A 143,610-nucleotide genomic window follows, 5' to 3' on the forward strand; every position below is an offset into this window, starting at 1 on the left:
TGGTTGGCAGATCTTTGCCCAACCCGGCCTGCCAGAACCAGGCTGCGTGATTACAGACTTGGCAGACAATGGCAGCGTCTGCTGTGGCTTCTCTGGCAGTGCCATGCTTTACCTCAGCAGCACTGTCTGTTGCTCAACGGCTGTATAACAGACAGAGCAAAGATTATTAATTTATGAGTTAAGTCAAACTGATACAGGTGCTGGAAGGGTGATGTCTAAGGGTCAATAACAGGATTCTAAATAAAGGTTTATATCTTTTTAACAATGCAACTGCACATACAGCACCAATATATATCTGGCTGCCACACCCCTACACCCTGTTTGCTCTTGTCACATGGTCACGCTTATTCTGGACTTTTCTATGGTAACAGCACTGCTCCCTGAGTAAATGCCTCGGTGCCTTCACCGTATTGTTTGTTTTAGTATCCAGACACATTTCAGTAAACCTTTGAGTTAACTGAAATCAAACAAAAGAGACATATTGTGTCAGAACTAAGAAAACATTTGCTCAACTTAAAGTGGCCTCCAGTAGGCATTTAACTTACAGGCAGTTGTGGAGCCATTCTGCATGATGACACTTTTACTTTTGATAAGTACATTTTGCATATAAATGCAATGTAATATATCTTAATTAAATGGTCTGAATACTTCTTCCACCACTGGTCCTGCAGACCCACATTCATAGACTGGTACTCTGCTTTTGGGGGTTGCTATTCCTACATTTTTATTTTAACCTTTGAACAAGGCCTCTGTATTAATTAACCTGATTATGGCACAAAAGACTGGAACTTTAAATCCTGTGTATTAAGACTAAGTGTCTTGGTTCAGATGAAAGTGTATATTTTACTTAAATAAAAGTAGCATTACCACACTCCTTGAATACTCCATTACAAGTAAAAGTCCTGCACTTAACTCAAGTAGAAGTACAAGAGTATTAGCAGCAAAATGTACTTAAAGTAAAAGTACTCATGCAACAGAGTGTGCATTATGCAAGTAGTAGAGTAAAAAGTACAATATTTCCCTCCCAATGTAGCGCAGTAGACGTATAAAGTAGCATAAAACGGAAATACTCAAGCAAAGTACAAGTACCTCAAATTTTTGAGTAAATGTACTTAGTTACATTTCACCAACTAAACTTGAAGGGGCCTTCCAGCAGGTGTTTAACTTGTTCCCATGGTAACTTGCCTGTGATTACAACGGGTTTGTTGTGTGATGAATGTTGCCCATATGCAGTTAGCGTTGCCAGGCATTGCCATGGTGTAAAATTGTCTCATGTGAAAGACGGTAGAGCCCTCATCATTGTGCACGGCTCACAATATGCCGCCTTGTGCTGCAGAAATAATGAAAACCAGCACGCTCACTGATGTCATTAACATTTCTGTGTGTTCGACGTCTCCCTAATAGCACAGGGGCATCATGGTTGCAGACATCCGTGAAGAAAACAGACTTCCTTAAAAAGTCATTTCTGTGAGGATTATATCCATAACTCGTGAAGTCTCTCCTCCAGCTATGCATGATTTAATATAAGAAGAAAGTAATATTTTTTCAAGTGCAGTTTTAAAAGAATAAAGTTAATGGAAAGTATGTACATTATACAACAATAAACAGATCAACCACATACAAGGAAGTGAAAAACTGTGTCTTGTTTTTGTTTATGTTTAACTCCATGTGTACTGTGATCAATTAGGATATTAATGCGATTAAGGTCTGAAGTGTAATTCTAGCATAGAGGAAGTTACTTTAGTTGTATCAGGCACTTAAATTAGTTAAAATGTTACTTAAATTCAAGTTTAAAGCTGTGGTTCTTGGCAGTAATAAACTTATTATGAATGGCTACATTGTTTATTCTGTGTAATATGAATGTCAAATAAACAACTTTAAATATTCTAATATAAAACTATTAATAAAGAGCTGGTACTTGTAACTCCAAATAGCTTACAGCCACGACCAGATTATGAGATAATGGGCCCATGGATACAGACATGTACACTGGAGCAACACACCCAGACTGAAAGAGAGACAAAATGTTTTGTCTGTTCGTCTGTTCATCTCATCGTGGTCGTTTTTCGTCTCTTTGTGGTCGTTTTGTGTCTCTTTGTGGTTGTTTGATTGACTTTCCAACAAGACGTGTTAACAGTAACTTCATACAGAGGTTTGGTTCGGGGGCCCTGGGCCTGTAACCTGTAGGCCCGTTCAGTAATCCATCCATGATGCTAATAAGCCAACTACCTATCACTTTCTGACTTTGTTGGGGGGGGGGGTAATCAGAGTCCGGGGCAGTGGACCCCTCTGGCCCCACCCCTGTCTACGACTAAGTCAATAAAATGCCTGTGATGGGTTAGATTAGGTTGGGCTTGGGCAATATGATGATATATACGATGTCATGATATAAACTTGTCAGCCGCCAGAGATTTCACCGTAGCGTTTATACCTCAGTATATATCCCTTTATTACCTCTGGGTGTATTAGATTATGTGGATAATGTGATAAAGCAAAACTGCTTCATGGCAATTCTGGGTTTACAGGATTTTTTGCAGTAATGTGATGAAATACTTTAATTTGTCTGATATTTAATTCACATGATTAATCAAAATCAGACATTCCCACATGGTAATTTATCAGTTCCTCAATTGAATTTCCGGATTTTTTTCCATATCACAATATATGTTGATATCACAGTGTAAATCTACCCATATCAGTATAGAAGATTTTATCCCACCCCTAGATTAGATTAGGTGACTGGTGAATGATAATGTTGATCTGATGGTCCTGCACAGTGGTGGAAAGTAACTAAGTACATTAACATAAGAACTGCACTTTGAGGTACTCGTACTTTACTTGAGTATTCCCATTTTATGCTACTCTCTGCTTGTACTATCCTCTATATGTCAGAGGGAAATAATGTACTTTTTACCACACTACATTTATCTGAAAGCTAGAATTACTAATTCATTTATAAATTAAGATGTAATACTTTTACTCAAGTAGGATTTTGAATGCAGAACTTTTCTTTTAATGGAGTATTATTATATTGTGATATTAGTACTTTTACTTAAGTAAAGGATCTGAATACTTCTTTCACCACTGGTACTGCGGACCAACACTCATAGGCTCTCTACAGTCAGAATGTTTTCAGTTACTTTTCTTACATTATTATTTTGACATTCGGACTATTAAGTATCCATTTGGTACTTAATTTATCTTGCCTGTATTATAGTGTATCATATTTGATTGCTTAGTACTTCTATTTCTGTGTGCACTGACGTGATAGTGAGCAGCTGTAACAAAAGAGTTTCCCCTAAGGGGATCAATAAATTATTTCTGATTCTGATTTGAACAAGACCTCTGTATTAACCTTTGATTATGGCACAAAGTATTGCAACTGTGTCTAAGGTTTCAGATGAAAGCTGCTGTCCAGTCTTTCAGCCTCAACTCTTTTGTCTTGTTAGCATGGAGACGCAGATGTGATACAGGGAACACCATGTTCTCTTTTAAGCGGTGGCTTTCCCACTGAACCCCTACAACACAGAGGAACCACCTCCCCACTCCCTGCTTTCCCCTCGACTTCATGATAAGACCTGGGCCGGACTGATAGCTCTGTGTTCTCTGTTTTTGGGAAAAGAATCAATCTGTGTGTTGTTTGGGTTACAAAGGGCTTCCTTGCTGGTGAAACTTAGTCCTCTGAAATGGGAGGAGAAAATACTGAATTCACTTAGAGCACAATAAGGCCTCTTTTATTTTTTCACAGAAGAAAACCCATCTACCCACAGTGTTACACTTGCAAACTCTAGAGAACTTGCTACTCTGCCATGATTAGTATGTGTGTGCTTTATACAGAACATATAGGGGAGGAAAGTATGAGGTTATGTAAGAGGCGAGTGGGTGTGGAGTCCAGCTGGAGCAGCTTACAGACTGACACAGAGTGTCTCTGAGAGCCAACATCCCCTCAGCCTGCCCTTGTCTGCTAACTCTATCCCTTTATGTGCTGATTATATACTTATATAGGTCAATACAACCTCCTGTCATGCACACAATGTACACAGGCATATAGAGTCAGCATGGGATTTTAAGATGCCTTGTATGCTAATTCTGCCGGTGTATCATATCACCTTTTGCATATATATATAATTGCATAATTATAATTATTGATGCATTATTGTGTAAGAATCACTAACGTTGCAGCTGGTAAAAGTTGGAGCTAATTTTAACTGCTTTATAAACTGCCGGGTAGCTTGTGAATTCCCCCCCCCCCGAATCAATAAAATCTTATCTCATAATTTATTTGTAATTTGTTATTATATTTTGTAGTATTAATCGGAATCTGTAAAGTAACTAGTAACTAAAGTTATCAGATAAATGTAGTGAAGTAAAAAGTCTAATATTTCCCAGAAATGTAGAGGAGTAGAAGTATAAAGTAGCATAAAATGGAAATACTCAAACAAAGTACAAGTACCTCAGAACTGTACTTAAGTACAGTACTTGTACTTTTCACCACTATATAATAACGCATCATATTTTAGAAGTTGTATGTTTTGTTTGTAAAATCGTAACGTAATCGTATCGTAACTATAGTGGTGAGATAAATGTAGTGAAATAAAAAGTACAATATTTACCACTGAAATGTAGTGAAGTAGAAGTTTAAAGTAGAATAAAAAGGAAATACGCAAGTAAATGTACTTAGTTACTTTCTACCGCTGGCTTTATGTCTATACAGCAAATGCACTCTGATTGTCAGGGAGGTAGGTGATGACAGTCAGGGTCATCCCTCCCAGCTGAAATCCTCTGCTTTCAGCGACACCGTCAGTTGGTACCACAGTGAGGTAAAGAGACGAGTTCTCCGCAGGTCAGTGTCTGTGTCCATCTCTGGCTTTCTGCTGCATTTAATCTATTTTGCGAGACAATGGCATGGCTGTGTGTGTGAGTGTTTGTATGAAGCCCTCTATTGTCAGTGGAGCTATTGTAAACCCATACAATCCACAGAAAACACAGTGATCAGGTTCCCAACATGAATGTTTGTTTGCAGCATTAAGCTCAAGTTTTATATTTTAACGCAAGGCTTTTGTGGTTGTCAAGTGGTTTTTGTTTATTTGTTTGTTTGTTTTTTGCTGGTAAGAAACTGACATGACATCAAATTTGATGGGAGACAAAGAACAGAGTGTGTTGTCTTGTTTTGAGTATTTGTTTAATTAATTTACTCTCCTTCATGTAGCTAGAAATACAAAGTGAAGAGTTTCTCAATTTTAAACAGATTTCATGTCTGGGCGAGTTTTTAAAGGCATGTGCAAGCTGGCTGAAATATTGGCTGCATACACAGGAAACACTAACTCTCACACAACAGACGATTCAACTGCTTTCAGTGCCTAAATGTCAACTGACATTTTGGCTGCTTTCATCTCTTACACTTCAGCTGACAGTTTAACTACTTTCAGCTCTTACTCTTCAGTGGGTTTCAGTGCTTACCTACAAACTGGCAACTCAACTTCCTACAGTGCTTAAATTAAAATTTCACATGCTTTTAGTGATTACACTTCACTTAGACATCGAGTGACATTTCAGATGCTTTCAGCTCTGACATTTCAACTGACACTTCAGCTCCTTTCAGTGCTTCAACTTAAACTGAAGCTTATTTCACTTGCAAATAATTAACATTTTAAGACATTTTAATCTTTTAACCTGCAGTTTTCTAGTTTGCTTAACCTTCATGTAGCTATAAATAGAAAGTGCAAAATGTCTTAATTTTGACCAGATTTCATTACTATGTCTGGGTATTTTAGGCAACTGCCAGCTAGATGAAATGTTGGCTGCATACAGGAGCTAACTCAGATGTCTGGACAAGGTCAACCCTCTTGCAACATAGTGAAGAGCAAAGCATGACAGTGTTATTTTCCCCCTGGGTTATATTTAGAGCTGTAGGGTTGAAACCATTGAGCCAGAGATAGCAACGGATTAAACATTATTAGATAGCTCAACATTAACGAGTACAAAGGATATTTAACACCCTACTTAGAGTGTTAATTCAAAGCGGTGCTGTAGCTCGTATGATTTATCAATATGTTTTAATGTAGAGCCATAGACAGACACACAACAGACAGAGTTTCTGGCTGTGGAGAGAGAACACATTCATCTAAATCCTGCTGATCATAACAAAAGAGCCCTGTGTAGTCTCACGGGATGAAAGCAAGTTTGATCTGTCTCACGCACTAAAACGTTCCCCAAACGTCCAAAGGACAATTCAGACGGAGTACAACATTTATTCTTGCATGTTTAAGATTCTGGTCAGCAGTCGACAGCAATACAGCAAGCTGTTTTCAATGAGGGACTGAGAGAAAAGGAAGTATCTAGGCTGAGCTTTCAGATGCAAGCCAAGTGAGCAGGACTTCCCCCTTCTCTGTTTTTTTCAAAGAGGGCTGTTACATAACCCAATCCAAGTGCCTTTAACAGAGACAACAGATGTCCTCAGTGAACCTGAGGCAATGCAAAAGGCGTATAGAGGAACTAATTTTAATAACAAATAATATACAGATGGGCACAAAATAATCTTTCAGAACCTGAAAAGCCTTTTGTGGCTTGTTGGCATGTGTTGCTTGGATTGCATTTAAAAGACAGGATTTAGTTTTATTGAAAGATTTGATTAAAAGGGAAGGTTTTTGGTGTTTAATTGCGTTCATTTTAACATATTGGAAGTTTAAGTAATGTGAAATACCAAGACCACCCATCCCCCTCGCTTACACACACACACTTAATTTGATGTATATGTGCTAATGTTGCTTTCACTCATGTCCCTTTGTGTTTCCATGTAAGGACAGTACAAAACCTCAACAGGCTGGCCTCCCTTCCTCTTTCCATGTCAGTCTGTCAGTAGGTCTTGTGCAGACTTGCCCTCGTTTTCATCCAATCAGATGCTACTGCCCCACAACGGGGGGCCAATGAACGGCAAGGCATGGCAGAGGCTTGGTGAAGAGGGCGTCCCTGAGAGCTCAACTCCATGTATGATGTAATGAGGCTTGATTTACAGGAGAGTCACAATTTCCCAAGACTGCCGAAAACCCTCAGAAACATGATCACTTCACTTGGAAGAGCTTGAACTGTCTGGATACATTTTTTCCACCAAAAAATACTACAAAAACAGTGAACTTTAAATCTTTCATGCCAAACTCCAAAACATTTTCTATGTATTTTAGAATCCATTCTTCATGTACAGTTATAAGATGGCTATGAAAAACTTTCCTCAGATATAAACAGTCTCAATTCTGGCAGCGGCCACATGCTTTCACTGCTGGGAGATAATGCCCAGTCACAGCAGTGACTGAACTCAAGTAACCTCATGGGGACTGCACAGGTTACACTGTGGTTAGGACCATCTGTATCATGGGGCCCTGCGATGGGCTACGACTGGTATGTCACAATGAAACATCTCAGCGTTTCACATTTAACACTGAGACATCAAACAGAGGCCCATAAGCTCCCAGGCAAATGTTGAATTACAGTTTATTAGTGGTATAATCAGGAAATATGCTTAGCTGATTTAAAAACATTTTTTTTTAAATTTGCATTCCTTAATTGTATCCAGGTTTTAAGATGGAAAATTGTAGGTGTAACTTTTATCAGCAATGTTTTTTTCATAGCTCCAAAATAAAATAAAACCGATCAGTGTGATTAAATGGCACTTTTACGTCAATTGTAAGTTTCTTTTAGTGCCTTTCTTGTTTACAGATACCATTACTTAAACAGATGCACTTATTTTCTTTTATTGTAATGGGTAATAATGTTAAATTCAGAGAACTTATTTAATGTGGGTATCAGGTTTTTTTTGTGTGTTTAGTTACTGAGAGCAGACTTTCCCACCATGAACAGCTGCCCTGCAGGCGTGGTAACATGTCCCACATGATGCTGCCTCCTGGTATTTGGCTCTGTTACTTCACTGCATGAGGCTCCAACGTGTCTTGAACAGAAACAGTGACAAGAATTTGTATAACTAAGAAGTTTCTGGTTTGTATTTCTGGATGCTCTTTTGGACCTCAAAAACAGATTACGGTTGCTCTCACAAGGGCTTGAAGCTGTTATCTATGTAGTTTAATGCCTCCAAGGTATTTTTTTCAGATAAAACAATAATATAATGTGAAGTAAAAGAGAAGTGCCAGTGAAGTCACTAGTAACTGTATGTACGTATTTAAGCTCTCTGATATCAGATGCAAGAGAGAACAGGTAGCAGATTGAGTCACTGTCACTGGTTCCCTCTAGTGGATAAAATAGTCAGACCACGCTGAATGGCTGAGTTACAAGAACGCATTTAGTCATATTTCCAGTCCTGAGCCTTACAGTTGATTCTTGACCTTGGTAACAGCAGTTGACACAACAATATCAACTCAAGGTCCACATACTTTGCTCCCTTGTTCTGGAGATTTCTACCGATTCACATGGTCTTTATCAGCTGGTTGAATTTGCTTGGTTGTCTTGGAAATGCAGATGTACACACTTTACATGATTCTGAGCACCTCTAGCACGTCTCATCCATGTTGGCTTAAAGTGAGATTATGTAAATTCTAGTGAACAGTGATCACAAATTGACATAAGCTGTAAATACTAAATCCTACTGTAGCAGTGGCACAACTAGAGAAAGGTCATACAATCAGCGCACTGATGCAGTAATGTCAGTTACACATTTATGTAAAACTCTGACTTTAGCCACCATAAACTACTGGTCACTGCAGACCAAGTGAGTCTGTAGCAGTGAAACCACTGGGTGTATTGAAGTGAGCAAGGGTCCGCTCATATGAATTCAACTTTTCATTTGCAAGAGATTCTGTTACTTCAAAAGTTACATATTCTCACTTTAGAGGTTGATCTTGATAGTTCAATCTTGACCTTGGAATCAACAAAGAACAAAACAATCTCTAAGAGTCAATCTACTGATATAGACCGTGTGAGAAGGTCGAAAGCTCCAGAAAAAGCGAGTAAGTGGACCTTGAAATGAGGTTGTTTAGTAAACATCCCAATTCTGCTTTTTATTTCTGGTAAGGCGAATTACCATGATGAAAAAAAATACACACTTCCAAAAAACTCTTCAACAGGTGCCGGACTAAACAGGAGATATCAAGGCAAAAAGTATCTGCACACTGTTCTCTACTCCCACAATGTTTTTATTTATTTACTGTTGTTGTGCAACATCAGGCACAAACAACACTAACAAACATCATATATATATATATATATATATATATACACACACATATCCAAAAATGATGTCAATCTACAACAGGCGACTGAACCTGTTGCACGTTATCATTTTGAAATATATATATGTATATACATACACATATATAACACACACATAGATACATATGTACATAAACATATATATATGTATACTGTATATATAATGTGCTGTTTGTGCCTGAAGAAGATCTGATTGATAGAAACGTTGCACAGCAACAGTAAATAAAAAACACTGTGGAAGCAGAGAACAGTGCGTGGATTCTACTTTTTTCCTCAAGGCTAATTATTCTACAATTTAGTTATGTTATATATAGTTTTAAAAATATTTTTGTGGCATTTTCACCTTTATCATATAGCTTGACAGCAGAGACAGACTATTTACCCATCGTAGCACTGTATGAGAACTGCCAACACTACTGTGAGATAAAGCTTGGGTTTAAATGTTAAGGGTTTTTCTTCAGGTGCAGCGCAGATCAGTGTCATGGGTCTTTGTACTGTTTCTCTGAGGGGAAAATTATCTGTGATTTAAAAAAATATAAAAAGTAAAATGTCTAAGGCCACAGGGATAATCTGAAATACGCATGAGGGAGAGTTTTGGCCTGAACAGACAGCTCAGCTTTCATTATAATAATCCAATTGACAAACAGAGATAAAAACTATGATTCACAATCATGCTTTATTCTTGTTGATTTCTTATAAAAGAATCAAATAAAAGGCTCTTCAAGATCTCACACACTGCTCAGTGTTGCTGTATCCCATTTTCTTTAACTAAACTATACTTTTCTTTACACCTTAAGTCTCTTCATCTTAAATATCTTTTATTAGTTTGTGACTTCAAACCAAAACATCATTGATTGTCAACACAAAATCTGTCTTAGCACCAGTACAATAAAACTGTACTTTAGCTTTTTTGAAATACTGTTTTTGAATGAGGGAGGAAAATCTCAGAATAAAGGGATCCTAATAAGTACATTTCAAAATGAAGCACCAACCATACAAAGCTTTTTTTTTTCATAGATAGGCTTGTCAGATACACAAGAGGTCAAATATATTAATGACTATTAAATTAAGCACAACAAACAGTGTAAATAAAACACTGCAACACAAAGCACTCTGGGATCTGGAAACACCATATCAGGACGTGGGGGGGACAGTCGTGGCTGCAGTTAAGGGGGGGCGTCTCAGCTCCTCAGACACAGGAGCAGGCTCTGGACTCCAGAGATGGTACTACTTTTCCTCTGAGAGAGATCCACAGGATTCTGTATCAGTTCAGGGGGAGTGCAACCTGGGGAGTGGAGAACACTACTGTCTGTCCAGTTCTGTAAACAAACTCTCAATCTCAAAGTCCAAAAAGACATTATTTCATACTGCGACATTATTTCATACTGCTCAGTGCCACCCGGGCTTACTTTGTGAAATGTGGAGGAAAAACAAACATCGTAAGCTATTAGGTCCGTCCAGTAATGATCTCTCGAGGATGATAAAGTGAAAAATGAAACCAAGGAGAAAATGGAAATGAGGCTCTGGGCGGGTGATTATGTTTGAACATTATGTGCCGTGGTCTCTTCTCTGCAGGTCTCCAGGTCTCCCAGGGTGACAGAGAAACCATCTGGGCCAGTGGCCTCCCTGACTTAAACGTCTTAACTTCACGCAAGAGTTCACCAAGATAAAAGCCTTGGATTATCTCCCATCGAAAAATATCGCTTTCCCTCAAGAAACAAACTCAAACAAAAAAGTCCCAAACATAATCCGTCCTTTGCCACAAGAATACATTTATATAACCAAATGTGTTAACCCTGATGGCAAGATATACATATACACTACCATGTACATACATAATCAATACAAAAAGGTTTGCTCAATAGTTCTTATGTATTCAAATATACCTATAGATAGGAACCTGAAAGCTGCTTTCCAGCACCGACCACTCCCATGTGCAGGTCCTTGTGATCACTTAATCACCTTCTGTCTGAGGTCAAAGGTTATAGGTGGAGTGTCAGAAGTCATTACTGTAGCTGGAGTTAAAACCCATGACCCTCGTTACAACGGACGGAGAGGTTTCCTTTGAGCTGCTGCTTGCAGGGAAGGACTTGGGCTGACACACTTGGAAATGACAACAGTTTGCACGGTGGAGGAGTGCGGTGAAAGAGGCTATCGGCTATCGGCTGCGAGGCTTCCCTGTGTTTGTCAGTGTCTCTTCCTCCTCCTCCTCCTCCTCCTCCTCCTCGTCCTCTTGTAGGATGTGAATGGAGGAGCCCAGTAGTCTCTGGAGCTCTGGTACACATCGCACCAGATCCACAAGTCCCTCCTCATCCTCTTCCTTGTCTTCCTCCTCCTTATTTTTGCCTCTGTAGGGTGAAGCCAAAGCGGAGCTCACCTGGCTGACCGATACCTGCCTCCAGAGCTCAGCGCGCGGCAAACTCACCACCTCCAAGTGTGGGTAACGCGCCCGGAAGATCCGCGCAGACATCTTCAGACGCTTCAGGGCGTCTGTCAGGAGGAACCAGTTGCAAAAGCTGCAAGAGTGAAAATATGTCTGATATTAGCCATAAGTTAGAGTAATGAATGAGAAACAAAAACCATTTTAGGTTTCCATACTTTAAATAGTACGTATCCTAAAAAAGAACCCATTGAAATATGGCCCCAATTAATATAATGCAATAACCTTGATGAACGTAGGATTTATTGCAGGGCTGTTGTATTAGTTTTAGCTGGGTGTACGTAATAAACTGGCGAGTGAGTGTAAATAAAAGACGGCATCACAACAAAACAATTCAATAACACAAAGCAGTCATCACACACACAGACACATTAATTAAAACTACACACAAATGATCCCCTCCCGCAATTTGGGACCGAATCATTTAAAGGTTTCTACACGTTTTAGCCCATTAAGAACTTTAAATGACTGTTGATCATATTCCAAGTTTTTATAATGATTTTCAACCTTCCAGACAGCTGTTGGTTTCAGTTGATGCTAATATGCTATGACAACAAGCAGACGCTTAAAACGTCCTTCAGACAGGTAATCCAACACAGTGAGCACGTAGTCTGCTAATTTTTTTACAGTTTACAGTTAAACAGGTAAAACATTTCAAAGAAACTCTCCTTGCTGCTGAGATCAAACTCTGAAATCAGGTTTGAGAGTTAACTGCCACAAAAAGCACGGCAGCCATGAGCTATGATGTGAGAAAATTAAACTAAGAGGACAAACAATAAGTAAATATGGACATAGAGCAAACAGGTGGTCGCTTTTAGAGTTTCTTGCTTTAAAAACATTACTGTTTGGTAGGTGACACTTTATTCTTGAGTTTCCCACAAGCACTTGAATTCACCAACAAGGAGAATTTTTAAAATGATCCTTTCTTTACTGAACTTTGTTTTGTCCACATCGGCCTGCTTGTGGAGAAAGTCTCATAAAATGGCGCTGCCTCTATGTTTTGTCTTGTTTTAACACTATCATCCCGGCTCTGCTGCAGGACAAGCTCTCCCAGCTGAGTGTGCCTGACTCCACCTGCAGGTAGATCACAGATTGCCAGGAGGCTGCCACTGCCAGGAGGCAGTGACTCCCAGACCATCAGCACCGGTTCCCCCCATGGCTGTGTTCTTTCCCCTCTGCTTTTCTCCCTGTACACCAACAGCTGCACCTCCAGTCACCAGTCCGTCAAGCTCCTGAAGTTTGCGGATGACACCACCCTCATTGGGCTCATCTCTGGCAGGGATGAGTCCGCCTACAGGTGGACGATTGACCACCTGGTGACCTGGTGCAGCCAGAACAACCTGGAGCTCAACGCTCTAAAAGACAGTGGAGATGGTTGTGGATTACAGGAAGAACCCAGCCCCACCTGCCCCCATCACCCTGTGTGACTCCCCCTGTCAACACTGTGGAGTCCTTCTGCTTCCTGGGCACCATAATCACCCAGGACCTCAAGTGGGACATCAGCTCCCTCACCAAGAAAGCTCAGCAGAGGATGTACTTCCTGTCGCAGCTGAAGAAATTCAACCTGCCAGAGACATGATGGTGCACTTCTACACAGCCATCACTGAATCCATCCTCACCTCCTCCATCACCATCTGGTACGCTGCTGCCACTGCCAAGGACAAAGCAGACTACAGTGTATCATTTGCTCCGCCGAGAAGGTGATTGGCTGCAATCTACCTTCCTTCCAGGACCTGCACGCCTCCCGGACCCTGAGGCGAGCAGGAAAGGTTGTGGCTGACTCCTCCCACCCACCACAAACAGTTTCAGACACTCCCCTCCGGCAGGAGGCTGCGGTCCATCAGGACCAAAACCTCACGCCACAAAAACAGTTTCTTTCCATCTGCTGCCGGCTTCATCAACAAGGCTGATGACCCCCACAAGACCCCCACTGACACTGACTCTCATACCCTCCAAAACCCCACTTATGGTACAGAATACTCATACTGTAAACATTTGCACATTCCCATGTAAATATTTTGTCATTTAAATATTTCATTTTGTACATATGCTTTATTATGTTCTTATAATATTTTTTAATATTCTTTAATATCTTAGTCAATTTTATAATTTATAAGTATGATTCCTGACCTGCAGTACTTGCTTTATCTTTCTTTATATTTCTACTATATTTATTGTTTTGCACCAAAATACCGAAGCAAATTCCTTGTATGGATAAATTTACTTGGCAATAAAGCTGATTCTGATAGTGTTGTGGTAACGGTAACAAATCTGTTATCTTTCCTCTCTTAGTAGCAAAGAGCAGCACTAGACAAAAAATTCAGCTTCTCACTTTTAGCCATCGCTGACCGTTGCTTTCACCAGTTAAAATGACAAACGTCGCCGGCGGTGGGTCATATCAGCTGTAGCTAATTAACATTAATTCAGCGAATAACTTGATTGCAGACCAAAATAAAACTTGGCTGTTCCTCTCTGCAAGCCAGTGTCTGTACTCTGTCAAAGATTGTTTATGAGTAAAGGAAACATCACTCTGCAACACCACTGTACAACCGTGAGTGTTTCTGTAGTTCAACAACTCCAACAGAATGACACGTCTTCTCTTAAGCTGACCGCTTAAATTTCAGGAGTCACATTCTCCCCATTAAACTTTGATCCATATCATATCAATAATTTATGCTCTAACAACTTTATAGTTTTGAATCAGGACCTTCAGTATTTGATCAAGTAGCTCAGGAAAAATAAGGCGGGCCGAATTTAGAAGACTACATCTGTTATTTCAATGTGTCAGACACATATTTAGTCAACATTTAGTTTAATATAAGGATCGGATCGGACTGGGACATCCCTAATCATATTGGCTGCCTTTCAAGGAAGTATAACAATCTATAAACATATTGCATGTTTTCACAAATTAATAACCAATGGTTACACAATGGCTAATCATGTTAAAAACAATCAGTAAGGTCCTCTAAAAAGGGCACTCTACAGATTTTGTAAATGGAGATCAGTGTCCTAGAAACAAGTAGCACAACTGTACTCAGCCTGTGAAAACTGAAGGGAGTTTTCTGATGTCTGAGAAAATAACTCAGTGATGTAATCAGGGTTTACTCAGCTTGGATGTGGAGACTAAAAATGTATAACAAAAACCCTTCTATACAAACGGGGGGCCTTGACTTACCTGCCTGGTAACCAATCACATCTTTCAGAGTCTAACGAAGACGCTATGGAGTTACATTATGGGAATTGTAGAATCCAGCATTTTTGGAGCTTGACCCACACTGGGGACTAAACGTCATGATATCGCGGCATCTGCACTCACAAGTCCTCCAACTTTATGAAAGTACCAGACTAAATCACTGGAGTACAAATCTGGTTCACATCAGGTGCGTATATTCGAAGTTACACGCAGGAGCTGCAACACACCATAAACATTTTTCTATATGTGTATCATATATATCAGCGGAGCCTTTCCTGAGTAAAACTACACTATATTAAAATTAAAACAGCCAAAATATTATGCTTCATTTGCTGTCGCAACATCTTGATCTTCAGTGTATCATACATCCTTAATTTACTTATTACTGTTGTGTTTGTAAAAATAATGCTAAACACTGCTGAACTTCTTTACAGACAACTATTTATCTAGCTCTGTACCTAATGTAAGTACCTACCAACCTAATCACTGAAACAGTGCCAGTCTATTTCCATTTCTAGAAGTAAAAAACAGAACTAATGTTCACACTTGTTCTGTAACTTTTACAATGTACACAAGTAGCACGTGTACTAACAAACTGCAACGGGGAAGATGTTGGTCGATCATTAGGGGACATTGTGCAAATATCAACAGTTATACTTCCACTGTGTACTTCTGTGAAATACTGGAGGCAGAGAGAATACAAGTCGAAGCTGAAACTATTGAAGTATACCCATGAGTCACAGCTATCAGTATCTACCATCATCATCGCAACTCCATGCAAATTCAGATGACACATGCTAAATTTAGTACAAAATCAATTAATTAATTCAAACAGCCATAACTCAGTAGTCAAGCATGTGACTCACAATTTTGCACAATTCATCCTTGTTTGAAAGTAAACCAAAAATTAAGGAGAATTGTGCAGCCTTGGCAGAGGTATCAAACAATATTCATCTTTGAGAACTCACCCCTGGGTTAATGACACCTGAACATGATAACAGGGCAGGAGAGGCTCGGAGGAGAACTCAAACAGAAGGCAATCTTTGTCCGAGTCCGGCTCAGTCTTCCCCGATGGATCCTCCTCCAGCTCCTGATTCTGCTCAGACAGCAGAAAGTGCCAGCACGGATCCTGGTCAGTCTCTGTGAGGAAAAGAGGAGCAGACAAACTGAGCTGCTTTGATAAACAGGGTTTGGATGCCCTCTAGTGGACAGTCTATTCACACCAACCATAATACGTATATGAATGATGCAGGTGACGCTGTGACCTGTTAAAGGAATACAAACTTAATGATGTCAGACGCAGCTTGAAGTTAACTGCACCCAACACAGAGACACATGGATATGAAAATAATGTTTGCAAGCCACATATTTTGAGGGATTATTATTTACTGGTGGACTGTTTTTTTTTTCTCAATTAAGTATAAGGTGACAGTAAGACGAGTGTAATTCAATGTATTTACTGATATGAAAAACTTGGACAATATGAAACAGATACGTTGACAAATTAAAGCTTCATGTTTTCTGTGATGGGATTATCTTGCTTGGGCAAGGTTTAAGTCTGTGTCTCAAACTGTACAATAATGAATGGTAACAATGGCTTCTAAAGCCAGATAAATTATCCTCAATATCTGCAATCACTCTGAGGCATCAAGAGAAATAACAAAAGGAGAGAGATTATATTACTATTAAATCATAAATTTTTTATAGACATATAGGCGACATTAACAATAAAGATTGGCACCAGGGCCATTAATATATTAATTAAAAAAAGTTGTTAGGGAGGATCACCAAATGCACACCGTACTATGGGTGACTTAAAATGTGTAAACTCAATGGTGGTGAGCATGATCCTCCTCCTTGGAAAATGTATATTTTCAACACAAAAATGCAGAATAATTTACAAGTTAAATTATTTAAACCTGTTGTAGAACATCATTCTACAGTGGAAACATAAACTGCACAAACCAATGACAAGTATAAGATATACGCAGCTAGATGGAAAAAACATAGGTGATAAACTGATGGAATAAATTAAAATAATAGACATAATTGAATATGCTTTGGTGGAAACTTGGTCTTCTTTTCTTCATTATCACTGAAAAATGACATTTTATTTATTTTAATTATTTCAAAAAAAATTTTTTAAAACAATAACTAATAGGCATTTTTTTCTCTACAGTCTCTGCAGTTTATCCAGAAAGCTGCAGTCCACTTTCTCTTTAGTCTCCCTCAGTTATTCCATGCAACTATCCTGTTCTCCCTCTACTGGATAACTGTCTCCCTGTGGCTGTTTACAACACAACCCTGATGCTGGTACACAAGGCGAACAACCCTCCACGTCCCAACGGCCGAGCCCGAGCCCAGCCTACAAACTACAATAATTTCCCTGCAGCAACCTGGTCATTGTTCCAACAAGCCTCAACTCGTCTTCCTCACGGTCAGCGGAGGAATGAGCTTCCAACCACTTTTTCTCAACCACATTTACAAACTAAAATAGATCAATGGATTGACGGACAGAAAGACAGATCCAGCTATCATTCCAAGGCTTTCTTACCAAACAGGGCGCTACTGTAGAAATCCCAGGGTAAACTGAGATCCTGTTCTTTGCGGCCTTCCAGGTCTGTGAAATATTCTGTGAAAAAAACAGTGTGTTGTATTATATTTTGCAGTTGCCTGAACAAAATAATACACAATACAAAAGTTCTAAGTATCAGCAAATTAACAAAAGTTGCAGTTTGTCTTTGCGGCTGTCTGTGGCCTTCCAGTGCACAAAGAAAACTGGGCATGTCTGTAGTTGTATTAGCTACTGAGCCTCCATTTCTCTATTTACCTGAGATGCAATGTGTGAGACTAATACACTCCAGTAAACACTGATACTGCAGCCAAGTTGATAGTGAAACACCAATAGAAGTGAAGCTGCTGACTGATGTGTGACATGAAAACAAACTACAAATCTAAAGAGAGGGTTTATTTAAAAAAAGCTGGCTTGGGGATTTTCCTCTGGTCCACTATGACAAGAAAAATGGAGCCATGCATGTCAAAAGTTTCCCTGGAAGTCAGATGTGTAATTAATCACTTTGCCTGGCTGGGTTATGGAAAGAGATTGACCATAGGGAAGCAAATTTAAAGCATATTCCTTAATCATTGGCCTTTTTAATGATCAATAAGAAGCTTTTACAACACAAAATGCATGTTTTTCTTCAATGAAAGCTTTATTTAAACTGGCATGGCCTGTTTTTGCACAACAGTGATCTCACAGCAAAAAGACTTAAGTCTTACTGAATTTTATTTCATAATATGAGCATCATGGGTGACTCATCTGCTCAATGCAACTTTTTGCAAATAGAAATTCAGCAAATCATTTTTAAAAAGGGGATAACACTGTAAGGGAGAGATTGTAAAAGAACAAGACGTCACGGGGAACTGGTTAGATGAAGAGCTACAGGTGACAAGTGCTTGCATCAGTTTGTGTGAACTCAAACCTCCAAACACGTCATCAAGGTGAGTTTCACCTTTTACCGTGCTGCTCTTGTCGTATAGAAAACCACTCGAAGGTGTCCCAACTGCGTGAAAACTCAACTCAAGTCCAGCAGCTAAAACTGTTGTTCTGTTTAAAAACATTTTCAATTTTGGACAACCAAATACACCTATAAGACAACAAAACAATCTGAGTCACACGTCTGAAAGCAAGTGGCTTGAACTGTTAATGTCCAGCCCTGTGTGGATATAAGCTTCTGCAGTGTATTTCTCATATATGCTGCATGCAACCTGTATTGTTAATGGCTCACTGTGCCAAATGTGATGTAGTGGGAGTGGGCTCAGAGCCTATCAATGTGTTGACACATTGCTTCTGTAAAGTTGGCAAATACAAGTTTTATTATTTATTTTCATGTCTCATTTCAATTAGCTTATTATAGCCTTTGTGTTATGTTGTTTATTGTGTCTGAAGTGTTTGTTGAAGATGTGAGAAATGAATTTAGCCTAGAGTGAAAAAGCACTCTAACAATTTGGAAATGTGTCTATCTAAAATTAGTTCTACTGATGGAAAAGGAGGCTGATAAATAGTATGAACTACCTGTGAGGAAGGTCTTCATGCTCAGGCTATGAGCCAGTTTGACTGGTGTATGTCCAGAGTAGGTGGCCAAAGTCGGGTCTGCGCCGTGGTTCAGAAGCAACCAGACTATTGGAAGGTTATCACTCGCTACTGCATCATGAAGGGGCCTAAAGGAAGAACAAACAAAACAAAATGCCTTTCAGAGATTGTACAACTTTACACCAGACCTGAATATGTTTATAACATATTGCATATGGAGTGTCAGATGTGTGGAATGTACAGTAAAACAAAAGCGGAGTAACTTTCAAATAATACTTTCCCGTGATTAATTAAAATTTGTGTAACACCTTCAACTAGAAAAGTAAATAAGGTCAAACAGGCAACAGGACGTATTACCACTTTAAAAAAAAATCTCAGCAAGATGTGCAACCAGAATATAATCTTCATTAAATCGTAAGATACAACCTGTCAGTATGTAACTATGTTCATTACTGCTCTCAACACCTGTTGATGGTGTATATTTCCAGGAGAGTGAATAATACATAAACAATACACAATGACACGATGATCAGGCTATTTAGATAACCACAAAATATGCATTACTCCATTAAAAACCATTTATAACAAATGCAATATATACATCCACTATATGAATAAGACCATATACAACCACTTGACATCTTAGCAAGCAAGTAGACCTTCAAGATGATATTATTTTGTTACACATGCTGTTTGTGAAGGTCAAGACATAACCTCCATGCTCAAATATGTCACAAAAGTTACTATGCCCATGATAGTACTTACGTGAGAAAAAATTCTAATAAATTCAACGAACTAGAACCACAAACTCTAAATCCTGCACCACGAAGCCTCACCGTGTTCCATCCTGGGCGCTACAGTTGACATCAGCGCCATGTTTCAGCAGCATCTGGACAATCTGAGTCCAGCCTCGAGAGGACGCCTCATGGAGAGCTGTGTAACCGGCATTATCACGCCGATTGACCTCCCTGATGTCCTTCTCAAGACAGTACTGAACTACATCCTGCAGAGCAGAGGTAGGGCAGATAGACTGTGTCACAATAACATGGCTCAAAGCGGTATACTGTTTACTGGAGTTCATGTTAGCAACACTACACAAGTAAACAGGTGGATTTTACCTGATAGCCCAAGCGCGCAGCACGTTGCAGCAAGGTCTCCCCGGCATTTTTATTGACAATCAGCCGACGAACCTCTGGAGGAATGGGCCTTTTGTGTGGAGACTCCGAACCGCTGCTTCTTCCCGATGAGCCTTTCTTATTGGATGGAGATGATGGCAAACTTTTTGGAGTGGGTGGGGGGCTGTCTGTTCTTTTTACATCGGAACCATCATCATCCAGGGCATGTGAGGCACCACGCTTGCCCAAGCAGCTGCGTTTGGTCTTAATCTAAAATACAGATTTATTGATTAAAGCACTGTGTGAAACGGAAGCTCTTGTAATGCACTGCCAAGTTAAGGGAATAGGTTCCACTTATCAAGGACCTGTACAGTATAAAATCAGCTGCCATCATAAATGTGACAAACATAGCATTTATCTAGCCACAGGGGGGCACTGTAAGCTAATGTATTCATGGCACATTGTACCTTATTCCTATCAATCCTGTATGGTTTGAAATGTACTGCAAGGCTAAAAGCAGCATCTCACAAGCGACTTACCTTAGGCTCATCATTGTCACATAAGTGCTTGCTTTTGAACTTTCTCTTCCCTGAAGGCTTGTCATTGCACTCTGGGGATACCTCGCTCTCCTGGTAGCGGACTGACCCAGAGCGAGTGAACGAGGGTCTCCGTGGAGGAGGATCTGGACTAGAGGCGGTGGGACTCGGACACTGATCCACCTGTGGATCTGTAATAACAAATTGGATTGGAGGTTATGCTGAGTGGTACCAAACAGATGAACAAAGTGAAAAATCCACAAACAATCTTAACATTTCAACATCATCCACATTATCTATGATGTGCTGAGGCCACTATGGAGTGGCTTCATGCTCTTGCTCATCTGCCGAGCCGAACATGGAGCATGGAATATTTTAGGTGCTCTTATGTGCTGACATCAGACAGCATCGTACTTCCTGAACCAATGGCCCTTGGCTTTGCTATCTTATCTGCTGAAACAGGGTAACTGCTGTAATTGCTGTCTATGAGCTACTCTGCTCTGCTTTTTGTGCTCAGGTTTGCCATATTTCTGTAAATTCTACACATACACACCTTATGATATGTGTCTTATCCACATCAACAGGTACCTTATGTGGACTTGCTGACACAGTTGGCACCTCAGGAATATAAGCGCCAAACTGCATATATATACTGTCTTCATAATCTTTAGTGATTGTCAGATTTATGTCAATATTTTGTATTTGTCAGTTATCATATACTGTATATACTGTAATTCTGATCTGTCTCATGGTGTTCTATAAATGCTTTTCCAATGTACCTTTTATGAAGATGTACATTCTCATAAAATGTCCATGTCTATTTAATGTTAATTATGTTTCAACTAGCCCCCAGCTAGCTTTCTTATGGTCAGTTCTGAATCATTTATCCTTAATTCCTAAACAGATATTTTTTATGAACACACTCAGGGTTCACAGATACCTAATTTCCCCATTTTTGATGCTGGTCAGAAGCTAATAAAAACAAGACATTTAGGTAAAATATCTAGGGTAAAAATGTAAAGAATTTAGTGTTTACACATGTATTTTATCTTATATTCACCCATTCCTAAAAGCCCAGTAACTATAAACTTGTAAAATTTGAAGCATCCAAGATTTCTAACTTTGTCAGTGAGGCATATTTGTTATGCATTGTAAGAGAGTAATAATGCTTGAAAAACAAATGTACAAAAAACAGTTAAATTGGTCATTTTGTTATTTCCAGTGTGTTAAAAGTCACTAAAATCACACATCAGGTGGACTAAGTTGATTAAATCATGAAATTATGCTGCTTGTGTTCTGGAAAGATATTTCTAAAGAGAAACTATAGACGAATGTTCAGAAATCTTTGTCTAGCGGCTGCACAATTATTCCACAAACTAGAACAGGGCTGCAACTATTGTCAGTCCAGATTTATTCATCAGATATTGTTTTAATAATGTCACTTAGTCTATGAAACGTCAGAAATAATGACAAATGCCCATCACAAGCCAGCATAACCAAATGTTTTGTCACTTAGTCTGGTCAGCAGCCAAAAAAGGATTAATGTATAAAAGGTATTAAAACAAAACAATTCAGGCTTATTTTTCAGGCTCTTCCCAACTAATGTTTGGTGTGGTTAAAGGACTAAAACAATTATTTGATTATTAAAAGCTGCAACTAACAATAATGTTCATTATCATTTAATCTGCTACTTATTTTCATAAATAATTGATAAATGGTTTGGTCTATAAAATGTCAGAAATGTTTTTAAATGCCCATCACCATTTCCAGGGGTCCAAGTTCACATCTTCAAATAACTTATTTTGTCTGAACAACAGTACAAAACCCAAAGATATTCAGTTTACAATAATATTAATATAAAATATAAAGAGAAAAGAATTAATTTCTGTAAATGAACTAATCGATTAATTTTCTGTCAATCAGCTACTCAATCTTTTCATTTCAGCCCTGGATTGTATAAAAATAGTAAGAAGCTGCTACACTCACATTTTAAAGATTCATACTATAACTTTATGAATTGTTTTATCATATCTGTAACTAAAAGCTGCACTTTTGATTAAATCCTTGGCTCGAAACAGTTAATTGAAAACTTTACTGATCTCTGGAGAGAAACTGCGTACCTGCTGGAATTCCACTGTCCTGTCTCAGAGAGTTAGAGTCTTCGAGGTGCTCTCCATCTTCCAGCTTGTCTTTCTCAGTGATGTATTCCCCAGTCTGATACTTTTTGTTACGACATCGCCGGCGTTTCTTATGAGCAGGCGTGTTACCCTCTGCACTGGCTGTCTTGCCCTTGCCCTGAAACACTCGCTCTGGCAGGGGGTTTGAGCGAGGCCTCCCTCTCGGACGGCGGGCGGGTTGGGTGGGAGTCAGAGAGGGTGGCAGGGAAGCTGGGGGAGGAGGCATTGGTGGGGGTGGAGGGGAAGGTGTCGCAAAGCCCCAGAGGTCGAGTCGAGCCTCATCAGCTCGCCGTCGTCCTCTCCTCAGTCTTGGGAAAGAGCTCTCTCTAGTATCGGTCTCCTTACTGGATATAGCAGAGCTACTGAGAGACACTGGAGTCTCTACACTCTGATGACTGGTGCCGCTATCTGTAACTGATAAAATCACATTTGATTGTTATACTCACACCAGCTTTTATGCATAGAAGTATGACTGAGGCATCAAAAAATGCCATCCAGACAATATGTGTGACATTTTCTTGTCTACTTAACATGCAAACTACCATACTACAGAGGCTGACTGCAGGCTATTTGTCTTATGGCAGAGTAATCTAACTATAAGCTCGATAAAAGGCTACATGTCTGACACAACTGAAAGCATCATTAAATTTGTGATAGACATCAGAAATTTGTCCATGCTTTGAGTAAATGTCACAGGATAATAAGAAACAAAGACTATACCTGGTTTGTTGCGGGTTGGTTGCTCAACCTTGTTGGGACTGATCTTGTCCCTTGGAATCGTCTCTTTACTCTGTGGAGAAGGTTTTCCCGCTGGTAGACTCTGCTCCAGCACAGGTGCACATTGTTTCTTCTGCTGAAATACACAGGGGACTGTGTGAGCACGCTGTATTGGATGCTATTGATCACAAAGCTTTCATGGTGATGGAGAGCATGTTACAGACTCACAATAAGCCCTTGGAAGTTAAATTACCAGTCATAGATTAATATTATGAAAGGGAGCTCTGTATGGCCAATTTAATGGTTAAAATCTTAAAACATGATTGCTACCTTAAATATTTCGCTAAGAAAATGGAGATAATAAGAAATGAACAAAGATATTTTAAACATTAAAATTTCTTATAACCATACACACAGATAATTTACCTTCTTTTGGCAAGACACTTTGGTTGGAGTGTTTTCTGTGTCTTGCTTTTTCTTCCCTGTAGCCTTCTTTGATGGGCCTGGTGACTTCTCCTTTGCTAGCTTCTTAGGGCTGGTTTTCTTTTGTTTGATGGCAGCAGCTTTTACTTTGGTTGGCGACTCCTCTTTGGTTCCATTTGTTTTCTTCTCAAACTTGTCGCCTCCCCCCGCACACTGGCCTGCAAGAATAGACGCAACCATGCCCTCCAATTTTTCACCGGGACAACTGTCTGACGCCCCACTTTCTTCCTTCAATATCTCCCCCTCTAACACCTGGGCTAGTTTGCTCTCCATCCTGTTCCCATTTGTTGATGCATTGCTCCTAAAGAGATGAGACTGGCCAGTAGGCTTTGAGGAGCCTTGCTTCGCTTGTAGTCCCATGTGTTCTCCCTGACTGGTGTTTAATTCAGTATTATTCTCCAAAGGCTCAGTGGCATTCGCCTTCTCATGTCTTTTCATTGCTTGAGTTGAATCCCCTTGAGATAGCACACCAGCCCATTTTTCCACAGACCAGTATGGTGGGTATTCAAAAGAAGTATGTTTAGATTGAGTGTCTTGACTCCCAGTGAGTGGATTCAGAACATCAGCTTTTCTTGATGCAACAGGTGAGGCTTGAGTATTACCCTCGCTTGTCAGTGCTGTTTCGAAAGCTTGCTGCTTTACAATGGACGCAAGGTTAGACAGGGGTGACTTAACTCTCTCCCACTTATCATCCTCAGGTTTGGACGGGCTGTGATGGGCACTCTGAAACTTGGATCCTTCTGTAACTGTGGGGCCCTTGGTCTTTGGAGATCCTTGTGTGATTTTCCTCTGAACTGACGAGGCTTGAGACGGCTGTTGCCAAGCTGAATTGACTACGTTGGCAGAGTATGGCACCGCTGTTTTGCCAGGTCCAGATTTCTGATGAATCTGAGCACTGGCAGGGCTTGACAGGGCAGTTGTTAGGGCTCCTTTAGAGGGACAGCTCTTTGTTATAGTTGTGCTGGTGGTTTTAACATGCTTGACACTGTGAGCATGTTGGCTGCCCTTCATCAGACAGGATGGCTTCTTTCCTCCTGTGGACAGATGTTCTCCTTGGTCAATTATAGATATAAACTCCTGCTTTGCAAAACTCTGAAATTCATCTGCAAAAGTCCCTTTTCCATCTTTGCCCCGTAGAGTAGAAGCCAGTATGGGGCTAGCTACACCTACATAAGTTCCAGGGATGTTTTTTATGGAGTCTTGTGAAGATACCTTACCCCAGGTTGATTTGGGTTCTGACACCTGGTGATTCTGAGGCCTATTTATTTGCTTTTGATGAGATCCATTTCTGTGGGTGTTGGGTAAGATAGGGTATTGCACAGTTGAGCTATAAGTTGTAGAAGGAGTCCTCTTTGAGTTCAGAAAATCTCTCTGATTCGACTCATTATTATGAGGCCCAATCATTGGAACTGGAGGGTCATTTATGCATTTTGGACGTTTTGATTTAGCAGACAAATCAAGAGGTACATCTCTTGGTTCAACTGAGCAAGCTGTATGGTCCTCTGAAGCAGAGGGAGGTGTCGTTTTAAGAGAGCCCCTGGTTGTCTTTTCTATGCTGTTGCCTTTCTCCACATGGTTCAGCAGTCTGCTCTGAGAGGTTATGCTGGCCAGTGCAGAGCCACAGCAAATGGCAGCAGTGGGAGACAACGTGTAGCAGGTGGGTGCTGCAGAAGTTAATGACGGGTGCTGCAATGGTAGTGCAATAGCTGGTGAGGCTACCACTGAAGCTAAAGATTTATGCTCTCCTACAGATTTGACGTTCTTACTCGATGAATGGTTAGATTTAAGTTTTGAGGTTGATGTGCCTGCTTTTTTCTCTGCAGCTGGAGTCCGGCCCACAGAGAACGGATAGGGATAGGTCCGCATGAGAGGTGTCCCCCCGACACCTGAGCTTTGAGGCTGAATTTCTTTCTGAAACTGACTGGCTGTGGCTTCTCTCAATGCTGCAATCTGACCCAATGCTGGTGGAAGAGTGATTTTACAAAGGGGAGAGGAAAAATTAGTGGAAGGAAGGAAGGCAACGGGCTGGACTGGTTTGAACATGGTGGAGCACTGAAACCCAGGTGGAGCACTTTGCACAGATTGTGTTTGCAGGTGTGATTTCTTACTGGATGTCACATTGCTGTGACAGGCGTTGAGTGAGTCCTCCCGGCTGACTTTTAAGCTGCTTGACCGCTGAGGAGTAGGGAAGACTCCAGCACCATCAGCCTTGAGTTTAGGGGCCTCTGCCCTTTTGTCTGCTCTCTTCTCTGAACTGGTGAGAGCTGAGCTGGACATTGCTGCATTGTTGGGCTGTTGAGGTGGAGAAAGCTCAGGGCTGTGGTTGTAATTGCTAGTGTCCAGGCAGGTTTTTGCTGTCTTACAGTCTGTTGTTGGAGTGTTCCTGTTTTGCTGACTGAGGGTAACATCTCCTCTAAACTCAGGGGGTAGCGTCTGGGGGGGATTTCCCACCATACTAGCAGACGCTTTATTTGGAGCACTGATCTCACTGCTCACCGTGCCTCCATCCCCTACATTCATTAGTGTAGGATCCACCTGAGTAATAAGAAAAGTTCATGAGGCCAGTGGTAATTAGATAAGAGGAAATAATGCTCTAATCTAGTAATCTAACTGTAATAATAAAAAAGCAACAATTACCTGCATAGGTGTTTCTTTAACACAGCATGCCTCAGGGGTAGCTGAGTCAGTCAGGTGAGAGTCTTCCTTGAAATACAGCGATATGCTGCAGAACACACAAGAAAAAGAACACTTAATGTGATCACTGTTAGTACTGTTCAGACTCTAATTTAATCTTTCATGAAGGAATAAGACCTATTCTAAGCAATAGTAAATGATTCAGAGTAACCAACATTGGGAAATTGAAAACTTCCTTTCTGTGAGAAGGGCTTGGAGGCCAGATATTTTACAATTTCCTCCAAGCAGGGAGACAATTTAGGGTAGCAGAGAGAAATGTGGTAAACTGAAGAACGTAGTTGTTCTGACATTCCCTTTGGTGTTATTTGTTTGCACACAGGGAATACTAACACTTTGTCAGTGTTGTTGATCCGGAAAGTCAATTATCTTTACTAAAAATGGGGTATTCAGTGAGTGAAATGAGACCTAATGCATCATTTGCGACATGGATGGATTATGAGCCAACAGGCCCCTGACAGAGACATGTAATAGGTCACCATTCCTTAATACCTAAAAAATCACCCCTTCACATTGTTCGCAGCAGTTTTTGCATGTGTTTTCCTTTGTAGTTTGCAGGTTAACCTTAATTCTAAAGTTCTGTTGTTGGTTGAACAATTTCGTTTACACTGGAGATGAAGTGAGGCTGCCTAAATCCTTTTTAAATCTTCCTGCCACAACAGATCCACACTGACACTCCTCTCCACAGATATACAAAATACAATAGCATACGATACAAGAGATTACCGAAAAACTTGCCAAATTGCTTAAGATTTTTAATGTGGCTTACTGTAGCCTAAGTATGCACTGTACAGCTGTTTTAGGGAAAAAAATATATATAGTAAAAATAAATACTAGATGAGACTTGGTATCAGCAGATACTCAGTATTAAAGGATCTGGATAAAAAATGTGAATATCTCTAGTTTTGACTGAGCCCTGTGACTTTTCAATGACAAATGCTTAGAGAAGTCACAAAAACAGAGTTTTGCTCATGCCCTGTGACCCTTGGGCCCCTGGGCCTGTGCCCGGTACACCATTCAGTAATCCATCTGTGAGGCAATAAGCTGTGACTGCTCAAATGATGTTTTATTAGTGAGCGGCAGCCTCAGTGTGTTATGTGCTGATCGGGCCATGCACACTGGTGAAAAGTGGATGACTGGATGTGAGCAAAAGTTTTTGTTACTTGCTTGTATAGTTTAGTATAGGATTATCTATCACTGGACAGTTAATTATTTATGATTACAATAAAGCAGCCCACCTCACATCAGAATACATACCTTCCTTCACAAAACAATGCTAACCAGGCACATAATTATGAATTATAATAAGCAAACAGTTATCTGTCATCAGTCATCTGAAAACAAACATTTGAAATACTCTCATATACACCGGCGACACACGCCAGAACAGCTCCTGGTATGTAGGTAGAGGTGAGCGCAGGCAAGCGCATCTGCAAGTAAATGAGACGACTACAAAAGGAACTAGGCAAAAAAAATCTATGTGAAAGCTTTGGGAGAATGGAAAATGTTTCGCCCTGGAGTCAGTGAAACATAACGAATACGATGCACATAATGACTGACACACCAATCTCTGCTGGAATCTGCGAGCACGGACTGAAAGGGATCCAGCGATGCAGATATCGCTCAGTGCAAGGAGGGTCTGCATTCATTACCGTACAACAGTTGCTTACAGCTAGTTTGTCTTTGTGCTGCGATCATACGCAGTCTACTCCGCCACAACATTTGAATTCATCCGCTCTGATGTAGGCCAATAAATGCATGCAGTAGTCCGCAAGCACACACGCCGCGGGCAACACCGCTCAGACAAAACAAAAGTCAAGCCTGACGTTACCTTTTGAGAAAAAACAGCCTCGAAGAAACCAAATTATTCTGTTGTACTTTAACGCGGTCAGTTCGCTGTCCAGCCCACGGGCACAAAAACACACGTCCCAATGTCATATCTGTAAAGTGCACAATAAGACCACATGCATGCTGCGGCGTTGGGGGCACTCTGAAAACAATGTGCTTTTCTCTGTTAAAAATATCAGCACGGAAAAACTCTGGAGAGCTCCGGGTCGCTCTCTCTCTCGCTGGAGATGTCGAGCAGTCACCATAATGAGAGAATGGCAACCGGCTCTCAGGTGATCGCTCCATCCACAGACAAACAGGGGCACAAACTGAACATGTAGCCTGTCTTCCTCCCTAAACCCTGTCTAAATAACGCAGACAAGCATAGATTGACATGTTTAAGGATGAAGGACAGATGTTTTGGGCATATTAAGCGAGTGACAGGAGAGATCACCCCCTCATCGAGTTGCTGCTCGGGCTGCGTCGTAGGAAGCACAATGTGTCACATCTCCGCCTGATAAGGTAAGTCAACATCGGTGCAAAGCCAAACAGAAAACACAAGGGAGAGCCAAACAAACAAAACTCCTGACGGCCATCATCCCAAGAACACCCGACAAAGTAGCACTGTCTGCCTGTGGACGTTTTTTGTTTGTTTGTTTGTTTGTTTTTACAAACAAATAATCATTTTCACCAGCTGATAACACACAAACTGACTGTATTGAGTTACTCGCAAATGGGGGGGGGGGAGTAGCCAGCTGGACAACTAACAGAGGGGTGGGTGACACAACTTATTACACAGGATTGTGCTGCTGGAGTGGCCACGACAAGAGGGCAAACAATATATTTACTGACCACCACCTCGGGTAGGTTTCCAGCTCCCTGCGCAGCGGAGTCTCCGCGAAGCCCTCGCACTGCTCCCGGTGGTTTACATGTTGAGGCAGGCTACTGTTATTTATCCCCGGCCGACCTAATGTGAAGTGCTCCCGTCTCTCGTATCGGCCCTTTGGTGGACTGACTGAACCACTTCGGTGTTGAAAAGCATTCACCGAGCCCCCCCACCCACCAAAGCCTTTCCTCCCCCCCCCCCCCCAAGACTCTCTTGTCTGTCTTTCTCTCACTGAAATATTAAATAATTCCCCAGCTAATCAGCAGGCGAGATACAAAGATGTCTAATGACACAAACAGTTACGAACCCGCTCGTCCAGATGGCATGTGAACGACGAACAGGCACGACTCGGATACAGCCGTGTCCAGCCTTTCGCCTCTGCCGTCCGCTCACTAATCTCGACGGTTTTCGGTTCTAAAAAGTCCGGGGGGGGAGGGAGATAGGGAGAGAGGGGGAGGGGAGGGGAGGGGGGGACGTCAAGACAGTCCGTTTCGTATCGCCAGTCTCCAGTCTGGTGGGAGAGAGAGAGAGAGAGAGAGAGGGGCAGAAGGGTGCTCGGTTACAGCATGGGAGATGTAGTGCTCGGCTATCCACGCCCAGGATTAGACGCTGGAGAGGTTGGGAGGGGTAAGGACTGCAGGTACCGGCATGCAACGCGAGCTCCAGCCGCTCAAGGGGAATGGGGGATCGCGACCAAAGAGTGTAACGGTGCGCTAAACTGAAAAGGCTCATCGGGGTAACGAAGTAATAAACTGTGTTTTTTTAACCAAATGAGGCTCTGAGTATCACTGCGCGCGTGTTTGCGTTTCAGTGGCTGTCAGGTCAATTAGCAGAGTCAGAACAGTGGGTGATGGCTGCTAGACGGAATTGCCAAAATATAAAACAAAAAGAGTGGGAGAGGTTTTGGTCTGTTGCAGGGGAATTGACACGAGGAAGCAAGACTCCGGGTGCTGGAGGCACTCCAGTTGCATGCTGTAGGCTGCAGGCTGGTGCAGCTTGGAGAAGATGGGGGGTGGAAACACTGAAGCCTTTTCTATTGATTTGTGCGCAGGATTTCAAAACTATGTGAGACATGTTATCTTTCAGTAAGTTTTGGTCATTTATGTTGATGCCATGGATCTGACTCGTCTATTTCGTCTGTGTCATGTTGTCAAGAGAACAAGGACTAGCTGTTTCTGATCTGTACATGAGCTCCCTCCAAACACCTTTTCAATCCACGATTCATTAGTAAAATAACAATACACTTTTCCACGGGTTTGCTTGCTTATCTAACTAACACCTGGTTAGCTTCAGTTAAAAAGCTCTGGAAACACAAAACATTTGCTCACATGGTGACAGCAGTCTTTTTTGCCAAATCTCACTTGTCTCTTCCTTTTACTTAAACTGGCTTATATGATATAAGCTGTATGACCATTTCCACATTCCTCTGCAAACCAAAAGTGATATCTGAAGAGCCAATATTAATATTCTCATCTGCATATTGCCCCCAAATTCTTACTGTCCTTCAGTGAAAACACTAAAAACACACAATCCATGACAACTTCACTCCCTTGGATTCACGTTGAATACTTCCCCCTCATGACGGACTATAATGTGACTACATCCCAGCTGTACTGAGCTCAACTAAACCGTATTATTTGTCATTATGTCCTTGGTTTGTCCAGGCCAGGTTTTTGACAGTGTGAAGACATTTTGTAGGCAAGACCACAGGTAATCACTGATTATGAATATATTAATAAAAACAAGGCCACTCACTCTGCAGCACATCTTCAGTTCACTGCCATTCACATCTTGCAGTGCAGTGTGTCAAAATCACATTTCCTGTTATTATCAGGTCAAGTCTTAACTGGATTCATACACACGGTTTTCTACAGAGAAGTGGCCTTGAGCTGAGTTCCAAGAAAAACTACAATTTGGGTAAGACTTTAATTTCTTGGTTCTCTACCAGACTTTACACAAAACTAGACAAACGGTGTCAGTTCTTAAAGACAATAGCCTTCAACCTATACTGAAATAATCCAAACATGCTTCATGCAGAAACTGCACTGACTAACACAGCAGAGGACAGACAGGCTATTTTATGAATACAGGGCACCAACAGCCATGGAGATGAAACAGCTCTAATATGATGTACAAAGGAACATCTCCTGGGGGTAATGTCATATTTACATCATTTGTAATAGAATAAAATCTACTTTTACTTGCAACTTGTTCCATATTTTTACTTTGAACAAGTGCACAGTGACACATGAGGTCAGCTTTTCCTTAACTGAGGTCTGACTATAACTTATAAGTGAAAAAAAAGACAAAAAGGAGCTGAAAAGAATATATGAGGACCAACAGCTCATAATTGCAGTTATGAGGTGAATGACAACACATCTGCAACTTCCAGTCACACACAGGCGAACAGATAAAAGTTTGAAGCATGAAATCAGTCTGTTGAGCAGAAGATTTGCACTTAGTCTTTTCTGATTCTCCCCCAAAGATAAACACCCACAGGATACTTAGCTCTCCTATTCCATAATCACATTTTGGCACAGTGGTTTAGCAGTACAGGTTACCCTGCTGTAATTAGGCCAGTTGTCTTACCTGAATCCTGAAAGCAGTGTGGGCCTGCTGTTTACAAGGGTATCCACTCCTTTAGGCCAACAAATTTCCTACTTTTCTCAACACTTGTGGTGGTGAGGAAATAACCGTGCACACACAGCGAGGCTGACATCGTCGTGTGACTGAAAGAGTTTGTCTACTACCAGGCACGATCTGTGTCGGATCCTGACCACTAAGGCGGTGCAGGACAACGATCCTGTCCGTCCGCCGAGAGCGGTAGGCTACGAGCTTAAACTATTTCGCTGCTTTCCTATCGCGGAGTGGATCGGTGTGTGAGGGCTTCTAATGCCCTTCGCCATTCGCTCAGTAATGGCTGCGTGCAAGCAGCCAAATCGTTGACAGATGGCCAAACGTGAAATTGGGAAACCAAAAACGCCGATCAGTAAAAAGAGGAACGCCGTAGAGAACCGTGTCGGCGTAAAGCAGGAGTATCACAAAGTCGGCAGCTGACACATCGCATTGTGTCTGAGCCGGGGTAACCCGGAGACCTCAACGACCGCGCAAGAGCTATCCCGGTAGTGACCGGCTGCTCGGGGCTTCACCAATTATAGACGAGTTTGCTTCACAGGCTCCACATCGGATGTCTGAAGCTGTGGGGTTAAAAAAAACTTGTTATGCATGCAATTATAAATCTCTAGGGCAGGGATGTGGTATTCCGCACATGCACTATGACAATTGCGATAGCACAGATGAAGAAGGCACGTTGTTTATTTCGAAGGCCTGATTTTTGAAGAATGTCGTCTTCAAAGTGGGCATACATGGTCATCTATCTGTGAGTCATATTGGAGATTATCGACCCTATTTAGGCCGCCATGGTTTACAGCGACGAGGATGTCCCGTCTAAGTTCGTGGTTCACCTGGTCAATATTGAATGTCGAGGCTGGGAAGGCGGCGGGGGGTGAACGCTGAGTAAAAATCAAGCGCATTATTCTTCCATCTTGGTATAAGTAATGAATTATTCTACAATAAACGAAGGGAGGATGGCAGCCGATCACAGAAACAGGGTGATGTTCCTGTTTGCCAGGTTAATGGATGGCCCGATGCGCCGTCCAGATGATGTTAAATATCTGTCTGAAATTGAAATGCATCACTTCATATATAGTTACTGTGTCAGCGTTTTGATCGCCTGCTGCATCCACAGCCGACACACATGGACAGCAGACACAAGTAGCCTATGTCATCTCGATACACAACTTGGCTGTCCATACATGTGACACGATCCTACATAATGCCGTGGGAGAACAGCGAGACATCACCGCAACTACCTTAGCTCCCGCAAGACACCAACTAGAAAATACAGATATCCAGGTCAAAGTTTGGCAGAGTTTTACTCGCCCTCAATAGCGTTGTGCAATGCCCCCTTTAATGCCCCCTGCTCGCCCGTAACGCCTTTGTTATTAGTAATCGCATGGTATTGCACCGTCTTACCTTGCGCTCCGAGCTGTCTACAGCCACAAAGCCTGCACACAGCGCAACAAGCTATTGTTGTCTTCACACAGGCGTCCGTGCGGGGCCAGGGATGTGATTTTGAAGTAGAATGAATACAGTATGCAATTTTGGCTTGTCCTCGCGATCTTCCCTTATTGCCAGTTTTCGGTCTGCAGCAGCTGGAGATGAAAATCGCGCACCCTGGGTCCTAGCGCCGGGTAAAGCCCTACAGGTGAATAACAAACAGACTGGTGCTCGGTGGGTTTGAATCTTTAATTGCAGGGGACTTCGCTGGAGTCAGATAATAAATAGTCCTAGGGCAGACTGTCTCGCCTTTTACCCTCAGAGATTCAACAAAGATTTTGATATTCTGCTTAGAGGACACTTAAAAAAGGTGTAGAATAAATTTTGAATAAGAATGTCTTTAAGTCCAATTACACTGACCACCCATTACTTTAAAGATATACTGATGGCCTGCTGTCACACTTAAAATGGTAATTTGCAAACTGTTTAAACGCCACAATTTCAAAAGCAATTTCTTTTGCCATTTAGACTTCCATGCAATCTTGTACAGCCCACTTCATCATGGCTTAAGGCAGATTCTGGTTTAATTTGCCAATGGGGCCATGTTAAAAAAGAAAGATAATATATATGTTTAAAATCAAAGTGTCCAACAACTGGCAGGGACACCCACTGGTTTATTAAAGCAACAGTTACATCAAGCGTTTAATATTTGATTACAATGGCTGATTACTGAATGGACCTGCTGGACACAGATTCAGGGGCCCAAAAAGTCAGGGGCTGCCAGAGCATCTGTATGAAGTGACTGTTACTGACACTGCTCTGTGTCTTCAATATTGAGCATCTACCCATACCAAATTCGATCTGATATTTATTTATTTATTATTTATGGCAGATAAACGTGCCAGGCCAATATACCGACCAATATTAGCTCATTGCAGATAAATCTGTATATCTGTATATATCTACTGATGAATGAAATTGTAGTAGAAATGCCAAAGATGTGTTTTGAAACTGCGCCACCATTCTATAGTTTGTCCATCTGAGAGTAGTGACAAGTTTATTTTTCAACTGTAAAATGTCCTGCCCCGAACATTTCTTAGTCGCAATTGTAAAATAAAATAAAAATATATATATAAATTTAGGAAACCATATCATGATTATTTATGTTATGGGTTGTGTAAAGAAAATTAATATTGGCCGATAAATCATTACCAGATCTTCTCTCAAACATTGATAGCAGTATCACAAAGACCTCTTAGAGAGATACTTTGGTCGGACACTTGAGGTCAGGACATCCTGGCAACTTATTAGAGGCTTGTAAAAGTAGCTTAAGTCAGTGAACAAATCAGGGCTGCTGTTAAAGGCCCAGTTAAAGGGTCAAGACTTAATTGGTGGGATGTGAGAATACACCATGAAGGTAGCAGGCAAAGGTCTGAGGTCAGGTAGGCCATGTCTCAGTGCAACAAGTTTATGAAGTGCATATGGTTTCACTAGCCTTGTGAAGCTCACCTGCACCGTTAAGATTGAGTCATGCTCCCTGTGCCTCAAGAGGCAATACTGGAGCAGTACCTGAGATGTTCCCTAAAGGTTCTGACAAAGAAACACTGTCAGAGGCACCACATCAAACTAAAGGCCTCTGCAGACAACAGCCACAACCCCCATTTTATACAGCCTGTTCAAGGCGGGAATGCTGCGCCGTTATTCAGCCTCGCCATTCTGTATAAAACATATGAACACAGAATGGGGGGGGGGGCATTGTTGTTCCACCTTTGAGCTGGCAGTGGAGGTAGTAACAGAGCCAAATCAATGTCTAAAACGGGGGAGCCAGTAGGACGGGATGTCGATGCTGTTGTGTTACACGCTACGCCTCTTTTGCTCCCAGAACACCGGCATGCTATCTAAAATCACATACTGGGGCAGCATTTTGCCAGCGTTGTTTGGTTCAGTGTAAAAAAGCAAAGCCGTACTGATGGGTCTTCTTTACGGCAGTATTGCGGGATCTCTGTTTATAAAGGGCTACGGATACAGGACATTATTTAGGACAGCTTCCTCTGCCATGAATTGACATTGCTTTCATTGAAGCGGTGTTGAAGCCATCACCCATTGAGGAGAGGCACGATTGGATTCTGCAGGTACAAGCCGGTCATTTTCCAGACATCATCACAGTTGCTAAACTTCTTTTGGTCATTTAACTCAAAATCCAAAAAGACGGGGCACCCCGGTAGCTCACCTGGTAGAGCGAGCGCCCTTTGCTGCATGTCATCCCCCCTCTCCCACATTTCCTGTCTCTCTTCAGCTGTTCCTATCAAATAAAGGCAAAAAGTCCCAAAAAATAACTTTAAAACATTTAACATATGATAGTATACATTTACCCCTAGTGGTATGTAGCCATGCAGATAGTTTTGATTTGATGTGGCCAGGTTTTGAGATATCTGCTTCTGAGATTTCAACTGCCACCCTAATACAATGAGGTGAATTTCATTTATGGAAATGTAGCATGAAAAACTCACAAAAGCAACTTGTCTTTCCAGAAAGAATACCCTGGATAATCTGGATAATCTACAGACCTCACTGTGAGCAATTTTCATTGGAAATACTGTACTTTCTACTGAAGAAACAGACCCTATGGAAACTGTTGACAGTGAGGTCTGTGGATTATCCTGAGTAACTGGGACACTGCAGATGAGTTTTTCAAATGTTATTTTCAAACTTATTTAGCAGCACAAATGAAACTGTATTCACCCTGATTTAATTGGGGTGGTGTCAGAAGTTTCAGAGGAAACACTGGCACTTCAAACTGAAATTACCTGCATGGCCAGACAACACAAGGTTGATTGATTGATAAAATGTTTTTGTGTAATCCTACTAGACTGACTCTTTATACCAGATGTTGTGCCACTGTCTGAAACAGAAAGGCAGGTGATCGTTCTTAAGTTGTTTCTTAAGAAGAAGAGACAGACGGGACCAGTAGGAGTAAGATGGACACTCAGGAGGTGGACACTGTAGATAGAGGCGGTATGTGCTGTCTGTGTCGACTGAGATAGTCTACAGAGGCTCTGCAGGCCAGCCTCTCTACAGGGAGTTATTGGAATCACAAGCACACAGCAAGAAGAGGGCCATCAAATGTGTAACAGCAAATGGTGTGCCCTGTTAAACTGGGAACACACCGCACAGTTGAAAGTCCTGCTGTAACACTAATGTAGTCACAATGGCTGATTGTAGAGAGTCTGCACTGGTCTGCACCAAACAAGGCAGGTGACCACTCACACCTTATCTTGTAGTGTGTGGGAGATTAGGAGTAAAAATCTTTCGCCTCGTGATTGAAGCTCAGATTATTAAATAGATAAATTCACTTTGTGCTTTGTCTATGCTTGTAATCTCCAAAAGACGGACATTTAAATGTGCAGTGACTTCTGCTTCCACATTCACTTTCTTGCGCGAGACAAAATGGGTATCCACTCATTAAAAAACATCTCCATGATGCTACTAGAGGTCAAAAACTCCAAAGGGAACCTTTAACATCCTGTTCAGTTTCACATTATTCCACTGACAGCTGGTTAAGGTAACACGCCAACAAACTTAGCAATGAGCCAACAAAGGCAACAGCAAGAAGACTGCAAGCAAATAAGGATTTAAATAATGCACAATTAATTTTTTTTTTTTTAACTTGGCTTTACAAATGTTTTATGAGAATGGAAATGCATTCAACATTTTTGTTAGACCTCAAGGACACAGACAATGTGTTTTTGTTGAGAAACACTGAATGGAAACACAACTTTGTTTAAAAGAAAACTCCACAGGGCACCTTTAAGGCCATTCGAGTTCTAATGGAAGGCAGGTCAGGCGTCTATCGAGATTCTCTAGAACATATTTCACACTAAAATTGTAAGAAAGTACTAAAACAGGACCTCAGCAACAGATTGATCACTTCACTATGTCACACCAGGTGGACACTGATTTCATTAAAACACCAAAAATAAAATCATAAAGAACTATTTAGAAACTGCTTCAACTGACGTAGAGGCTGTAGTTTCTGGAAACAAGCCTAAGGTTTGGTTACAAGATTACGAATACAGATTTAGAGCTTAAACAATTAGTCAATTAGTTAATTGACAGAAAATCAAACAGCAACAAGTTTTATAATCAATTAATCCTTTAAGTCATTTATCAAGCTAAAATGTCAAATATTCCCTGGTTGCAGCTTCTCAAATGTGAGTATTTCTCTGTTTTAAATTGTTGTAAATAGAATGAATATATTTAGGTTTCTGTCTGTTGGTTGGACAAAATAAGTTATTTGTAGACTTCACATTGGCTTTTAGGAAATTGTGATGGGCATATTTAATTATTTCCTGATGATTTTTTCTGAATACCAGATGATTAATTGATCAAGTGAGGAAATACTTGTCAGATTCATCGCTAATGAAAATAATAGTTAATGTGCAAATATAATATTGGACACCAGTAAATAATTATCATTGCTTTCTAGTATGACATGCACATATTGTATGTCAGTAAAATTCAGAGCTTGTGGAAAAGATCTAGCACTTGAATTTTGATCCTGCCCACATATGAATCTGCCTTGTCTATTAATTCTGGCCCGCTGTGTTGGAGCCAGTATCGGTGAAAATACAACCTCTGGCTGCCTCTCAAGGTGTGCTATTGTACCCCACATGATAAACAGATGCAGCTGTCATCCCCACATTCTCCATTGCAGCCTTACTGCCCTTCCCTCACTGGCACCTAAGGAAGCTGGAGAGCTACAGTCAAAATGGCTTAAAATGGAAGGACGATGCTGTGGAAGGAGAGGAATAGGCCTTTCAGACCCCACACCAGTAAACTATGGAGAGATGGACATTTAGAGAGACTTTAAAAACAATCTGGTGCTCACTTTAAGGTTCCTCAAACAGTAACAGTAACACTCATAGCCACTTCAGTCAAAGTGGGACACACACACGCAGCCTGAATATCTCAAAGCAGAAGTTAGCAGGAGAATTATGACTGTGAGGTTTAGAAATTCAGTTTTGAACTCTTAACAGACCCATTTGCATTTGATGCAGAGACCACAGCAGAAATACTGGCAGATATAACTGATAATCACAGAGCAGGGGTGCTCTGAGAAATGAGCTCTGTTGAGCAGTTTGAAAACCAAAATCTGTAAGAGGAGATGCAGTAGATGCAGATCTATGAATAGGTCAAATACATTGAGTTTGCAGTTTATAGCCTTTATTGTAAGCTGGACTAATGACTTTGCCTTAAAAAAGGTGACAAGTGACTGCAACTGTTGATCACCTTTAGAAATGGGTTTAAGATATTGTATACTGAAGTCATGCTGTCACTCTCCACAGTGCTATTTTACTTGACTACATGTCACACACAACCAGTGATGTGTAATGTTTAATATGGGAAAATGTGATTACATGTCTTACCCTCTACTTTAATTTCTCATGTGTGAGGTCTCACTGTCAGACAGCTCTGTCTTTTTGTCAATACACTGTTACAGTACCTACTATTTACAGTAGGTAACCTAAGCTGGTAAGATGCGTCAGACAGTGTCCTGTTTTATGGGAAACGACATTTAACCCTAAATTAAATCACAAGTTTGAAAATGCACATGTCCATGCTAGGTGGATAAGCCAAATCAGCTTTTTAAACATACAAACGCAAAACCTTACTCCTCAACATGTTGGTTGCAGTGCATGCAGGCGGCAGGCTGGAAGGACAGACAAATGTAGACGACTCGCCAGCGTAATCATTTCAGGTCATGGCTGGCTTAGCTCAGTTGTTGCATGTTAGCTACCGTACCGTGTGATCGGCCACAAAAGCAAAGCGTCCCAACAGGGCTTGACCCGCATCTGAACCAAAACACCAGCAGCTCACACGTAACGCTAGGTTAGTATCCAAGCGAGATGTTACTGGGGAGAGTGAAGCTGACCGATATTTAGTTTTGATAAACCGCAGCCTGCAGCTACGAAGCAGAGAGCTCAGCTTAACGTTTCATTGAATGTAAGCGGACTGTCGATGTTGTTTTATCATATCGCAAAGACAACAAGACTGCACCGGACGTCAGTAACAGCAAATCTGTTTTATGTCGCATCTTTTTATAATTATCACTTCTGCCACCGGGAGCAGTCAGCTGGTTCCATAGTGTAGCGGTTATCACGTCTGCTTTACACGCAGAAGGTCCTGGGTTCGAGCCCCAGTGGAACCAGGAAATCTTTTCTGTCCTCAAAATACTTCCTGACCATCTGTTCACACAATAAATCAATCGAAACTGATATAAACGGCAATGCGATAAAATGGGATTGACAGATCTGTTGAGGTGGATTACATTATGCTCTTCTTGTGTTTCTCTCTCCCTCTGTGTGTGTTTGGTGTGCTTGAGATTTGCCTCTTGTGTGTTTGTGTAGTTTGTTTCTCTTCCAGGTCTCCATGGTGGAGAGGAGTTTGTGTGACTCAGGTCCTGTCTGTTTGGTAACACCTGAAGTTGCTCGACATCCTCCCAGATCCATATTTTTCATATATGTTACAATCTATTTATACGTTTGTCATCCTGATTGTCCATGCTGTAATTTTAATAATTAATTAATTAATTTCTATTCTGTACACACGACGTCTATTGCATGTCTGTCCGTCCTGGGAGAAGGATCCCTCCTCTCTTGCTCTTCCAGAGGTTTCTTCCATTTTTCCCCCGTTAAAGGGTCCTTATCCGAATCGAGGGTCTAAGGCAAATTTGTGATTTGTGATATTGGGCTAGATACATAAAAATGGACTCTTGACATGTAGTATGTCATTTACAAACATGAGGGAGGCAGAATATTTGAAATACATTTCAATATAATGCAGTCCAGTACACCACCATTAACTACAACCTCAGAAATAAACAAAGTAAACATCTCTGACAGTGTTAACAAAAACTGAACATTATAATCTTCCTAAATGTACAATTTGTGGCAGATCTGTTGTGCTGGATTGCTTTAAATTGTATAGGTGTACCTACTGTAATGAAATAGCCAGGGAGTGTATATTGTTTTGCGATTTGTGTGAAATGACGCGTTGACATAAAATCTGTATTTTGTCTTGAATGATAATGACTATTTTCATACAATTTAAAACATTTAACTGCGTTGAAGCTATTATGCCTCCTTATACCACCACGTACCACTTGTCCTTTCAATATAAAGTATTTACTACAAGAAATACATTTTATATACAAAACATGTTACATACAGCAGTAGTTTTGTGGTATGGGTCCATAATTGCGTAAGACAAAAACAGCACTACACACTGTATGTTCATATAAATTGTATACTATGTCTAATCCTTACATGTTTTTTTATATAAGAGCCACGGCCATTTAGCTTTTTGTTTCATGTTTCATTTTTGGGTTTTGGACTGTTGGTTGAATAAAACACATTTGAATATATCTCACTGGGCTGTGGTAAATTATATTTATTAAAATTATTCATTTTGCACAATTTTCTGACATTTTATAGACCAGACTATTAATCGATTAATCGAGAACAATAATTGTTAGTTGAAGCCCTAATAATTTGCCATATCACATGGACTGTATACATCAGGATTGCACAAATGTTACAGGAAAATCTGCCAACTTTTGCTGCTGTTTGCTCTCTTCACGTGACTCGTGTTTCTACAGTTTACATTAAAATCCATAAAATATGAAGGATTATTGATATTTTATGTAGTATCTTAAAAAATAAAATAAACTTAGCGCAAAACCTCACACTTCTCTAACTTGCTGGTACACCCAAATCCATCATTTATAATAATTAGGTACATTGACTTTGTAATTCTGCAAACATACCACTAGAATTCAGACTCTTATCTCTGTTATGTTCATACCACCAAAGTCTGATCAATTCTTTCATGGCTCAAGGCCTACAGTGCCCACCAACTTTTATAAATTACAGATAAAGACAAACTAACCAATGGCCTTGGCAGAAGAAACAACTAATGACTTTTAAGTTCAGAGATGGTACCTGGAGCATTACCTCATAGCAAATTCATACTGATGTCTGTTGTTTAAACATGTACCACTAAAGAAAATGCAGTTTGTAGACTCAACCAAGCAATTTATCGACATTAAAACTAAGCAAAACCATGTCCAAAATAATTTGAAAAAATAAAAAATAACCTGACACAAAACAGGAAAAGATGAATAAATACCAAATCAGCTATTGGCAAATACTGATATCATACCATTTGCTGATTTACTGGCATATCTCTAGAAATCAGTTTATGAGTTTTTGGATATACACTAGAGATAGACAAGCAATCTAAACAGTGAAAACATAACTCAATGTCCAAAGTGTTTTAAGCAGCTGTTTATGGAGGCTGGATGTGGCACTGGAATATTAGACTTAAAGGTTATATTGATAACATTTTGTTAACATCCTGTGCTGTCACGAGGACGAGAGGCAGGATGTAAACATTAATGGCATCCTCCTCAGCTGAGCTGTAACGTTAGTTAGCTCAGTGGTGTTAAGTGAGCTAGCAGTATCGAACTATTAGCTATAATATTATTGTTGCTAAGCCTTTCGTCCATGAATACAGTATTTTCACTCGACTCACAAAACCTCCGTTATACATGTAACTTAGCATAATATGTTGGAGAATTTTAGTGTTATTCACGCTTTAATACCGCGTGGTTATGTATCAACATTTATACGCACTGTTTGCGAACTTCCTTCTCCTTACGTTCGGCACATTTATGTGCTTTTTTTAGCTCAGAGAAAGAGTTCATCAAGTTAGCAGCACAACACGTGAAAGCAGCCAAATCTGTAAAGTTTCCCCAAGTATTCCAGTATTGCACCCTTGGTACGCCTTCCGATCCGCGGAGCCCAAGCTTCTCCTGGAGAGGCGCAACTAACATTGGTGGCTGGGGTCCTGCTGCAGCTTGGGGGAAAGTGGCTACATCCCAGCCTCATACATCAAAAAAATATGAAAAACACCACTTTCTGACCTGCGTGTTTTTTTCTATTCCCTTTTTAGCTACCTAGCTAATGTCAATGTGCTTGTCATAGAAACAAAACCCACATGCAGCGTTTTTCTCTCTCACCGCACAAGTGCACAAGCGCCCTGCCAACGCTTCTCTGCCAAAAAAACCCCGCTATAGCCTATGGACACAAAGATCGATCTCAGATTTTATGAATCGATATCAGAGAATTCAAATGAAGATCGATTGAATCGGGAAATCAATTTTTTAAACAGCCCTATTGAGTAACCGGGTCATGATGTCTGGAAAGAGACATTGCTGTTGAGTTTTTCAAATGTAATGTATTTGTTTGGCACTTTGAGCTGAGTGCCATATAGTTCCATTATATTCAAAAAAGGCAGACATCTCTATGGCTGATATCTCCAAAAATCGTCAACTCACACCAAAACAATCTAGATGGATAAAGTGCACTACAGGTAAGAGGAAAAATTTGTGAACTGTCCCTTTTAATTGTCACATTTTCTATGCCATTTTGATTTTAAAGATGCCTCACTTTAATTTAAAGACATGCATTCAAGGTAGCACACTAAAAATTAAAGGAGGTCCAACCCACATGGGCCCTCATAGGTTAGTGTTGTGGGCCTGTGAGCCTGTCACCTCAGCTGGTCACTAAAAAAGCTCCTGTTATTTTTCTGTGGTTTGCACCTTGATTGTTTTTTGTGTGTGCAAAATATAGACCTAATGACTTTAAAGGAGCAGTGTGTATGATTTAGTGGCATCTAGCGGTGAAATTGCAGATTGCAACCATTTGAATACCACTCGCCTCACCCTCCCCTTGCAAGCGTGTAGGAGAAACTACGGTGGTCGTGTACATCGCGAAAAACGCGAAAGGCCCAATCTAGAGCCAATGTTTGGTTTGTCTGTTCTGGGCTACTGTAGAAACATGGCGGTGCAACATGGCGACCTCTGTGGAAGGGGACCCGCTCCCTATGTAGATATAAACAGCTTATTCTAAAGTAATGAAAACACAACAATTCTTATTTTCAGGCGATTATATACTTATTAAAACATACTTATAAATATTATATTTCATTTCTGCCAATTGCTCCTCCTAAATGTTACACACTGGACCTTTAAATTAAGGAGATGTGTCTTTCTAATAAACAAAGGTGTCTGTAAATGTAAGTGTGGATGAAACAAAAACAGCGTTTATGTTAAAGCAGGAGACAAACTAATTGTGAGACGAAACATAAGATGTAACAGCTTTTTAAAATAATAATTTTGCAAATTCTGATAAAAAAAACATTCTTTTATCCATAATTGAAGACATATTTTTAATTATATAAACCATATTCTAAATGTATCAATTAATTAATTCATAATAATTACCCATGAGAACAGTTGTGTGATTATCCAGGTGCACCAGCCCCCATACTGTATACTTTCCTACAGGTTACATTTAACCAAACATCCATTTCCTGAGGACAGTCCATGCCAATGTATGTATAAACAAATAATAAATGTGGTTTTGGTTGATATTAATGACCCTATTTACTTGTGTCTGATCCCACTGCAGATCCAAACTTATTTCATCAGGCTTTACAGGTGTTAACTGTTAACGGACTGACAACAGGCCCCTGACATTCCCAACTGCTAAATTTAGCTAACTACATTAATTAGCTAATAAGCAATTTAAAGATAAATTTACTTCCTAATCCCCAAATACTCACCAAATCTTGTTGTGGAAAAACTGGATCTTCGGGAGCATATCGGACGCGTGTACTCACTTGTTTTACTGAGGAATTAAGTTACCATTTTATAGCATTTCATATTTTTGTCTGTCAGTGTTCAAAGGCGAACCAAGCAAGTAACAAGCTAACTTAACCGCAGACAACAGCGCCATCTATTTTTCATACCAATTTGTGCTAACCACCCTGTCTGTTCCTAAGCGAAGCCCGTTTTCAGATAATTATTGTTCATTGCTAACTCAGTTAATTATTCAAGAGGAAAAAATTAGGTAGCGGACGGTGTCAACAGTCAAGAGGTTAAGAAAGGTCGCAGTGTTGGTATTCGAATGTGGCCTTTTCCGACAAACGGATATTTTCTCATTCTAATTTCCTGTTGTTACATTAATTTGTGTCCCCAAAATGGCGAACGTAGCTGCTGCTGCGGCTGCTGCTGCCGCCGCTGCTGCTGTTGCCGCGAATAGAGACCCAGCCGTTGATCGTTCATTACGATCAGTGTTTGGTAAGTTTGTTGCCTTTACTTGCTCCGTTGCAGGTAGTTTTATCCGTTAGCTACATAATAAGTCGACAAACCAACGGCTAATTAATTAAAGCTTGCTAACATAGATAGCCGGCTAGTGTTACCGTTAGCTAGGCAACGAGGAAACTAACTTACCGCTAGCTACCTGAAGAACGAGAAAACAAATCTTTAAATGAAAAAGTGAATTTCTTATTGTAATTGTATCATCTGTCATATCTCATAATTATTTTAGTGGGGAACATTCCGTATGAAGCCACAGAAGAACAGCTGAAAGACATCTTTTCTGAAGTCGGACTTGTTGTCAGCTTCAGGTGAGTGAATCAGAAATCAGAAATACTTTGGGTGACATTCAATTTATGGTAGCGTCAAATTAGCCATCATTATGTGCTGTAAACCCCAAATACAATTAAATTGTCCTATTAAACACTAGTGTTTTAATGTTTTAAAGGTTGTGTATGTTATTGTTCACGTAGAAGTTGTAAATGGATTTTTCCTGTTCGTTTTAGTCAACTCTAAACATGTGGACTGTCAGACATGATCATATGTGTCCTCTTGTTCTCAGGTTAGTATATGACAGGGAGACAGGAAAGCCAAAGGGATATGGCTTCTGTGAATATCAAGACCAGGAGACGGCCCTCAGTGCCATGCGGAACCTGAACGGCAGAGAGTTCAGTGGTCGGGCTCTCCGTGTTGACAACGCAGCCAGTGAGAAGAACAAGGAAGAGCTCAAAAGTAAACGTTTATTTCCTCTTGGCATTATTTCAAACTAAGGTGTTTGTGCAAAGCTACAGTTCTCTGCTATTTCTGTCTTGCACAGGTTTGGGAACAGGAGCCCCCATTATTGAGTCTCCTTATGGAGATAGCATCCAGCCCCAGGAAGCCCCAGAGTCCATCAGCAGAGCTGTGGCCAGTCTGCCACCTGAGCAGATGTTTGAACTTATGAAACAGATGAAGGTATGCTGGTTTACTGCTTCAGCTTTTTGCTAGCAAGTATTTCAGTTCCTTCTTGCGTGGCACTCAAGGCTGTTGTTGTTATGTTACAGGTCTAAATTACCTTTTGTTTCCTCACTGTACAGACATTTTAAATTAATTAATTTAGCACTTTAGAAGTTGACTACTTTGAAAGAATTCATCATCCAGTCTTCTCTACATTTTGTGACTTACTTAATCAAGATAAGAGGAGAACATACAAACACCAGAACCATCCTGAGTACTGCTTAACCCTATCAAAACGCAGACGTTCTGCTCACTGTTTAAATGTGATTTAGAAACAAACGGATTGGTCTATCTCACTGTCAATTGACATATCGATTGCCCTGGTCCATATAAGCAAAATTAGTTCTCATGGTTGCTTGTAACCCCTCCTTGTGTGTCATTATGGCAGTCGAATTGACATGTGAGCGAAAGAGGCTGTAAAGAACTCACTGAATAGTTCTCTGTTTTTTATTGTTTATTATGTTTTTGTAAATAATTCACATTCTAGTAGTTGACCTTAGATCCCTATGAAGTCAGAAAGGTTAGCGACATGGTTTGATTTGAGTAAAACCGGAGTAAAAGTGACTTTGACTACACGTTTGTTGTTTTACTTTATCAAATTTCGCCCATTTTATTTATTGGTTATATGGCTGTCGTAAGCCTGTAGTTCCTGTCAGTTTAACCAAAAACCTTCCAGATATCACTGATTAGTTTGATTACTGTTCTGTAATGAGCTCTCATATTTGACAACTTCAGAATTCTGATAAAATGCATTTTGTAACTTTTTTTCTAGGCAAACCTAAATTCTACATTTATATACTGTATAATCAATCATAAATCTGGAATGCAACTTTTCACACCAAATCTTTCTTCATTTTCAAATAGCCTGGATTATTCTGAAAAAGAAAATGTTCAGTACATCCATTTTTGAAGCTAATGAGAGACTTTAAGAGGCTGATAAATGTAAGTAGTACAAAAAATGTAGTTTTTGGCCGTGGACTGAAAGGATTAATGGGCAGTTATGTCTAGTCTCTAGTATTATGAATCCATCTCTGCAACTGGCATTTATGTATTATTCTGGTGAATTTATACTCAGATCTTTGTAACAGAACGGTCTCTCCAGAATAGGGCAGAAGATACAGTGTCTGGCCTTCACATACTGCAGCATTTCACCATTTTGATGCTAGTTGGCGTCTGCTACTGCTGTTAAGATGGCCAGAATAAAATTAGGACATTCTGTCAAAAGTGTAAAACCAAAATGTGATTAAACATTCTGAATGTTGCTGAGGTTTCCAAATATTTGAAAGTACCAAAGTGGAATTAAAGAAAGTAAAGTAAGAGAGCTAATGAGGAATCTAATAGAATTAAAAGTATTAAAGTCACCATCTCAGACTGTATGTTTAATGCTGCTTACTCTCTTTAGTCCCTCCTCCTCAAAAAAAAGATGGTGACAAATGTTTCTCTCAGTTTGAATCACCTCTAGGATGACAACTGTATGCAGATGCTCTTCCTTCCCTTTCATTAACAGAGGCTGTGCTGTACAGTCTGTCTCTCTCAGCTCTGCCAGAGAAGCCTTGTCTTTGTACATCTGGCAGTCTGCTTCATTAAGCTCAAAGAAACACCACACTGCAGACATTTTTCCTCGACTGGAAAAGTGTTTTGTTGCACCAAAGCTTGTCAGTAGAACAGGTCCATATGCTGATCAGAGTGTTCGGGCTCCGATCCTGATACCACAGATATTGTTGCACGTCTTTGTTCAATGTTTTGTGCTGATGCAGTCACTTTAGTTGGTTATGGACATGTAGATGAATCATAATTGGGTAACAAAAACTACAGGGGTAAGTCTAACCTGTCAGGAAGTAAAAGCACAAAAAGCTTTTTGGGTTTTTTTTGTTGTTGTTTTTTTTAAATGAGGAGCCAAACTTGTTTTTTGCTCTGCCCAATTGTGGTTTTTCATGCAGTCTATAATGTCATATTTCTGATTTCTCTCTCTCCAGCTGTGTGTGCAGAACAGTCCCCAGGAGGCGAGGAACATGCTGCTGCAGAACCCTCAGCTGGCCTATGCTCTGCTGCAGGCCCAAGTGGTCATGCGGATTGTTGACCCTGAGATAGCCTTGGTGAGAGACGCTGAATTGGGAACGAAGAGATTAGTCAAATCTTACATGATCTTATGTTTATTTGGAGCGAGGTCAAAATAATAAGTTAATCTGACTGTCACCTTGTCATTAGTCAAAGGAGCTGAAAGCTAGTCTGCACTTTTGAACCAGTACACATTTTTGAGGATGCTATTCCATATCATCTGTATACAGAAAATGCTCCACCGTCAAACTCCAGTCCCGTCTCTGATTCCCAGCGGGCAGGGTGGAGGAGCACCACCGGTCAATCCACCTCCTGTGCAGCCCAGCGTGCCAGTGCCTCAGCCGCAGCCTGTGGTAAGTAGAACAGTCTTTGACTCTCTAAAGTAACGGTCACATTACGCTTCTGTTCAACAAAGTAGTCCCACACTCTACCCTGGAAAAGGATGTGGTTGTCTCAGCTCTGATGCAGGAAATAAATAAATATTGGTGAGAGCGATCACAAACTGTAAAAAGTCTTTGAGAGCTGCTAATCTGGATTGCAGTAATTTACTTATATTGATGAAACAAAGGAGTTCAAAGATGAACTCTGACCTGCGAATCCACCAGAGCAGGAAACGCATGCTTTAATCTGTTCGTTAGAAGTGAATGGGAGATGGAGCGAATATTCAGTAGACAGAAGTGTAATGTGACCGTACCTTAACACATGTTTATATTTTACTCTGTAGCAAAAAACTGAGTGAAATTTCATGCACAGTCTATCTTCTCTCTTCAATCTACATTTCCCTAATCAAGACTTTAGTTAATTTAATCATCTTATACCATCTTACAAGTCAAGAAAGATGGGATAGTAAAAGGTGTCTTTTATAAGGTTATGTCTCAGAATTAATAACATATTAGATTCATTCTGTAGGTTAAATTTTTTTGTTTTCTTATTTATTTTTGTTTTGTCATATGATCAGCCTGGAATGCATGTCAATGGAACCCCTCAAATGGTGCAGCCCCCCAACATGGGTGTTGTCCCTGGACCAATGCCTGTACCAGGACAGGGACCAGGACCAGGACCAGGACCGGGACAAGTGGGACCTCCAGGTAATCATCAAACTGCATGCGTGCTTGCATCACAAACTGAACTGGTTGTGGTAGCATCACCCGTATGTTCCATATATCAATTCTTAAGGTCATTGATGGTTAAAGTGAGAGGTGTGACAGACATTGATGGTTAAAATCAGCCGCAACGTCTGCAACAAAAATCCTCTGTGTCTGGAGGTTTACTGCACTTGTGTCTGGCATGTGTCTGAATGTGTCATATCTGCTCAGTTGTTTCCACACACTTGTCATGCTGTAGCTGGCTCTGGTTTATTAGTCTCTGTTGTAATTTGCTCTCTTTTTGATGTAGAGGGTTTCACCAATAAGATGTGCTAAGTTTTTAAGGACCATATGTTTAGGGTTATGTTTGACAAATAGTTCTACAGTTTATAATAATAATAATAATAATAATAATAATAATAAAACAGGTCAATCTTATTTTTGCTTTGCGTTTTTTTTCCCTAATGAACCGCCACAGTGCAGTGTTTCCTGTGCAAATGTTATTTAAGCAGATCATCAAAATGAATGCGTTTACCTCATTTTATGTTCAAGCTTTGCATGTGTTATGGCTCACTGGGATCACTAGGTGTCACCAGAGCCTTGTAATTAGTCGAGGTGCTTTATGAGCGGCACCGAATAATCAACTTGACAATTAAGGGTCTTTTTTTAATTCTCCCTAATTGTCATTCTGTTGTTTCAGTGTTTTTGTTGAGCCTTCATATAACATATTTCTTAATGTTAAGTTTCTAAAAGTTCCCTCTTCACCCCTCTGTGTCTGTCTGTGTGTGTGTGTGTATGTGTGCATACAATAATGTCATGAGCATGCTTCAAAATGCTCTTAAAGTGCTGCTTTGCTCTCTTGAGTCTTGTGTCTCCTGTTTTTTTTTTTTTTTCACTTTAATGCTGGCTCAGGAAACCTTCAGCATTCTCCCACAGGATCGTCTGGGCAAGCCGCTATCGAGCGGCCTCAAGGTATCACTGTATTCCTTCAGTTCTCCAGTCAGGTCGTAGGACTGTTATGGAGAGGCCACTGTCCAAATATACAGCACTTCTGGGATTTAAAGTTAGCTTTCTACAGTTTGTTCCATTGCATGTCCACTATAAATATGAACCCCTTTGCTTTTAGACATTCAGCCCTTAAAGTAGTTATTAAGCCTGTTTGATCTCTGAGCATTATCATAACTAGAGCAGAATGTGTTATGTCATGAGGGTGGGAGGGTGGTGGTGACACTGCATGTGAACAGATAGTGTTAATGTGACTCAAAACCCAAATGTTTTTGGATGATTTCTTTGTCAGTATTAAAGCCAAGCCAAGTTTTTTTGTTTGTTTGTTTTTTTTTTTTAATGGATATTACAGTTAGTAAGTAGTGTATTGTTTTGTTTTAAATTCATCAGTTTGTATCTCAGTAGAAAAGTAGCAGAACACAGTAGTAGGATACATCAAAGAAGAATATATAAATAAAGATACAAAACTGACTTTTCATATTAGAAATCTTTAGCATATGTATGAATGGAAAACGTTTTTGTGTAAAGAATGACAGCCATAAAACTATCTGCAACAGAATTCATGCAAAATATACTGTACATCTGTACAATCTGAACCAATACCACAAAACAAAACAATAGTCCTGCTTTTAAATAAGTGGAGGTGGAGCCGTCGCATGTAGGGAAGTGCGAAAATTGAATATGCTGCACAGAAAGAACTCAAAAAGGGTCGGGATTGCTACTCTGGATAAAATGAACTGACTCATGATCCTGCATATGCAGCGTGTTACAAAGATTATGTTGAAATAAGAAACTTAAAAAAACAGAGGCACCACATGTATAGAGGTTTGATTTTGACACTGCCGTTGTCAGAACATTTAGCTTACATACACCAGTTACATACAATTATGTTGGTGAACTCCAGATAACAAAAATACAAATGCATTTGAGGCCAGTTTGTGTAGACAATGCAGGCTTTCTGTGCTCTTCTAGTTGGACTGCATTGCACAGCTTGATGGCTGTCAATTACAAAACTTAAGATACTCCAGGTTTCACTTTTGGATGCTGTGAAGGAGGTTGAAAATGCTTTACAGGCCCCATTGCAGCACACCAGGTTGTCTGCTCAGGTTGGCTAGTTGATAGATTTGTGTCAACATGCTCAGTGCGACCTGCTTAAATGTGCGGGTGTGACTCTGATCTCAAGGCAGGTCTGAGACATTGGAAATCAAGTCATTGTCTTTTTACACTGACAGTTGACCTGCATCTGACGCAGGTTAAGAGCTTGGTGCACTAGCCCTGTTGTAAATCACGAACTTTGAGTCTCCAAAGTATCTGTTATTATCCCCTTTTTGAATGTTTTGTCTACGTGCTTCTTTTCTTCTGATGCTCTGCATGAGCTCATCTCATTTGACATCGGACAAATTGCTTTAAAACCTCCCCGTCACTATAAAATTACTTTGACTCCGGGGGTTACTTTGCAGAGTCTGCGATTTGTAGTTTGTGGAAGTTGGGAAGAGACTTGAGCTGTCATTGATCCAGACTGATTGATGTGGACCACAGGAGGTCTCCTGTTGTTCAAGACATGATGTAACATAGATGCTGAAGCCACATGTTGTGGTGGGGGCACGTTTTTTTGCCCCAAAAAGCTTATTAATTCTCATTTTCTGTGTTTATGTACTGTTTTTAGCCACGGTGCTGTTGCCATGGCACTGTGGGCAAATTTGAGTCAGTCAGCCACGGGTGTGATGCTTCTCCTTCATACCTGTGTGCCAGACAAAATTCAACTAGGCCTTTCGTTTAGCAATCAATTAAAATGAGAATTCTAAAAAATGTAATTATTAGTGACATGATATTGCAGAGTATGCTTCAAGCAGCATGCTACTTTAAAGCAACCTTGGAAAATCAAGCTTCTTGGCTACTCTTGCTGTGCCCTTGTTCGTGTTTGTTAGCATCAGTTGTCAAAAATCTGTCCAATTTCTTGCCATTTTTCCACACTGTAGTTCCACAGACAACAGGACTATTAGCAGCCCACAAATCCTTCACCCCAGCAATTTTCTTCTAGCTGCTCCTTTGTTTTATTTTTTTTACTAGCCCTGTGCTCTCAGCTGTTCCCAGTATAACAGTAAAAAAAATCCATATTAACGTGCCATTTAGTGGGGCACCCCGGTAGCTTACCTTGTAGATCCCATCTTTAGTCCTTACCGCAGCGGCCTGGGTTTGAATCTGTCCATGGCCCTTTTTTACCATGCCCCCTACCTTTACCTTGAATCGGTTAAATCTAAAATCAGCCAAACCAAGAGGACAGACAGAAAGATTCCAATGAATGTCCAGCATAAATAACCATTACATCTTACTGATATGTTAAATGAGCCACATTTACTAAACACAACGTTAATTTTCTTTAAAGTAAAACTGCATCAGGCAGTCTCCGTTCTAGCTGTCATTTAACTGTAATATAGCGTGAAGCAATCAATCTACCAGTGACCCTTCTTGTGTGCGTTACGTGATGAAACATACAGACTAAATATTTCATAGCGCACGTCAGATATAAGGAAATTAAAATGTGTTCCAGTTACTGGCAAATACAGATCTAAACCTGCCTTATTAAACTTTATTCAAATGTTGTGCCCTATTGTTTTTTTTTTTTTTTGGGTAGCGACGCTGCGGTATTTATACTCTTAACATATTTGAACACTGACACACTCATTCTACTTGATCCTCTTTGCATGCCTCCCATCATTATGTTCTCATGACCAAATAACACCAGAGTTACATAACACAAGTAGGAAAATATTCTCATGTCACGCCTTCTGACTACAGACAGGTTTTCAACCTCTGTCTTAATGTTGAGAGGACACAATTTTTCGCATTTTTGTGTTCCAGATCCCACTGTTGATATTTCCCTGTGTGTTATGACATCAGGAAGTGGCAGTTTGATGTGGTCACTGTGTATTTTATTGTGCTTTATCAACCCCAAACAGCTGTGGTTGTTTCCTGAGAGATCTATCCTGAACAAACACTCATCCTATTATTGTGTGTGTGTGTGTGTGTGTGTGTGTGTGTGTGGTTTCCCCTACCTGGAATTGCAGCCTGTTAAGAGTTACAGCCTATTATTAATGGTTTAGTCATGAAACGTTTCTTGCTCCATGAATAGAAAAAACTTGTTAATGTTTTATGTGGTTGAATGTATGATTTTCTCCTCTCAGGACCAGGCGGTATCCCCCCCAGAGGCCTGCTGGGAGATGGTCCTAATGATCCCAGAGGAGGAACTCTGCTGTCGGTCACTGGAGAGGTCATAGAACCCAAGTAAGATGTTCACCCATATCACTTTACCGTAATAATAGAACAGGTTGTGTGGATTTAAAGGAGTGTCAATAAAAGCCATTAAAGGTGGGGTATGCGATTCTGGACAAATCCAAATGCTCCATTAGCATTAGTAATTACTTATACAGCGTTAAAGTGAAAAAACTGTAATTTTATAAAGATGTAATTGCTCTTATTTTGTCTGTGTGTATTTAGCCGGGGTTACATGGGAGCTCCGCCACCCCTCCAAGCCCCACCTGTACACATGGCCCAAATGGCAAGTGGACCCCCTCCGGACATGAGAGGACCTCCAATGGACATGAGAGGCCCCCCCATGGGTGAACCACGAAACATGATGGGTGACCCCAGAGGGCCCCCGATGATGGAGCCACGGGGACCCCCGATGGAAACCAGAGGTATTTGCTCCAATAATGCTTCATAGTTTGAGAACCTCAAATGATAGTTGTGATTGTGTGCATGTAGTCAACATTTGTTTGTAACAGATCTCAGTTTAGTTTCAGTCCCAGCTGGCAGACAAACCAAATGCCACTAAACCAAAGTCTTTTGTTTTCAAGATGTTTTTATGTCAGTTGTTTGATATGGCAAACACTCCCCCCCCCTGCAGCTGTGGTTACACTTTTCATTTCTTTATATTTATTACCTCATCCATGTCACAATGTTTCTAGAAGCCAACAAGACTTCTCCCAGCTACAAACACACCTTTTTTTTACGTTTGTGGATTTTAATGTTAATGATTTTATGATAAACTTTCTTTCTCTTCAAACAGACTGAGTCATATTTAAACAGAATTGTCCTGTACATAATGTATAGTTAATATTCAGCAAGGTGTGAATGGTAAGTGCGGTTTTGTTTCTTTCTGCAGGTCGTGACCCGAGGGCGATGGACGCTCGTGGTCCAGTGACGGGACAGAGGGTTCCCATGGCGGCAGGGATGCAAGGCCCTGTTCCTCATAGCATGGGTCCCAACGCTCCTCCACCTGCAAGACCGGTAACAGCTGCATCTAATGTCTTTGTCTGTATTGGCTGTTTGGCTGTGGTTTTAATTTTTGGCAGTTAGCTACCCAGAGTTTTTGCTTTTTTTTATGTTATTGAACTGGCTACATGCAATTTTAATATAATATAAAATATATATTCATTTGATTTTGTGAGGAAGTACATAAACTATTATTACTAAAATTACTTTCAAGACTTCTTTTTGTAGAATACACAAAGTATCTAAATTTCACAAGGAATTTAATCTATCCTCCTTTGACTCAATTATTAGCCTATAAATACTTTATTAAACATTTACTTCAAATCTCATTTTTAAAAAAACTCATGTGAGTGTGATTTGAGGGAAGAAAGATGCAAAAGAAATCAGTGCTTTCTGCTCAAATTGGATAATCATAACCCCCTGATAAACAGTGAAAACTAACAGTATGTCTGTCATGCAGGGTCCTGGTATTTCTGGTGTTCCTCCATCGGGAGGAGGCTTCAGTCCGGGACAGAGCCAAGTCTCCACACAGGACCAGGAGAAGGTGGGTGTCACTTTATCTATCTGCCCTGGATTATAACAAACTGGACCAAGAGTCCTTTTGAATGACCTTGATAATAATATCTAAATATTTTATGTCTGCTGCCAGGGGAAAGACATACACATGATGACACAAATAAAAGCGGCTTTGATCAATAACCAGCAGTTCTCAGGGTTAGACACAGAGCAGCTCTGTCTATCAGAGCTTGTTGAGGTGCCTCTGAGCAAAATGCTAATTCTCATTCACTGATTGCAAGACATTCTTGGTGTGAACCACCTGAAGGGGAAAAGCTGGGCATATAATAATAATTTTTTGTTCACTTTGAGGGCAGAAAAGCACATTTTACCTCCTGTATGACAATTAAATGTAATATTTTTGTCCCTGTCTAGGCTGCCCTGATCATGCAGGTTCTGCAGCTGACCCCAGAACAGATCGCCATGTTGCCCCCGGAGCAGCGGCAGAGCATCCTCATCCTCAAAGAGCAGATTCAGAAGACTGCAGGAGGGGCGCCTTGATGGTCTGACTGAGAAAGACCTCAAAAGGTTTCAGGTGGGCCGAGATGGAGTTTCTCTATTTCCTTCACGTCACTACAGTTTCCATCCCTCCAGGAAATTCAGATTTTGAAGCATGTTTGCATCATCATGGAGCAACTCTGTAATTTCTGACACGATTCTGTTTTCCTTCCTTTTTCATTACTCGCAAACTGCTCCATCCCATCACCTTCAGCTTGAAAAGGTCTGAAGATTTCTCATTAGTTTGGAATATTGTAGTTTTTTTTAAAATCATATTGTCTGTTTAATGTATGAAAGCGTAAGGTTGTTGCTTGTGGATTCAAAAATAAAAGTGAAGCTTTTGAGAGGATGAATGCTGAACAGATAAAAAGGTCAGAGCTGGAATGTCATGAGGTTTCATCCTTTTCCCCCAAAGCCGATTGTTTTCATGTTACTGGCTCTGGAAACTGTTTGTCTGGATACTGTTTTGTCAATAAAACAAAAAAAGACATTGATTTCTTCTATTTATTAATTTATTTAAAAGGAGTTTGGAATTGTATACGAGAGGGGATTAAAAACAGCTAATTGTGAAATAAAAATAATTTCAATAACCATAAGTCCTTCCATGTCTTTAGAGGATGATTAACCACAGGCTTCATGAGTGGCAGTCTTCCTCCTGGTTAAACAATCGTTTTATTCTAATAAGGAAATACCTGTGAAATTTGATGGGTTACGATAAACCCATTGTTTGTTTCCAAGAAATCTGTTTCCTTAACCAGTAAAGCTTTTAGAAAAAAAAGTGACAATTACAGTTTATACTTACACTTGCAAATTTCAAACATATTTTTAGAGCTCACAATAGTTTCTTTTAACCCTAGCTCAATCACATGTATTTGATCAGAAGCAGAAGTGGAAAATATGCTTAAGAAGATAGATGAATATTGACTTAGAATTAAAGAAAAAAAATACCAAAAATGCAGCTTCTTATGTGATGATTTGCTGCTCTTCTTTGTCTTATGTGATAGTAAACTGAATCTTTTGGGGGTTTTGGACAAATCAAGAAATCTGAAGATATTAACTTTTGCTCTGGGAAACTATGACGGGCAATTGTCACTGTTTTCTGACATTCACACAAGAAATAACTGGCAGATTATTGGATGGAATGGAAATAATTGTAGTCGCAGCCCTAGCTGAGCTACTGTAGTAGATTACCATATGTTCCCAAAAGAAGTACGTTAAATTGTGTACTGTCTTTATTCAAATGGTAATCTTTGCGGGGGAGAAAAGGTAGTTTTCCACATGATGTGCTAACAACTCGTGTACAACAGTAAAATTCTGTCCTATAATCTTGTTCAGAACTACGAGGGCTTCACCAGAAATGAGGCTTAAAATGAATGAGACAATGAAAACATAAATATCTGATTGTAATTGACAGTATAAACCATGATTCATAGTGGATTATGAGGCCACAATGTTTCATGGATGAAAAGATGTAAAGAAAGAAAGTCAGTCACTGAGGAGTTCTGACAAAACAACATGCCGTGCCTCTTTATCAGTGTGCCGTGTAGTCTAGTGTGTCAAAACACCTGTGTAGTGTCAAAGGTTGTAAGGCAGCTTTGTCATCATCAATTGTTTTACAACAGTTCATGGTGAAAGACATTCCCCCTCAATTGTTCTTCAAAAAGCCCAAACGCTGTTTTCCTGTTGTGTTTTCGCTCAGAAGTTCTCCTTGTTGAAGTAAAATTTGGTCTTCCGAGGATCCACGTCTGAGTATTTGGCACATTTCTTGTCCAAGACTTTTGCCAGAGCTGCAGGGCCACACAGGAAGGTTCCCACCACAGACCTGAAAACATTAACAAAAACAAAATGAAGAGTTATTTCAGAGGTTAAAGTTATGATGTGAAAAGTGCATAACAACAGTGATGGAAAGTAACTGAAAATTTATTCAAGTGCTGTACTTTAGTACAATTCTGGGTTACGGAGTATTTCCATTTTCAGCTACTTTATACTTATACTCCACTACATTTTGGACAGAAATACTGTACTTTTTACAACTGTAGTTACTAGTTACTTTTCAGATTAAGATTTTAGATAACATAAGCTTGTAAAACACATTGACCAGTGAATCCCAACCTTGTTGGCTGCTGGTGACTCCTTACAAAAAAACAGTTATATATCAATCTATAAATATGTTACAGGTCCTGCATTCTAAATCTTACTTAAGTAAAAATACAGAAGTATTATCGGCTACATACATATAAATGTCTCGCCAGTAAAGATGTTGTGTTTGATACTTAAATGAACTCTTGTTTAAAAATGTTCTAGAAATATAAATGTCAGCCTGTAGCTTGAAACAAGAAAGAATGAAGCAGATTGCTGCATAAGTATGAAAAATAAAACTTGATTTTGGAAAATACTTGAAAGCAGTTGATTTGTATTTAAAGCAAACAGTCTGGAAGAGGTAGATTTAAAAAAGAAAATAGAACAATGCACTGAACAATGCATGCAAGTATAGGGTAGCAGAAAGTGGAAATACACAAGTAAAGGTAAGTACTTAATACAGTACTTGAGTGAAAGTACTTTCCACCAGTGTATATAAAGTAATTAAAACTAGCACCTGCAACAGTAAAATGCTACCTATACATTGATGCATCAGTATTAAAAGTCTGTTAATATAAAACATATTTGTCAGTTAAGACCATTCTTTTTGCAGACCTGGTACATTTTGCTGATTGCACTTGGTGCTTAAGTCAGATTTTGAATGCAGGACTTATAATATGGTGTTTTTACATTGTTGTATTGGTACTTTCACTTAAGTAAATTATCTGAATGAAAGTATTATGAATACTTCTTCCACCACTGTTAAAATGATTAGCCGATCTCCTGTATTTTCATAGGGAATTAAAGATATTTTAAGATTTTCTAAGAGAGGATTTTATCTTACGTGGGGTTCTCTTTGCGGACTTGTTCAAACTCCTTGTCCCAGGCCGGTCTGCCATAGTGAGTCTTCTGTTTGAGCCCCGTGACCACGTCTGTGTCCTCGTCAAAGTGAACCTTCGCATGAGTGGCCTGTGACAAACAGAGACAACACAGCTGAGTTTAAGCTGAAATGACCTCACACTGTTTATCTGGACTTTGGTTTGTGACTTGAGCAAAGCGAGGACTGATTCACACACATACATGGCTTTGATCCCATCCGGTCAGGTAGAGTTTGTAGGTGAGGAAATCCCCCATGCCTCTCTCCTCCATCTCTTTCTCCAGCACTTGCAGGAGGTCGGCAAACCACTCAAAGGCGTGCGTTTCCCGGCAGAGCCAATAGAAGTAGATCTGAAACCAGGAAGCAGATACAGGCACGTTAAACAATGACCCTCTTAAAAAGAGCTTGTCACGCTGCTGATGACTTGTACTCTAACATGGGTGTATTGTGAACACACACAGTGTTCTTTATTTGAGAGACAATAACAGGTCCTGTGTCACATCAATGAGGTGCAGCAGTATGTCAGCGCAGTGAAATGGATATACAGGTTTAAATGTCAACAGCAGACTGGTTTGGGTTGCTACCTTTCTGGTGCGCAGTTTAGGGCTGGAGACTTTGAACTTGTACCAGATGGACTTGAGGATGGAGGCGAAGGGAGTGACTCCGATGCCGGCACCGACCAGCATGCTGACCTCATAGTCGAACACGTCCTCACTGGCTGTGCCAAAGGGGCCGTCCACACCCATTCTGAGGAAAAACAATAAATAAGTGTTATCAGGGCAAATAAACTACAGGTGACAACCAAGACATGGAAAAAGTCTTTAAACAGCAACTTGCAGGTTGGCGACATCAGTGAAATAATGTGTGAAAATGGCGTAGAAACTGGATTCCCCCCCCCCTCAAAAAATATATATCTATACACACACACACACACAGACACACTACAGTGGCATCTGGAGTTTTTATTTCCACCTCAAAATGGAGGAATCTGACGTGACGTCACATTAGGAAGGGCCGTCAAGTTTAATAATTAATAAATAAATAAAATATGGACCCCAATGCTGGTTTTGACACTGATGAGGTTGAAAATATCTATTCATACACGTGTGACAGACCACACCCTTATAATTCTTGGAAACACTGATACAAAGGTGGGTCCTACAAGCTTTCATACAGACTAGCATCACTATACAACCCATCAAACCTAATGCGTGTCATCTCAGCTGCTTAAATTCAAGCTGTAAATCCTTTGGATTTAGCCTTACGTTCTCCTAGTTGTCTAATCTGAGGTTCAAAGTTTCATTCTTGACCTTGGAAAACAGCAGCTGAGAAAAAAAAAGTTCTTTATTTTATGTTTATTTTTACAGGGACAAGTATGCAGCATGTACCAATGCCACAAGCCACACCAGACCATTTATAACCTGAGCTGGATTGCAGTGCCCGTCCCTAGATGCACAAAACTCAAACAATGATGCAATTATCTCACCACAAGGTCCATTTAGTAGCTGTTGTGGAGCTTTCAACCATATAATATAGTTTGAACCTCACCTTTAAGTGCTCAGGAAATTTTAACATCTACAATTCCACGACAACTGGGCAAACTCCATCTGCTGATGAAGATCATGTGATACGATCAAAAGCTTCGGAACAGCTACTAAATAGATCTTGTGGTGAGATTTTTTTCTGAATTAGTTGCATTGTTGAATTGCTGCTAATTGGCATTCAACCTATACAAATTAACTTGCCTTCCCTAATATGGTCCAGATTTGTAACACTGAGTTTAATTAGATTTAATGACATTTTGCAGGAGGTATTAACATTGTTTTTATCTGCCGCTGCACTGTTTTGTGGATCATTATCCTGTATGTAGTACTGATTAAAACTAAATATGTGCAGGGCCCTACAATCAGTTATTTAATTTAGAGGGGTCGTATATTAAACAGGGTTTAAGGCAAAAACTCCCTTCAAAGTTCATGGAATTCCTGTGAAATTAACAATAAAACAGACAGATGTAGTGGGATGTAGTTTTTAGGTAACTGACAGAGAGTTTATCTGAAAAAGGGCAAATAGCTTAATAAGTTGAATGACAAATTTTATTTTTTTGTGGTTTTTATTTTGTAGTTGTCCTTTGCATGTGGTATCTATTCTTCTGTTCCTTTATGTGTATGGTTATGTCTTTGTGTAATTATAATAATAAAATAATAAGGCAGCAAATGTCTCCTGTACTTAAGGTAATGTTTATTCATACTTTTAACCTTGTCTGGTTTTATTTAATTAAAAGTCATGTATGTATGTGGCTTTCCACTAGAGGAACCCTGCAGGATATTTGCTGGAGATTTTGACAGTTTGAGAGGAAAGTGGTTCCGGTTTTGACCAGAAAAAGTTCATGCGTCATGCAGCCCAGCAATAGATCAAAATCACACTCAAACTCACAATCAGCTGCATTGGTATCACTTCATATAATAATGACTAACACAACCTGTTCTATAAAAAAGACTATGTTGGTATATGATGTTTTCAAATGGATTCTTTATAAATATGCAAATTATTCTTTCATATAAACGGCCCAAAAAGACCAACCTGCCTCTTAAATCAGATCAGTGGGTAAAATGTTGGCTTGTGGCTTGAAACTGCATGAAATCAGAAGTGCTCACTTGGGTCCCTGCGCTCCCTCTGGTAGCTGCTGCACGATGCTGATGAGTTTGTCAGTCCAGTCCCCGGCCGAGCGGATGTGAACGCTGAAGAAGTCCTCCTCGGGGGCAGAGGTCATGGTGAACGGGTGCCACTCCAGCTGGGAGATGGCCGGGCAGTTGAGGAAGACGTACTGACCCACCTCCATTTTGAAGCCGTTCTTCACCAGCTGCAGCTCCAGCACGTTGGACGGCCGCATCACGATCTTTGAGTAAAGCAAACAAATAAAGTCAGTGTCACATAACCTGCAGAATAACTCAAGAGGGCAAAGATGAATCATGAATCAAACGTACCTTCCTGTACTGGACTGTCTGGATGTAACGAATGAAACGTAGGAGACGTTCACAAAGATACAGAACCATTGGACCAATCACCCACATCCAGGTCTACAAAAAGATTAAGGAAAATACAGAGACTCAGTGACGCTTTTATTTGTACTAGTAGTTGTAGTGATTAAGTAGTTTTAAGATATCAGTAATCGTAGAAAAGGTTTCAGTCGTAGTCATCTGGACACTGTTTTCAGAATCAAGACGTTTCGGCTCCCATCCGGAAGTCATTCTCAATTGTGAAAAAAATGGGACGGGAATTAGAAATTTAAGCTACTCTGTGTTACATAAGCCCTGCCCACAGGAAGGAATCTGCCTGAGTATCTGTTAATAGCTAGTTTCACCTGAAACTGACCTAATACTTTCCAAGATGGCCCAGTAATCAGTAATCAGGCCTATTGTTATCTGGCTGCATCTACTTCATCACTGTACCTGATACGATAGAACACTCCTGGACGAATGAGGGACTACACCGTCTTATTTTGAAGATATTAGTAATAGCTGTAAAGACGGTTACAGAGGATGAACAGTAAAGAGAAAAAAGACGAACCTGTGGGAACCCTCCTGCAAACTTAGGGATGGGACACTCAGGGATCCTTCCCCATTCATCACTGCGGTCTTTACAGAAGGTGAAGTTGTGTGGTGGATCTGTTCTCTGTTGACTTCTCACAATGCGCCTGCAGATGGTACAGACGAGTGAAACCTGTTTACAATAACAACAAGAACATTTCATCTAAAGACGATAAAGTTGAAACCTTTCCCTTACCCGGCTCCGTGAAAGACGAGACCAGCGAAGAAGATGATGAAGAGATGGTGGGTGTACCAGAAGACTTCGAAGTAGCTGCGTCTGATGACCTCCATGGAGGAGGTGACGATGAGGATGAGGGCCACAGTGATGATGACCCCTGTGAGGCCAGCGATGGTGGTGAAGGCAAAGTAGGTTGGAATCTGCTGCGCATCCTGAGACACCAGAAGGGGAGAGAGAGAGAGAGAGAGAGAGAGAGAGAGAGAGAGAGAGAGAGAGAGAGAGAGAGAGAGAGAGATTGTACACATGAGCTTTCCTTTGCAAGAACAAGAGGAGGGAGGATGATGGAGAAGATGGAGTTGAGGATGTGGACTCTCTGCTGTGTTTTTTTCTGTTTTGTCTGACAGATATCATGATATTTTAAAAAAGGTACACCCAGACAGCACCACTAGAAGCCACGCTAGTAGCATGGCTCTAGGAGTGGAAATATCGGTCAGCCCGTCCACCACTTTAGTCCATATCTCTAAAAACTATTGGATGGATTGCCAGAAAATTTTGTACAGACATTCATGATCCCCAGAGGATGAATCCTACTGACTTTGGTGATACCAAATCCATCCAATAGTAGTGAAAAGTCTCAGCTATTATTGGATGGATTGTCATGAAATTTTGTACACACGTTCATATTTCCTTCAGGATGAACTGTAATCACTTTGGTGATCCCCTGACTTTTCATCTTGCGCCATCATCAGGTCAAAATATGTCCAATACTTTGGTTTGTGACCAAATACTTACAAAACTAATGACACTCCCACCAGCCTCAGCTGTACTTTGTGTTTAGTGCTAATGAACAAATGTTAAACTACAATGGTGAACACTGTAAACATTACACCTGCTGGACATCAGCATTAGCATTGTCACTGTGATCATGTTAGCATGTTGATGTTAGCATTACCTCAAACCACTGCAGTGCCTAGCTAAGTACAGCCTCACAGAGCCGCTAGCATGGCTGAAGACTCTTAGTCTTGTTCATTTATCCTACATTTGCAAAGTTAGCAAGTAGCTAAGTACATTTACCTAAAAATTGTACTTGCAATTTTGAGGTACTAGTTCTTTGGAGTAATTCCACTTTCTACTTTAATTCCATTAAGTTTTTACTCCATGACATTTATCTGACGACTAGTTTGTTTTTTACAGCTAGTTAGATAAAGAAGATAAATATGAATTAAGATGAATTAATGATAAACTGTAAAAAACAGCCTTGTTTCAGCTTAATGACACATTTTAGACATTTTCTTAAAAGTTTTAGCAGATTTACTCAACTTGTAGATGAGCATATGATCCTTCAACTTATATCAAAACATGAAAAAAAGAGTAAAGAAATCCCCAAAATTGGAGATATAAAGGGATTTTGTATCGCCACATTTCTCTTATTTCATTATGGTAGTTTCATTATAATCACTTATAATCTTACAATATGTGTTACGCGGACTGGGTTCAGGAAGGTGGTGTTGTGTGTGTCCTCCAGGTTGGACAGAGCAGTGCTGAGTTTATCATAAACTCCTTGTCTGCTGTTGTTGTACCGCTCCACGTTCAGCAGATGGGCGATCGTATGAACAGCTGTCAGGATGCAGAGAGCAGACAGTTACTGTATGCTTTCACATGTTCATTCATACTACCTTCACAAAATCTGCTTTCTGTTTGGGACAAAATGCTGCTCATTTGGACTTAAATACTTTTTAATGACAGTTTGACTGACAATTGTATCTTAGCCAGTTCCATCAATAGTTTAAAAAAAATAAATAAATCAACAGCCTAGTACTTTTAGTATGTTTTAAAAATCTTGGATTTAAAATGTTTGCTGCACTCGAGGTCAAGATTTCCTCTTATCTTTGAAAAGAAATGAGAAAAGACTGTTTTGACTGAAAAGACTGTTTTGGCATTAAGTAAATATTTTTTTCCCCCATTTGTACCCATTTCAGTTTCCCCACAGCATCAGAATGGACTGAAAACTATTTTCTTCTTTACTATTCTGTGTCACCCTTGAGTAATTATTTATTATTTTTTGTTTGTTTGTTTGTTTCTTTTTTGCTGAAGAAAAGTATTCAATGCCATGTCCACCCACATCTACACCTATGGTGCTGGTAAAAACTCTAATCCAAAACTTAAATGTTGATAAAAGAAGCCATTTCTATCACTATAAATTAACCAGTTACTCATTTTCATCATTAAACAAAAGGTGTGTTTGTTAAAGTTTGTGATGTCTGCATGATAGAGGCAAACCTCAACCATTTGGGAACATTTAAACAAAACAGAAGACTGAAAGAGAAATTCTTGCTTAAGTTCACCTGTCATCAGAGCTATCATGTACGCCACCAGCTTGTGGAAACTCAAATTTTTGTCCAGTTGTTTCCTCATTGTTCTGCCACAACACTGAAAAGATAAACAAAAAAGTGAAAAAAAGGGCAAAGAACTTCTTTCCAAAGCAGTTACTGAAACCTGCCTGACCTATATCTATTAAGATAAGATATGCTGTAAAATATTAGATAATATAGATATATTAGATAAGATATGCTGTAAAAACATAATGCTATTACTCCTCTTTGTTTTGCCAATTTAATTTGTTGAAATAGCACAGTATCACCCAAAACATTACTCTAATTAGTGTAAAATCCTTGGTGAATATTAGAAATAATAACTTTATTTGTGCAGCACCTTTCATGCAGACGTGTCAGACAAGTCCTTCGCAAAACATTATTTAAAAAGGAGGGAACTAAATTAAGCAGAAAACTGAGCAAAGATAAACAACTTTAAATACAATGTTTGATAACATTAAAATGAATCAAAAATAATAATAATAAAACATGTTTTAAAAGTTTATATACCAGCGAATGAAAAGAAAAGTAGTTTGGTATGTAAATATCACAGATATGTGAACATACAGCAGTCAAACTAGTTTGTATGAAATGCATGGAAACACTCCACCTTTAAAAGATAATGAGTGTACAGTTCAGTGCACCTCGACCTGTTGTGACATGTAGTTAAGATCTTACCACGAAGGAGCCGCGGAGCAGAGACAGCAGGTTCCTGCACACCGGGAGGAGGACCAGCATGCAGTTGAAGTTGAGGACAGCTGCAGGAGCTCTGGCCCAGGCTAAAGCAGACTGAAATTAAAAATATGGATATGTTCAAACTCTAATTATAGTGATTAACCAAACATGTTGAGCTGACGTCTAATCGCTTTACTCACCCCTAAAATATGGCGCGTGTAAAAAAACTGATCCCCCAAGTCGTAGAAGAAGTAAAACCAGACGAAAAGGAAAATGTTGATGCCCATCCAGACCGCCTGCAACACACAGCAACGTGTCCATCACAAAATTAGCCTTTCATTAAAAAAATGCATTTTAATCTTAGTCTATTTGCGTTGAAGATGCAGGAGTTTCAACAATGACATTCGCAGGTTGTTGGGTTTTTTGGACATTGCATTTTGCGCACAAAAGCTGCGCGTAAAATCTCATTCTTGTCACCGTTAATCCTATTTGCGATTTGAAAAATGAAATTCCTAAAGTGTAACTATTAAGAACTCACCAGTATGAAGGATGTAAGTCCATTGTTGATAATCCAGTTACCCATGTTGAGCACTTTATCTCGACTCGCAGCAGCTTCCCAGCATCTTCAGTCTGCCTGCACTTTTTATCTTTATACCCTCCTGTCCGGACTCCTCCCTCCTCTACAGGTGATGAGACACAAGGAAACAAAACACGCAACCTGTGAAATTGCGTTGTAGAGGAAGTTCGGAGGAGAGGTTTCCCTCCTGGAACTGAATGACCACATTCCTACCTGCTCAAAAAACAAACATGGACGGTAGGAATGAGGAAGTAGCCTATCTCTGTTACACCATGCAAGACATTTTATCCTTCTGGACTCAATTAGTTCTATCGGAAAACTAAAGTTGTATTGCGTGTGTGACAAGAAAGAATGAGTAGTCATGTTTTACTTTTACAAAAACAAATCAAAAAGGCCAGAATGAATGTGTAGACATCAGATTATTTTATTTAAGTTTCAAGTAAAACAGTAGTAGTCAAGGCACTGAACAAACAAGACAAAAAATAAGCAAACTGTGAAAGTACATCAATAAAGTAGAAGCTCATTCAGTGTCAGTCTTGTTAATGCATCAACTGTCTGGTTCATTTTGAAAGACACACACCTGATGTTCCCTAAAGGCTTTTAAGAATATTTTCACCAACTTCTGACATATTTCCACATGTTTTGTTTGTTTGTTTTTTTTTTTTTTTTAAATCAAGGCAACCTGACTGGACAGTAAACAACACAAGGCATTCACAGCAGGTTTATGCATTTGGGTATGAAGAAGATAAATTCTTCTTCTGACCTTTGCTTGCCCTCTTCCTTTAAAAAAAAAAATTAAAAATTTGTTTAGTGCTGATGCAAACGTGTGCAAAAGCGGGCATTCAAGGTTTGAAAACCCTGAGAGGAAGTAAACTAGAGGTGTGTCCTGCTCAGTCTTTCTAGGACACACTTGGCACGTTTCCTGCACACCTGGCTCAGTCCTGTACATGACCCACTGCTGCTCTCTCAAGGCGGCCTTTGTGCATCGCTGCATATCTTGACATGCTACATTCTTTGGTATACTGGGGCCTTGTGGTGCGTAATCATCCCCAATAAAGACATCAGGAGTTAACCTAACTCCCTCTCAGAACCATGAATGAGTAAAGTTTTGTGCATTAAGAGAAAAAGGCAAACGTTTGTTCTAACACATCACCTCGCTAACTCAAAAACACAATCATTCTGGTTTTTGTGTTAAAGGACTGGAGGTCTCGTTCAGCAGTGCATCCTGCAGTGCCACCTGGGATGCATTTTTACTTTAGAGAACTTCGTGTTCGTTCATTTAATTCCCCACAAAGCCCTTCTCAGGCTGCCTCCATCATGTCTTCAATAATAGCCGTCTCCTGCTCTCCCAGCTGGCTGGTGAGGTCGGGGGGTTCTGAGTTTTGGGGGTCCAGCAGCTCCAGTGGCTCCTCCGGCACCAGCACCATGGTGGCAGCGGTCGAGTATGAGAGCGGCTGCTTCCGCCCTCCACCTCTTGTTCCCCCCCGTCCTTTATAGCAGCAGACGCAGTGCAGGCAGTCGTGGACGTTGTACTTGAAGAGGTGTCTGCAGGGGTGGCAGAACTGGTAGAAGAGCAGCATGAACAGCACGGCCAGGCTGTAACAGATCAGCAGCTGGACGGCCAACAGCGGCGCACACACATACTCGTAGAAGTCCGACTTGAAGAAGTACCAGAGCGTGATGAGGAGGAAGTTCTCAAGAAAGCGTCCGCAGTAGTACATAGCCAGGCGGTTCCAGCGCTGCTTCCTCTCGATGAGCTCTCGATGGGAGAGGTCCAGCTGCACCGCCGACCAGCAGAAGATGTTGATGAAGGCGTAGAGCAACGTGAACATGCACAGCACCACTGTGGTGCCCAGCTTAGAGAAGTTTTTCTCCAGGTCCTTAGTCAGCGAGCCTTTCCTGGCCCAGAACTCAGCCCAGGGAAGGAAGAAGAAGAAGAGCAGGTTAGCCATGCCGACCAGGATCACCCAGTGTGTGAGCGCCGTGCTGAAGAGGACCAGAGCGGTGATCCGGGTGGCAATCTCCAACCCTCTCCACACGATCATGCATACATAGGCTGCAGGGCGCAACCGCACCTTGTAGTCGTCGTATCTAATCTGGATGGCCAGAATGCTGCACACAAGGGCCCCGTATATGACAGAGATCAGGGTGATGATCATCAGAGTCCCTGTAAAAACAAACAGAAGTCATCTATTGCACACATCACTGCACCATTAACATCAGCATGTTAGCATTGTCTTTGTGAGCATGTTAGCATGCTGGATTTAGCTTTTAGCTCTACAGCTGTGCCTATACTGTAAGTACAGCCTCACAGAGCTGCTATCAAGGCTGTAGACTCTCATATTCTTGCTTTAATGGAAAGCCTGACTATTTTACACTGTACCCTTCTACTAGTGTTTCAGTTTGCTATGACATGGCTCTCTCTTCTACAAATCTCCATCTGATATCTTCAATAAATCTCCTCATACACTGGCTTCTTAATTGTGGAGAGAAATACAGAAAAAAAGGACTTACTAGGTTGTATGAGGGTATTTAAAATCTTCCACACTTAACTGCATTTACACCCACTAAAACTGGCAGTGACATTTAATTTTATTTGTACAGTATTATACTTCTAGGTGATGACGAGTCCTAGTCTTAAAGAGCTGCCAACCTCAAAGAATTTCATGCTTTCGTTCAGGATGCAACAACTGTAAAGTAGTGATTTTTTTAAAAGATTTTTTTTAACCTTAACCCCTCAATCATTCTTACATCTTGCAGGGAGGAAGTATTTCTCCTGGATGGTGGCGTACAGCTGGAGCGTCAGTTGAGGCGTGGAGCCCAGAAAAGCCTGGATGACGGCGGTGCGTTTGAAGGCGTTTCTGTGAGTGGCCAGGATGCGCTCCGTTTGGCCGATTTCCCACTCCATGGGCGTGCCCTTCTTCAGACTGATTTTCCTGGAGATGGTGACGTAAGGCTCCTCCTTTTTACCCGCCTTGAAATAGACCACCAGAGCCTCGAAACACCTGAGGACGTAATACAAGAGTGACTGAGAGTGGAGTAATGTTTTCACACCAACAGAGGGCAGTGCAATGTTATGTTTAAGTTATGGGACACCACAATGGGATGTTATGATGTCTTGTGTTTTACAACATTTAATCATCCTAATGTGAATATGTAAGGACAATAATGCAAAAAATATGAGAAGAATAAAGCAAAGTATCAGGGGTAATATATCAGCAATTTGTTGTTGCAGCTTGTTTTCAGTCCAGGAACTTAAAATGAGATATCTAGGTGTTTGTCATGGACACCACGTTGATCTAGAAATGTTATCTCATGAAAGGGATCCATCATAAACACACCTTTCTTTGGAAATCGCAACTAAACACACACAAGCACAATACTGAGAATCCACCAGTGGACAGCCAGAGGAAAGAAAACAGTTCCCGGAGACCTGAATGGATACACAGAAAATATCTGGGTGTGGTTCTCTTAACTTTTGCAAGGTAAATGCTCCCTGTGTTCAGTCACAGGGGGGAAAATCAACACTAGTCACGAGGAGAGAAACATGTTTTTAAAAAAGATAAAATAAGTTAAAGTATTTGAATCTTCAACAAATATCAGAAGTTTATGGAAAATGTAATTGTTTCTACATTAAAAAAATATTAAAATGCTTCCTGACTGGTTTTTGGAGACCCAAATGACCCAGATAATTTCAGAACCAAATGCTGAAGCTGCAATAAGGAAACTACCTAAAATGGAAGTGCAAGGTTTCCACCTGCCAACAACAAAATAGCAGAATTATAATCCCTGAATGATACTTGAAAACTCACAAAGCTGCACGCCTTTGACAAACCAGCCCCCTGAGGATTCCCACTGCAGCTCAAAATCTCACATCGCTGTGCTGGAATGTAATCGCTTGCTCCAAATTCTCCAACTTTGGATATAAGACTTACTGGCTCAAGAATCCCACATGAATCTGCTTCTTCATGGTTCAACTATGTGGCGTCCTGACACTCCAGAGTCAGCAGTTGGACATTTTCAGAGACTGTTGCTTCAGCTGCTACTAGTGGGGGGACTGTACTCTTTACTTACAGTGCAAATACGGCACAGTGCCAAGCTTCCACACTAGTCCCTGAACTGTGTATGACCCAAATGTTAGAGGCTGGCAGGGGAAATCTTTGTCGTTATTTGGAAGCACGCTCTTATCTCTAAACCAGCACATACACACCGCATATTCACTCCCAGACTGATAGCCACCGGCAGAAGAGGCTCATTCAACTGTAGTGTACAAGGTCTACGATAGAGTAACAGTGAAGGCACAAAAACCTGATTTACTGACATCCTTTCCCTGGAAATCTGGCAGCACAATGGGCTGAGGACGCAGTATGAGGGTAGTGAACTCGAGCCAGCGTGCACTTAGGATTCTGTAAAGCGACTGAGAGGCAGACTGAATTTCACTTAGGGGAAGAGCTCCCAGCATTACTGATAAATACATTAGCCCAGAGAATCAATATGCTGACTTCCGAGACTGCGTCTTATGGATTTATAAACGGAAACACACAGGCTACTGCTTTCTATTTGCAGTCTAAACATGCACTCTGCTCCCTCAGTGAGCGAACACAACAGTATGGTGTAACAAATACCACATGAACGAAGAGGAACTGCTTTTAAAAACAACAATTGAAATACTGATATTCACTGACTAAAGGGCAGCAGATTTAGGAAATTCTTTCAACAGCTCTTTAGTAAGATCTTCATGTGGTGGTGGCATCAGCCTTATCACACTGTGGAGAGTGTGTCAAACAAACAGACGCAAAACAAGAAGCTCTGCGTGCTGAGACTGGTCCAAGCTGACAGAGTAATTATGTTGTTTCTGTCCCTGCTTTGGGAGCAGGATCATATACTTAAGGTGACAAGTCAAGACAAGGTCTAACCTGTGGCAGATAACCCGACTCTCTCCTTAAAGTTGCCATTTTGACTGTGTGGGTACTGTGTCACATTATCTTCTGGTGGACTCCAAAAACAACTAAAACAAGGCTCTTAAAGAATAACAAAGGTTTATATGCAGTTATCTAAAAAAAGGGAGTTGAAATGCTACTTTTGGTAGCAGATATGGTATGTTTGATCAAGATCAGCAGTTACACTATCCCCGAGTCACACAGGAAACCTCCCATCTGAGTCAAAAAGGAGCAGAGGTGTTTGTTTACAGCAGCACAGCCTGAAAGAAGAAGAGCTTAAAATAAAACAGAAGAATAGAGCGCACAACTAGATAGAATGAAATGTTCTGTAATGACAATCCTAGTATTTGTTTTCTGGCCTAACTGCCACATTAAAACCATGCAGTTAAGCTCAGTGTAACAGATAAGTGCAAAAACCGTTCACAAAGCTCACATTAGAGATGCAGCTGGCATGGTTGCATAGGCTCACTGTGATATGAAAAGCTATTTCATTGGCCATAGCTGTTTTAAATTTTTACGTGGAGGAAAGACGTGTACAGGATCATAAAGAAGTGTACATAGCTGACAGATAACAGCTGCTTTTGGTTTTAGCAGCTTACTTTTTTTCAACGGGACAATCCAGGATAGTTTTTAGCCATGCTAGCAGCGTAGCTCTATCCCCGGCGCCTCGTGGTCTGGAGATTGAGAGGGAGAGACTGAATAGCCTAGGCCTCACAGCTGCGGTTATCTCTACCATTCAGAATGCGCATGCCCCAACCACCTCCAGGGCCTACTTAATTCGTTGGCGGGTGTTTGCGATCTGGTGTAAGGCCAGGGACCTCAGTCCGCGTTTTGTGGCCCCTGGATTTCCTGGGCCAGGCAGAGCCTGTTCGATAGCAGTCGTGCTGCATCCACCTTGGGGGTGTTTGCAGCAGCTATTACAGTCGGCCGAGACGGTCTGGACCGCTTCACGCAGCCTCTGAATCAGGCGGACCTGGAGGTTCTGTAACTAATGTGCCTGACCTTGGTCCAGTTAACTGTGGGAACTGCAGCTCTGCTTGGAGCACCATTGAATTAAAAGAAAGGTCTGGCCTCCTGGTAAATACTCTTTACATGCGTGTCCTCATTTGTGAAGCATTTTTGGCTCAAATGGCATTTATCACAACCGGTAAATCAGGAATTATGTGAACCTTGTACTGTATTCTGAAAAGGCACAACAGTTTTATCTGTTTTAATGCACTACATTACACAAACTGATAAGGTCACATCAAAACTGTTAGCTTAGCATTGAAGATAAAATAATTTCCTGTCTTCTGAATGGCATTACAAAGGGCGGCCTGTGTTTCTTCTGTAGCTCTCATAAATCTTCAATATCTCTTCTTTATCTACATACTTTTATCTGCAACCTGTTTTGAAATATATTGGACTTTTTATATTTTAGGCTGCACTGAAAGCTGAGCCACAAATCAAGTTATTTATATGCCTGCACAGAGCTGAAGACGAGGTAGAATTTCCTGCCCTGCAAAAGAACACACCTTTCAATTAACACTTTTAGCACTGTAAATTCAGAGCAGCACCTCAGGGCTCACTGTTGACATATCAAAGTTCACAGAGAGAGCGAAAGAGAGAGAGAATCAAGTGTAGATTTGAATTTCAGAGAACTTAAGTCTCCGCCTACATCTTCCTTTATGAGTCACGGTTCGTCACACAGGTCTTGCAGCTGAGACCAACTGACACTGAAGTGCAAACAGGCTGTATGTAAATTGAACGCCTCCCTCAACAAACATGTAAAAATACCGTCTAAAAACGTTTTTAAACGTTGCAGGATCCTCCTTTTAACAACTGCTTTTTCTAAATTTGTGCCAACCTGTCACATTTGCTTTTCCACTGCTTTGATTTCCAAAAATAAAATCGAGCTGTATTATTTCTAGAAGGCTTTCCAGCAGCTCCTACAATCCCTTTCTGACCTCTCTGTCCTCCTGAGGCAGCCAGGCCTGATCAGCGGTCTGACTGGTCTGCAGCACAGAGGCCTTTGGGTACCATTATCCTGAGATGAGGTCATACAGCTGAGTGGCATACGAGCCATAAATGCGAAGGATGTGTTATTAGGGCGGGTGCCAGCCCTGCAGTCATTTGACAGACTGGTTTTAGAGTCTAGACTTCAGGGGGTTCAACAGAGGATGTGACCACACAATCAAGGAAGACTTCAAATTAAAAGCTCAGGACTCCTTATATTTGAGGTCTGTCCCTATTCAACACTTCAGATGATGTGGGAGGTTATGTTCAGTCATCGCTCCTGTTCTTCATACTGGACTTGCTTTCCATCTGGAGTGTGATTCAGTTAATGATGGCCAAATCTGCAATTCACAGTCAGTGCAAAAAAGCTGTTTCAACCAAAGTTATCGTGATGCTGCACCAGTCTGTCATAACAAATGAATGTCATAACATTTACTTGATGAACTGCAACAGATCAGTGCTGAATGACCGATTTAATAAGTCAGTCAGTGTTAGGGCGGCAACTAACAAGTATTTTCATTTTCAACTAATCTGCCCGTAATCGTTTAGTCTATGAAATGTCAAAAAATAGAGAAAGAATGCCCACCACAACTTTCCAGAGCCGAAGGTGACGTCTTCAAATGTCTTGTTTTGTTCGACCAAATGTCCAAAACACCCAAATATTCCATTTACAATACTATATGACGAATAGAAGCAAATCCTCACCTTTGAGAGGCTGGAGTCAGTATTTTTGCTTGAAAAATGACAGAAACTATTAACCGATTATCAAAATAGTTGCAGATTATTTTTCTGCCGATCAAATAATCGATTAATTGCTTCAGCGGTAGTCCTGCATTTTTAAAATAACTCTAAATAATGTTTTTATGCACTGTACTGTAAATGGAAAATGAAAGTAGCACTTCTAGTAAGATGGATAAAAATAAAACACTAAAGATGTAGGGCTGCAACTAACGATTGTTGTCATTGTCGATTCATCTGCCAATTATTTTCTCAGTTGATTGTTTTGTCTCTAAAATGTCAGAGTAGTGAAAATTGTTGTTATAATTTCCCACAGGCCAAGGTGTCATCTTCAAATGTCTTGTTTTGCCGGACCAACAGTCCAAAAGCCAAATATATTCAGTTAACTAGCATCAAATCCTCACATGGAACCAGCACATTTAGGTCAATTAAAAAAGTAAAACCATTAATCGATTGTCAAAATAGTTGCAGATTAACTTTCTGTGAATTGACTAACTGATTAATATACTAATCATTGCAGCTCTTAGAGTAATTATAGGGCCAGCACTGAAAAATTCCTAACTTTTCTCTGAAAAAATTGGCAATTTGGATTTTATAGTGAATGTCTGCGCGTTGCACCATCAGACCCCCACCTACCTGATGACAGGGCCGAGCAGCAGCAGGTGCAAGAGGAGGACCAGAGGCCGGTCCCGACCCAGGTCTCTGTGGATGAACGTCAGCGCCAACTGAATGAGCACAGCGGGCAGCAGCATGAAGGTGATGGTGAAGCCCATCCAGATGTCATCGTCGGTCTTGTGGTACATGCTGCAGAGCATGGCTGCGGCGACGAACTCTGCGCAGTAGAGCACGGTGGCCAGCACGACGCTGAAGGGAGGATGGACCTGGCTGTGATTGACCACCACCAGGACTCCGTTCTCCGCCACTGAGGGGAACTCCTGCGGGTCTATGTCCGAGATCTCCCTCTCCTGCTCCTCCATGGTAACTTCGCACATAATGTTATTCACTTTGATTTGTACGCGAGAAACGATGTCGACGTCGCTACAGAACGCTGACGTTAAACCGAACTCGCCTTACCGTATTGTGCTAAGAAAACATCACTTTTTTGTAAATATTTCCTTTGATGCGTCGTCTCTCCCAACTTTGCACCAAGTTGATCATCGCTGGCTTCACATTGTATTTAACTTTACAACTCGGCCGTGCCACTGGTCCACTGCAGCCACTCTCTCGCCCCCCCCCCCCACCACCAAAAAAGCGTTTGTTTTATTGTTTGATGTATCGTCGTACGTGGCGTTACCACCCTGTTTAACCCAGAGACCCCACCTCACTGTCCGCAGTGATATCAGCGCTGTTACCGTACCGTCAGTGTGTAGGATCGGGTAAGTTCAGCCTTGTCATTCAGAAGAAGAATTCAACCAGGCGATCATCGTCCAAACTCGCATGTTATCTGTAGCTTGAAGTTTGAAGAAGCGTGTTGTTCCTTATTAAAAACACACCGAGGTTTCCTCCAGAGTTTGGCGCCAGGCTGTAGGAGGTTTGGGTGTCTCCATGTCGGCATACTTATGCGGCTGCTAGCAGGTCGTGTTTTTCAGACTTTTTTGATGCGCTCTCAATGCAACAACTGCGTCAAGTCAGCCACAAACACACGGGGCGATACCGGAAGTGATGGGCGGCTGTCTTCAAAGTAAGAGAGATTAGAGATAAAGTGAAAGAACTCATCAACAAAGACATTTGTGTGCCCAGACATTCCTGTAAAAAAAAAAAATACAAACATAAATAAATCGACAAAAAACAATGGATTCCCAAACAAATCCATAAGAGCCATTGAAGGCAGAACATTTGATATGCTAAATATGTGTGCACAACTACAGCCACTTGCCAATGGCAAGAAGAACACAAATGTTTTGTACTGGCAGCTACTCTGGAAATAAATATATACATATTAGAAATATACTATACTATGTACATATTTAGTAAAATAAAATATACATACCACAATAAAATAAAACAAAACTGAATGAAATAAAGGGAGGTGCAAAGTACAAATGAAGGTGCAACACATTAAGGACATGCAGAGTATCGGTTACAATATTCCATATTATAAGCAATAAATCAGTTGTAAAGAAAGGTGCATTTACTGTTACATAAAATAAAAAAAGCCTAGCAAATTACAGTATGGATTAAAAATGAAAAAGACTAAACTAAATTATTATGTAAACAACACGGCAGAGGGAGGTGCATCTGCTTTATACTGTGAATGTTATACATTGGAGGCATAGAAATATTCAGTATTAATGGAAAATAGAAAGGGAAAACACTGATAAAAACTGTGGAAATAGGAACAGAAACAGTGGATTGAGTTCGAGGTGTACTAGAAAAGTGTATACATTTGTCTGGTGCAAGGTCATGCTATTTTGAGCAGCCCAACATGTGGTATTTTGCACAGGTCACTCTGGCTTTGAATGCTACTACTACTATTAGCAGAGGAGGACATCAAAGTTGTAAAATCTCAGAGGCTACAATAATCAGTAAGGAAAAGAAGGATTTATTTATGTTTACATTTCACGCTCTCTGGACTGCTTTTGCCAAACTGCTACTGGATGCAGTGAAAAAATACACTGTAGTTTTACTACGTCCAGTATTTGTCCCCGTTCAAATAGAAAGCACTTTAGAGGACGTGCACAGAGATCAGTTTCTCTGTGCCTCCATTTTTAGTTTCCACCAGCAGGGTGGACTTGGCCTTGTTCTGGTGACCTGCAGGCCTGCGAGTGAACAGATGCAGCACACAGATTGAATGAGCTATTAAATCTTCACTCCATCTTCTCATTCACGTTTTACGCAGACATTTCCCCATTATATTGCTATTTGTTAAGGCTACGTGCCAATTAGACAACATTAACATTTGGTGACCCAGGTGAACAGAATCAGTTTGGATGTTTGATCAACTACTTATGCAAATAAGGATTATCTGTTTGGTTTTGTTTAGGTGCATGAAAAACACACAATCTGTAATGACAGACGTAACATTTCCTTTTGCAAAACTTTTTTCTGTGTTGCATTGGTTGATGTCAGCGTGACCTGTCACCTTAAATAAGTCCTGTCTTATTTTTACTGAAAAAGAAAAATTAATTTCTGAAAGAGCTTCCAGTGCTGTCGATGTAACTTTGCTGTCATTTCCCTTTCAACTACAAAACAACAAAATGAGTTGTTCTGTGTATTTTTCACTATGAACTGTGGTACAATTTCAACACAGCTCGCCCCAAACATGCTAACCTCTTCCTGTCCAATCAGAGTTCATCTAAGTCAGTGACATCAGCTTGGCATTGTGAAGGGGGTCGACACAAGGTATGAAGGCCTGTCATTACTAATGCATGTGTTTGGTGAAGCAGTGGTGTGGGTCAGTGACTTCAGACTGCAGAGGCTGTGTGCTCTGTGGAGACATGGGGAAGTGGAAGATGGAAACCTCATTATGGAGCACCAGACATGACCTGTACACAGTGTTACCAGCCAATCAGATCAGTGAAACGGTACACTGCGTGTCTATGTTTACAAGAGACTGAAATAAACAATTCATTCTGCCTTTGTCTTGAACTATCTTTAAAGGGATAGTTTGACATTTTGGTAAATATGTTTTCGCTCTCTTTCCCAAGAGTTAGATGAGAACATTGATACCACTCTCATGTCTGTACGATGAATATGAAGCTACAGCCAGCAGCTGGTCAGCTTAGCTTAGCATAAAGACTGGAAGCAGGGGGAAACAGCTAGCCTGGCACTGTCAGAAGGTAACAAAATCCACCTATCAGTACCCCATAGCGCAATAATTAACATGTTACATCTCTTTTGTTTAATCCGAACAAAAAACAAATTATGTGTCAGACTATTTCTTGGTCAGGCGCAGTCACTTCACTGGCGGAGTCTCCACTGGTGGCCTGGTACATAACCATTTGTAAAACAAACAACGTTTCTTTTCCCTTTGGTTTTTGTACAGAAACAAACCAGGTATTACGTGTAAATTATTGGACTTTAGGTGCTGGTAGGCAGACTTTTGTTACCTTTGGACAGACCCAGGCTAGCTGTTTCCCTCTGTTTTCAGTCTTTATGCTAAGCTAAGCTAACAGTCTCCTGGCTGTTGCTTCATATTTATCATACAGACATGACAGTAGTTTTGATCTTCTCATCTAACTCTCGACAAGACAGCGAATAAGCATATTTCCATAAATGTTTAACTATTCCTTCTGTAACATTTTAACCCACATTGCAAAATCAGCAGTCAGGGGTCTGAAAAATGTTTGCAATGTGGAGATCAGGAGCAGATGGGGGTGTGGTCCTCAGCTGCTGCTGTTTTTGCGTTGTGTGTGTGTGTGTGTGTGTGTGTGTGTGTGTGTCAGTATCAGCTGACACAGGGCTGTGGTCAGAGTCTGGGTCTGGGATGAGTCTACTCAGCAGAGGAGGTCAGAGCCTGATTGGACGTTGGTTTAATGACATAATGAGATAAGGCCTACACACAAACCATTGCTCCAGGTCTCGGAAAGCTGTATAGTATATTTTCATTATAACTGCAGAAGCTCTGCTCCTTTTTAGATTTTCCTATATAAACATTAATATGAAATAATCAGAGTGCTGTGGATTGGTGTGTACAGAGGCTGCAAATCAAAAATATACATATTCAGCTGTAAGTAGACTATTTAGCTGCAGTGGTAATTCATCTTAGCTTGTCAAGGACTAGAACATAGAGCCATTATATTATTTACAGACTACATAATGTCACAGCCTCTGGCAGTGAAAACAAATCCTGTGAATATGAGGCCATCTAGTGGCTAATGCTGCATTACAAGATGTGTTGGACTGGTTTAATTATTGTATTAATACCATAATGTAATATGTTGATCCTCTGTATGAAATGTGCTATTATAAATAAATTTGTCAAATGTGTTGCCACCTGAAATATAATCTTGCTTTTCCCTCTTTATTATCTACACTGAATAATATTTTATTAATTTATATTGTTTTGTTTATTTGACAGGAACAGTGCTCATTGATCAACAGGAAAACAAACTGTAAATGAGCCAGAGTAAGCCCAAAAGGCTAATTTTCATCATCATTCAGGCCAGATGTTAAAAAGGCACCATACAAATGGAATAAAATGACATATCTTATATGCACATAATACACATCCACCAATATTAGTATAGACACAGTAACGTGTTAGTTAGCTACAGTCTGTAATAGCATTGTTGAAATTATCACCATGCCACATCTAATCCAATCAAAATGTACCAGACAAGAAAAAATAGGTCTATAGTAATGTTAAGTTCCACTTATACCTGTAAACTTGTCTCACGGACATTGTGGTGTGACACCACCTGGCCATCATCCTTTATTATGATGTCATTATCTCCCTGACTGACTAAAGTTGTGCAGCCTAAATCTATCCCAACACTCTGCATGAGACCACTTTCAGACTTCAACAGGAACAGGAGATCACAGCACGTCACAGATCACACCATGAGACACATTTAGTTCTCCTGGACGGATGTTTGCATCTTTTGTTTTGGTGTAGTTAAAGAACCACGCCATCCAATGGGATTACCGACTCGCTCAGAGGACACTGCGGTTGGTTGAAATACAACATTTCCCAGGTTGTACCTCCCACATGGGGTGACCAAAGGCTTAGTGTGAGCCTGATTAGTTTTGTAGCAGGTGGGCACAAGATGTTAGTAGAGACGAGCACACAAACAAATGCATGGACATAGACTTACTTCAGTAAGTATTCTATTTCTCCTAGCTTATTAAACAAATTTCACACCTATTACATGTGGTTTGGTCATTCAGTGGTACCAGGTGCTAGAGTTAGAAATGCTTTGTTTTAATCCATTGATTCACTGCATTTTAGCACCCATGTGTACTGTTTGCTCATTGTCTGTGTGAACTTAAACTGGTGCATAGTGTTTTAGGAGCGGTTACAGAAATATTAACAAAAATACATTATTTCTATTAGTGATAAACACAAAGCAATTACTGTATATCTGCTGTTGGTTTATTGTTTACATCAACAGGTTTTTCACACCTATTATTACTGCTTATTGGGATTTTTATTGTACTTTAAACCTTTTTACAATTTTACATGGTATTCTTTGTGCTTAATATTCCAGTTTCTCATTTTATTTATGCTTTCTGATTTCACTAAAATCAACATATATATTAACATACTGTATACATATTTACAAGGTATGGATCAGAACCAAACATTCAATTGGAACAAACAACATCTCAGTAACCAGTATTTGTCAAAATGAACAAAATGCTGACAAGATGAAAACTAAAGTGATGTTTTGTATTGCACAAACAAACTTTTGAATCTACGTTTAATTTCCTTAAAAAAAAATCTCCACACAGAGCAAACACATAAATCTTTTACATTCAAACTTTCACGCAGCCCGCAACTTGTACGTTCAGTACTGTGGACAGGTGATGTCTTTGTATTTTACTGATAACTGTTGATATTGACACTGTCAATTATTTGTCAGCTAAAACAAATATGGGTCAGCTTGTTAACAACACTGTAAAAGCAAGCCATCTAAACAGGCTTTAGCAGATTAAGGAGCCTCAACAGATGCACTGGACAAAGGACTGACCGATCTGCCTGTGTTTTTTTTTTTAGCACTACCTCAGATACACCTGCTGCTTGAGAGGACTACTCATAGTTCCCTAGACGTGGCAGAAAGCTTTTAATGGGCTCACACATCATCAGTACCATACAAGATGATATCGAGACTAGTTAATGAGAAAAATATAAGAAAATATTATTGATCCAAGAAACTAAAGACAATAAGCTTTGAAATTAAAGCGAGCTAAAGAATGCTAGATTATAGCTAATTATAGATTCTGGGGAGGTAGAGAGAGACACTTGGCAGAACACAGGAGACACAAAGCATCTTTGTGTTGGATCTGACCATGACCCCCAGTAACTCAACCGACCGGCCCTATGTTTGTATGTGTGTGTGTGTGTGTCATACTATGGTTGACCATCTGTTTGCAGATACCAGTTCCAGAGAAGATGGTGGCCACTGTGCTCACCTTTCTCACCTCACTTAAACATGTTCAACCTGATGAGCAACTGCTGCACCTGGGTCTCCAAGATACAGGAGCCAATCAGGTACAAATAATGCATTTTGTGAAAAATGACATTTGATCGGTGATGCATGTGCTGCATTTGGCAAAATGTCTATCTTCCAAAAAATAAAACAACACAGGTTTAATCAGCCTAATCACAATATTGGGCAACAACAACCACAATGAAACCTCCTAGATTCACTATATTTGACCAATTAAAATCCTAGTGTTGTTTCATTTCTCTGCTAATAGGAACTGGTCTGAAAATGACTGAACTTAAAGTACAAACAAAAGTGAGCAGAGAAAACCAGACAAATCACAATTACATCTTACTTTTTTCTTTGGTAGTTCTGTATAATATGAATTTGCGTGTTATTTACAGTTCATTGATCATCTGGTTTCCTGTTACTGATAAAAATGTGCAGCTGTTATTTAAAGCTATATCCTGCTCCTTTAAGTGAAATTCTATACTGCGGTACTTTACTTTGCAGGAAAGTGACCATTCTGGTGGTCGGTCTTGACAAAGCAGGAAAAACATCCTCCATCAGAGGGATGTTAAGAGGTATTTCAACTGTGACTGATTTATCTTTAAAAGTACTTAAAGAAGAAACACAACAAATGATCTACCTGTGTTTTACCTCCTGTCCTTCTCAGTCCCCCATGGTGTGGAATCAGGACCCACCCAGGGCTGCATCCGAAATGAGTTGAGAGTGGAGAACTACCTGGTCACCTTGTTGGATGTGGGAGGATCAGCAGAGTCGAGAGGAGCCTGGAGGGAGTTCTACAGAGAGGCCCATGGGATCATCTTTGTGGTGGACTCCAGTGACAGGCAGAGGATAAAGGAGGTCAAGGAGGTGCTTGCTGATCTGCTGAAGCAACCAAGAGTGGCAGGAAAACCCATATTAGTGTAATTATATTCAACTTCATACATAAAGTACATTACGAGCGTGATCTAACATCATGTGCAGTGTAAACAGTGCTCTCTGGTGGCCGATGAGCGGAGAATACTGAAATAACACACATCACTGGGTAACTTAGGCCTGTGCTCAAACCATTCCTGTTTAGGTTGGCTAACAAACAGGACAAAATGAACGCTTTGCTGGGAAGTGAGCTGATTGAGATTCTGTCACTGGAGAAGCTGGTCAACCAGAGCCGCTCTCTGTGCCATATTGTAAGTGTTGTTCTAAAATGCTCTAATGCAAACTGAACAAATGTGACTCTCTTGTAGGTATTGAAACAGACTATGGATGACAGACAAGCCAGAGAGGCAGAAACAGACCTTTTATCTTTCCCTCCCAGGAGCCTTGTTCAGCCTTAATGGACCTGCGACGCTGGTCGGACAGAAAGACTCTACGAGGCCTTCGCTGGTTGCTGCGTGCTGTTTGTCTGGATTACCCCGAGCTGTGTACTCGTGTGGCCCAGGACAGCAAGAGGCCCCTGGAACCAAGAGAGAGGGAAAAGAACTGGAAAACGGAGAAAGGTCGCAGAAAAACCAAAGGGGATCGGTAAGAGAGGCATTAACATTCATAGCTTTCTTTTACACAAATATTGCACAGATCAACATAAACCTAAGCATGATATATCAGAGAGCTACACACCGACCTTTTATGTTAAATGTTTTCTCACCTCAGAATCCGATCCAGCAAGTCAGATCTTCGCCAGGTTCATCGGCCAAAAGACAAGGAGAAGAAGACCAAGGGTGAAGGAAAGCTGCAACCCATTCGAAACATGCTACATAAGGTTATCTATATATGTGATATCTTGCTTCCTTTTCACTACACTCTGTGGCCACTTTATTAGGTACACCTGTAAAATCTAATGCAATCCAATACAACAGCAACTGCATTATATTGACAAGGGTTTCTAATGTTTTGCCCTTTAAAAACATGAGGGAGGCAGAAGATTAGAAACACAAGTAATACAACAAGTAAACCTCTCTACAATAACAATAACAACAATAATCAAACATTATAATCTTCCTAAATGTACAATTTGTGGCAGATCTCTTGCATTGAATTGCATTAAATTGTATACCTAGTAAAGTGACCAGGGGGTGTATATTTCTACAGACACAGTATGCTTGTATGAAATCATGTCTATCTTCATGTTATTATTGTTTCATGATGATTTGTTGGTATAAACGTATTCACCTTATTAGGGCTGCGACTAACAATTATGTTCACTACGGATTAATCTGTAGTGAACATAACGGATTAATCCGTAGTGAACATAACATATTTTCTCCATTTATCGATTAGTCCCTCGGTTTATAAAATATCAGAAAATAGTGTAAAATGTCCATCACAGTTTCCAAGAGCCCAAGGTGGCGTCTTCAAATGTCTTGTTCTGTCCGTCCAACAGTATAAAACCCAAAGATAATCAGTTTACAATCATAGAGGACTCAGAAAGCCTGGAAATTTTCACATTTGAGAAGCCAGAGAATTCTGGCTTTTGTTCTTAAAAAATGATTTAAAACAATTAATGACCGACTAATTGATTAACTGTTGCAGCTTTACACCTAGGTCTGTATCTCACCAAACCTTCCAAAAGTTTTGTCAGTAGTTATGTTTGTGTCCTTTGTTACCTTATTTTTGTATTTTGTTTGTCATAATTATGACATCCTCTATAATAATGTGGTATGAAATGAATGTTACAATAAATAAATGGTGAATTAAACTCACAGGTCTCTTATTCACAGGAAACCACTCTGAAGCTGAAGACAAAGAAGGAGAAGAAGCTGGTTAAGGTCAAGGAAGGTGAAAAAGATCAAGAAGAAGGAAATGAACAGGAGGATGAAGAGGAGGGTGACGGTAACGAAGGAGAGCAAGAAAATTCTGGTCACAGAGAGAAAGCCAGTAGTGCCCTGATCCCCCCGAAAAAAGGCAAACCAAAACGCAAAACAAAGGTGAAAGAAGAGACTCTGGAGATACCAGAATCACCTGACAACGACGAGAAGGCGCTCAAAGGTTAAAATCAGTTATTTTAGAAAAACTATTTATTTTTTGGATTATTGCAGTTAAGAATGGAAATCTAATATTTTTTTTCTCTTCTGTTTAGCTAAAGGGGAAAAGAGGAAGAAGAAGAAAGTTGTCAAAGTAAAAAGGAAGAACAAAGTCAACACAGAGGAGATGCCTGGAGCTTACTCTCAACCTGTGGACCTGTCTGCAACCTTCGGTGAGCCTCATCCACTTCTTCCATCTCCAAAGCAAATGCAATAACACTTTGGACTCTGAAATGATGAAATCACAGCTTTAATTTTAAAAAGATGACCCTGTCTCCCGATAGATCTTTACCGAAAAGCAATACTGGCTCTGAAGGAACGTCAGGATCAGGGACAGTGAGAGTGAATCCTGGTTGTGTCCTGCGACCTGAGTGGGAGGATGTGGTCCACAGCAGTAGCACACGGTCACACTACATCACTTTACAAACTCTCACACCCTCCGGCCCCCACACACACTCAACAGGGGAAAGACTCGGTTACTGACTGCTATGTCTTTATCACTTTCTATAGACTATCACTTCAGACCTGATCCCTGAACGTTTGGAGTGCAAATTCTTTTTTACGATTATTTGACCATTTTCTAGCAATGAACAGTGCACTGGGCCGAGTATGGGACATTGTTGAATGTGTTGAAGTGATGAACACATCTATGAAATTGTATAATAAACATTTTGTTACTACTTGCATTGCATATCTTATCGGTTTACATTACAGCAGCAGCAACAGCAAAAGTACAGCACAAGTATTGTGTGCTACAAGTTAGTTAGATTTCAAAATCTAGCACAGTCATCGAACGAAGAACAAGATTGTTTATCTGAATGTATAATCAAAAAAGCTGGGTTCTGTTGTTCTCCACCTTTTTTGTCATTTCATAATGAGTCTGTCAGATCTGAGCCCCAAAATGTACTGATCCCAAGACATTCCTCTGTGGCAGCCAGTCATCTCGACCTTCTTCCACAAGTCGAAACTCTGTATTGACCAGATGGCACAACCGATTTGACTGTTTGTGCTACAGCTTCTGGGTTTGGCAGTTGTTAAGTTTCATCAATATTGACTGTACTGTGCTTGACTTTAGCAAAGACAAAAATTGTTAAACTGACTAAAGATAAGACATAACTTCTGAGGTCTGTTGAGTGATTATGATGCATTTTCCTTGTGTCTCCATTACTCACTAATGAATTTCTATGGTATCCCTAAAATTCCTACAATAATATTTAAATATTCCTACATGAACTTATAGTTTGACATGTTCAAGGGTGTAAGTTCAACATTGGGGAGGTTGAGATCTCCACCCATGTAGGGGGGTCGGGGGACATGCCCCCCAAAGATAATCTTTTTTTTGCAAATAGGCTTTTAAATGTCTGATTTGCATTAATTTTAAGGGGAAGAGACATACCAAAACAACATGCTCTACATGTTGCAACTAGTGCAGTTGAATATCATAAAATCATTCACTTTATATAAAATCACCGATTTGTTGTTCCAGTATTAGTAAAATGGATATTTATCACTTCCTCAACATATCTTCAGCTATTTGATACTTATGCCACAATTTAACTGTACTTAGTCCTTATTATTTTGTGATAATTATTGAATTACATTGAATCAAGAAAACCACTATCATATTATTTATAATAGTTAATATTTTTCATCCGATTCATTATTATGATATGATATTTTGGGGGTTGTACTGGCCTGTAATTTACGCCTATGGACATGTTATTTGTGAGGTATCCTTTTGAAATGTACCAATGGAAAATAAGAGATTTTTGTTCGGAAAAAAAGCACGTCTCTTGTTTGTTTTGTTTGTTCAAGGTTAGTTAGGCTATAAAAAAGCACAAAAATAATCAAATAGGATGAGAAATGAGCTGGGGAGCCAAGAGCTTAGAGACACATCTGCTTAGAACGACTACTGACTACATACTGTTATTAATGAAGGAATAATTTGGTGTTTTTTGTTTTTTAGGACAACAAACACCTCCTGGGTTAGGGCCACCAACCCAGGAGGGTTGTTGTGCTGCCTTGAGACATACTGCCACAATTAGAAATCAAATCTGTCAGATTTTCTTTCTGTGCAGGCAAAAGAAAAAACAAATGAACCCTCGTGGAGACCCTGAGGCAAAAATGAGCTGCTAGGTCTGCCTATTACACCATGTTCATCCCGCTCTCTGAACAATGCATAGTTTTTCTATGCTAGAGCACCACCTGCATCCACTATGTGGTAATTCAATTAAACAAATCAATTTGGGAATATGCAACACACTGTAAAAACTAAAAGTGCCTCGAATATCCAATAGCAAGGAACTTCTAATCTTCACTTCATCTGAGGTGCTTCAAGAAACACTTTACATATGATGAGTTTACTCAAATATCCAAGTGGGTACTCAAAGAACTTAAAATTGCACTGAAGGAGCTTCAAGTCACCTTTCCTGGGATGAGGTTCCTGGAAGAACCCTCTGCATCCTGCAGGAACCTCTGACCACCGCAGTGGGTTCCAGCAAGCACTTTTCTTCAGCTCACAGCTTCTGGAGGAACCCTTTTTAATTCGAATGAGTCCTCGAGCACCTTGGGGGGTTCCTAGAAGAAGCCAGTGCCTAAAAGGGTTCTTTTAAGGTTACCCAATGACCCCTTTTACCCAAGGAAGCTCCTGGAAGAAGGGAGGTTTCTGTGACCAATAATCATGACTGCATTGGTCTACAGCAGTGTTTCCTTGTATTGGAAAGGAAACTGCAACAAAAATAAAAGAATAAACTAAACGAATGGTTAGTGATTTTTTTTTTATATCTCAGTATGGGGGAAGCTTCTGGCTCTCTGTCATGTAATCATACTTGCAATGCAAACATACAGGGCGTAGACATTGTCACACGTTTTCAAGTCTTATCTACTCATTAATTTCTTTCAGCGAGAAACTCCATTCAAATCCTAAAATGTTCCACATCTTTTATACATTTTGGGTATTATTTAACCCATTACAAATCCCATCCAGCAGCAGGATGCGGCGCAGAGAGGGGACCAGCGCGTCGCCATCTTTGTCGTTCATCCAGAAGCCCAGCCCCCCCCTGGTGCATCTTCACCGGGAAACCGTCCGACTTTCATTCAATTCAGTGGGAAGCGCCTGCTGCATGCACGGTGGCGAAACATGGCCTCACCGAGGACAATAACTATTGTGGCCCTTTCTTTTGCTTTGGGTTTATTTTTCGTGTTCATGGGGACCATTAAGCTCACTCCAAGACTAAGCAAAGATGCATACAGTGAAATGGTGAGTAAACGGTAACGATGCAGGTGAAAGAGGTAAAGACCATTGTTCTGTGTTAAAGGCTCTCAGGCTCGAATAATGCGAGGAGATGCTGACCTACATAGTAACAGATACGGAAAATGAACGCTTTAGATATTGACTTGTAATCTGCTCCTGTGAAGCATTATTTAATTCCCAAAAGGAGATTCCTGTAACGTTATATAAAACAGTCAGACCAGCTGTATTGCCTGTAACAACACAGTTAGCACATAGGCTAGGCATGTATGTTTTAAGGTGAACCTTAAAATACTAACACAGTTAACATCCACGAATCAGTAACGTTATAGATAACATAAAACAACCCGAAATGTGTCTGCCATTAGCTTGTAGCGTTAAAGCTGAAACAGGGATGAATAATGAATGATTGAATGCCCCTCACTTTCTTAATACATGCTATAATTTAGCTTAAAGATGACAAACATATATGCCGGATAATCAGCTGATTTGTAATTTATAGCTTGCTTTTTAAAGCTTATTATTAAATATGTTGTAGCTGCTAAGCTTCTCGTTTAATATGAAGAGCAGCTTAAGAGCTAAAGAGCAATGGCGGCGGATTCCAGCAAATTCTGTGAGACTCACTTGCTGATGTTGAGATGTCCTGTGTGGAAGGTGATAGCTGGCATGTTCATAAGCTTCATGCAAAATCCAAATTAATAAGGGATACTTTCTTATCATAAATGTGTAAGTATAGGTTTTCTTGGGCCAGGGAGCAATAGGCTGAAGACTAACTGTGCAACCATAGTGATGAAATAAAATTTTATGTTAAACACTTGACTTGAGAATGGTGACCTTACATGGTCCTTAAATGGCCTCACTAAAAGACACCCATGGGAGTTTGTATGACCTTAGTTAAATGTTAGAGGTATTTAACAAGATCTGTAATTTTTCCTTTCAGAAAAGGGCATACAAGAGCTATGCCAAGGCATTGCCAGGGCTGAAAAAGATTGGGATCAGCTCCGTCCTGCTTCGTAAGATCATTGGCTCTCTGGAGGTGGGCTGCGGTGTGGTGCTCACCCTCGTGCCGGGCAGGCCGAAGGATGTGGCCAACTTCTTGCTGCTGCTGGTCATGCTGGCTGTCCTGTTCTTCCACCAGCTAGTAGGAGACCCCCTGAAACGTTACGCCCATGCTCTAGTCTTTGGTATTCTGCTCACCTGCCGACTGCTTATTGCCCGCCAGAGTGATGACCGGCCGGAGAGAGAGGACAGCAGCAGAGAGGAACAGCACATCAATGACCAGGAAAAGAACAAGGTCAAGCAGTCTTAAGATCCTCTTCTACTTTGGTCCAAGAAGGGAACCTGGTGCGCCTCTATGGATTGTAGTAATTCAGATTTGGAAGGAAACAGTCACTCACAGTAATAATACCCCTCACACACATCTCGTATCCCATCCATCTGGCTGACTGATTACTCTCACCTACTCCTCTGCACTCTTAATGTGAAACTGAGAACTCCTGGTCCATACATCCTCTACATAACCGTGGACAATCATACTTGTGGAAACTCTGATGAGCTCAGCTCATCGTTACAATAGTCAAGCCATTTCCCCTATTTATTTCAGTCCTAAACTGTGTTAAATGTGTTTTTTGTTTTTAATCAAGTATGAATTTCATTTATGTTACAAGTTGGTTTGAGAATGCTGTTTTTCTTGAAAGAATCTTTGTAGCTTGTTTTTCTAATTTGTTTTTATACTGTAGGTAGGAGAGACTGGTAATTTATGAATTTCAATAGTTCACGCATGTTTCATTTGGTCAAGAGTAAAAAATATAAACCAAAATGAGCACTTTTGAAAGAATTTTGTACAAATTATACATCAACTACTATAACATATCCACATCTTATTTTGGTGCAGTGTTACCAGAAGGCTATTTTAAAAATACGTAAATATATAAATCCTCGTTCATTTTTCATCTCAGTAGATTTTTGCAGAAGTAGGCATGAAATCCTTTCCCCCAAAGTAAAATAAGCCGAATATACTCTGTCTCCTTTCAGTTCAGTTATCACAGTGAAGTTGTTTGGCTGGAAAGGACAGCAGTTGCTGCCTCAGGTGTCCGCTGCTAGCTTGTACAGCAGAACATTCAAATCAAAAAAGTCTTTTTGCCTGTTAAAAATTTTACCTTTTGTAATTCACAGTTGAAATCTTAAATGTATTCACTGTCTCTTCTGATTCTGCTCATCTGTTTGATTTTATTTTTTCTCTCCAAAGATATAAGAAACATTTATATTAGTTTTGTTAGGGGATTAAATCTCAGTTGAAAATTCTGTCAGTTTTGAGATTCACAATATTTCTGTAATTGATATCCTTAAAATAAAGAATTGGAGGTGAAACTGACTAAATGTTGTTTGTTTTATTAGCACTCTTGCATTTCATTCAGTCGAACATAGTAATTAACCCAAAATTTGCAACAATGGGTGCTGTTGTGGGATTTTTGTGCCGTAAACTTGTTACATAACCTCAGTCAGTACCTGTCAAGGTAATTCCTTCATATCAGCACATAAGCTACATACAAATGGGCCTAGATATGCAGTGCGTATCACCATTCCCTATAAGTGATTTGTTGCTTATTTTATTCTATGAATCACAGGTTGAGGTTTGTGAACCTGTCAATTTCTGCTTAACTCAAGCCAAGAATTTAAACTCTTTTTTTAATGCTTACAAATTCAGATTTAGCATGAAATTAATGTAGTTATGAGGAAATGGTATCACAGGGGGAGTACCCTGATTAAATCATTATATTTTGTAAATATACTTTTTGCTGTAAGATGATTTCTGACTGACATTTTTAGAGAATGGGCTGAAACTGCTTCATTCTAGTGCCGTTTTCGACACAGCAAAACCCTAATCCTAACGCCACACAGGCAGAGAGAGGAACAGGCCCACGGTAGACTGAACGCTGGAGTTGAGGGGACAAACAGTATAACTCAGACACAGGGTCTTTTTGTTATGTCTTCTGCCCTCGTGACAAAATGGAGTGATTTTGCGCCTGCTTTTTCCCCTAAGCATGAAAACTGTACTGGAGGTCAGTTACAGCTTACAGTTTGGGGAAGTTATGGGGGCAGTAGCCTACCTTTAAAATTATGTATTTTACTGCCCCAAAGAACTAATTGTCACTGTGGTGGTTGCAAAACAGCTTGACCACCATGAAAACATTAATCTCAATACAGCAACGAATACAATTTTTTTTTTTTTACAGAGAATGCAACCTCCACCAGTTCCCACGTTTGTCATTTTCTGACCATACGGTTTTGCAGGGTTCGGATAGTTTACATAGTTTCGGTTTATTTGACCAAGTTTTGAGATATCCAAGATTCGTCGATTAGTAGATCGACAGAAAGTGAATTGGCAAAAATTTTGATAATTCGTGGCTCGTTAGTTGCAACCCTAAGGATTTCTGCCTCCAGTAAGTGTTAAGAGCATTGAAAAACTACATAAAAAAATTCTGAACCAATTTATTTTTAGAGATAGTGTCCCAGTTATTCTGGATAATCCACAGGCCTCACTGTGAACAGTTTTCATTGCAACTACATTGTACTAAAGACACTCCCTGTGAAAACTGTTGAAAGTGAGTACTGTGGATTATCCAGACTGATGGGGTCAGAGTTTCTGGAAAACTGAAAATGTCATATTTCAGTGCTGTGTGAGCACAACAAACAAAATGTATTAAACCTGCACTGTATGACTATGGCACCTGCTCATCTCAGAGTGAGATCCTGGCCAGTGTCACGAGCAAGTTCTATCAAAGGGCTGTTAAAGGTTATATTGATAACATTTTTATGTAGAGGAATATAAAAAAAAGAATACATCCACAGAGCTTTTACACAGGTGTGGAAAAAGTATCACTTTTCCTAATAAAAAAAATATATGATTGTGAATGAATCATTTAAAACATTTTGACGGGTCCAAAATGAATGTTTTGTTTGTCTTTGTGTGAGATGTCTGACGTTTGGTTCCTGCTTCTAACAAGGCTTGTGAGCCAATAGTATAATGACGTTGGTATCACGTGGTATAGTTGCCAGTTAGTGTGGAAAAAACAGACACTGAAGTTAGCACATATTAGCTATTTTAGCTTAATCGTCCTAACAAGAACCCATACAATTACAGTTCTGCATATTTAAACAAAATAAACAACAACTACTGACAGTCATAGTCCTTAAAACCTTAATTAATGTGTTGTCACCGGTTAAGAGTGTCAACATTATCTGTAGCCCTTGTTGCTGTGTGGCGCTCAGCTGTATTTTATAATCCGCTATGAGATTTGTTTTCAGTAAGAAAACACTTCGACTAATGTTAGGTCAACACCACGCTAACACTAAGGCTAGCTAACGTCAACTTTTACTGTAGCTGTCTGTTGTGGAGTGCTGTGGGTTTTAATAGCATCCCTACAATGTACTGCACTGTACTATTTGATTGGATTAAAATGTAAATATATACCTAATATCTTATAAATAAATGATGGGGAAAAAAAGGTTACCTAAAGCTAGCTAGCCATATCCTAAGATTACCACAGATAACGTCACATTAAACACCACCGCACCAAGTAACCTACATCTAAAACATCTAAATGTATATATGTAGCAAAATGTATTCATTACTCTATCACGAAAGATTCATCACTTGATATGTCTGAGTCTGACTCCACTCAACCATGAAATATGCAGGTTGTGCAACGAACTGGCAACCGCGGGAATGGAAGGGATAGTGCGCCATCTAGTGGCTGGATGTTGTCAATATTATCAATAGCGCCTTTAATTTAACTGACCAGGTTTCTGTGTACTGGTGCGTTAATACCCTATTTTTATGTTTTCTTTCAGGAAGCTTTCGAAATTGTTCGACGTAGCCTCCTTCCATGAAACACCAAATTTGCATCCAAATAGAGCTAGCATACATGACTATGATAGTTCGCTCTTCGGCAGTTGAAGGCAAACGGACTACAACTCCCAGGAAGCAACCGAGCGGATGGACTAAGACAGTTTACATGAAATACAAAATAAAGTAGGAAGGGGAAGAAATGGTGGGAACAACAGAAAAGAGCAAGCAAATTGAATAGCACACTGTTTATCATAGGAAAACATACAACTGGTCATTGTAGTCAGTGTCAAGAGAAGAGTCAGTGGAGCACGTCCTAATTTCATGCTGAAAATTTCAAGAGGAACGTAATTACAAGGCTGTGGTTGCAACAGGATATTAGTGGACGTTTAAAGCCAGAAGGTGGAAGTAATGCAACTCATAGGATGCCAACTGCCGTAAAAATCCAAGGAAGAAGAAGAAGCGGATGGACTGTACTGCGCAAGCGCAGAGCAAACGGTCGCGCGGAAGATTTGAGTTTTGTTTGAATGGCTGAAGACGGAGTAGAGCACAGTGTTTTTAAGTTTTAGCAATGTAGAAATGGCAGCAAAGCTGAATCTGTCGGGGCCGTCGGATTCCGACCCGTCGTCTCTAAACGATCAATCTGTGTCCAGCCGGAGCAATAACAGAAGCCTGAGAGTCGCAGAAAAGGAGAGAAGGAAGAACGAGGCGGAGGACCCGTTTGTTCTGGCCCTGAAGTACTTCTCTGACGGTAGGACTAGGCTCAGACAATTAACGTACGCAGGTTTATAACAGATGGTGGCGTTACTGTTACCAACGGTAGTAGCTGTTAATGTTACGTTAAGGAAAAATAGGATGACGAAAAACTTACAAGGCCAGGAAGAACCGTATAATGTTAACCTGGGTTTACGTCACTGTCTTGTTGGATGTGGGGTGTTACTGATAGCTAATGTTGCTAAGTTACTTACTAGCTCTTAACTAAGTGTATGAGACAGTCCCAAACAGAGCTAGCCTTAGCGTTAAGTCAATAACGTTATGTACAAACACAAACAACACCATTATTAAAACTCAAATTTGGAGGATAAACCCGTTGTTTTGTGACGTCATATGTTGCCTCTGAACGTGTTGGCCTTATAGACAGTGGTCTATGGTTGGTCCATTTATACTGCATTAAGGAATTTAATCTATAAACTTGTTGACTTTTGTTAGATTTTTACATCCGAATGAGGTTTATTTGAATGCAGGCCATACACATGCAAATCAGAAAAGCTTAATAATTAATGTCATGGGTGCTGTCATGTTGTCCTAGGAGATGCTCTCTCTCTTGTATTTTGTGATCTGAATAGGAATTTAAGCTATACTGCCACTGCAGTTTTTTTTGGTGGTCACACTACATATTATGATAGCTGTTATCCCTATATACTGGAAATGGGGTCACAAACAGTAGCATACAGTAGCTGTGATAATAGACCTTGGTGCCCAGCAGTAGAAACCAAAAAAAGACTTCACTGGGATCATTTTCTGTATACAGAGCAGTTCCAGGATTTGTCTCTAGATGACATCATCCTACAGTCTGTTTCTCTGATGCTCAATGAAGAGACTGAATATTTTATGATGGATTTAACACACAACGCTAAACTGTAAAAGTTAGCAGTTTTCTTGTGCTAGCGAGTAAATGTGAAATAATCAAGTTTTCTGGAGACAATACTGGACTTCGGTTAGCAGAAAAAAACATTGAACTTGTTGACATTACTTTGTGTCTCAAACTGTGTGAGTACATAAACATTTTTAATAACACATACATACTCTAATGTGACGTTACTTCTCCCTCCTGTAGTTGAAGCAGGTACTCCTGTGTACGGGAACGATGAGGTGGAGAATAACCTGGTGCTTGTGGAGAAGGTGGCCTACAGTAAAGGACTTTCCCCTGAGGCCATCTCTATTATGCTGGAGTTTGCCATGAGCCTCCGTATGGGTAAGACAGTCACTTAGCAGCAGCTGTGGACTAGGTATTAATTGTGAAATTTCTAGCAGGAGGAATGGGCCTGTAAAACCTATAATACCATCCATCCTCTTTGGAGTTTAACCTGTACAGGGCCATAGGGGGCTGGAGTCTGTCCCATTACACACCAAGCAAGTGTACACCTTGGACAGGTTTCCAGTTTATCACAGGGTTAGCACCTGTCACACTCTTATTCACACCTTAGTCAATTTAAAGCCAAAAATTAACCTAACCTACCTGTCTTTGGACTGTAGGTAGAAACCAGAGAACCCACAGGAACCCATGCAGACTTGGAACAAACTCCACACAGACCGATTCACTGTGAGGTGGCAGTGTTAACCACTGACCACTGTGCTGTACGAAATGTAATGCCATCTGGGAGTTGTGTTTTAAGAATGTTGGAGCCAAATATCACTTGTGTAGTAGATATGGTGTAATGTCTTATCAGTGTGCTGTGAGCACATATTCTTCGCACAATTTAAACACATGGCACAAAAATTGTATTTCATTCTTCCCAAACATGTAGGAATACCTGTGCAAAGTAGAAAGTGTATGTTAATGTCTTGGACAGCTGGTATTTTGTTAACCTTTGCTTCCTTTAACCAATTTTGTTTCTGTGTAGGGACAACTCTGTGTGCCCGCGTGCTGAAGTGTCTGATTCCTGCCACTGTGGTGCCACAGGAGGCTGTTGTTCGAGCGGTGGTTTGGTTGGGTGTTGGCAAAATACCTTTCAGCGCACAAGTAAGTGCAAATAATTGTATTTATTTTAAACTTTGATCTCAGTGGGTAGTTTCTTTTTTATTTCATGTTGTTGGGCAGTAAATCTTGATTTGATTTAGGGCTGCACAATTAATTGAAATATTATCAAAATTGCAATCTCCAAATTGCAAAAGCTGCAATTTTTTTGAAGGTAAAATGTGTGACAAAACAGCATTATAATGAAGTACTGCAGAGATGCCCTGGCCTACAAATCTTGTTCTCCAGATGTGAGAAAACATGTTCGTTTGTTACAGATCCCCAACAAATGTCACAACATCATGATTTTAATAGTTTTTCAGTGAAAATGAAAATTGTGATGCCACAATGACCATTCCCAAACTAATCATGAATTATATTGCATTAGTATTATCTGTCAAAATAATCGCAAAATGATTTTTTTTGTGCAGCCCTCATTTGATTGTTTTCATCTGTTTTCTGTTCATGAGTAATTTGTAACTCATTTGTAATTTGAGTATGTTGTTGGTTGGAATGAGATGAATGAGATGTATTATTACCCTCAAAGAATAATTACATTATTCTAATTACTAAGTTTACATCATTAACCATTTCTAAACAAAGGGATATGATTTAAGACTACTTTTGCTCTTCGTTCTCTTTTCATTAATGTAATTCGGTAAATAAAAACATTTTAAAAATGAGTGCCTAAAAAGAAAAATGTTGGAATTAACATTTGACATGAGTGAATGTTAGTTTACCTGCTTTTGATTATGAATGTGTCATTGCTGAGATTGTGCCATAGTTGATGAATTTTTGTGTTTACTTGCATGCACAATTTTCAGGTTCTTTTCGTAAAGTGGGTGTTGACCATATTTGACATGATTGATGCAAAGGACCAACTTCGAGCTGTCTATGGCTTCATCTTCAGCTTCGTCACAGAGGAGAATCTGGTATGTGTACTGATGATTTTCGCATTGTTGTAATAAGATGTTTAGCAAAATCTGATGGTATGATTAAATCTAATTTGTATACTATTAATTTACACATGTCTGAGCAACAAATGTTGGGTTCACTAAGGTTATTTGTCATTCAGATAACATGTATATTTGTATGCCAGAGCTATTTTCTTAAAAGAGGATTGAAATGACAAATACCTCACTGTTTATGGATGCTGTGCCTCGTTCAAGACACAGATTTGATGTGATAATTAAAAGGTTAATTTCTGTCTTGCTGGAAAAACCGATAATACGTTTGTCTGGTTTAGCCCTAATTAATTCATACATTACAAAAGAGGGTTGTGTTGTCCTGTTTGGCTGAAGTTAATCTGTTAAGGTGCAAAATGCCTCATAACCAGGGCTTTGTTTCAAGAAGGAGGTTGTATCTGTATAACTCTGCTGCTCAAACCAGAAATCCCCTCATATCTTAAACTGAAAGTTAACAGGTATATTCTAGATTTTATTCAGCAAAGTCATTCAGTGAAATGACTTATCATTGTAATGCAATATGGGATTCGCTGAACAACTGCTGAGATGCGATATCATTATTTTTTGTCACATTTTTTCAGTGTCCTTTCATCTGTCATCTGTTGTACCTTTTGACCAGAAAGGAAAGTGGTAAGTCAAACATTTTCACACCTGCAGTAGGATCTGAAATATGACTTTTAGTTTACTCCATTATTTCCTCTGCTTAGTATTCACTTCACTTCTATAAGCATTATTGACTGCTTCATTTTTTCCTAATTGTAGTGCGAGTCTTCAGAGTCAGGAAGCTACTGGAGCTACAGTCTAAACTGGTAAACATCCTGCTGATTTAATGTCCCCTAAAGCCATTTATGAAAGCTACTACATTATTTCCTTTCTCAGTTTGACAATCTATTCAATGATAAATTGCAGGATGGGTTTTTTCTACACTCATTGTGCATTAGTCCCATAAACAGTTACCCTTTCCATATTATTGTTGTATTCTGCATTATTAGGAAACATTGATCAAAAATGTTGGTATTCACTCTTGTTTCCTCAGGGAAGACAGCCGTTCCTCCTGCACCTACTGTCACTTTACAAAGTGTTTTGCCCTGAACTGGTGACGCTCTCCATTCCATCACGAATGAAGGTTTGTACATTGACTGTGCAGTTAATGTTCATTCTGCTGTTTACAATACCATATGATAATCATCTTTAAAACTTCAAAGGGGTTGTATGTTTTCTTACAGAGTGGGTTTAGGAACCACAATTCCCCCTGGAAATCAGCGTTGATTGCTGTCCAGAAGAGGAACGGTTCCCAGGTTGCCTCCAGCATCAGTCTGGCATTCACGATTAAAGATAAGACCATCTCTAGGAAAAGGGTATGGAAATCTATTTAAGTTGTCAGATGCGCTGCTTTCTGTGTTTGCAATCACTCCTGCTACACTACAGTTACATCTGCTGCTTGCCACTCCAACATTTCATCAGCCCTACCTCCATCCAGCATTCACCTGAAGGCTCTGTAGGTTTTCTCCAGGGGTAAAACTGTTATCATCAGTCTGTGCTCGCTCATTGTGCCATATGTTAACCTATGATTGCAGGGAGTGACATGGTCAGAAGATAATACCATGTGCCAGATCTATATCTATATATAGAAGTATATGTTTGTAATTAATCTGTTTATCATGATTTTATCCTTTTTTATTTATGTTTTTGTTTTACTGTGCTTTGTCTCTCAGAAACACTGCCACCTGGAATTGCCCGCATTGAGTTCTGTAGTCAATAAACAGGCTCAGACTGAGTCGTCCTCCAGCAGAAAGGTGGTCCCCCTGGTGCAGCTCCATTCCTTTGCTCAGCTGCTGGAAAATATGCACCATATAGAGGTAATTTCTCCTAGGACAAATCTCTGAGTTCTGTATCTGTGGGGTGCTGACACCTGTCCTTTCACTGTCTCTTCTTCTTCTCAGTCTTTCACTCTTTCTGCTACCTCAGCTTCTACAGTTCAGCTGTTAGTCCCAGAGCCCCAACACACCTGGACTGGGAACAGATAGAATATCATTTAAGCATGAAGATCATTAATCATTTAAGCAGCAGAATAGAATGTATGCCAGTTTCTCCATGCCATTAGGATGAGCAACCACTGTCTGTTTAAATTGTGATATATCCTCACAGCCACAGGGTGGCGCTGTGTCACTTTTTATTATTTTTTTTCTGAACATTGCACTAGGCCACAACAACTTTGTCCTAGAGAAACCACAGCAGAGATGGCCTGGGGCTGTAATTTGTTTATTAGATTAGAGCATAAACCAGCTTCTTGAGCACAGTGCTTATCATTTGTTTTTTAAACAGGCCATTGTTCTTTTTACAGATATCATCAGTGGTTTGTCTATTCTTCATGAGTAATGAAAGCAAAAGATCTGAGATGAGATGCATCTGAGTAATGAATTGGACAAAGTTTCATAGCACTTGGTCATTTAAAGAGACCTCTCCATAAATGTCTATTTGCCCTGCAGATTCAGTGTCCTGATAAACTAATAAGTCATTTTAAATGGCTCGCAGACTTTTATGCGTCATGCTACATAAATTCACCCATTTCACTGCCCACAAAGCCAAAGTGAGCAATAAGGCTTTTGGGCGGCGATATCATCAACTGTGTTTATTGCCAAGAAAGCTCTAGTTTTCCGTGTCTTAGGAAAGACAGACGAGTGCAGTCAGTCACACTCATAAAACTATTCAGGAAAGGCATTGACAAAGGATCATTGATTATTTCCCTCATTGCCTGCACTCCTGTTGTCAAAAGCTGAATGGCGCTTTCTCAGTTTAATGATACAGTTGCCCCATAATTATCGAAGAGCTGAGCTGTGTCCATTCACAGTCTGTCTTCTCCTCATTCTAATTTATTTATTATACTGACAATATGATTATAAGTCCCCATATTGGGAGGCAGCTGTTCATACATAATAAGGGGCTGTATAAACTATCCAGTGTGATGGAAGAAATGTCCCAGTGCTGACATTATGGGGATTACTGGATACTGAAGAATTAGCCCACTCAATGATTGCATGCAGGTTATTCTTATTCTTTAGCAGGTAAACAGATTGACTTGAGAGAACGATCAAGCAAAGCAGCTTTTTGTGTGTTTTTAATGTGATGTTTGACTTTGTGAGTATAGTTACTTGGCAATACGATATTTTGTTTTTCATCTCTTCTCTGTTCTTCTTTGTATTTATGGATGTTTGATTATTTTAGTCTCTGAATCATACTTGCATGTGTTTCTTATTTCTTCATTTTACCACCACCAGCTGCCCGCTCAGATGGGCTCACTGCTGGGCTCCAGTCTGGCACTGCAGTACCTGGACTGTGTGCAGGATGAGTCTGCCCTCCTCCGCCTCAACTTCTGGCTAGGCTATGCTCTCCACGAAGGTAAGGGAGGGGAGAAACAACGACCGAACTGCTGTGACATCATGAATCAGGAAGATTCATCCAAAGTAGAGCTGACCTTGAGTTGAATCAGAACACATTACCTAGTTGGCATATCAAAGGGATTCTTTCAGAGAACTGTCTGAAGATGCAGTGAATCTGAAGTCTACTGCTGTTTTCTTTTTATTCCCTTGACTTTTTCATTTACCAAATACCCTTTTTTGCTATTTTTGTTAAGAATTTTTGTTCTGCGGCGATGGAGGAGCCTCCCAGAATTCAGAAGAAGCTCTGCAGTTTTTGAACAAGTTGCTGTCTACACAGCACTTTCTCCAGGTGAGCCTCACATTTCAGGCCCTGATAGCTACCTCACACCTGTCAGTCACCATTTCCTGTATTCATTAACCTGCACCCACATGCTTAGGGTTAGGGTTAATTAACAGTCAAACAATGATTTCACGATGTTTTTAATTTGTCACATTTCTCCACCAGGAGGGGTTTTCCAGTTCAGAGGCTTTTCTGTACAAATTCCTCAATGTTTGGGACGGTTCCCTCCTCCGCCCACAGATCCTCGGCCTGCTGAGCAACATTCCTGTCGTCCCAAGTTCCCGTGAGTTATGCTTTCATTGTCCACCACTTCCATGGGCTGTGTCTGTCTCCATATTTAGTGTTCTTACTTTGTGTCTATCTCTGTCAAACATACAGACACGTTATTTCCTCCCCAACCTTGCTCTCTACTTGAATAAAATCACAGGGCTGTTCCGATGTTAGCAAAGCCTGCCGTATTGTGCCATATCCTAGGAATTGCATTATGGTTCATTGAATTTTATAGCTGTTACAACTGTAACCTTCTGTCTCCCCCGCTTCAGAAATTGGACGGCTTCTGTTTGAGCCCCTCATGCAGCTCTTCTTCACATCCTCACTGTTTTTCAAGGTAGGCTTTCTTCTCTGAGGAACAAGTATAATGAATTTGCTCCTGCTACTGTAATTACAAAACCTTCTGCTATAAGAAAAGATGCAGAAGTGTTATGTCTTGTCTTTCTAAAGCACTCATTATGGGTCCTGTTTTGCTACTGTATGTATTGTACTCTGTGTGTGTGTGTGTGTGTGTGTGTGTGTGTGTGTGTGTGTGTGTGTGTGTGTGTGTGTGTGTGTGTGTGTGTGTGTGTGTGTGTGTGTGTGCGTGCGTGCAGTGTGGACTGATGGAGTGTCTAAACAATATGCTGTTGAAGTGGCTGACCTGGCACTCAGTGTATGCTCTGGAGGACGATTTGGACATCAGCCTCAACAGCCACACCTCCATGTGAGTCTTGCATCTACTTCCTGCTACTTGTTTATGCCCTGAGCATAGATATATATATTAATTATATTAGTTATATTAATTTGAGTTTTTATCTAATTTTGTTTTGAGTCAAGCATCTCACATTTAGGACTTAAAAAAAAATTCTATCAGATAAAATCTTAAATGAAACCCAATCTGGTCTATACAGTAACTTTTTCGCTTTACTTTAAGCCGTCTATTATCCACTGGCAACCAAAGCAACTAAGGCAGAAGTGTGTATTGACCTGTTTTCCCTTTTGGTTTTGAGCCCATTTGTCCATCAAGTCCTTTCATTGAAATTTGTTTGGAGACAGAAACGGCCCTAATATCCAGTTGAATGATTTTCCAGCTTCCAAATTAAGGGGTGGAGTTAGCGTCGATTATGTTTAAATACCGGGGCTTCATCATTATCGAGTCCCCACATGAGTAATCCCACAATAAATGATCCAGTAAGTGGAGAGATCCATTTTTTTTATTCACTGCCATTTCCAAACTCACCTCTGGTATTTTGCCAGAGTACAACTCAGAGATTTAGATATAGAAAGCATTGATTGTGTATTTGTGTACACTTTCCCAACATCACTCTTTATTTGACTGATTGGTGTCACAACTTTGACTTAGCATCATTCCTGGATGCTAGTGTTCTGGTTAAAGTGTGTGTCTGACTCTCAGCTCTGCCCTCTGTCCCAGAAACATGACTCTGTCAGGGTTCAAGGATTCAGTGATGGAGCTGGTTCACTTTGTGGGTCGGCTGGCCTCTGTGGGCCTTCAGCTTGAAGGCTGCCACTCTCTCCTCCTCAGCTTCATCCTGGACTTCTATGAGACGGTAAATGAGCTGATGCTAATGATTGAATCTGCTTTGTGGCTTTGTCAGGCAAGATACAACCTGTGCCTGGGCTTTACTGGTGCTTCTAAATGATAATAACTTTATTCAAAAATGTGTTTTGCTGATTGTTGCTTTACTTGGATGTTTAATAGTATGTGCAGAGTTTGACACTAGAAGGCTGTTTTCACATTCATCTGCTGAAAGATGGAAAGTTTCTCTATGCTTACCTTAATCTAACAGGTGTATACAAGAGCATGAATTTGTGACATCGCAAGTGGTTTGGAAGCCATTTGTGGTCAAGCTTTCACAAGTGTGATGTGGAAACTTGTAGTGCATGAACACTGAGAATGATCTTCACTGTGAAGTAGGAGACATCTTGTGTCTAGCAGTTAAACCTTTGAAATGAAAAATATTTGCATATTCATAGATTCTGGATTTTTCAGAGGGAGAAGAGTAGATGTATTTTAAAATCGTTTTAACTGAGTAATTGGTATGTTATGACACAAATTATTATTCAAAGGAGAATATTTTTATCTCTTAAAACTCTTTAACCATGACCTTTTCAGGGGTTTCCTGGTCAAGACAACAGCAGCACATAGAACATAAAAAATAAAGGTTACAAAACATACGAGAGAAATAAGTTATAATATGATAAAATAATAATAATAATCAAGGATCACAAAATAGATAAAAGCAAAAGGATAATGTAAGATTGATGAAATAACAGCAATAAATATGTAGATTAGAAATTCTTAAAAATAAATGCATAGAATAAATAAATGAAATCCTAAAACGGGTAACACTGATGATCACAATATATCCTAATATTCCAACCAAATTTGACCTGACAGAAGGTTTGATTTCCAATTCAGAGAGAGAGGTTTTAAAAGCGTACAAGTTTTGTCTGAAGCATGTTACAATCAGACGGCGCAGCATACATGAAGGTGTTTTTCCCTTGCTCAGTACACAGAACAGCTTCATAGATCAGCATGTACCAGCTTCTAGCAAAGCAGAGTCATTTAGCAGTGAGATATACTGTGTGTTGGAGTATCTGTGGGTGTTTATTACATATTTCTCTCTTCCCCCAGGTGTGCGACACGTTTCTGAAATATGGGCTTCCCCTCGTGGTGATGCCTCCACCTGGAGTTTTTTACCCCGTCCTGTTTGCCACTGACCCTGTTAGCGTGGACAGACTGGCCTACATCATGTACAGGTGGGAACTCTTCAACTCCATGCTACAACCTGCCATAAGCCTATCCTGGTGCATACGCTAGCATCACCCTTAATGTATTATGTCATATGTTTATGCATATTTGATGACAGAACAGAACTGGAATCAAATGGCTTCATTGTACTTAAATGTTAATGTATGATTTATGATAATAAGAGGCTAAGAGGCAATACGCTTAAGCCCTCTTCTCCTTTTTATGTAGAATTCAAGCGTCATTTATAACTCCAGGCTTTAATAACACAAATCCTTACAGTGTCAGCTAATTGACTACACCCCAGGGTTCTGAAATAATTTTTACCAAAGCTGAGCGTAAAAATGCCATGGCAAAAGGAAATTGGAATGTAATTGCATTATATTTTTTGACAGACCATAGAGAACAAGCTGTTTTGCAGTAATTCATGTTCTTTCTGTTTTGTTTTTGTTCAGGTACAAGGTGAACTTGACATCGGCCAAGAGTCAAGAAAAACTCACAGAGGTAAAAACAAACTACTTTTTTCTTGCTCTGTATGTCTGAAAATCAAACATGTTGTGATTTGCATTGCAATGATACTGTAAGAATACATTTTGGTCCATCGCACCAAGAAGTACTTGGTGTGATGGACCAAGGAAATTATTTTTTATTAGCAGTGATTTGATTAGAAGAGATCATTTAACAACCATGGATTTTGATTGCATTTCTTATTAGATTTACATTTTAGGCATTTAGCTGGTGCCCTCTTCCAAAGTGACTTGCAGTTTGTTTTGAATCCCTGTGTCAGTTTTTATAGATTTTACATTTCAGTCCAGCTCTTTAGGAATTCACAAGCATCTACCTACAGCTGATAACCTTTTAATACCCTCTCAGATGAGGACTTGAAAAGTTGTTTATTTTAATACATCTGCCACTGCGAGCTGTGAATTTACAAGTACACGTCAGGCAGCCAGTACGCTCCCCTGAAAATGTTAGTGGCACTTTTTATTAAGAAAAATGGACTTGGTAAATGGTATGCAAATGAATCAGCACAACAAACATCAGATGTGAAACTCTGCAGATATGGAGAGTGGTTCACTTAGACTCTGTCTATCTTTCTCCACTTTCTTTTCTTTTCTTCTCATTTCGATTTGGATTCTGTTTTTCAGCAGGCCTTTCACATCAGCCGCCAGACGTTCCGTGAGTTCAACCACTACGTTGTCGTCATGGTCAACTGCCTGTGGAACTCCAAAATGTTTCAGCCAGACATGGGTATACAGCTGGGAGAGGAGCTGCTGCTCAAGAGCAACGTACCACAATACTGGACGAGCTTTGACCTCATCCACCACCCTGCCTTCATGAGCTACGCTGTCGACTTTCACAAGAGGGTGAGTGAGGACCATTTAGGATGTTTTGATTTGTGTTTTGCTAATATGTTTGGGTAGGATCCTATGTTTCTTCTATGTACATTTTAAACAAAACCTGCTCCAAAGCTCTTGCTTACTTTCAAACTGTAAGAGGCCAGTGATGGATCAGCGTGCAGCCAGTCTGTACAGTTAATAGACTTGCAGGCAAGACAAGGAGACAAATGTGGTATTAATGTATCCTTCACAGAAGATACATTAATACAGAAGGACATTTTGTTATTAATGGGTGCTGCATGAGATGGGGTTTTCATCATGTTAAATAATACACATACCTTTTTTTGGATCAGCCTAACTGCAACATCTAGTAGTGGTCTTGTGAGACTTAGCAGGGCGGGCTGACAATAACTATTAATGTTCTCTCTTTATCAGTGTTGGCCAGGGAGAAAGGAGATGGACCTGAATTCCATAAAGGTATAAGGGTTCTCCTTTTCATTTCTGCATTTATAATGGACTTCAAAATGTAGTTTGAAGTGCATCAGTCATATTTCAGAGATTAAGAGAGATTGCTTTGATCATTGAAATCTTCTGATGTCTTCGATGTGACGGTGTGTTTCTGTGTGTGTGTTTCAGCATTCAAAGCCATGGAGCTGGTACCTGGAGTATTTGTTCACTCAGGGCTATGACGGCCTTAAACAGTTTTTTCAGAGCAACACCAGCCGGCAGCTGGCAGCAGGCGACGGGCGGGACCACAACCTGTCCACGCAGCAGAGGTAGATGCTCAACTCAGTGGGGAGGAAGAGCAACCACTTGCATCTTAAGAATTTTTTAAAAGACTTGTACATATTTCATCTCCTCGTCTCTTCCAAGCGAGCTACTTGCAAGCGACCTGAGTATCTTTTTATGTACATAGATTTATCTGTGTTTGTGTATTCTTACTTATAGTATTGTCCATTCAACGATAATAGATCATAATGCCCTGGCGGCCATTTGCCGGAAGCAGTGTCAGTAGTAGGTTTAAGTTGAGTGAACACACATTCAACAGGGAAGATGGTATGTTTATTGTGGGGGGGGACTGAAAGGGGAGCATTTTAACGCACATTCATCTGTCAGGACGGTAGAAATATGCACAAACTCTTTTACATCAGAGAAATATACTTTACGACTTATGTTCCACAGAAATGTTGACAAGATACTAATGAATAAGAGTAACAAAAGTTTAAACTTTTTCAGTATTTTCACTCCCCCCCCAATAAAATCAGTCATTCTGTGTTTAATGTCAACACACTGACCTTGAACCAGCTGCTACATTGAACATAATTTGCTTTAGCTTACTGTTTGTTTGTTTTTTAAATTCTTGTACAGCTTGCAATCTGCAAAACCTGACCCTTGCACATTGTTTAAAATAAATAAATGTAAGACTTTTACATTAGAAGCAAATAAAATCAATCTGTGTCTTAATAACATGATACTGCAGTACATCAGTTTACAAGGCAAGTGTCTTGGTCTTGTGCCCTTAATGTAAACCTGAATTTTGCCTTTATCAAATGGCATCAGTTGCTTGAGAATTTGTTTTATGGATAAGTATTCTTATGCATTGCAGTCAGTTGCTCTGCCAGCAGATAAACTTTTTGAGGGACCCATCTAGATGGTTATTAGGCCCCTGGCTCCTCAGCTACTTTTGAAAACACTGGGTGAAATCATTGTATGCCAGGTACATACAGTGATCAGCTTCGTCTGGCAAAACATATTGACCCAAAACTTGTACTTGTTTGTGTATTTATAGTTCAGGGACCTCAACAGGTACCCCCCAAAATGAACAAAAGTGCAATGGCACTATCTTAGGTCTGCAACTAATGATTATTTTAATTATCAATTAATTTATCAACAATTTTTTTTCGAGTAATTGATTAATTGAGGTCATGAAATGTCTAAAATAGTGAAAAAAGCCACGACATGTTCTGAGAGCCCATCTTCAAATGTTTTGTCTTGTCCAAGCAACAGAAAATCTAAACATTTCACATTTGAAAAGATGAAACCAGCAAATGTTGAGCATTTTTGCTTATATTAGCTACTTTAAACCAAAATATCCAAATTGTTGCTGATTAATTTTCTGTCCATTGACTAATCCATAAATTGTTTCAGCTCTGCAATATTTGTAAACCTGAGAGATGGTCTCTCAATGAGGGCGAGTTTCAGGGAAATCATTTTCATTATTTCCTTGTGTTTTTTTGTTGTTTTTTTATCTTAAAAAATCCTCTCGGATGGCCCTCTACATGGCACAGCAAAATCACAGCTTTATTTTTAGTTGTTGTAGACTTTATTTAAGTTTTCAGTCCTCTGTCAAAAATGATGAAGAGTTGCAGAGAAGATGTGCTCCCTCAACCTTGAGCCAAAATTGCATCCTGACAGGTCTTTGGACCCCCCCTCCCTTTCCCTCCGAGCTGTGACTTCAGAGCCTCCCTCCTGCAGCTCTCTCATAACGCGCCACGGAAGTTTTCTGGCAGAATTTCATCTTATTCCAACTCTAGCTTTCTGATATGATGATAATATTTGTTGAGATGGTTAAAGCCACCAGAGGAAACGCTCGGCGTGTGTTGTGGCGCTGATGTGAGTGAGCGGAGCCACCTTAAAGAAAGCCGCCCGCTGATGTCAGCGTCAGAGACACAGACTCCGGTACAGCGCTGCGCTGCTCCGCCGTTTCAAATCTTCCTCTGCGCTGCTGCTCTCCTCACTTTCTTCAAGCTCATGTCTCGCCTGCATTCACGGGAGTAGCTTATTTCAGCCTCTTCGCCAACACATCCAACTGAGCTGTGTCAGTCCTACCTGAGCCAAATCCTTGCCTCAGGGGGGAGAAAGGTAGGATTGTTGTTCAAGGCTGCTGCTTTTTTTATTTTTTAAGTGTTCACTGCAGGTGTTTTGAGTGAAGCCGGTTAACCTCACATGCAGGGCGCACAGAGGAAACATGGTGTGACAATGTGTCAGGCTTCTTAAATCGCCTTTGGGTCACTCCTGTGCATGTTGAGGTAGAGACTGGCTGTTGTGCTGCAGTTGTGCTACTGTGCGTCGTCCTGGTCACAGTTTGGCAGCTGGATTTCTTTTCAACCAGACGACATCCGTGTGATGGATGGGGGTTTGCCTGATGAGCTTCAGGATAACTACAGTCTGTGCGTGTGTGTGCGCGCGTGCCTCTGGCCGGTGGGGCTGTCAGAACAAAAGGCGCTCAACTGGACGTTTTGGCAGCAATTTGGGGGGGAAAAAACCCTCTTACGTTTCTTTTTGTTTACGTTACAGTTATTTCTGTCCGTTATTCTGTACAACGTGCAGCTCAGACTAAATGAACAAGACGCACAGATCAGTTTCCCCATTCACTAATTGCGGATCAAAGGAAGTAGGCCTACATTTACTGATTAAGTGTGCGCACCGGTGAGCGCTTGTTTTGTGCAGCCCCAGAGGGGCTAAGAACCCTGCCAGATCTTTCTCTGCAAGTTTCCCTGCAAGTCTCGCTTCCTGCAGAAAAAGGAGCATTTTAGGGCTTTTCTGCTTCATCAGTTTGTATGGGTGGAGACTGACGCGTGATGGCAGACTGAGGTGTTGAGCCGGATTTGAACTCTGCATGTCGCGAGTAATTATGGTTACAATTACACGGTGTGCGTCTTAAGCCCCAAAACAAGGCCACAGTGTGGGATGATTTAGGGAAATATTTGGAGGGAGGAGTAATCCTGCTTCCTGTGGACGTGACAGCAGGTGTAGCCTAAATTTAAATCCTAATGTAAACAAAACAGTATCCCCATTAGCTAAAACAGATCTGAACCTGCACTCTGCAATCTGATTAACAGGTGTTAACACCAGAGAACAACTAAATTAAAGTTTGTTTTCAGATATTGTAAAACGTTTGTTTGCATCATCCAGGGCTATATTTTTCAACAATTTTGCTGGGGGGGTTTCATCTAAAATTTTAAATATGTTGCTATAGTTACAAAAATGACACTTATTGAGTGTGTGTGTGTGTGTGTGTGTGTGTGTGTGTGTGTGTGTGTATATATATATATATATATATATATATATATATATATATATATATATATATATATATATATTTATGAGCTGTGACACATTTTTACAACAATTTGCCTGTCTAAATATTTCAGTTCAATGTGTGAGCGTACATTTGCCAGTGCTGTTGTGTCCAAATGTATGTTAATTTTGAGGAATCAATCAAATACAAAACCTTCATAAAAATTTTATCATCTTGGTTTTGAACATCAAAAGCAATTCTCTCTCTTGCGATCATAAAGCCCAGTAACTCCTAGTGTTCATGGTTCAGTCCAGAATGAAATTGAAGGTCTCTGTAAGCTTTAAATGGTTTATTTATTTATTTTTTTAAAGCGCTGAATAATGTTTCGTTCCCAAAGGGGGCATGAAGGGACATCCTGCCTCACAGAGAAATTCCTCTGAAAATGACTTTTATGTTGTCATTCTGCAGGACCTTTCAGCATTATCAATCTGCATTCATTTAAAATAGCTCCAAGTCATTTTCATGGAGAGTAATCTTCCTGTACCTACACTGAGATCATTTCTCTCAGAACCCAAACGTCTAACAGGAACACATTTAAATTTTCTTCAGGCAATCCAATTTGATGTAATGATAGAATTGCATGTCTTTTGATCTCGAAGACCGCTGCAAAACATCTGAAAAATCTAAAAAATAAGAGGAATAATTCAGCAGATAGTGGGTTTAATAATTGTTAATAATGTGTAGCATACAGTGTGATGACCATGGCAGCTTGCATATTATGTGTTGCTCTTTGTGTGGATTTGGCAGAGGGGAAACTGTGTTTTTTAAGGCTCCACACAGTAGTGAACTATAATTGTGAAAGATGCTAAAAGGATTACCAGGATGTTCTATTGTCACTGCCTCTCTCCATCTACATGCCTTCTGGTCATGTTTTATGTTATGCATTTTCAACACTCTCCCCTCCAGCTGTGTTTTGGAGAATAGAGATTAAATCGTACAAAATCATCCCATTTTCATGTCCTTTATTTATTTAGCTTTATTTAAAATATAGATAAAGATGTCACTTGTATCGGATAATATTAAGGCAGTGGTTCCCAACCTTTTTTGTCTGATGTTCCCCCACAGCCCTGTCAGAAGAACTAAATTACTTCTTCATTGACACCAACTGTCATGCTCCAAATGTGTTCATTTGAATTCATTTCACACTAACAACATAAAAGTCTATATTGTTACAATATTTTTTCATACAATTGACAGTCAATGTTTAGGTCAGTTTGATCAAGTGTGCATTCGTACTATACAATTTGGAGTGGCAGACGCTGGACATTTAAACCATTCTCAACCACATTTAGTTTTCTTATTCAGCCATTAATCCATTACTGTTAGCTATCTAATTGCTAACTATTTCAACCATAAATTACATTTACCTATAATTCAATCATTTATTCATTACTTTTAGCTAACTACTTCAACTGTTTATCCATTACTTTAGCTATTTAAACCACTTATTCATTGCTTTTAGCTATTTCAACCTTACAACCAACCGTACTTTAGTTTTAGCTAACTTTTTAAATTGTTTATAAATTACCTTAAGCTAATTATTTCATCTGTTTATCCATTAATTTAATCAAATTCAACCATTTAGCCAATTTAAACTATTTTTACTAATTCTCTACTAATTTTAGACTTCTCTGCTTCCTTGTTAACTAGTTTTCACACACTCTTAATTGCAACATGTGATGCTCAGATGTTACAGCTGACTCAATATGTGGATTTTTTTTTTTAAGTCAAACTGTAATTTCACAAAATTGTTGAGCTATAATACCTCTAGCAACTGCAAAAGTACCCAGTGGAATACAATTAAGCTAACACTGGTTGGGAATCACTGTGTTAAGGCATTTGTATTTTTCTGGACTAATTTCTTTTCACAGTTTTGGGAGTGTGAAAGGTTAATCCTAAATGTGCAGTATTTTAATGCAGGGAGCTGGTTTCTTTCATGGTTTGTTTTCATCACCTCTGATGAATCCTAAACATGTATTTTGGGATTGCATTATTTATACTGTTATGTTGGGAGCAAGCTGTGTTAAAGATTGTCTGGGCATGTTTTTCTTTTCCCCTTTTTTTTTTTAATTCAGGAGAGTGATCTGAAAATGTCATCCTCTGTTAAAGTCTGCCCCGGGTCTTCGGTAACTCTACCGGAGCGTTAAGAATTAGTAACCTACCAACTGCTATAGTGACATAACATATTCTTATTGAGAAGATTTTTCTTCATTTACAATGAAAAGGTGATTGTAGGTTAGATGCTGTGAGTTCATGTGAGCACTGTGATCATGAATAATTAGTCTGGGCTGATATTTTCTTGCTACACAGAGGAAAGCAGAGATGAGTTTACAGGTTGTGACCTCAGTGAGACCTCATGGAATCAAACTGCCTTAGTGATTTAATTACAGCTGACCCCAGCTTTGACCTTATTGATGTCACCTTGCTCTCGAGTGGGGCAGATGAAGACCTCAATTATTTGTTTTTCCATATTGCCTTAGCTTTTGTGACTCAACTTGTCTTTGAATTTAAAGGATAATTTCTGTTTGTGACATTTGTTTAGGTTGCCCTTCTTCTTTACATAAGTATACTTAACAATAAGGTAAGTATTCCCACTGGAGTCTGCAGGTTCAGTCAAAGATTCTCTGTTGTGTCATTTCATGTTGCCTTAGTTTGATGTTTTAATTTCCAACCATGCATGCAGAGAGCAGAGAACATGTCTGATTGGATGAGTAAGGTGGTGCCTGTATCTGGTGACAATATGGGAGGTAGACAGACCAAATGTCTTAAAAATTTGGGCAATCTTTATTAGTTGGCAGTCCTGTTAAATGCTGCTGATATTCTGTACTTTTTCTTATTGTCAACCCATGAAAAGACTAAGAATGAATTGATACCACTAACAAGTGTTGTCTGTATACCCAAAGATCGATATAGCTTAGTCCTCTGTGCCTCTGACCTCCATTGTTATCCAGAATTATTAAAAACACACCAATAAGCCTTCAATACAACAAACATGTGCACTGTAGTTTATATTGAGTTGATCCCACATATGCTGTCCTGGTGCCGTAAATACGAAGTAAAGCTCCAAATTCAAAGCTGAAAATAGTCCAGAACAAATGCACTATTTATTCCTGTTTGAGTAATATTTGCTAAAAACTACAGTGCCCAGCTGTTTAAGGAAATTATTTAGCCTTTTTAGAAATGAAAGTATATATTTGTGACCTGTTTTTAAAGAGTAACTCATGACCAGGCTGAAAAGCAGCGTTTCACTGCCCTCTCTGGTTTAAAGTTTCAAGAAAAAAAAACAACAAGATTTTCAGTGGGTGTTTAGTTGCTTTTTTAAGATTTCAGTATGGACCAATGGGCTTGGGGCTGAGTGCCACAGACAGGGTGGAGAAGTCAGAAAGTATTGAGAGACTTTTAATGAGTTTTGTTGACATGAGCAAACTTGTGAATATTGCCAGCCTTACCCTTTATTTTTCAACTGGCTTAGACACTGTAAAGTTTTCTTAGAAAATGATGATAAATAAATAAATACATATTTTTAAGTGTAATTAGATTTGGACTTGCAAAATTAAAACATTGTCCTTTGAATAGTAATCGAGCTGGAATACATGCCTTCAATGAACAGATGAGAACAGTGTGCTCTGGCCCTGTGTATATAACCTCTTTTTGACATTACTGACCATAGAGCAGCTGTGTCTTGTACATCCACAATTCCTGTCCAACAAAAACTGCCACTGGTCACAACCAAACACCTCAGGCCCTGCTGGAATAAAAATATCTCAGTGCCCTGTCAAGTGGCTGTCCCTCCTGAGACCTAGATGGACAGATAGTTGTTGTACACCTTGGAGCATCATCATCCCGAGCTCTGTGGCCGTAGGACAGCTGTGCTCAGTCAAGCAGGCTGCAACAGTCCCATCATCTCCCTGCACCTCTCCATCATCCCCACCCGGCGCTGAGAGATGGCAAAACGGACAAATGGGGGAAGAATGGGGATAGAAAAGCAATTTGCTAACTCCATAAATTCCTGCGCCTTGCGGTACCTATCCTTGGGCATGGTGACTGCAAGCTATTATTTAGAATCTGGTAACCGATGCTTTCCTATTAACATTAAATGGGTTGGTGTCTGTGGGTTGTCTCCCGTGACACGTTTATGCTGGTTATTTACTGCCCGGCACTGCAGGCCTTGCTCTCGGAGCTGCTTCGAGGGCCGGCTCACAGTGTGGCCCTGTGTGGCAAGTCATCCTTAATAGGGCAGGATGGGAGGGGGAGAGGAGTAGGGACCAGTTGCTTAATTTACAATTTGTAACTAAGGGCAGAGGGAATGTTGTCAGTGTGTAAGAAAGGACATATGTAAATGACACAGAAAGAGAAAGCATGTGATGGATATTTGAGTTTGCTTGAGTCCAGATTTTTGTGTGCTGCCAGTTTTCTCTTAATCTTCTTGTACATGTCTGTGTGTCACCTTGTGTTTTTGGTCACTCTAGCAGAATGGATTTAGGGATGGCAATGTCAGTCCATCGGTCGGTCCACCACTTTTTAATCTAGACTGAAATATCTCAACTATTGGATGGATTGATGTGACATTTCGTATAGACATTCAAGGCCCCCAGAGGATGAATTGTACTGACTTTGATGATCCCCTGACTTTTCCTCTTCTGCCACCATGAGGATGACATTGTTTGGTTTTCAATGAAATTTCTTGACAACAGTTAGATGGATTGCCAAAATTTGATTCAGATATCCACAGTGCCCAGAAAATTAATCCTAATGAGTTTGGTGATTCTCTGACTTTTCACCTTAACTTATCCTGTGAGATATCTCAATATCTACTTGATGGATTGGCACACAATTTGTGGTCCCAAGATGATGAATCCTAATGACTTTGGTGATCCCCTGATGTTTCCTGTAGTGCTACCACGAGCCTGATATTTGTGGCTTTGAGTGAAATCACACGTTAATATTCCCCTCAGGATGAATCGTGATAATTTTGGTGATCGCGTAACTTTTCATCTAACGCCATCATTTGGTCTCAATCTTAATGTGTCCAATAGTTTATTTTACAACCATATACCTGCAAATCTAATGACATTCCCATCAGCCTCAGCTGTACTTGGTCTTTAGTGCTAATTAGTGCTAAAAATGTTAGCCTACTAACATGCTAAACAAGATGGTGAACATGGTAAACATTACACCTGCTTAACATCAGTCATTGTGAGCATGCTGACATTAGTATTTAGCCCAAAGGACAAAGTTCAGCCTCACAGAGCCACTAGCCTGGCTGTAGACTCTCAGTCTAACATTTTCCTGGTGAAGATAAGATGGAAAGTCAACTCTGTAAAAGAGATCATGCATTTTGCCCAGTATGACTATCAGGCAGCGGCGCAGTGAGCTAGCCGCAGTGGTGGTGTTATTTCTTAAGCCTGTCATCGTCTCAGCCAGAGATGCTGGCTTTGGTTGTTTTGCCTTTTATCTGCGTTTGTCAGCATGTGGGACAAGGGTTTGACTAAATATTCACCACCCGAACATTTCCGTTTTCATGCTGAATAACACTCAATATCCCCTTCTGAAAGCAGCATCTCACAACGTATGAATGATTAAAAATTTGACAATTAGTCAATGACAACTGATTTTATGCCTTTAAAAAAAACTTAAAAAGTTAAACTCCATTGTTTACAAAAGGTTTTTCACTTTTTATACAAAGTTCTCTATCATTGCTTAGTGATCTCTGCACTGCTTTAATGGTCCATTCTAACTCAAGATAAAAGTGTACCATTTAAATGTAAAGCTACATCTAATCTGTTCAAATGGACTCTGAGATATATATATATATATATATATACTTATATATACTGTTTTTCAGAATGATTCTAAAGCCTGTAGAAGACACTCTGGTCAATAACATTACATCAGCAGTTCTCTACAGCCGCTCCACTCTAATTGGAGTTAATGGCTCCTGCACTGAGTTCAACATACTTCTCATGGCTGCTGCTGAGTTTGTTTCCCTAGTTGCAGCTTCTTTTCCATGTTGAATAACGTAAGTGCTGCTATACTGACAAAAAACACTGCTAGAGACCATTTTCTGGCAAGTCTTTAAAGCAGGTATTATATCTGTCTTTGAATTAAACATTTTATATGTATTGTTCTCCAGTAGATGATGCATAGTCTGCATGGTTGAAGGAGTAAAATGTATAAATAATATCATAATCTGCATAAGTGGAACATTGTGGCAATTATGCACTTATACACACTCATGCACAGACTTTTGTTTTTATTTTTAGGTATTTGTTTTTATTTATGCGATCTGAGTTAACTTTCAACATTCCTGTTGTCCTCTCCTGTGTTTCAACCTGGGTGTTATTTTCACAGTTTTGGCTGTTATTCCCATTGGTTATAATAACATTTTACTCACCCGCACCATTGCACACACTGCAGAGACGGCGTTTCCACTTTTTTTTTTTTTTTTTTTTTTTTTTTTTAAGAATGGTAGCCATTAGTGCAAGCAACACAAGCTGTGTGTGTGTGTGTGTGTGTGTGTGCACGGCCATGTTTCAGTGTGCGGTGGCTTCAGAAGCCTCCTAAAGTACAGTGTCTATACATCGTCTGCCTCGATTTCTTGTATGTGCTCTTGATTTTGGCTCTTTGTCTGCATTCAAGTAAATATCCATATCAAAGTGAAATGTCTTACAAACATCCTCGTAATAATAATATGTTGGATAATCAGCCATTGCAATAAGTTTACCAGGCTTTGGATTGTACACAGTACTTAGTGAGGCACAAAGTAAAATGATTACTGATCCAGTACCACTGCTTTTTTTTTTTTTTTTTTTTTCTCCAACTGACGGTGCCTTGCTGTGTGGAACTAACAGGCATTATTCTCATGAGCGTAAAGAGTCAGTACACATCACATATTATAACAGGAGTTGTTCAAACACCAGCTTTCTTTTTAGGGTTGTGCAAGTTTTAATGATATTGTTCTCGAATGTTTATTAAAGAGTAACTTAACACCAGGCTGAAACTAAGTGCGTCACTGTTTCAAGCTTGTTTCCCCTTCACCAATGTACTCTGTTGAACCTGTAACCACACCCAGCAGTGATGTCACAGTGTACTGACACCTTGGAGTGCATGTTTACATCACTGCAGCAAGGTGAGAAGTTAAAGGTCTTCAGAAACAAGAATTCCGGCTGGTATTGGTCTCTAAGTTGTGTTTAGTAGTGACAGTGACCAACAAACTGTATTTAATGAGGACCGGTCACCATTTGGACGATCCACTTACCGAGGTTAGTATCAGCATCAATACTGATCCAGTGTATAGAAACCAGTATGAAGCTCATGTTGCTTGCCCCAATGGACAGCACTGGAAAGCTGAAATTAGGTGATACTCTGAAATTTCTGCAGCTGAGCATGTTTAATAATGGGTTGTTATAAGTAATCAGAATAAAAGTCAAAAGTATGAAAATAAAAGTATGAAAATAAAACCCAATTTGAATGACTGTTGCTGAATCTTTCAGTTTCATCATACCAGCAGAAAATATGCTGTAGCCCTTCTGTGCAGAGTATTTGTTCCTTTAGGATCCCATTTTAATAACATAAATTATGTTTAATATATTGCAGAAATAATCATATTTCCAAGACAACAAGGAACTATGTGGATAAACTCAGCTGTAACGTAATGCTTGTTCATTGTGGATTTGTGTGTGTGTATTTGTCTGTCTGTGTCTGAACTTCTTCTACTTATTTTAACACAATATAAATGTAATTAATTTGGTTATTGGTTATAGAAAAACATTTCAGCCTCCAAGCACAGCTGCTTCACATAGTCATGTTGAGTTCATGACCTCATATTGTACAGTATTTAATAGACAATAAAGCCAAACTGCTTTATGACGAAATCACTTGGAAATCACCCTTTATAATAATTACTCTCCTCCACATTTATGATTACCTGATTGTTTAATGTGTTGTCTATCTCCTGATGCTCTCCATTTTAATATTTTCAGTCAAAAGCTTGTAGTTCAGAAGCATCTGCCCTGACATTGTCTCACAAAGCCAATGAAATGTGATTTCCTTTTAAAGTTAACCAGAAAAGAACCTAATGACTGTCTCCATTATTCACAGTCCAGGGACTAGTGTGGCTCCTCCTGTTGAAGCTTAATTGAGCACCACGGGAATGCTTCTCTTTACTGAGTGATGAAATAGGAATTTGACTTCTCCTCAGAAAATAAAGCGCCGGGTGTCTCTGTCCCATTTCGAGCGGAAAGGGGCAGAATAATACAAATTTTGCATGCATGTGTATGTGTGCTGCAAGCACACACTGGCCAGGTCGATACAGCTCCAGATCCTGAGATCCGAGATCATTTCTCAAAGCTGCGTATTTCCCATCTACGAGGCTAACAGCAGTCTCTTAGGTTTTATGATTTATCAAACAGAAAAGGTCACTATCGTAGGCTGCAATTAATTCTGTCTGCTTTTATTTGGTGCTGCTTAGGATGCTTGCTCCATTAGTGACATATGTCCTTACATGGGTTGTCGTCAGGATGGGAGCACATCAACACAGTTCTCAGGGCTTATTCAGTGCTTAGTTGTTTCAAGCAGTGTTGAATAGTGATATATTTTTGTCCAAACTTTATTTATTAGATTTGCAAGCAAATAAGTGTTAAGAAGAGTAATTTCGGACACTGGTTTAGTTTTTAAATACAGATGAAAGGAAAAAAAAAGTAAAGAGAATTGGAGGAAGAAACAAAAACAAAATACACACACAAAAAAGGGATTTGGTCATAGCCATGTCAGCAGCTCTGTGAGGCTGTACTTTGTGGTGCTTTGGGCTAAATGCTAACATCAGCATGCTGCAACATGCTCATATTTAGCAGGTATAATGTTTACCATGTTATCATGCTAACATTTGTTAATTAGCTCTAAACACAAAGTACAGCTGAGGCTGATGGGAATGGCATTAGTTTTGTAGGCATTTGGTCATAAACCAAAGTATTAAATTTTGATCTTATGGTGGTGCTAAGGGGATGATGATTACAATTCATCCCAAAGAGTTACATGAATGTGTGTACTGTTTCGCCTTCAGTTCATTTGTACTCATTTTGCCTTTGGTGGTCATTTAAAGTACTGCACTGTGAATACTGTAAAACTTCAATTAATAGCCAGGGCTTTTATTTGCTTCAATCACTGAAGTCAACCTACCTATATTTGGGACAGGCATCTGTATGAGACAGGCCTTTAATTCCTTTCACAGCAAAGATGGGAATTACAGTAAATAATCGAGGAATGGGACACACATTCAGACTTCATGACTGCTTCAAAGGTAGGGAGTCACCACCGCGTCTCTCTTGTTTACAATGCCGGTAAATCTGAATGAATTATACAATGCCGGAACAATAAATCTGAATGAATTATACTTTCCATCCATTTTCTACCGCTTGTGCTCATGGTTTCCATAAAATGAACTGAACAATTAAATTGTGGAGAATCTAACCGATCTAACAATGTGTAGCATGTCCATATTGACAAAGTTTAAACATTTATATTTGTATGTGCGATCTTAGCAGCTTTGAATTAGTTTGAGTGGACGGTGGGCTTTAAGAGGTTTTATACATCCAAAGACTTGGCGTTTAATTGGGGCTCGGCTTTTAATTCAAGTTTTACGGTACCTGCCTCATATCTAAAGCAGGAAGTAGGCTAGTTAATTGTGCACTGCATGGCAGAGTAGCACACTCTACACAGGGAAAGACCATCCCCTGCAATGCTCTTGTTTGAGCCCTCACAAGGAACTGCCTGTGAGTAGATTTTATGTTCTGTGGTCTATTTTTTTTAATTTATTAATGGCAGGTTATTTTTGCATTATTTGTTAAATCTAATGGTTTCTTAGTTGTTGTGTAGTTGCTAAGTGCTACTGGCTTAACTACTGTATGTGATGTTTGTTGGTTCATCAGTTTAGTAGCATCAAATCTGTCACATGGAAGATTGTAAGAATATTTTTTGGTAATACACATTATGTTGTGTATTATTGTATTACACAATGCATTGTTATTGTACACTTAGACACCTTATTCATTTAAACATGGGGCTTGGATGCTATTTCCTGATTAAAGTGTCTTTCTGAGTGGAGTTGGCTGTCAAATTGTGTAAACCTCAGACACAGAAGGAGAAAGGTATATGTACCAAATTTCATGGCAATTGTCTTGGTGCCGCTAGATGAAAAGTCAGTGGATCACCAAAGTCATTAGGACTCATTCTCTGGGGACCATGAGTGTCTGTACAAAATTCCATGGTAATTTATCCAAGAGTTGAGATTTCAGTCTGGACCAAAGTGGTGGACCAACCAACCGACAGACCAACATTGTCATCCTTAGAGCCCCAAGGCAAAACATTATTATTATATGGCAAGCATAAAAAAATCTATATCCGTATATGCATACATACAGTTATATAGAAGTGTGCACAACAATAAAAGTCAAAAGGAATAATTCAAATTAAAATACAGATTATGGCGTGAAGTTCTGTCAGTCTGGGACAGTAAGTGTGATGTGTATGTCTAGTTTTTTTCTATTTAAAGAATCACTTGACTTGTGTATATGAACATTTAATTAAGTCACGTAAATTAACTGGCTGTTGTGGATTCCCCTCACAGCAAATACTGCTTTTCATTTTACTAGTTCTGTTTTCTGATGGCAAAGACTTTCCATCTTAGATTAGGCACCTTGCCTTAGGCAGTGTTTATTTTTGGGTTTGTGCTGTGGAAATAGCTTGCATGATGAAAAATCTCAAGTTATTTCAATATGTTTCATAAACCTAGGTTATAATCCCCCTTAATTAATGCCCAAATTATTTTCTGTGCCTTGTGGCTGTGTTTTGAACATAAATAGTCTTGCTTCTGCACTTAAAGCGTCTCATCAATCTGTCTTGTTGTGAGCTGATAGCTGCCTTACTTAGTTCCTATGGAAACTGCAGTGTTAAGAGTTCAAACTTATTGCTATGCAGACCACTGCAATAGTCAGTGAAATGTTACAAGACTGCAGAACTCTTTGCCCTGGTAGACAGTGTTTATTCATGTTAAATCCTACGTTTTGGCATAGGGCAGCAGGTCACTGAACTGAAGGCAGTGGGTCTTAGCCAGCAGTTTTACTTTGGGCTTCTTTCCCAAAGATCCAAGAGCTGTGGAATAAACCTGGACTAAACTTCAATAATTCAGATGTTCGATTATTTTACTGACTTGACCTTTCCGATTTCCTCCGATCATGTTGACCTTTCCATATGACAGTAGATGTTGCTGTAAGCCTTTCCTCTTAACATATTAAATCCAGACATACACTCCAGAGATCCTTGTTCGCATCGGCAAATTTGCACCAAAAACCTTTTTGTGAGTATGTCAATGAGATCATCCTGCTACTCCTCTGTGTTGCTCATACAAAGCTGTGCCTTTTTTCCAGATTGAGGGAGTATTCTGACTGGTTCTTTGTGCAAGATGTATCGGAGGCTCTGTCAGTACCAGGGCAAGATGTATAGTATATGAGGAAATGCTGATGGTGCCTGGTCTTTATTTTTAGAGTCAATCTCCTGTTGGTGCTCAGTCTTAGCGAGGAGGCAGTGAGTCATGTTAAAACCAATGAATGTGAACTGCCAAACCCCCATGGTGTGAGAGGAACCTCACATCTCCTGACTATATTGCTTGGTGGTATTATAACATCTCTTTTCCCCACAAGATACAATATGTTGCTTTGATCGGTAAACATCCGGCTGGCGGATTCTGTGGCGGCTTTGATTTATGTTGTTTTGCCATGCCGTGACTCTGGGTAAGGACTAAATTATTTGGCTTCATTTGGCTTTCTGCAAATGAGGTGGAGCAGGATGTTCGCTAAACACCCACTCAGTCATCAAGCAGTGCTGTCTTATTTCTCTTGTTGAGGGATATTTGCTTCTCACCAACCAAGTGGCTGAAAACATACACAAAGTGTTGATGTATTTGATTAGATTTAGTACATATGAATTTTAGTAAACCTATGTGAACTGATGGTTTTTTTTTTCAGCTTTTACTTAAATTTGTGTTGGATTTTCAGATCTGGACATATAACAAATCATAGGGTACAAATACATAAAAATACATTCTCCTTTCCAGTCATTCCATTTTAGTAGTTTTGATAAGTATTTTTGGGCATTTTGTCTTTATTCCATGGTAGTAGAGCAGGGGCTCTACTTGATTCAGTTATGACTCAGAGAAGATGTTTGACGCAAATTGCAGCAATCAGGCACTAAGTACCTGATAAGCGGGCCAAATCTGTACCAAACTACAATAACTAACCAGCATACACCAGCATGGACGTTGTGGGATCATCTATGGATCAATTTTGTTGTTGGGTGGCTTTTGACTTCTTCCAGCCCAACTCTTTGTACCACTACTAACTCCCTTCTCATGAGCTAGTGGTAGTACTTTATTTTAAAGAATAGTAAAAAATATTTGTATCTAAAATCTCAGTAACTGGCTCTGATTCCCATACATTTTTTTTGTACATTTTATGTTAAGCATCAAGCTTCTGGAGGTCAGTACTAACCTCATAAAATAGTTCCTTTATTGTAAGTATTTATATAGAGATTTTGATATTCTAGATCATATTTCACCCTTAGGCCCTGACAGCTCATAAAATGTATAAGTTATAAAAGCAAACTATATATTATATATTAAAAATACATACACTGTCATTGAGTTTGAGGCTGTTGAAGCTGTTACTAGTGAAGACAGTTCTGCAAGCTCTAAGGTAAAATTTTTTAATGTTTCCACGAGGACTGCTTTTAGTCAAACTGGAGTGATTTAATCTAAGCTGGTTAAGCAATAATTTGTCATTGCTGATTGAAATTACATGCAACAGTTGGAAAACACTGTACACTGTAGCTCATTCTATGGTAATTACACAGCCACCACGGTGAGCAGGCCTCTAGTAACAAAGATGTGCCAGTTTTTAAGACTTGGCTTATGATAGAAAATACCTTGGTTAAACAGTTGGATGAAACGCATCCAATTTTAAACATCCCACAAGGCCATAGGTTTTTTTGAGATAAAGGTGTCTCAATAGATAAATGTAACTCTGAAAGCTGTCGCCAAATTCATTATGATGTGGACACACACACCTACAGGCAATCTAGAGTTTACAGTTCACCTGACCTACATGTCTCTGGACTTTCAGACCTAAAGTTTAAAGGAATAGTTTGATGTTTTGGGAAATACACTTATTCGCATTCTTCCTGAGAGTTAGATGAGAAGATCGCTAGCACTTGATCGATGTGTTTCTGTTTAGTTATGAAGCAAGAGCCAGGAGGCGATTATCTTAGCTTAGCATAAAGACTGGAAACGGGGAAACAGCTAGCCCGACTCTGTCCAAAGTGTCCAAAAATCTGCCTACCAGCACATCTGAAGCTCACTAGTTAGCATGTTGTATCTTGTTTAATCCATACACAAAGAAAACTTTAAAAACAACAAGCTGTGCTTGTTGTTGTGCTTCTCAGGTCTACAAAAGCTCTCAGACAACTGCAGCTCTTTCAAAACACTGCTGCTCAAGTCCGAACAAAAGGTTGAGCCAATTCTCAAATCTCTGCACTTAATTCCAGTCTGTCAGAGAATTAATTTTAAAATACGTCGTCTCATTTATAAGTCACTAATGGTTTAGGACAAAAAATCCATCTCAGATCTTCTGCTACAGTATCAGCCCACTGAAGTTGACTGACACTGGTCTGATAATTGTTCCCACAGTTAAATACAGACATGGAGAAGCTGTTTTTTTCTGGAAGTTTGTTAACTTCCAGAAGATGTGAGACCTGCCTCAACTCTTATCACTCATCTTTTTGCCATTGATTTTAATTCAACTCTAGTCTGTTTTAAGTTCTGGACTATAAATGTTGTGTTCTGTGACTTTGTAAGCTATTTTAAAGTCTTGATTTTTTATTTGCTTTGAATTTTTTCTGCTCTTTGATTAATCCCATGTCATTTATTTTCCTTCACACAGTCGACCCTAGTTGGGTCAAACAGGACCATCTTGGTGTGAGGTGACAGTGCTAACCACTGTGCCCAGATACTGGTTAACTCTATGTCTAATGAATTAGAAGTACTAAGTGAATGTTTCAAAGAGTGATTTGTTCTTAGATCTCAGTCTATATGCAAATTAGCCTGACAAAAAAGAGATTGCTGCATAGATCAATCACTGATGTTTAATCAGCTGAGTACTGTGCAGGGCTGCAGATAGATGGATGGATAGATGACAGAGCGAAGCAGGTGCTGAGCTAGAAAGACACTGACCTCAATAGCAGTTGACTGTTTATCTAAAGCTGTCATGGCTGCCATTATTCTGAATGCCAGCCTTGTCTTTGCTGCGTACTCCAGAGTGTGATTGCGTCTTGCATAGACTCAGCCTTAACGTCAAAACTTATCTCTGGAATTCAGACTGGCAGTCCTTATCCTTGTACTCTTTCATGCTCTTATTCAAAACCCAAGAGATTTGGCGAGGTTTGATTCACTCTAGCTCTTTTAATATGGTCCTGAGAGGAAATTCAAAGAAACAGGCTGGAGTCTCTTTTTTCATTATTTTGAGTAAGAGTTAGTTTGTGTCTGAGTGTGCATCATCTATAGAAAGAAAAGAAGAAAGGAAGAGGAAACAAAGGAAATAATAGACAGAGGGACAATCCTGGGATTATGCTGCACCAGAGATGAATAATTGTTGGTTTCTGCATGTGGGACTGCATGCATCATGTCTGGTTAGATTCCAACACAATTGAGAGGGTATATATGCGAGTGTTTTCACTGTGGCGTGAGGAAGCTCATCTGCATCATGGGGGAGCCGTCCAGGTGAAGGATAAAGTTTTAGAATGAGGAAGTCCAGGGGAGGTGTGGGGAAAATGAGTCCCAATGTTAAAGATATCAGTTATTATCACACTTGCCATATACACTCTCACACACATAAACTTTTCATTACACACTCTGCACTTTAGAGAATATAGCTGAAAAACACAATTCCAATTTCCAGACTATTATTTGGATATTTGGATCCATATTTCACAGTCTGGTGGATGGATGATGTTATGGAGAGGAATGCAGCAAGCAGAGAGGAAGGATGTTTGTATATATTTGCCTACCAGCAGTTTGGAGAACTCAATTTTCCTGAAATGTAGCAATTCAACCGACTTTGACTTTGAAACTTGGCATTGTCTTTTTCTGTTGGTCAACGTAACAAACTTAATTAATCTTCTGTGCTGTGGGAGTACAAAGGCCAATTCATGGTTTCCACATCCGTGTGGCTGCGAGGGTCTGTGTGATGTAAATTTCTAGTGCGCATGTGTGGAACGTGTCTGCATTTGCAGACCCCCAGTTGTAGCGTGTGTATAGAAGCGCATGCGCACTCGCTGTCCACGTGCAAGTCCATAGCTTTCCACGTCTGCTTCCGTATTGAACTATGTTTAAGGTTTAAGGTGTTTAGGTTGCTGCTGATAGTCAGTGTTTCCCTCTACATTCAGACTGAGAGCTCTGCCACTCTTGACGTTAGGCCACGCATGTGAACTGTTCTCTTCTGTTTGTGATATTCATGAGCAGACTATCAAATCAAGCTAAGGTCTGAAGAGTGTCTGGTTTGGTGATATTCGGGTGGCAGCTCTCCTGTTTGCAGATGATATTGTCCGTTTGGTTTCATCTGACCATGACCTCTGATGTGCACGGGAGAGGTTTGCAGCTGAGGATAATGGAGCTCAGCATCACCGAGTCAGAAACCATATTTTTTTTCCCAGATAAAATGAGGCTTTCCAAGATGTGGCCAGTCTTCATTTTTTAATGATATTCTATGGAGATTAAAGATTTAGGAAGTCACTGATGCTTTCTAATGAGGAGCATTGAAGTGATTCAGGCCCTGGTATGGATGCCCCTGACTGTTTCCCTTTTGCATGTGTTTCAAGCACACTGACTGGGAGAAGATTCCAGGTTAGACCCAGGACATGCTGGAGGGACTACAGTAACTGTTTCAAGGTGTCCCAGCAATGGTGGAGCCAGGGGGTGGCCATGGTTAGGCTAAAGTCTGGCCACCCCACACAGCACCATATTTCGTATATATTTCGTAGCTCCTTTTTTTTTTTTCATTTTTCCAACCATTTCTCTTCTTCCACAGCTCTACTGTGGACACTTTTTTAGCAGCGCACCTATCTGGTTGTACTGCCCCTCCCACACCCACTGTATGTTCAACTCGCTCACTCCTGGACTCCTCCTGCTGCGCACAGCACAATTAGTTTTCCATAAAACTAGAAAACAGCCTCACTGTGTCTGTTTCTTCTCCTAACATTCCTCCATATAATCATTAAAACTGATACTCTTACAAAAGGTGCTTAAAATATCCATGTCTTGTTGTGCAGGAGTATTTTCTTTCCCCAAACAATAGCAATCAAAATTCTTCCCTTTTGCCACTACAACTCTGACCAAGAAAAGTGACACAAAAATGGATTGAAATGGAGAAATGTGCTTTGCTTGCAGACATGTTTCAATCAACCAATCCAACAAAGTATAGTAATCTTAAATTTTAATGATGTTATTTACTAGAATTTGTGATGGATCATTTTTTACAGTTGATGGCACCTTTCATCTTGTTATATGTGATCCAAGACTCCCGAACACTTTTCATGCACACACACTCGCTTGCCTACACTCACACCTCTTTCTGACAGCCACAAATGGCGAGGGCAGCATCGCTGCCATCATGTTGTCTTGTAAAATGTGAAGGTCATCTCCAGTATTGAGCTTGCAAATTAAATTTTATTTAGAGGTGACTGGCACATCTCTTGTATCTACCATGATGTTGTGTGTTTGTATCATATCACCATAACCTGCGTGGCCCTTTTCTTTTTTATCATACCCAGCATTTGAACTCTAAACCTTGACTTTTCATTTTATGCCAAATATATTGACAACAAAAGATTTGAGAGAGCACAAAACAAATTCTGATTGCTATTCAATCTGCAAGTTAATATTTGAGAAGTCACATGAAGGGATTCGTAAGAGCAGAATCAGATTTGAGCGTGCAATCCCAATCACGTACACGCTCATTTCTCTTTGTGCTCTCTCAAATCTTTTGTCATCAATATTCTTACATGCTTTTTATGAACTAGTACCTTTTATTGCAGATATTTCAAGTGAAGACAAAGCACACTGAACTGGAGGTTTTTTGTTTGTTTTCAGTGCCAGGCAAAGTGATGCATTACACATCTTTTCATCCTGGTACAAAGGAGGTGGAGCTGGGTTGAGAATGGATGATTAAATGATCTGCTGGACCCAAAGGGCAACACATGAGCAGCAGATGAAATGAAAACTGTCTGAGGGAATGGTGTTATTTCAGGTATATTCCCTGTGAATACAATAGCAGAGAGAATTGACAAAGTCTTAGCGGTGGAGTCATGAAAGATTGAGTTTGGGGCTGCAGTGTTTGAGATTTCAACACACACCTCACTTTTAACCTGTTGACTTTTCTTGTACTTACTTCTGGCTCAACTATAGGTTGGCCCACTTTGTTTGTTCCTTTAGTTGTCTTATTCACTGTTTCAAGAAGAGCCATTTGTTAGGGTGGTTATACCTGAATGAGCACAGTCCTTTTTATAGGGCTGATTACTGAGCATTGTATTTAACCTGTCTGTAATCAGCCATATATTCACTAATAATAATCATTCTGATGAAGGCTTTTACCAAGGATGTAAGTGAAAAACATGCATTTTCAGTGAAAGGCCTTACACCGAATTTGTTGAACTACCCGCTGGCCATGAGGCCGTAAGGTGAGGTGCTTCCAATCAACCTAAACATGGTTTTTCCATGGTAACAGCACAGCCTAAAGCATTTTAAAAAAATCCTTGGCTCATATCAACTTCATTTCAACCCACACTTTTTATTTCCTCGCTGAGTCTTCTTCTAAGTGCTTGAGGAGGCAGCTGTGTGTTGGGAGTGAGGTGTCGAGCGTGGGGAGGCATAAAGGAACAGGAGGAGGATGATACGAGGTCTTGAGTGGGGTGCGTGTGCCCTTATCAAAGTCTTGTCGCGTTCCTGGTGAGAAAGCAGTGGAGATGAAGCTCAAATGGTGATGAGTGCTCCCCATGTGGCCTTTTCATTTTCCCCCCCCTCCTCTTCTCCCTATTTCCTCCTCCCAGTGGTCTGTGAGTAATGAGCCTCAGGCAAGGCTGGCTAATTAGACCTGACATCACACCATAACACGCTCACCGCGGCTCCTCTGGACACTTTTTGACCCATGCAGATATTCATAGAGACACCAACACACATATGCAAAGCCAAAACACACACATACTGTATGTGCACAACTATCCACACAGGTACGCTGGTGGTAGCTGCATGTGTATACATGCATGCACACACACAAACACCTCAAGTTTCCTTGAGCCTGTCAGGCCCCATGCTGCACAGAGGGCTGCTCATGAGTATAAAACCTGTGAAAGCCCCCCTGCTCGCACTTATCTCACTTATCTGTCTTAGCTCTTAACATCCATGCGAGACACCCAGAGAGGGCCATGGGTGGGGACGAGGGGGGTTAATGTCAGAGTTCTAAGCTTAGAAGCAGCACGGCATGTCTTAAGGCTGGTGTATACCCAAAAAGAAATAGTTTGTACATGTTGTCCGACGATATTGTAAGGCAAAAGTGTTTATAACTGTCCATAACGACCACATTCGCAGGTGGGTTGAAAAGAGGGCCTTCATAAAGAGGGGTGAGAGGGGGTTCAGACTTCTGTTCGAGTATGCTGGTGCCCGCAGAGGAACACATTTGTATGGCTTGTGGATTTTACACGTGGCTCTAGGGATGGCAATGTCAGTCTGTCGGTTGGTCCACCACTTTGGTCAAGACTCAAATATTTCAACAACTATTTGATGGATTGCCATAAAATGTGGTAGAGATATCCATGGTGCCCAGCAGGTCAAAGTTTTCACTTTTCCTGTGAGACATCTAACCGATAGATTGGCACCATGTGTTCATGGTTCTTAGGTGATGTATTGTAATGACTTTGCTGACCCCCTGACTTTTCCTCAAGCGCCACCATGAGGTTGACATGTATTGTTTTGAGTGAAATGTCTTGACTGCCATAACACTTGTTTCAGACATTTCCATTCTCCTCAGGATGAATTGTAATAACTTTGGTTATCACTTGGTTGGTTTGGTTATTACTTTTTTGTCTAGCGCCATCATCAGGTCAAAATTGAAAATTTTCAGTACTTTGGTTTATGACCAAATACCTGCAAAAATGATGTTATTCTCCTCAGCCTCAGCTGTACTTTGTGTTTAGTGCTAATTTCCAAATGTTAGCCATGCTAACACACTAAACTAAGATGGTGAACATGAAAAACATTATACCTGCTAAACATCAGTATGTTAGTATGCTGGTGTTAGCGTTTAGCAAAGCTGGAACTTGGCTGTTCAATCCACTGCATGAATATCATCACTCCAGACAGCTGTTTGAGTCAAGTGATTTTCCTATAAATCATGAGTACAGGTTCTTTCATCTGGATCTCCACTTAATGGCTCCTGATTTATTCTGTAATAAGGTGAATGATCCAAAGCCGCCGTGCTTTGATGCACACCCTCCCTGTTGTGATATTTACAGACTCAATGAAAATTATTGGGGAAATGTTTGCCGGTCTTAGTTTTTTCTCTTCATTATTAAGTCCGCCAGTCAGTGTGCCAACCACCGTTGACCACAACCTTAGTCAAAGCTTAATTAAGTAGTTACTTAAAGGTAATGATCTTCCAATCGTGGTGGCAGATCAGAGCATGCTCAGATAGATTCTTCATTTGTAATGTTTATCAAAGGCCAGGACAGCAATATCATCCTGTTCAGAAGGCATTTACATTGTTGTTCAGTTATGATAACTTGTTGGGTATGAAACACACCTGTGTGTGTGCTTTAGTGGCACTGTCAACTAAGACTGGAGTATCACACCGTGGTAGGCAGTAATGCAGACTAAGATGAATTTGCTGAGAATAACACACAGCCTGCACCAATTTTCATACAAATAAAAGCTTGCCATCAGAATTATTTAGAAGATGGTATGATAACATAAAAAATCTACCCATAATGGCTTTAATAGCAGAGTACTGAGAACTTCTCTAACCATAATCTGCTGGGTTTTGAGTTGAGTCATAACCAGTGATTAGCAGCTTATATTTTATGCTTTTATGATTTTTCTGTTCATAAATTTATTGTGAAAAGTTGCTCAGTCTCTCTCTCATTGCATCATCAAACAAAAGCTTTGATTTGTTCTTCGATTCAGTCAGTTGATTTTAAGTTAAAAATCCTGGTTTATACATTTTCTGTAACGTTTTTGCTTATGCTTATGATCAAGGGATGTAGTATGAAGGTCTCTCTTAGTCTCAGGGCTGAGATGTTTGTGTTTCTTAAAGTTATTTCCTCAGAGTTATGCTTTAGGCTTTCATAGAAGTGGTTGTTTGGTGAGTGTGCTTTCTCTGCTCACCAAATGGTAAGCAGCCATGTCTAAGCTGAGCATTATAAGATGCTGAAGCATTATACTGTATATACTGCATGACACAAAGACCCATCTCTGTAATATCTGTGACCTCTCTGCTGCCGGCTGCCAATGGCTGGGTATTATAACTATTGATTTGTAAAGCAGAGTGTAAATCACTGGTATGACTGGTGAAAAATGCTTCCTAGCATCAAATCTTAAATGTGCCACGTGTACCAAGTTGTAGCTAATGGAGAGTGAAGGGCAAATAGGTCAGAAAATGAGTGTGTAAGAGTAGTGTATATGAGCTGTCTTGTTGACTTTGTTCTTTAAGCAGTTCAGGGTAATTGATCTGTATTGAGGACCAGGAATGCGGTCCATTCTTCCATCAGAAAAGGGTATGTAATGACTGTGGCAGCCATCACATTGCCATTGATTTCTGCCTTCAAAGCCCCAATCGAGACAGCGAAGGGGGAGAGCTGTGAAGAAGACACCTACGGAAGCATCTGCAGCTCCAGGATGCCAAGAGGCAGGAAAAGAGGGAGGGAGAGAGGTTGGGGGTGATAAAGGTGCATCTCCTGTGGCCTGTATCTGTGCAAGAGGCTGGCACCTTATTGAACAATGTGCTTGTTTGTTGCTGCTTGGTGGCAGTGCTGGCTGGCTGAGCTGTTAAGAATGTGGCAGTTTATACATGTGTTTGCATATTTGCCTTGTATCTACAGCACAAAGTGATAGAGAGGTAGTCTCTTCCTTGTGCTTGATTGCATATAGTGGTTTGTGTGTGTGTGCTCTGTTCACTGTGTGAAGGCTTAGTACTCAGCTCAGCCGTGGTCATCTCTATAGCAACTCTCTATTCCTGTCAGGACTCCACGATATGCTGAATATAATTAAATTGTGGCATGTGGAGGGAAGAAATTCAAGTGTTTTTTAAATGAAACTAAATGTTCTAATTACATCTTACGCTTTTAAATACAACAGGGGGATTTAATTAGGGGGGGAGGCGTCCCAGTCTGTGCCATCCAGAGGGAATGCTCTGTAGAACTTGAAAGCAATTTGTTCCTGCTCTTCCTTCATTCCTCAACCCTGAAACGGTTCTGATAGTGCAATGAAATTAATGTTTGGAATAAATGTTGGTGGAATTATTAATAAAGGCAATCCCCTTTCTCTTTTCACCCCACCCTTCCCTCTCTCTTTATCCACATTCTCCCTCGGTCAATACGTCAAACATTAGCTTTGTTGATGCCTGCTTCACTTCACAGATTAGTCTCTCCGCTTTGTGAATATGACAAGGCGTTGTTCAGCATTTTTTTGGCCTGGGGAGAAGATGAGTTTGAAGTTCAATTTTCATAAGCGCCAAACCCTGACATCTCACAGAGCTGTGAATGAGCAATAGCAGCCCTATGGGGAGTTTCCAGGCAATGAGGAGCTGCAGTCTGCTCGGTGCAGTGCTGTATATTTACAAAAAAAGCTTGGGTTATTGAGACCTTTGAAGTGAGATATAGTGGCTCATCAAATATGAATGTCATACCCCTGCTGCAGTAGAATTGTATTTGTCATTAGGATATTCAAGTTAATTTACAGCTTGCTCATTTGCCCGGCTGGGCTGTGACACTGGGATTCGCTCCAGGAGAACTGATCAATTGGCAAACACCTTGAACAGGGAAAAGAAAAGAAACAAAAGATACTCGGCACATGGCTGCAGGGGTTTAACAGAAATACACAGCAAATAAAATGCTCATGTTATCTTAATGCAATTACTTGACTGAATATTCTGCTCCCAGCTGGAGCTATCAGGGCCAAGTTAATTTCAGTTACTCTATATTATACATTCTCATTATATTACAAGAACAAATATAATATAAAAACGCATCATCACATTGTAATAGGAGTGGAGGAATTAAGTCCAAGCATTAATATAATACCTCTTCTGATGAAACTGAAAATGCACCATAACAAAACACAAACTTAAAGAATTAAAATTAAATGTGTGATCTTGTCACAGAACAATTATTTTATATTTCTATAAATATAAATCCAACCAACACTTACATATAACGCTTTGTTTTCCCAATTTACTTTCAAAACCGTTAACACATTTTTCAAAGTGTTACTCCACAATAATCAGTACTTACTTGGATCTGTTTTATTCATTGCACAAATGCCAAATGATTATGTAACAATGCTCTGTGTTGACATTAATATATTACTGTGAAAAAAGTCATGATAGCAAAAAGTAAACAAACTAAAATAATTGTGACTGTTGCTGTGATGGTTGGTAGCCCAACAAATGTTGCTATCTGTCATACTTTCCTTCTAGCAGACTAAATAATACATTAAATGTAATGGGGACAAGATCATGACCAGATAATTTGTCTGGTATCCCTGGATGTTCTTTTTGCTATTTTTTGCTATCTTTTATGTAGGTATTTTATTTTGAAGGGTTGTGCACTGGGACTTTTGACATCATATTTCATTTTTGCCCCGCCACAGACAGCTTTGACAAGTTATGGTTTTCCCTCTAAAGTCTTGTTCCCGGCCAAGTCAACGTTCTTGCCATCAAGAAATTTATGAACCTTGACTGCTCTGTTAAAGGAAACTGGAAAAACATGCCTGATGGTCTGTCATTGGTTGTCATTCAGTGTTATATTGTATTATCCTGCAAAAAGAGGTTCTTTGTGTTTAAAATGACATCCTTGGCCTTTATCTCATCCTCTCTCTAAAGAATCAAGATGTTCTCCACAGGGTTACAAGGATAGCCTGCGGTGGTAGCTAATTCGTCAGATGCTGTAACTGTGATGACAAAAAATGTCACCTTCAATGTTCTGGCTTTCTCCCCCCCCTTTCCCCTTTTCAGCACATGTTATGGCACCAGAGCCCCAGCTAATGAGCAATGCACTGCCCCGTGTGCAGTGTGCCATAATAACGGAGGAAAATAAGAGAAAACAGAAAAAAAAAAAAAAACTACAGCGCTGCCTGAAGCTGTGAAAATGTAAGTTAAGTGCTGACCTTGGAGGCCTAATGGCTCTAAATAGCGTCTGAATGTCAGTGTGGTCCAGAGAAGGGCAGCTCCTGCCCAAGGGTAATGGGTAAAGCAGTGCTTTGAAGTTTAGAAAAGGGGGAACAAGGCGGTGGGAGGGCGCTGTTAGATAGATTAGGAAGGATGGAGCTGGCTGTGGTAGGTGTGGAACTGGCAGGGCGGCGGCGTGCCACTGCTCTCCTTCTCCGTGAGAGGCACTGCATCTCCACTCTGCCTTAGAGAAGAGCAGAAAGACAGAAATAAAGTGTTTTTGTGGCTATAATTTCAAGTGGGCCACAAAATCACTCGTTCCATCCACCCCGCTATTGTAGGAGGACAAGGCTCAGTGATGGGCAAGTTATAGCTGGACAGTTTTTCTCTTCTCAGGCCACATATTCAATCCGTCATGCTGTTGCAGCTAACAGTAAAAGGTGTCATCAACTTGGACCGTGAGAAGAATTGACTTGAGATTGTTTCCTAAGCCTCTTGCTACACCTTTCTGTTCCCACACGGCACATATACAGTAGGCTATAGTACAAAACAGTACAAAACTCAGTGATTTTTGAAACAACGGGTCCTTGATTTCAGACTGAGGTAGAAAAAAAAGCAAGTTTCTCATTTCTAGCAGTCAACTATCGATTTTACTGGCTGAAATAACAAATGTTGCTTGCAGGTTTATATGCTGCTGCTAGCTAACGTAGCTAATTAAGCTAACGTTAGCTCCATGATTTGTTGAAAACACTGTCTCTGTCTGCCTTTTTACTGTTTCCAGCTGCCTTGTTTTGTAAAAGGGGTTTTAAATATGCCCTTGTTGGCTACATACATAGTATCGTGCTAAAGGCCTGAGGCTGAAGCTAGCAGTCCAGGCAAAAAGTCAGCATCCTCAACAGCTGATGATCCATGTAGAAGACATGGAAATGAAGAACTTTGATCTTGTATTGCTGCATAGAGCTAGTTAGTTATAATAATATTAAAAGTATGAGGAGAAATGTAAGATCAGACTCTTTTTTTCATTCTAACACTATTTGTCTTGCTTGTCTGAGAATGTGTGAGTGAAGTATGTTTTATTGTTCATATTTTCAAACGTTTAATATTACAAATGAAAAGGCTTTTAGGATGAGGACTAACCAATGTGTCTGGTGAACGTAGCACTTAACAAGTCTGGCTGGGGTTGCTTGAGTGTAAACATCCCACATCAATAAAGAGCAGGACAGAGCCGCTAACGCTAGCCTACACACTGATGTAGTAGCATGCAGGACTCAGTGGGGAAATACTACACTGAGGATGTGCTATCATATAAACTGGGCTTTGTTAAAGTAACCTCACAAAATGTAATTAGATAATGAACTGCTGCTTGGCCTTGAAAGGAACATTACTACTGTAGGCAGTATGCTAGCTAGCCAGGCATGCTAATGTTTGCAGCTTACACTAGAGGAGATAAACACACTGTTTAAGGGATTTCTTACACTTTTGCTCTTGTGTTTTTTGAAAGGCTATAAAAAACCAGACACCATCCTCCAAACTCTTTAAATGCTGAGTGTTGCACTTATTAGAGCTCCATTCACACTGATTGAACATGCTGAGATCATGCCTATGGTTATAAAGTCACGATTAGACAATCATTGTTCTGGGGAGGGGTTCAAAGAATGGTGGGAGGTCAGTAAAAAGAAAAAGACTTCACTTTCCCCATTATATTGCTGTTTTCACTGAACTTACCTGTTTTACTGAGTGTCAGGGTGACAAGAGAAACAGTCAGGGCTCGGAGACGACTTCCCAAAGTGCCTTTTAATTGAGAAACCTTTCCTATCGATCCTCAGACAGGCAACCAGGGGAAAAGGTCTACCAACCAGGGTTTGTGACTTGATTCTGTACTCCAGTGGTGTAGATGATGACACTGGACACATTATGAGGCTTCCAGATGTGAAATCTTAATCATAACAAAGGCAGTTCCTCACAAGATCAGTAAAACCCAATGAGGTGGTGGCCTGATGTGATTTACGGGATTCTGACTCAGTAATCCATCTCATTTTACCTTGCATGAGGCAATAAAAGCAATCTTTTATTCACCAGTGATCTTTTTATTCATCAATAAAGCGCGTGAGTGGGACATGGAAATTAAGTGAGCTACATTCATTCACAAAAATTGAGTGGGCTGTGGATGAGAGGGCGACAGGTGCGGTGTTCTAGTGCCATTGTGCCAGATCCCCTTCACATGCCTAATAGACCTAATCACAAATAGTACTTAAAACAGTGATGCTCACACAGTTTGAGTCATTTATGAAGAAAAACAGGTTTTTAGTAGGACTGCTTCAGCCGCACACACCAGGCGATTTGTTTGAAGTGTGTGTTTGATGCTTGAGTCAGTTTTTGTAGGGTATTTCCGTTCCACTGCTCAGTTAGGCTTGGTTATATTTGGGACATTGATGAAAAGGGATGGGGACAAAACGTGGCTTTTTCCCATCTGAAAGCATTGTCTGTGTCATTGGGCTTTCAAAGTGTTTTATCAGCAGAGCACAAAATGGTTGTGTGAATTTTGCTGTGCAGGCTTTACTGAATTGGCAGTGGAAGAAGTCTATTCTTCTCAAGATGTCTGGCTTAGGGGCGTGGAGTTTCCACCATTCGTACTTTGCTTGCTGTGTATTTCTTATTTAAATGAAAGAAGCCTATTGATGTGGATCTCATTGGGCCTTCAGTCATAGAAGGGTTATTTCATGCTTTATGTCTATCTCACTTCTCACTGATACCAGCGGACTTTGAAATGTGACATTAATATGTAAATCTGCTACCAGGGCCTATTTATAAGCAAGATATTTTCTCATGGTAAATAGGATAGTTAAATAACAGTGTATGAACTTATGTGCTTCATTGAAATATAATAAATACAATGTAGTTATTGTTTAAAGTCTAAGGAAGCAGTACCTTCCTGAAGTTTCCGCTGGTTGCCTTACAACCTCATGGTGATGATGAGGCTCCAGGACATCACTGCACCCAGTCAAGAAATAGTCCCGTAAAGCTGAAACTTGTCAGTTTTACATTGCGTTTTTTTTATAGAACAAACAACATATAATGTGTTAACTAGTGAGCTTTAGAGGGATTTTTCTACCTTTAATCTGGAAAAAAAGTGCCTGCTGGATGGTCGAAAACAGCTTCTTCTCTCCCCACACCTTTCTGACAATTCAGACAATTTCTAGAACTTTCTGAAACCGAGAATGTGACATTCACGGCCTCTTCATGCTACAACATCCTAGGTGTGTGGAGGTGAGAAAGTATGCAGGGTTTGAACTCCTCTCTAAAACTCTCTTTATTCATTCTTACACTATTACTTGACTATTTATGTCATTCACGAGTTCAACACTATGAATGCCTTCCATGAGAGACAATGTGCGAAATGTGCACAGTTATCCCCATATTTAGATGATATCGCGTCTTGGACGTTCAGCGTTTCATCCTGTTTTTGAGTATGTCAGTTTACATCTTTAAACACTTCCGATATGGTTCAACAACACGTTGTACCTGTTCCTTTCTTGAATAACATGATCCTTAGACAGAGCCAGACTAGCTTTTTTCCCTCTGTTTCCACTCATTATGCCAAGTTAAGTTAACTGTCTCCTGACTGTAGCTTCATATTTAACAGACAGATATGGGAGTAGATTCGATCTTCTCATCAAATTCTCGGCAAGAAAGCAAAATAAGCGTATCTTCCAAAATGTCAGACTATACATTTAAGGAATAGCAGGCAACAGGAGAGACAGCTAACCTAATGAAATCAATTGGCTGAGCATCAGGCTATGATTTGCTATGATCTGATTGTCTTTTAGATTCAGCAGCTGTCATCACATTTATTCACACAGTTTTGGATACAAAGCTGCTCTTGTTCTTCTCAAATCTTATTACATAGGAGTAAAGCTAGGGTACAGTGGACCTAAAGACCGACAAGGACAGGTAGTAATTTTCCAGTGGTTGAGCTTGTTCGTTACTAGGTGACAGCTGAATAGTGTTCCCCTGCAGTAATGACAGTAATGCAGTATTGTTGTGGAGCACTAAGGCTGATAACACTGCCCAATGCTGTAAGCTATCTTATTTATGGTCTTTGTTTATGGCTACCAATCGATCTCTGCATAGACATTGTCTGTCTGAAAATCAATGCCCTGATTGCATTTTTGTTTTTTTTAACCATGGCTAATTTCATTCCTCAGAATAAAACTCCTAACTATCATTCATCTTGAAATGTCACTTTGTTTTGTGGGGAGGTGGTGGGTGTGCTGTAGGCTGCAGAGGGAACTGAGGGAGCCATGTATCTGTCAACATAACTCAGCCACGTTTAGCTTAGCTCTGCCATGGTTCCCAGTGAACTCTGGCATTTCAAGGACTTGAGCGTAAAAGAGGAAACAGCATTGGGAAACATATGACGGACGTAAGGGGATGGTAACCTGGTGATTTGTGAAAGGAACAGTCCCCAGGAAGTCTTGTAACATCAGTGCTTTAGTGTCAACTAGCACAGTTAGCACAAGGACAAGGTTAGCTGGCATCTGTTTGTCCTCAGCCAGACTCCTGACAGGTTCAGGTCGGAAGTGTTAGAAGGGGGTGCAGTGCTCTGATAAGGAGCAGTTCATTTCAAATTCAACATGACAGCCATGATTGGATTTAGACATTAGAAAGTAAACATAAGAGAAGGACTGTAAATCCCACATAGCTAGAAATCTGTGTATGAATTTGAAAATGTCTGCTAGTGAGTACGTGGGTGTCCAAAAATGAAATGTGTGCTAAGATTGGCCCTCTTTCATATAGGCTGCCTTTGAAGGAGAGCAGTTGAGGTTGATAGATGTAGGATTTGTTTTTGCAGTTTTTCCTCTGGAAAATAGTCTGAGGCTGTTTCCAAAATCACTCCCTATTTACTATATATACAGACCATCATTTTTTTTTTTAAATGTCCGAATTCTGAGTGTGAAATTTATGCACTAAAGTTTCCTAAAAATTCCCATAGTGGGACAAATAAGTAGTGTCCATGGCATGAACACCACTTTCTACTAACAATTCAACAGTGCATTGTGTCACAATTAATAGAAAATTTAATTACTATTGTGCGACAATACACCTGTGAATAATGACGTAAAATGACAGACAATAAGTGTTGGAAATCTCAATTTACTGCTCACTCTAGAGTAAACTATTGAGTGTGTATTATATAGGGAGTAGTACATGACTGAATGAGGACACAGTCATACATTTTGCTCCTGGAAGACATAATTAACATTGCAGTTAACATTAATAGAACTCATTCATCAGAAGGCGTCAGAAGCATCTTTGTATATTCCTGTTTACTTTGAAAAATGAGTCTGGTGTCTATTTACTTGGTTTTAACATCCCATTAGTCAGAAGTGACTAGAAAGGAGGGATAAACATTGGCTGTGTGTGTGTGGTGGCGGGAGGTATTTACTGAAATCTGATCTCAGTTTGTGAAGGGGCTTCAATGCTCGTCAAATGCATTTGAATTGTGGTAAAAATTATGAAAACTTGAAAAGATTGAAGAAAGTATTCCTCTGTGCTTGTTTGAAGTTGTTTCTAGTTCCACAGTTTTGTTAGCAGTGAGATCACACTATTATTTTGCATCCCTCTCTCTGTCCTTGTCTTGTGAGGAGGAGGCTGTCTCTGGCCTGCATTAATCCAACACATACTGTAACAACACTCTTCCTAGATCTTGTTCTGTCATTTTATTACATACTGTGGAGGAGGAAGGTGACTGATATTCAGCAACTAATTCCTGGAGTCTGGACAAGCACTTCACACTTGCTTGTTTTCTCTCTCTGCGGTTGAGGAGGCTGTCTGTGTTCTGCATAAATCAAGCTCTGGTTCTTATTACACTGTGACCATGAGAATAAATTAAGATGCCTTGCTGTTGTATAGCAAAAATGAACAGTAGGCACTGAGGGAGCTCTGTTCTATTTGCAAGGAAAACTAATATTAACAATAAGTGGTTTACTGACATATTTCTCCTGCATATGTGGGTGCTGTGGTTATTAGCTACTGTGGAGTGGTGCTAAAACCAAGTGTGAACAAATAAGAACAGTACAGATGGTTTGGCAGTAGCACTTGCTTGAATCCTACTTTACACTTATCAAGTGGTGAATGTTTGCTGTTTGTAGCTAATGATTCAGGTTGTAACACTTAGTAGTTGTGTCCACTTCACAAACTGTATAATGTAATATTTTTAAAATTGGTTTGCATTAGCACCTATTTAAAACAGGATTTATTTATTTATTTTTTTTTTTTTTCGTTTTGGCCATTTGGGGGCACCCTATAAATCAATGCTATTACCACACAACACTGTTGATATTGGACGACTGCAAAACCCTGATTATGTTCAATAACAATGTTTTTTAAATTCTTTCTTTATACAATATATGCACATGACAACTACTACTACTTGTACGTTAGTATTTTACTTTACCTGTGGTAACCATCAAAACCCTGTTTACAATCAGCAGCTAAGTTGATTCATGCAATACATTTTTTTGTTTTGTTTTGGATTTTTACAGGAGATAACTTAATTCTCTTTAGCACTGAAGCAGATGTGTCTCCCTGCTTCCTATGCCCTTGGACATAGGTAGTAAACAGCTATGATGTAGTTGCTGTACACTTCTTACTGTAATGGTGTGGTTTGTTTTTCCACAGGATCATAGTGAGGTCATTGTGGATGATTATGATCCTTTAGCATTAACTAGAAGGAAATTGCAGTGCAGTATTCCCCCGTGTATGACTAAAATCTATCTAACACCACAAGAATTGGTTTATGTTTTTTTTCTTAGTCCATCTGTCCCTGATTTAGAAAAATAAAATAAAATTTAACCCCATCCACTCAGGTCGATATGGCCTCGAGATAGCGTAGCATGTTGTAACCCATCAACCAGAGCGAGATATCAATCTACCAGAGTCAACAGAAAGCCCATTACAGCAGCACGGTGGGTGATTATAAGACCAGATAGGGGGCTTAGAGAAAAGAGTCCTCCTCCAGTTTCTGAGTGTGATCATGAGGGTGCGGCATGATACTGACCTACCGACTAATAGACCTGGATGACCCCTCAAGGAGAAATGTTAGAAGACCTCACACAAAGCCAGTGACCTCTCCTAAAAATGAAAGCTTTCCCATCGATTAAACACTGCACGCTTCTATGGGAGCTTAATAAAAAAATGCAATTACATCTAATGGCTTTTATGGTATAGGAATGAATAATGCTGACGTAAGGGGCTTGCCTGTGTCAAGATTTGTGTAGTACATTATGGGAACTCACCTTAAAACTTTTTTTTTTTTTTTAGCTCAATAAAGGTGTATGTTAAGGAAATACATGTATGCAGAGCACAGACACGACAGAAAACGAGACCTTAAAATGGAGAGATGTGGGTGAGCTGAGACTGGAATAGTGCCTGAGGGCAACATCTTCCAGAAACTTACAAGGAGAGGGAGATTGTACGTAGAGGAATAGGTTCACAAAATTGAAGAAAACACATTCTTTAAGTGAAAATCCTTAGGTGAGAGTTAAAAGAAGACCTGACAAGTGCGGTTCGGCCGATGCACACAACAAGCTTGGCAACACTGATATACCTCTGTTGCCCAGTTAAATTGTTATTCAATCGCTGTGTATCAGGGGCACTGTTAATGTGGGGGAAAACAGATTTAATGGTCATATTTATTGGCCATAATATCAAAGACGGACTATCAGAGGGTGCAATAACACAAGGTGTCATCATAATTATTCATAAGGCGCTGTAAAGTTTTGTGGTTGTGTCTCCCAAGTGGAAAAAAAAAGCTATTTAAGATGGGCAATCAGCAGGAGGAGGCGTCCTATGGCTACTGTGCCCCTTCAGCTACATCTTGGTACCCAGACAGGGTTCATTACCAGAGAAGATGACCTGCAAGTAATCTCAACACTTAACCCTCTGGAGAGCCCCGGTTGCCAGACAAAACTTCACGTCTGACTGGATACATGGGCAGCGTATAATGTCCTCCCATTTGGAAACTGAAATTGCTCAAAGTTCAGACAAAGTATTGCAGCAGTGCCAGGGCCCGGTCAACATATTCCCAGAGACGTGGGATTGAGGCAACAACTGAAGCAGCAACTGCACACGTGAAATATTAGCTGCTGTGCTGCACAACTGGAATCTTAGATGCTACGTACACAATCACATAACCCAGCACAAATACATTTCTTTAGAGTCCATGGTTGGCAGCGGTGCAATATTTATGGTTTCAGGTTCTTGCTCAAAGGATGTTTGCCTAAAATGTGAGATATAATTACACAACCTTCTAAAATTTAGAGAATTACGTGTTTCAGACTTGAATTAAGTGATGATTGTGTTACTCACCGCTATGTGACAATAGCACTAATCAGACACAGCAATTTACCTGTTTGTCACATGAAAATGTTATGCTAAGGTTAGGGTAAGATTGTAGTTGTGGTTCAATTAGAAAGTAAACTAAAAAATGAAAACTTCTTAAAGTTTAGCCTCAAGTTTAGCATCAAAGCCCAACGACATCACCGGCTGCAGGTGGGTGGAAACGTATGTTCAGCACTTGTGCCTCTACATTCTAACAGGTCATGTCTGCTCACATAATCCTGTCATTTTGGAAAAACCTAAAATTCTCTCATTGCACAGAGCATGTTTTTGCATTTTAAGATACAGTGCTCACATCAGACTGAATACCAGACTCATGGTATGCTCCAGTCACTGCATCACAGCTGGAATAAGCTTTCTGCTAGTGATCCTGTAGCAAAATGTATAAATTACAACAGTGACACTGCAAGGGTTATGATTCTGATACACACTGCAGCCATACTAAGAAGCTCGGAGACTATTTTGTCTTTACCTCTGGCTGAGTTTTAGCCATGCTTGGGTATGAATAATGAAGTGATGGCAATGTGAGAGCAAGGTGGCAGCAAGGACACAGAAATGGAGAGGACATGCTCAGAGATGGCCACTCTGTGTGGCTGGCCACCTCTGCTGGCCACCAAGCTGTTACGCTGGGGGGGCAGATTTTATTCAAATCTATGTCAACAATCTGACTCTTGTTGACAGAAAAAGGCGAAGGAAACAGATGAGCTCTTCACGGAAGTTCTGTAGATATTTTCTGCTGTTGACAAGGTGCTACATCATGTTTGTTGGAATTATGGCAACTCAGGATTTTCCATTTTATACATATGTTTCGGATTAAAATGTTTTGTCGCGATGATTGTGTAGGTGGATTCTGCTGTGTGTCGTTGGGTTTTGCTGATTACTCTGCATTTCTGCTGTATGGCAAGATTGACAACTTGGCAGCTGCAAAAATTGATTGAAGCTGAAGCTGGAAAGGTGATTTTCACACTTCAGTGCCAAACGAAAACAAGAATAGAGTCTACAGCCCCTTAGTGGATCTGTGCTTTACTTAGGCACAATACTAACACTCATGTTCACCATGGTCACCATCTTAATTTTTTTTTTTGGGGGGGGGACATTTTTTGCCTTTTATTTGATAGTGACAGCTATAGATAGAGACAGGAAAGGCGAGAGAGAGAGAGAGGACTGCAGTAATGACTTAGCATTAATAGTACACACACTTCCAGGTGAGCTACAGGGGCGCCCCGATGGTCACCATCTTAGTTTAGCATGTTAGCATGCTAACATTTGCTAATTAGTGCTAACCATGAAATAAAGATGAGGCTTATGGGAATGTCATTAATTCAGGTATTTTGACCAGATGATGGCAGTAGATGAGTTAAGAGATCACAGAGGTGATTGTGCTTCATCCTGAGGGGAACATGAATGTCTGTACCAAATTTCATTGCAATCCAGCCAATATTTTTTGAGACATTTAACAAAAAGAAAGTCAACCTCATGGTGGCACTAGATCTATAGTCAGGGAATCACCAACGTCTGTAGCATACATCATCTGGGGACCACAAATGTCTGTACAAATGTTCATTCATGTTATTTCAGTCCAGACCGAAGCGGTGAACCGACCAACCAACAGACCAACATTGCCATAGAGCCACGCTGCTGTAGACTATAGTCCTGTAGTCTAATACCAATACTAGTAAAACTACTGCCGTTACTACTACTCCTACTACTTAATACAAGTTATTACTATATTTGTACAGTCCTTTACTTAACTTAATGGTACGAGTCCGACACATTTTTGCTGTTACTATGAACTTTATGAACTTTATAGATTGTATGGTGATAATGTATGAGGACACCCAAACCAATATGTGACTGTTGAACATTTCATTCCAAAACCATGGGATATGTTGCTATAACAGCCTCCACTTTTATGGGAAGTCGTTCCAAAAATTTTTTAACCTGGTTGTAGGGATTTTAACCCATTCAGCCAGCAAAGCGTTAATCATGTTGAACTCTTGATGTTGGGCAATAAGGTCGTCCCGCAGTTGGCATTCCAGTGAATCCCAAAGCTCGTGGATTGGGTTGAGGTTAGGGCTCTGTGCAGGCCAGTCAGGTTCTTTCACAGCAAATGGGGAAAGCCATTTCTTTATGGCCCTCTAGTATGCAAGGGGGCATTGTCATGTTGAGACAAGATATGGTAAATAGACTGCATTTATATAGCGCTTTTATCCAAAGCGCTGTATACGATGTTCCTCTCATTCACCTATTCACACACACACACACACACACACACACACCGATGGCAGCAAGCTACCATGGAAGGTGCTGATCTAACCATCGGGAACAATTTGGGGTTCAGTGTCTTGCTCAAAGACACTTTGATATGTGCACAGGAGGAGCCAGGGATCAAACCACCAAGCCTGGGATAAATGGCTTTGGAAACACACTATTGTCTTAAATACTATTGTCTATATACTGTATATGTATATAACAGCAGTAAGATTTCCCTTAATTTGAACTGTTTGTGTTTTATTGGGATTTGTGTGTCTGTACTCTGCTCTATGTACTTTTAAATTGCCACACTTGGGATGAATACAGTTATTGAATTGTATTGAACTGAACTGAAAAAGTGCTTTACAAAAACGATAATGTTTGCAGGCCACCAGCTATAAGACAAACCTGCGCTACTGGCTCTATTAAGGCCTGCTCAGCAGAACAGAAACCACTACACTAAGTGACAATAATGTTATCTTAACAACCAAATTACAGTGAAATAACCCCACAATAGTCTTAAAGGTCAACCTAGCAGCTCAGTTTTTGTTCTTCGTGGTGGGTGAATCATATTGGTCATTGTTCTGGATGACTCTGAAACACAACAGCTCTGTCTTGTTAAGAGTGTGGAAAAGACTTTAGTTTCAGTGTGCTCTCGGACCCAGCTGCTGTATAATGGTAAAGATAGTTCTTATTCCAAACACTGACTGCAGGGACCGGCTGTGGGATTGCTGACATGCTTTTGAAATGAGTGAGAATGACAGCAAGTCCTCCCAGTATTTCATTTCTCATTCCACACACCTTGGCTTAATAGGAAGTGTTGGACCAAGACTGCTACCATGTTCCTGGGATTTCTTGTTGGATGTGTTCAGCGCTTCTCTGTCTCTTACTTTCTCTCTCCCAGAATATAGGATATCCAGCCTATTCATCTGTCATGCTCTTTATCTCCAATTCTTCATTCCCTATTTCCAATTTATCCTATTTCTCTCCCCCTGCCTTATCATGGATTTTGTTTATTTCTTTCTCCAGTATTCTAGTTTTTCACTCTCTTTATTGATCAATCTGTTTTTCATCCTCCATATTGGGTTGCACCAGTTAGTATATGTATACTATGTAAAGTTTAACAATTTACTATATAGTGTACTGTTATAGTATCTACCATGTTGTCCTCAAATATTCCACAATGGAACGAAAAAAGTTGTGTCCATGTCATGTAAACTGCTTTCTACTAACAATGCCACAATGCAATGCTCTGCATTTTATAGATCTGAAAATGAATGTACCTATGCAAAATGATGATGATTAGAAAGTGTCCGAAATATCAATTTACTGTTCATTACTGAGTAAGCTACTCCTTATATAAGGAGTAGTGAATGATTTCTTCATTCACGCACAGGCACACACTGGCCCGAAATACACACATGCACACACATCGGACCGTAGACACATAGATTTGTCTGTTAGGTCAGTTAGCAAGGAAACAGTTATACCTGGCAGTTACTGGGTGTACATATTCAGTAACAACTAATCTCTACATATGAACTAGTTTACTGGGTGCAACCCTTTTTACTTTAGTGATTTGTAAATCACTACTTTGTAAAGACTTATGTTATAACTGGGCTAATAGAGATAATGCAGTCGGCTCATTGGCCTTCTGTGTTTCTAATTTTCTTCTCGTCTTATTATTCTCTTTTTTTTGTGTGTAAACACATCTTCATTACTCTGTGTGTATCCTCGATTACCCATGTGTGTAGATACTTTCTCCTTGTCAATAGGTTGGATGCTCTGGTTGTTTCTAGTGACCAGATTTTAATCTCCAGTCTTTTCCAATAAGTTTGACTAAGAACATTACTTTTCTGAGACTTTTCTGAATGCGTGGACACTCATTCTCAATGACAAAATGCTTCATTATACGGCCAGCATTAACATGACTGGGGTTAACACTGTGGATGATGAATTGCATTGTGTGGTTGAAGTGCTCTTCGGTGTGCTGTCCTATTTAAATTGACAAGCAGCCTCTGCAGCTATATGACTAACTCTCATACCCCTATCCTGGTAGGGGAAAGCTGGCAGGAGGATGCGTGAGAATTGCTCAGGGCAATAAGTGCTCCTTATCCACCATGGAGAGAGATGCTTTGACAACCTGTGTCCTCCATGAAAGCCTGTACAGATTGGATCCCTTTTGAAATGTTGTTGTTTGAGGCGGCTGAACTCTCAGGGTCAGTGGGTGGCCATGGGGGAAGTGAGGAAGAAACAGAAAG

General features: G+C 40.1%; 7 protein-coding genes and 1 non-coding gene across 20 annotated transcripts; 5 read left to right on the plus strand and 3 right to left on the minus strand.

Annotated features, from left to right (window-relative positions):
* Positions 1–9,873: 9,873 nt before the first annotated feature.
* bcorl1 (BCL6 corepressor-like 1) lies at positions 9,874–44,346 on the minus strand. Of its 9 annotated transcripts, none has more exons than XM_044205083.1 (13): positions 33,413–33,590; positions 29,685–29,888; positions 26,611–26,695; positions 23,917–26,508; positions 23,494–23,626; positions 22,717–23,187; positions 20,600–20,787; positions 20,064–20,330; positions 19,782–19,948; positions 18,928–19,073; positions 17,407–17,484; positions 15,821–15,992; positions 9,874–11,732 (listed from the first exon to the last, which is right to left on the minus strand). In XM_044205083.1, the coding sequence occupies exons 3-13, from the start codon at positions 26,614–26,616 to the stop codon at positions 11,375–11,377; spliced, it is 4,578 nt and encodes a 1,525-aa protein (XP_044061018.1). In that variant the 5' UTR covers positions 26,617–26,695; positions 29,685–29,888; positions 33,413–33,590; the 3' UTR covers positions 9,874–11,374. The 9 variants fall into 9 exon arrangements, with proteins under 9 accessions (XP_044061018.1, XP_044061019.1, XP_044061017.1 ...); XM_044205084.1 differs by lacking the exon at positions 33,413–33,590 and adding an exon at positions 31,967–32,558; XM_044205082.1 differs by lacking the exons at positions 29,685–29,888; positions 33,413–33,590 and adding an exon at positions 44,123–44,346 and having other exon boundaries at positions 22,717–23,181; positions 23,494–23,623.
* On the plus strand, positions 39,572–39,644 carry trnav-uac. The gene has a single exon. It is a non-coding gene; the product is annotated as a tRNA-Val (tRNA).
* A 136-nt stretch (positions 44,347–44,482) lies between the features above and the next one.
* Positions 44,483–55,623, plus strand: cstf2 (cleavage stimulation factor, 3' pre-RNA, subunit 2). 3 transcript variants are annotated; one of them, XM_044205091.1, is made up of 14 exons: positions 44,483–44,639; positions 44,890–44,968; positions 45,220–45,389; positions 45,475–45,611; positions 47,630–47,749; positions 47,942–48,064; positions 48,670–48,799; positions 49,709–49,768; positions 52,987–53,086; positions 53,300–53,499; positions 53,967–54,091; positions 54,537–54,620; positions 55,007–55,166; positions 55,344–55,623. In XM_044205091.1, the coding sequence occupies exons 1-13, from the start codon at positions 44,540–44,542 to the stop codon at positions 55,130–55,132; spliced, it is 1,554 nt and encodes a 517-aa protein (XP_044061026.1). In that variant the 5' UTR covers positions 44,483–44,539; the 3' UTR covers positions 55,133–55,166; positions 55,344–55,623. The 3 variants fall into 3 exon arrangements, with proteins under 3 accessions (XP_044061026.1, XP_044061025.1, XP_044061027.1); XM_044205090.1 differs by having other exon boundaries at positions 55,007–55,623; XM_044205092.1 differs by lacking the exon at positions 49,709–49,768 and having other exon boundaries at positions 55,007–55,623.
* nox1 (NADPH oxidase 1) lies at positions 55,620–65,703 on the minus strand. Its single transcript, XM_044205088.1, has 13 exons — positions 65,436–65,703; positions 65,098–65,193; positions 64,901–65,011; positions 64,196–64,280; positions 63,322–63,467; positions 61,869–62,062; positions 61,653–61,779; positions 61,070–61,162; positions 60,740–60,981; positions 58,670–58,832; positions 58,289–58,435; positions 58,053–58,177; positions 55,620–56,951 (listed from the first exon to the last, which is right to left on the minus strand). The coding sequence occupies exons 1-13, from the start codon at positions 65,478–65,480 to the stop codon at positions 56,825–56,827; spliced, it is 1,701 nt and encodes a 566-aa protein (XP_044061023.1). The 5' UTR covers positions 65,481–65,703; the 3' UTR covers positions 55,620–56,824.
* Positions 65,704–65,874: 171 nt separating this feature from the next.
* xkrx (XK related X-linked) lies at positions 65,875–75,097 on the minus strand. Of its 2 annotated transcripts, none has more exons than XM_044205093.1 (3): positions 73,784–75,097; positions 68,226–68,479; positions 65,875–67,641 (listed from the first exon to the last, which is right to left on the minus strand). In XM_044205093.1, exons 1-3 carry the CDS (start codon positions 74,137–74,139, stop codon positions 66,776–66,778), a joined length of 1,476 nt encoding a protein of 491 aa, XP_044061028.1. In that variant the 5' UTR covers positions 74,140–75,097; the 3' UTR covers positions 65,875–66,775. The 2 variants fall into 2 exon arrangements, with proteins under 2 accessions (XP_044061028.1, XP_044061029.1); XM_044205094.1 differs by lacking the exon at positions 73,784–75,097 and adding an exon at positions 72,361–73,132.
* A 3,690-nt stretch (positions 75,098–78,787) lies between these two features.
* On the plus strand, positions 78,788–84,395 carry arl13a (ADP-ribosylation factor-like 13A). The gene is made up of 10 exons (XM_044205095.1): positions 78,788–78,907; positions 80,184–80,300; positions 80,749–80,819; positions 80,912–81,164; positions 81,323–81,428; positions 81,557–81,762; positions 81,889–81,997; positions 82,956–83,223; positions 83,315–83,431; positions 83,543–84,395. The coding sequence occupies exons 1-10, from the start codon at positions 78,888–78,890 to the stop codon at positions 83,596–83,598; spliced, it is 1,323 nt and encodes a 440-aa protein (XP_044061030.1). The 5' UTR covers positions 78,788–78,887; the 3' UTR covers positions 83,599–84,395.
* Positions 84,396–86,322: 1,927 nt separating this feature from the next.
* Positions 86,323–88,882, plus strand: tmem35 (transmembrane protein 35). The gene is made up of 2 exons (XM_044205096.1): positions 86,323–86,517; positions 87,449–88,882. Exons 1-2 carry the CDS (start codon positions 86,398–86,400, stop codon positions 87,815–87,817), a joined length of 489 nt encoding a protein of 162 aa, XP_044061031.1. The 5' UTR covers positions 86,323–86,397; the 3' UTR covers positions 87,818–88,882.
* A 2,740-nt stretch (positions 88,883–91,622) lies between these two features.
* cenpi (centromere protein I) lies at positions 91,623–104,613 on the plus strand. Of its 2 annotated transcripts, none has more exons than XM_044204374.1 (20): positions 91,623–92,108; positions 93,195–93,332; positions 93,982–94,100; positions 94,919–95,026; positions 95,641–95,689; positions 95,822–95,868; positions 96,096–96,185; positions 96,286–96,417; positions 96,775–96,918; positions 98,338–98,458; positions 98,694–98,788; positions 98,945–99,062; positions 99,322–99,386; positions 99,646–99,755; positions 100,464–100,599; positions 101,688–101,812; positions 102,257–102,305; positions 102,953–103,168; positions 103,577–103,618; positions 103,778–104,613. In XM_044204374.1, the coding sequence occupies exons 1-20, from the start codon at positions 91,937–91,939 to the stop codon at positions 103,919–103,921; spliced, it is 2,220 nt and encodes a 739-aa protein (XP_044060309.1). In that variant the 5' UTR covers positions 91,623–91,936; the 3' UTR covers positions 103,922–104,613. The 2 variants fall into 2 exon arrangements, with proteins under 2 accessions (XP_044060309.1, XP_044060308.1); XM_044204373.1 differs by having other exon boundaries at positions 91,629–92,108; positions 102,950–103,168.
* The last annotated feature ends 38,997 nt before the right edge of the window (positions 104,614–143,610 follow it).

The sequence above is a fragment of the Siniperca chuatsi genome, linkage group LG8, assembly GCF_020085105.1.
Source record: "Siniperca chuatsi isolate FFG_IHB_CAS linkage group LG8, ASM2008510v1, whole genome shotgun sequence".
Taxonomy (NCBI): domain Eukaryota; kingdom Metazoa; phylum Chordata; class Actinopteri; order Centrarchiformes; family Sinipercidae; genus Siniperca; species Siniperca chuatsi.

What these genes read in the sequence shown, in the direction of transcription:
- bcorl1 (XM_044205078.1), bottom strand. Translation starts at nt 44,160, where the DNA reads ATGCTCCCGAAGATCCAGTTTTTCCACAACAAGATTTG. An exon ending in ACCAACCCGCAACAAACCAG is followed by an intron (nt 23,188 to 23,493) that starts GTATAGTCTTTG and finishes TGATTTTATCAG; the next exon opens with TTACAGATAGCGGCACCAGT. An exon ending in AGCGCCCAGGATGGAACACG is followed by an intron (nt 19,074 to 19,781) that starts GTGAGGCTTCGT and finishes TTCTTCCTTTAG; the next exon opens with GCCCCTTCATGATGCAGTAG.
- cstf2 (XM_044205090.1), top strand. Translation starts at nt 44,540, where the DNA reads ATGGCGAACGTAGCTGCTGCTGCGGCTGCTGCTGCCGCCGCTGCTGCT. An exon ending in GAACAAGGAAGAGCTCAAAA is followed by an intron (nt 45,390 to 45,474) that starts GTAAACGTTTAT and finishes TGTCTTGCACAG; the next exon opens with GTTTGGGAACAGGAGCCCCC. An exon ending in GGAGAGGTCATAGAACCCAA is followed by an intron (nt 53,087 to 53,299) that starts GTAAGATGTTCA and finishes GTGTGTATTTAG; the next exon opens with CCGGGGTTACATGGGAGCTC.
- nox1 (XM_044205088.1), bottom strand. Translation starts at nt 65,480, where the DNA reads ATGGGTAACTGGATTATCAACAATGGACTTACATCCTTCATACTG. An exon ending in CTCGTCTTTCACGGAGCCGG is followed by an intron (nt 61,780 to 61,868) that starts GTAAGGGAAAGG and finishes TACCATCTGCAG; the next exon opens with GCGCATTGTGAGAAGTCAAC. An exon ending in GAGGGAGCGCAGGGACCCAA is followed by an intron (nt 58,833 to 60,739) that starts GTGAGCACTTCT and finishes GTTTTTCCTCAG; the next exon opens with AATGGGTGTGGACGGCCCCT.
- xkrx (XM_044205093.1), bottom strand. Translation starts at nt 74,139, where the DNA reads ATGTGCGAAGTTACCATGGAGGAGCAGGAGAGGGAGATCTCGGACATA. An exon ending in CTGCTCGGCCCTGTCATCAG is followed by an intron (nt 68,480 to 73,783) that starts GTAGGTGGGGGT and finishes TTACGTCCTCAG; the next exon opens with GTGTTTCGAGGCTCTGGTGG. An exon ending in ATACTTCCTCCCTGCAAGAT is followed by an intron (nt 67,642 to 68,225) that starts GTAAGAATGATT and finishes TTGTTTTTACAG; the next exon opens with GGACTCTGATGATCATCACC.
- arl13a (XM_044205095.1), top strand. Translation starts at nt 78,888, where the DNA reads ATGGACATAGACTTACTTCA. An exon ending in GCAGGAAAACCCATATTAGT is followed by an intron (nt 81,165 to 81,322) that starts GTAATTATATTC and finishes ATTCCTGTTTAG; the next exon opens with GTTGGCTAACAAACAGGACA. An exon ending in GGACCTGTCTGCAACCTTCG is followed by an intron (nt 83,432 to 83,542) that starts GTGAGCCTCATC and finishes GTCTCCCGATAG; the next exon opens with ATCTTTACCGAAAAGCAATA.
- tmem35 (XM_044205096.1), top strand. Translation starts at nt 86,398, where the DNA reads ATGGCCTCACCGAGGACAATAACTATTGTGGCCCTTTCTTTTGCTTTG. An exon ending in AAGATGCATACAGTGAAATG is followed by an intron (nt 86,518 to 87,448) that starts GTGAGTAAACGG and finishes TTTTCCTTTCAG; the next exon opens with AAAAGGGCATACAAGAGCTA.
- cenpi (XM_044204373.1), top strand. Translation starts at nt 91,937, where the DNA reads ATGGCAGCAAAGCTGAATCTGTCGGGGCCGTCGGATTCCGACCCGTCG. An exon ending in CTCAACAGCCACACCTCCAT is followed by an intron (nt 99,756 to 100,463) that starts GTGAGTCTTGCA and finishes CCTCTGTCCCAG; the next exon opens with AAACATGACTCTGTCAGGGT. An exon ending in TCCTGGACTTCTATGAGACG is followed by an intron (nt 100,600 to 101,687) that starts GTAAATGAGCTG and finishes CTCTTCCCCCAG; the next exon opens with GTGTGCGACACGTTTCTGAA.